The sequence below is a fragment of the Carassius auratus genome, chromosome 22, assembly GCF_003368295.1.
Source record: "Carassius auratus strain Wakin chromosome 22, ASM336829v1, whole genome shotgun sequence".
NCBI lineage: Eukaryota > Metazoa > Chordata > Actinopteri > Cypriniformes > Cyprinidae > Carassius > Carassius auratus.
Window position 1 is genome coordinate 1,816,552 of NC_039264.1, and position 144,179 is coordinate 1,960,730.

The 144,179-nt window shown below is 37.4% G+C and overlaps 2 protein-coding genes and 5 long non-coding RNA genes across 7 annotated transcripts; 2 read left to right on the plus strand and 5 right to left on the minus strand.

Annotated features, from left to right (window-relative positions):
- Positions 1-20,360: 20,360 nt before the first annotated feature.
- Positions 20,361-25,869, minus strand: LOC113040739 (uncharacterized). The gene is made up of 9 exons (XM_026198999.1): positions 25,763-25,869; positions 25,590-25,651; positions 23,667-23,891; positions 22,510-22,649; positions 22,166-22,432; positions 21,429-22,091; positions 20,973-21,291; positions 20,563-20,773; positions 20,361-20,431 (listed from the first exon to the last, which is right to left on the minus strand). Exons 1-9 carry the CDS (start codon positions 25,782-25,784, stop codon positions 20,361-20,363), a joined length of 1,980 nt encoding a protein of 659 aa, XP_026054784.1. The 5' UTR covers positions 25,785-25,869.
- Positions 25,870-27,798: 1,929 nt separating this feature from the next.
- Positions 27,799-29,711, plus strand: LOC113039379 (uncharacterized). The gene is made up of 3 exons (XR_003274965.1): positions 27,799-27,850; positions 28,204-28,287; positions 29,293-29,711. It is a non-coding gene; the product is annotated as an uncharacterized LOC113039379 (long non-coding RNA).
- A 17,298-nt stretch (positions 29,712-47,009) lies between these two features.
- Positions 47,010-57,899, minus strand: LOC113039375 (uncharacterized). The gene is made up of 3 exons (XR_003274961.1): positions 57,845-57,899; positions 52,240-52,401; positions 47,010-47,052 (listed from the first exon to the last, which is right to left on the minus strand). It is a non-coding gene; the product is annotated as an uncharacterized LOC113039375 (long non-coding RNA).
- A 387-nt stretch (positions 57,900-58,286) lies between these two features.
- LOC113039367 (ribonuclease inhibitor-like) lies at positions 58,287-79,950 on the minus strand (the record flags this gene model as incomplete). The annotated part of the gene is made up of 5 exons (XM_026197276.1): positions 79,898-79,950; positions 69,133-69,303; positions 67,834-68,004; positions 60,322-60,495; positions 58,287-58,344 (listed from the first exon to the last, which is right to left on the minus strand). Coding segments are annotated over exons 2-5 (489 nt in total), but the record flags the coding sequence as incomplete, so codon positions are not given.
- A 7,328-nt stretch (positions 79,951-87,278) lies between these two features.
- On the plus strand, positions 87,279-88,379 carry LOC113039381 (uncharacterized). The gene is made up of 2 exons (XR_003274967.1): positions 87,279-87,371; positions 87,653-88,379. It is a non-coding gene; the product is annotated as an uncharacterized LOC113039381 (long non-coding RNA).
- A 44,543-nt stretch (positions 88,380-132,922) lies between these two features.
- Positions 132,923-134,885, minus strand: LOC113039372 (uncharacterized). Its single transcript, XR_003274958.1, has 3 exons — positions 134,839-134,885; positions 133,183-133,287; positions 132,923-132,984 (listed from the first exon to the last, which is right to left on the minus strand). It is a non-coding gene; the product is annotated as an uncharacterized LOC113039372 (long non-coding RNA).
- Positions 134,886-134,899: 14 nt separating this feature from the next.
- On the minus strand, positions 134,900-135,852 carry LOC113039373 (uncharacterized). Its single transcript, XR_003274959.1, has 3 exons — positions 135,726-135,852; positions 135,510-135,641; positions 134,900-134,949 (listed from the first exon to the last, which is right to left on the minus strand). It is a non-coding gene; the product is annotated as an uncharacterized LOC113039373 (long non-coding RNA).
- Positions 135,853-144,179: the final 8,327 nt, after the last annotated feature.

The following is a 144,179-nucleotide window of genomic DNA, read 5'->3' on the forward strand; positions in this document are numbered from 1 at the left end:
AGTGTATTTAGGTGTGGTTTATTGTATGTTATGTACAGTGTATTTAGCTGTGGTTTATTGTATTTTATCTACAGTGTATTAAGGTTAGGTTTATTGTACAGTATGTTATGTACAGTGTATTTAGGCGTGGTTTATTGTATTTTATCTACAGTGTATTTAGGTGTGGTTTATTGTATTTTCTGTACAGTGTATTTAGTTGTGGTTTATTGTATTTTCTGTACAGTGTATTTAGGTGTGGTTTATTGTATTTTATGTACAGTGTATTTAGTTGTGGTTTATTGTATTTTATGTACAGTGTATTTAGGTGTGGTTTATTGTATTTTATGTACAGTGTATTTAGCTGTGGTTGTATTTCATGTACAGTGTATTTAGGTGTGGTTTATTGTATTTTATGTACAGTGTATTTAGGTGTGGTTTATTGTATTTTATTTACAGTGTATTTAGGTGTGGTTTATTGTATTTTATGTGTAGTGTATTTAGGTGTGGTTTATTGTATTTTATGTACAGTGTATTTAGCTGTGGTTGTATTTTATGTACAGTGTATTTAGGTGTGGTTTATTGTATTTTATGTACAGTGTATTTAGGTGTGGTTTATTTTATTTTATGTACAGTGTATTTAGGTGTGGTTTATTGTATGTTATGTTACAGTGTATTTAGCTGTGGTTTATTGTATTTTATCTACAGTGTATTAAGGTTAGGTTTATTGTACAGTATGTTATGTACAGTGTATTTAGGCGTGGTTTATTGTATTTTATCTACAGTGTATTTAGGTGTGGTTTATTGTATTTTATGCACAGTGTATTTAGCTGTGGTTTATTGTATTTTATGTACAGTGTATTTAGGTGTGGTTGTATTTCATGTACAGTGTATTTAGGTGTGGTTTATTGTATTTTATGTACAGTGTATTTAGGTGTGGTTTATTGTATTTTATGTACCGTGTATTGAGATGTGGTTTATTGTATTTTATGTACAGTGTATTTAGCTGTGGTTGTATTTCATGTACAGTGTATTTAGGTGTGGTTTATTGTATTTTATGTACAGTGTATTTAGGTGTGGTTTATTGTATTTTATTTACAGTGTATTTAGGTGTGGTTTATTGTATTTTATGTGTAGTGTATTTAGGTGTGGTTTATTGTATTTTATGTACAGTGTATTTAGGTGTGGTTTATTGTATTTTATGTACAGTGTATTTAGGTGTGTTTTATTGTATTTTATGTACAGTGTATTAAGGTTAGGTTTATTGTACAGTATGTTATGTACAGTGTATTTAGGCGTGGTTTATTGTATTTTATCTACAGTGTATTTAGGTGTGGTTTATTGTATTTTCTGTACAGTGTATTTAGTTGTGGTTTATTGTATTTTCTGTACAGTGTATTTAGGTGTGGTTTTATTGTATTTTATGTACAGTGTATTTAGTTGTGGTTTATTGTATTTTATGTACAGTGTATTTAGGTGTGTGTAGCTGATGTTGTACACAGGAAGCTGGGAGAAAATGCACTGCAGCTTCATAAAGCGTGCTGTACACAAGCTAACCTTTGGGTCGTACGGCTCAGGAACAGAGTTATTAATAAATCTTAAACACTGAATCCAAACAAAGAGGGTTTGCTTTCTCATCCAAACACACAGCGTCTCCACAACATGACGACAACACTACAAACTCACTGAAGCCTCGTTGTCTCTTTGTGTTAACCTTTGAACAGCATTACACTAATATTTCACATTGTGATGGACACATTTGTGAAATTAATATCTGGTCTTCAGTCAAGGCATTTTAATCATTCCTGGATCAGTGTTCTCCGTTAGACAGAATAAATCACTTTACAGGAGGCTGTGACCTTTTTTTGACTTTGAAGATTTTACACTAACAGATACATTACAAACTAAAGGAAAATGAAAACATTCAAAAGCATCATGTGACCCTTTAAATTAAGTGTGAAGTAAATTGTAATGTCTGACAGTCAATTTATGACCTACAAACCCAAATGACTGATGTGGAATAATTTACTAAAGTACAGACCCAGTGCTGAAGAGCGACTGTAAATTGACTATAAATGATGATGATTTTGATTTTTCAATTCTCAAATATTTATCATCTATTTGGTTACTTTTTAAATATGTCTATGTTGTTTTTTATTAGGAAGTAACGAAGATCTGAAGTTGTGCAAATAATTTCTAAATATAAAACAAAGTTTGTTAAGGTTTTTTCCCAGTAAACCTCTGAAACTGCAGCAGTGTTTAAAATGCTTCTCTGAAAACAGACTCAGTCTTACCTCTGTTTGTGTGAGAGACTCATCTTTCCTCTCTTCTCTGACAGACTGCAGCTAAACTGTCATTGATCAGCACTGGCTTGAGACAACAATCTGCTGTTCAGTGTGACCTGGAGATGAAGAGGTTAATGAGATCAAGAAATATGTTCAGTTAGCAGCAACAGCAACAAAAATACTATAAAATAAAGTGAGTTACAATCAAATGCACTGCCATGTAGAATAACCAAATGATCTTAATGAGAAGTGTCTGGTTTAAAAATACTTTCGATTTCGCGTGACGAAAACAACAACATAAAACCGAAGCGGAAATACGGAGAAACCCTCAGAAACACATTCGTTTTTGAAAACATACTTGCAGTCTTGTGCACCAAGAAGAGATTTATAAGTATTTTTTGCTAAGCTTGTATATGAAAAATGTTTTCTAAGACATGAAATGTATCAAATCTAACGAGCAACGCTTTCTCTTGCTATCTGTGTGTTTTCTGCAGTTACTTTCGTTTTCTTCTTCTTCGTGGGTTTTACTGGAGAGTCTCGAGGGAGCTGAACAGTTACTGCCACCTGCTGTACTGGAGAGAGGATATTACACTGAATACATTTAAACACTGCATTATTATTTTCCCTGTTCCTGGACTGTTATCTATCATATTCACTTCAAATGTCACACATGCAGAGACTTGTATTTATTTCTTACTTTAAACTATTTAAATTCATATCAGGGTACAGTATTGATACTTGTTCTACAGTTTTCTGCTTCTTTATTGTGTTTAGGCTCAACGTCCAACTGGTCTTTGATTCCATCGTTACTTTGTCCAGCTGAGGGTTGAAAAGAGAATCATCCCATATTAAAGACTAAAAAAGTAGTGTTCCGTATTAAAAATAAAAAATATATATAATAATAATAATAATAAACAACAGGAATGTACAAATTCAGAAATAAATTTGTTAGAAGCAAATAACATGGTTTATCAGACTATAAACATGGTTTATCAGGGGGCGAGAGCATACTTGATGTGGTGCATGACTAGCCGTTCAAAGCACTTCATGAGAATAGGAGAACATGTGACTAAGAGAGATGTAGAAAATGTCTGTGAAGACATCAGTGAAACACGAAATCTGATGAACTGCTTTATAAACTAATGGTTCTTCAGCCTCATTGATGAGGGATGAAGAATAAAGCAGCAATGAATTGAGTTTAACTTAATTAAGTGTTCTGGTTTTGTGTTTTATATGAAACACAGTTCATCACAGATTAATAAATAAATACTGTTGTGATCGCTGCAAATGTCACACTATGCTTTAAACCAGGGGTGTCCAAACTACAGCCCGCTATCACTCATGTGGTAGATATTTATATTTCAGTTCTGTAGTACATTATAAAACAGTGTGCAATAATATAGTCTGTTTAAATTATCATACTTAAAAATAGTATTAAATGAATGCAGCTTTACTGGGACAGAAACCTCCCTTCACTTATACTGCTAACCAGGGTTCGAAATTAAAACTGTTTTCTAAAGTTACCAGCCAATCAGAATTTCCACTAGCCATTTTTATTTTCCCGTGAAAATAAGATAAATTATGAGTGCCACTGAATGCATTTGATCATTTTATTAACATTGTTGGCTCGAAAAACACATATAAAGTACAATGCATACAACAAAATCTGCACAGAAAGTGCAAACACTTCATCTATCATCTGAATCACGTCTTCAGAGCTCTTCTTCTTCTTCTTCAGAGCTCTTCTTCTTCTTCTTCAGAGGTGCCATCAGAATCTGAGCCTCCCTCTGTTTCTTTTGTTCGGTGTTTGTGCAGAAAGTCAGGTCTGCGTGAGCACAAACTGTCAGCATGCCAGATGTCAATGGCTGTGGTTGGATCAAAGTCTTTGATGTCAGGTGAGCACAACTGGGTTTAAGGAGGTCAGAGAGGGTCTCACCTTTTAGGTGTGAGCCCCAGTCACTCTTTACCTGCTTCATAACACTGAACCCTCTTTCACAGTCAGCTGTAGTTGCAGGGATTGTGAGGAGAGCATCAGAAACATCAAGGATCAAGAAGCAGAGTTGGGAGAAAGAGTTGGGATCCACCTGAAGTCTATAAAAGACTGAAGTGATGATGAAATCAGATACTGCTTCCAGACCTGAAGAGCTCTCCGGCTCCAGAAACATCACTGATATTGCCTTGAACAAACAACTTACTCACATTTATACTTTATTTAATACTTTCACAGTAATTGTAGAATATTTGTACTGCTTACTTACTAATTGTAATAAATAAACTGACTTGTAGTAGTATATAACACATTGATTTATAGCTAAGAACAGACCACGGAGAAGTCTTCTGTGACCGGTTTTGTGAAGATGAACTCAGACGCTTATGAGATAGAGCAGATCTGACTTACTTCACCTCCCTGAGAATAAATAAAACAAGGTAGAAGCTGTAGGAAACTTAGCACAATATATATCTTAATCATCTCTAAATAATACAGTTTTTTACCTTTTCAAGTTTTATTGTTTGTTCTTAAGGCAATTAATTGGCTCGCCCAAACCTATATGATAACATTGTACGACCATACTCAGTTCAAAGGTCACTGAGATCTAGGCTTGCCACCTTCAATACAGAAAAATAAGGGACGCCTGGTTAATTTTAAACAAACATCAAAACCTCTGCTAAAAAAAGCATCTGCTAAATGCATAAATTTAATAATGTTATTAATAAACATTTTTAGAATGTTTTTAGAGAACGTTATCCTTTCTTTTGAGAGAACGTTCTGGGAGCAATAATATCACTACCCGCTTAAAACATTGTTAGAACAATCCATGGTAATGATCTTAGAACATGTTTAGAACAAAACAATTCTAGCTGGGAAGCCCCACAATAATGAGCAAAAGAAAAATAATAGATTTAACAAAAAAATGCATCACTAAATGTGATTTTAAATAAATTATTATTTGTGAATCAATATTATGAAGACCAGCAGCAAAATATTACTTACTTCTGAGTCTGTGTTTCTGGTGTTTGTGATGATCAAATCCAGTCTGATGATCCAGCTTCAGTCTGTCTCTGAATCTCCATCAAGAACATCACATGTGGAGAATCTTCCAGTGTCTTTATCAATTTCAGCTATACGAGTCTCTGAGTGTCCACATGTCCAGAATACCTCATCATTTGTCTGTAGTTCAGTGTTAGTCTGTAGAGAGACTGAATCTCCCTCCATCACAGACACTGACTTCACTTCATCTGAATCAGAAACACACCTGAAGAACAAACACAGACAGAGTTTGTCACAGATTAAGGTGAAGGTTTACTGAAGTAAACAGTGTCAAATGTAAATCTTGGACCAATAATATCCAAACAACAAAACGAAAAAAATTTTCATTCGTGGTGATTTAGAATAAAACCCATTTGCCGACACAGGAACTGAAGTTGATTTGAGCTGAATTCATACACAGAAAACTCTTCAGATGAGAATCACGTCACGACTGAACTAAAGCTGCTGCTGTTTGAGCTTCACTGTTTTTATATAAAGGATATTTAGAGAAACAAACACATATTTGAGAGAAAAAATACTCATTTCAAACTCACCAAACATATGCCACAAACACAACCAGAAGCAAACTGTGTCAAACATCTTGAGCGGTTTGAGTCCACAGATATGAAGAGACAAACTGGATCAGTAATGAGAGATGAGACAGATGAGCTGATGTGAGGCTGCTCTGTAGTAAAGTGAAGTCAAACTCTGTATGAGTGTCAGCTAAATAACCCTCAATTTATTCAGCATTGATGCAAAAGATCATCAGCTCTTCTGAGCTTCCTGGAGATCAATGCTGTCATGTTCAACAGAAATAAGCTGAGCCTAATATAGATGTTAAAAATGTGTTAAAGCAGTGTTTGATCCTGAGATCCTGAGAGTCTTTGACTCTGGTTTCTCCTGTAACTGTCTTCAGTCGGTTTGTTCTTCGTGTCTGATCAAATAGTTTCTCCTCTCAGACTGATTTCACAGATTCTCCAACTGCTTTATGGATCCAGAACAGATCACTTGTTGTAACTGTGTGCTCTCTCATATTTTCATATGGCATTTTGTGTGGAGTGGAAGTAAAAATGTTTAGTTCATATAAGCAGAAGAAAAAAAATAAGACAGAGATCATGATGCACCTGCACTACATGTAGCTGGACAGATGATGCTTCACAAATGGATGACGCAGACTCAGATAACAACTTTGCAGAACAGCAGGAATATCATCTTTTTAGCTGCAGGTGTGGTGAAATTAACCGTTTGTTGGAGGAAAACAGGAGACTGAAGGAAGAGCAAGGCCAAAAGAGAATGGATAAGGATTATTTTAAAGAGGATGATGCAAAGATGAAGTACTGGGCCTCGAGAGATTTCAAATTTTTTAATTGCTCAGATGTGTAACATTACGCACTGACGCTAAAATCAAGGAAAGAAAATACATCGATGAAGATTATATCATATTATAGACGACTGAGTGGATAAGTCTTTGGTGATATTTTATATAATAAAAAGTCTAATAAATCAGCACATTACATGAGATTAAATAAACCATGTGTATGAGTCCACATTCTGTTGCTTTGTGTTTACTGGTGAAAGAGCAATACCTGAAACACAAAAGTACATTTCTCAAAGAACAACAAACATTACGATTATAATTTAGAGCAAAAATAATTCTGATCAGTTTAGCTATTATACAACCTGACTAAAATGCTCATACATTTCGTTTTCTTACACTTGACTAAACAAAAACAGGACCGGGTTGACTAAATATGATTACTAAAATGTACATTTGAGAAAAACTAAGACTGAATTAAAAAATGGCTGTCAAACTTAATACTGCTGTGTGTTTAATTAATAATAATCTTACTGCTAAAATGTCAAGTTTTCATTGACTAAAACTAGACTAAAATGTTGAGACTTTCAGTCGACTAAAACTAAACAGGATAAGTTGTTCTGCACGCTTAGTAAACAAACAGCTAGTCCAAAATGCAGCAGCAAGAGTTCTTACTAGAACCAGGAAGTATGACCATATTAGCCCGGTCCTGTCCACACTGCACTGGCTCCCTATCAAACATCGTATAGATTTTAAAATATTGCTTATTACTTATAAAGCTCTGCATGGTTTAGCACCTCAGTATTTGAATGAGCTCCTTTTACATTATAATCCTCTACGTCCGCTACGTTCTCAAAACTCAAACAATTTGATAATACCTAGAATATCAAAATCAACTGCGGGCGGCAGATCCTTTTCCTATTTGGCGCCTAAACTCTGGAATAACCTACCTAACATTGTTCGGGAGGCAGACACACTCTTGCAGTTTAAATCTAGATTAAAGACCCATCTCTTTAACCTGGCTTACACATAACATACTAATATGCTTTTAATATCCAAATCCGTTAAAGGATTTTTAGGCTGCATTAATTAGGTAAACCGGAACCGGAAACACTTCCCATAGTACACCCTATGTACTTGCTGCATCATTAGAAGAATGGCATCTACGCTAATATTTGTCTGTTTCTCTCTTATTCCGAGGTCACCGTGGCCACCAGATCCAGTCTGTGTCCAGATCAGAGGGTCACTGCAGTCACCCGGATCCAGTACGTATCCAGACCAGATGGTGGATCAGCACCTAGAAAGGACCTCTACACTGTTAGAAATTTCTGTAAATTGAACAGTATTTGACTGTAAAATGAACTGTATTTTACTGTAGGACAGTTATACAGCATGTTACTGTATTTTAAAGTAACATTTTGGGAAATATCCTCTTGGCGCCACTAAAATACAGTATTTTTAATTTACTACTAGTGATTGCCATTGTTGGAGATAATTTGGGGTCACATAGCATCGGAGGGTTTACTGAGAATTTCAGTAAGAGTAGACATTTCTGCCGTTACTGTCTTATAAACAGAGACATGTTTGAAGGCAAGGGCACAGACTTAGGTCCAACAAGAACAAAACAAAGTTACCAAACAGTGTGGCAATGTCTGAAGGGCAAGAAATGTGTGATGGTGTCAAGTTTGACTCTGTGTTCAACTGCCTAAAACACTTTCATGTGTGTGATCCTGGGCTTCCTCCGTGTTTGGCACATGATCTTTTTGAAGGAGTTGTTTCAACAGATCTGGCTTTGTACATAAAACAGCTTGTCACTGTAGGGAAACACTTCAGCTATGTTCAGCTGAACAGAAACATATCTAGCTTTAAGTTCTGTGGAAGTGACATGAATAATAAGCCATGTGAAATAAAACCTGATGGTGGAAAGCTGACAGGACATGCAGCTCAGAACTGGTGTCTGCTTCGATTGCTCCCATTACTAATTGGGGATCGAATAAAAAATCCACTTTATGATGAAATTTGGCAGTTGTGCTTGAAGTTAAGGGAGCTTGTTGAAATGATATGTGCACCAAAAATTCATCATGATCAAGTAGCCTACATGAAATGTCTGACTGAAGAATATGTGCACTTAAGAGCTACCTTGTTTCCAGATGCACCGCTGAAACCAAAACATCATTTTTTACTTCACTACCCTGAACTCACACTTAAATTCGGACCACTGATTAGACTATGGAGTTTGCGGTTTGAAAGCAAGCACACATATTTTAAACAATGTGCAAGAAAATTACAAAATTTCAAAAACCTTGGGAGTACACTAGCTGAAAGACATCAGCTATTGCAAGCCTACTTGAGTGCTGGCTCCATCTTTCCTCCAAATGTGCAAGTAGGTGAAGCAGATTAGTTTTGCAGTCACTTATACAACACCCACATTCAGGAAGCTGTAAGGATGCAAGGCATTCATGACTCCACCTTTATAACATTAACTGCTACATACAAAGGAACCAAGTACCAGACGTCAATGGATGTTGTGGTAGATCAAACTGATGATGTATACACATTCGGAAAAATTGAAATGATTCTGATACACTTCTCAAAATTATTCTTTGTTGTTGAAAAGTGTAAATCAGTGCCAGTTGTTGATCTGGGTTTACACTTTCTGCAACAAGAGTCAAGTCCCCAGTATTTGTATAAATGCAGAGAATCTAGCTGACTATTACCCTCTGCCAATATACAAACGATTTGATGCTAATTTTGTTGCACTTCACCACTCTGTTTGTCTTAGGTAAGAAGCTAAAAGATGGAAGCCGTCATTAGAGGTGTTCTCCCAATGCTGGATGATGATCAATTTAACCACCTTATATCAGAATTGACTAGAATTGGTGTGAAAACAGACGATGACCTCCAATATTTAACATCAGATGACCTCAAAGACTTCCTTTCACCAATAGACTACAGGAAATTAATTCACTTTTTCAAAATCAGAGGTTAGTCATTTGTATATAATATAATATACAATTGTAAAAAAAAACTGTTTATGTGGGTTTTAAGCCATATTCATTACCAGTGAAGTAGAAATATGTATATTTGATAAATAATCAATTTTCTGTTAGTAAAAACTTTGTCATGTTTCAACACTACATCTGTTAAATACGTTAAATTTTTATGTTCAATATTTCATTTAGTTTTGTAATATACAGTAGTAAAAACAGCTTATGTGGGTTTTTAGCATGATCAATAAAGTAGAAATATATAAATTTGTCAAATAATTAATTTACTGTTAGTGAATACTCATAATTTCACGTTTCTACACTACATCTGTTAAATTTGTTATGTTCAATATTTCATTTAGGCAATGAAAATATTCTAGCTACCCAGCCAAGCAACCGTCCCAACTCTTCAACATTCCCTGTGCAGTGTCATGGATCCAGTCAAGTTATAAATCAGAGTCCAATATCCACTCCAGTCCCAGTTCAAAGTGCAGCATGGGTGTCAGATTTTCAAATACCCTGGAGTAAGATGACACCAAATTTAAGTGCACAAGGAAAGCGACCTGAAGCCTCAGATAGGAGACACATGGTTAGGGTGATTGTGGATTCAATCAGAGAGGTGTGTTTAAATCCAACCGAGCGGCAATGTTCAGAAGTTGCACAGTCAATCATCCATAAGTATCCAAACAGTTTCAGTGACAAAGCAGAGGAAGGAGAGTTAATTGGTTGTGGTTATTACTCTTTGTTATGTCAGTTGAAGACAAGGGTGGAACATCTTAACCGGAACAATACAATGGCTCGACTTAGAAAACATAAACGAACAGGAGACGAAGTGGATGATTGCCAACCTTCAACATCTAAATCCGCTAAACTGGATAGCTATGGTTGTGTGAACTGGGACCCTACTGAACTTCCTGAAAGGGAAACCTTTGATTCTTTAGAGATAAAGAGACAGGCGATACTTAGTCTATTTTCCCAAGAAGGACCTCGTGCAGCCGAGCACAGCAAAGTCCAGGAATTAATGAAAATGACATACATTGCACAACGTCACAGCATTAATGCCAGCCCTCCACCCAGTATCCCAGATCTTCAGGCAAGGTGGCCTTTTCTCTTTACGAAGAGATTCTTATGCGCTCATTTTAAGGAACTGACTGGGATTGATCCTGACATCAGATTTAAGGACTCCCTTTGTACCAAAGGGGAAAGGATTCTCTGCTTCTTTAAAAATCTTCAGTCCAGGTGGGGAAAAGAAGTTAGAGCAGTCCTCAAAGACATCGACAGAGAGGGCAGAGATGTTGACCCAGGCCTTGCAGCGGTTCTGTTAATGATGGCCCACTTCAAAGAAAAGGAGGAATCACTGATATTTTTAGCAGATGTGAGTATTTTCCATTTATATATTCAAAAATGTTTGTAACTGACAGTTAGTAAAACTTTTGTGTTTGTGTGTGTGTGTGTGTGTGTGTGTAGGTCACAACCACCCCAACAGATGCAGAGACCAGTCTTTCACTTCCTTCTACTCCAAGGCTGATCATGCTTGGTAAGATCCTTTACAACATGATTTAGCAATGTTTAAGAGATGGTTTAGAGCTGCACGATTAATCGTTAAAAGATTGTGATCGCGATGCAGACAAATAAATGTCAATGATGAGTCTATCAACCCTTAATGTTATTTGACATAGAATCATACATTCAAAAAGATTGAACAATTCATTGTAACAGTAAATTGATCAAGTGGTGTATTTATTAATCCGTCATTGAAGCATTCATTAAAACAGATTTCTTTTTTAAATAATTAATTCAAATTAATTAAACATTTTAAATGGACTGCACACTGCAGCAATAATACTTAGTTAGAACCTCTAGTAAATTATATATAATTTTTAGTTTTCGTTCAGAATCGTGAGAGAATAATATTTGAAACAAAAAAAATCTCAATTGATCCAGAATCGTGCAGCTCTAGGATGGTTTTTAAAAACAAAAATGTTGCTTTATTCATAGATTTCCATGTTTAACATTCTGCTTAAAGAGTTAGGTTAGTTCACCCAAAAATTGTAATTATGTCAGTAATTACTTACCCTCATGTTGTTCAAAAACCTGTAAGACTTTTTTCATCTTCAGAACACAAATTAGGATATTTTTGATGAAATCCTAGAACTTTCTGACCCCTCGATAGACAGCAGCGTCATTGCAACTTTCAAGGCCCAGAAAGGTAGGAAGGTTAGAAAGCTCTTGTATTTCATCAAAAATAACCTCATTTGTGTTTTGAAGATGAACAAAGTCTTACGGGTGAGTAATTTATGACAGAATTTGTATTTTTGGTTGAACTAACCTTTTAACATCTACTCAAATAAGTTTTGAATAACAAGGGTGACTAAACTATCCTTTTAAACTAATGATAAAATCAAATGTTAAATGTTTTTGCAAAGTTAAGCACTATAAATTAATTTATTACTATTTTTTTTAGGGGATTCAGTTCTACACAGCAAAAAAATGGATGCTGTCAATTGAAGGCAAAGTCATCTTTCCTGAGACTGACCTACCAGATTTTTCCTCTGCGTTTGCTGTTCTCTTTGGTTGCTATTATGTGCTTAACATCGAGTACCAAGTGGAAGCAGCCACTACTTTGGAGTTCATTCAGAGGTAAGTACAATTTGCACTATGTCATAATATTAGGTAAACATTAAAGGGATAATCCACCCAAGTTCTGTCATCACTTACTTATTCAGCGGAACACAAAATAAAATATTTTTGAAAAATGTTTGTGACCCAACGCTTTCATTTCTGTTAATTATTGACAGAGTTACAATTTTTGGGTTAACTTTCCCTTTTAGAAAACGCATGCAAATAGAAAAAACAAATAAAAAATAAAAGCTGGGGCCTTTATTTACCTGAACTGCAGAAAGTAACAGGCTTTTATTTGAAGCAGGCTTTTATTAGTTCCAGTGGACAGAGATCATAACATTAGCACAGAATCAGTTCAGAATCAATCACCAAAAGAATCAGTTCAGTTCAGACGCTCTGTGTGTCGGTCTGCTTCACGCTGAATCACACATGCGCAGTATCATCAGGTTCTCGGTTCAGTGGACTGGTGATCCGAAAACCAATGCAAACGGTTCTTGACTCAAGAACGAGAAACGATGCGGCAGTGGGCATGTACGTTCGTTATCTGGCTCTGCTGCAAAAATTTTCCCCCGGCCTTTATTTAAGACCGGCATTTATTTGTCTGTGTTGACCGCGCCCCCGGCACTATAAGAGGCCCGACGTTTATTTTGACTACTGGTTTTTTATTTGAGGAATTACAGTAATGGCAAATGTTTTTGAAATTAAAAAAAGCCTGTTGAATTGCACCATTTTGAAAAAATATGCATTGCATTAACCGTGCTTGCATTTTAATGCATTGTTTCATCAAGGCTTGCATTTTTATTGGCTGCAATTCAACATGGTTGTATAATTAAGCTGTGAATATTTAAATTCAAAACATTTCAAACACATTTTCATTAATACAAATTCAAAAATCCATATTCACCTTTCATATTTAACTTCCAAAATATTCAAACTGTTTAAAAATACAACCTATCATATTCAACTGGCAATTTTCAGTCCATTTTATTTCGCTTTAAAAATTCGCTTCCACCAATTCAGTGGTTACATTTTGACAGTAGATTCAACATTGACATCCAGGAACTGCAGGAAAAGCAGATTACTGAGCATAATCCCTAGTGCTGCAACGATGAGTCGACGCCATCCATTACGTGGACTACAAAAATTAATCAATCACTGCTTCAAGTGAACTGTCTTAGTGGACTAATTTAGAAATGAGTGAATGAGCCATGACCTAGGATGTTCTCATGACAAAGCAGCATGGTGTCTATCAGCTGAATAGCTGTTCTTAGGACATAAATGTCTTATTATTGCTGATAACATAACTGTTGGAAATAAACACATTTTATACAAAAACTTTATTTATCTGTGTATGAGTGTCTCAACTTTAAAAATTTCTGTTTCATCTTTGGACCCTACATTACCTAACATTTCTTACCTATGAAAACATAACATTACATTTTTTTTTACAATGTTACTGATGTATAGATTAATATCTTACCCTCATGTTCTTTTACATTTTGTATATTGTATACAAAGTTGTATGTCATAAACATGTCATCTCTGTATGTTTTGCAAGAAAAAAAAAAAAAAGTAGACATTGAGCACTAAACATGCCCCATCCGGTTTCTTCACTTATTGGGGTCCCCTGAAAATATTTCCATTGTGTCCTGTACCATTTTTAGTGCATTACTGTATTTGGTTGTGTTGTGAGTATTTGGTTGTTTTGTTGTTTTGTCATTTTTCACATCAAATGATCTAACATTTTTTTTTTCTGTTATGTAAAGGTTCATCGTGAGGATTAACCCTGACAACAGCAAGTGCTCCTCAAAGTTCCAGGTCAGCAAAAGAAGTGGGAAGGTGGTGCAAAGGAAGAACTCTGGCCTGACCCTCATGTATCCTCCTTCATTAAGGAGTTTCTGGATTTCAGCTGGCAAAACTATTAAGCTAATAAGACCAAATACATTCACAGGAGTTTTCTGAATTTGTACATTTTTAAGATTGTTCTTATGACTGAATCTGTTCATGTCTGGTTTTTTTAATTGCTCTTAATATGAAACTTATGTATAAATGAAATGTTTTCAAGTTTTTGGAAAACTGAAAGTACAATCTGCAAGAATTAAAATGTTATTTCAAGTATTACAACTGAACAATTAAATCAATAAAAGAAGTTAAACAGTCTTTTGTTTCTTTTTATAGTTTTTACCACTAAGACCTGTTGAAATACAATAACTTGTTGTCCACTTTTACTATTTATTGTAAAACTACAAATTAAAGTAAATTTCACAAAGTAATATTTTTATTATATTAAAATATATCAATAGAGAATATAACTTAACACTGTTTTACAGTAAAAATATATTATACTGTAAATACATTTACAGCAAGTTAAAAAGTACTGTTAATATGAATACAGTATTTTTACTGTAAGTATAATTTACAGTAAGTTACTGGCAAACTGCTGCCAGTAAGTTACTGTAATTTCTACAGGAAATTTTTTACTGTGTACTGCCCTGAAATACAGCGGAGACCAGGACAACTAGAGCCCCAGATACAGATCCCCTGTAAAGACCTTGTCTCAGAGGACCACCAAAAAGGCGCTTGGCATATTTGCAGAATGTGCATCCTATGTTATTTCCATGTAAGTATAGCCAAGGGGAGTACTGCTGTGCCCATGCCTCAAGCTGTTGCTTGCTGAAGTGTATTACCGTGTCTGTACTAGTAAGCAGGGACAAAGCTGTGCTCATGGACTGGGCTGGATGTGAACAGTTTGTTGTGGATGTGCTGACTAATGTTGTCCTGGATTGGAGCTGGTCTGTCTGGTCTGCTCTGATTGGGGCTGGTCTGTCTGTATTGGGGTTTGTCCTGGATTGGGGCAGGTCTGGTAGTTTTTCTTGTAGCCTGGGTGATAAATGTAAGTGCTGTGCTGTTTGAGTGTCCTGGTTAAGCGTTTTACCCATGAGGCTGTTTCAAAGTGTTTTCCTTACATATTTTTTTCTGATTAAGTGTCTTAAGCCTGGGACACACCAAGTCACTTTTAAAGAGCAGAAATTAAAATAAAAATCCAGAAGAATCTTGAAATTAAAATAATAATAATAATAATAAACAGGCTTACCCTTCAAAAAAGTCAGTGATGGCTCTTCTCTTCTTTCCCTTGTCCATATCTGAAAATAATGTAAGATGTAAGTTGTAATATTATATTTGTTGTCGTTACTGCAAATATATTTAAGAAAGCACTATATGATAATAATGCTACTTAACTAACTAATTTATCTTGAATGTAGTTACACAACCCTTTCATATTTTCAAGCGGAAGTTGTCATGGGTAAACTTCTATAGTGGTGAATGACAGACTACATTAAATATATGTTTTGTCACAATAGTGTTTCTACAAGGGGGAAAAAATCAGGGGTTCTGAACCGGTTCAAGGAAGGAAAACGAAAACCGTAAACGAACGATATTTTGACAGGAACAGAACCAGAAACAGAAACGAAATTGTTTTTTTTTTAGTTCCGAACAGAATCGAAAATTTGAAGTGGAAATTAAACGGTTAAAAACGTTATTTTATCGTTCCATTTAATATTTTTAATATAATTTGCTGGCAACCAATCTCGAATTCCAGCAGTACAGCATACGCAAATGTGACTCTGAAGCAGAGAGTGAAATGTCCACTCAGCTGTGAACTCAGTCAAGTCTCAATGTCAATGCACCGCCTTCAGAGCCGGATTAAGACCAAATTGGGCCTGATGACGCAGCGCAAAAAGGGCCTATTTTTTCTAGGCGTTGGTGCACGTGCATTCGACACTCAAGGTGTGTTCGACATCGGCTGCGGCTGGATGCAACCGATCGGCGAGAGTAGCCGCGTGCAGGTGGGGAGGAGCTGCAAACGGAGATATGAAGCCGGACACGTTGTGGCTCCCGTAGTTTGCTGCAATTACGTCAGTCATGGCAGATCACGTGGCGTTTGCTTACTTGATCGCGTTTAAGATATGTTTATAAGATGTGTTTTGGAAGGGTGTCTTCCAAAACAAGATAACATTGGGTATATACCATTCCCTGGTGGGTATGTGTTTTTTAAGGTTTCAGCGACAAGATTTACAGTACCCTCCAGCTGAGCTCTTTTTAACATTTTAAACATAACACCATTGATTTTCATATACAGAAAAGCATAATTCTGTTGGATTTATATTGTGATTTAGACCAACTATTTGAAAGTGAACAGAATGTTGTCAAGTTGTTAAGTTGAAGTTACAGCAAGTTGTTAGCAGTTTACTAACCACATGCAGGTGAAGTATAAACACAGCAAAATAAATTGGTGAATATGAAGAAACCAAACAAATGGAGGAACATAATGTATTATGTATCATTTGTAAAGGAGCATACATTTATGACCACATTAGATTGTATGTTTTTAAGATTAACATTTTAGTTATTAAAAATGCTCATTTGAATAGGTTATGCTGCTGAATACTGTGAAAGGTCTGTATATAAAAGAAAGTCATGCAAAATAAACATACACAAACTCTATATTAACAATAAAGTAAATACAGTAAAACAATATTTCATAAATATGATTTATAAGATGAAGACGACATAAAAACGTATTGAACTGTTTTAAAAGTCCATAAGAGAATTTCTGAAACTGAAGTCGACTCGCAATAAACTTGAAACTCACGTCATCGGTGTCATCAGTGAATCCAGCCAATCGTGGATCAGTTGTGTCATCATCAGAACGCGTGATTTTTTCCCCCAAACCAGCTGAGCGCAAACCACGCCCCCTACTCGAAAACCCCACCCCGCAGCCGTGACTCACGTCTCTAGCTCGATTTCATTGGTCAACTCTGTCACAGTGCTTATTGCTACAATAGGCTTGTTCGACTTCACGCAGCTCTGCGCAAACCGATCGCCGGCGGACTTGAAGCAGTGCATGATGAAGCAGTGCAATGTTGTCCGACTTGATACAGCGCTGACGCCACATGACTGTGACGTGTGCCATCAAAGTACCGCGAGAGCGATTCGAGAGTAGCCGGAGAACTCAGCCAGCGCAGCTTCTGAAGAGCGGCTGCACAGGTTCTGATGACGACACAACTGATCCACGATTGGCTGGGTTCACTGATGACACCGATGACGTGAGTTTCAAGTTTATTGCGAGTCGACTTCAGTTTCAGAAATTCTCATATGGACATTTAAAACAGTTCAATATGTTTTTATGTCTTCTTCATCTTATAAATCATATTTATTAAATATTGTTTTACTGTATTTACTTTATTGTTAATATAACGTTTGTGTATGTTTATTTTGCATGACTTTCTTTTATATACAGACCTTTCACAGTATTCAGCAGCATAACCTATTCAAATGAGCATTTTTAATAACTAAAATGTTAATCTTAAAAACATACAATCTAATGTGGTCATAAATGTATGCTCCTATACAAATGATACATAATACATTATGTTCCTCCATTTGTTTGGTTTCTTCATATTCACCAGTTTATTTTGCTGTGTTTATACTTCACCTGCATGTGGTTAGCAAACTGCTAACAACTTGCTGTAACTTCAACTTAACAACTTGACAACATTCTGTTCACTTTCAAATAGTTGGTCTAAATCACAATATAAATCCAACAGAATTATGCTTTTCTGTATATGAAAATCAATGGTGTTATGTTTAAAATGTTAAAAAAAGCTCAGCTGGAGTGTACTGTAAATCTTGTCGCTGAAACCTTCTTAAAAAACACATACCCACCAGGGATTTTATATATAATTTTATATATAACATTTTATATATAAGTATATATTCAATATGTTATCTTGTTTTGGAAGGCACCCTTCCAAAACACCACTTATACACCCATCTTAAACGCGATCAAGTAAGCAAACGCCACGTGATCTGCCATGACTGACATAATTGCAGCAAACTACGGGAGCCACAACGTGTCCGGCTTCATATCTCCGTTTGCAGCTCCTCCCCACCTGCACGCGGCTACTCTCGCCGATCGGTTGCATCCAGCCGCAGCCGATGTCGAACACACCTATTGCGTTGAAACAAACGAACAAATTTTTATACAATCATAGATATATGGATATAATATCCAAAACACAAATAAAAGGGTGTACAAAATAAAAAAAATTATGAAGTTACATAATGTAGGCTGCTATAAAACAGGAACACAGAGAAGCTTAATACTGATATATATATATATAATTTTAATTTAATATAGCGAACAATATGACCTTTTACCTGCATTCCTAGCCCAGAATTCAAGACTTTAGGTGCATTTTGACTTAAAGTGGCATCAAAGTAACCCAACAACGATTTAAAAGCATGTCTTTGTTTGCATTTTGCGTGATGATTAGTAATAATCAACTTGCTGACTGGCCATAGAAAGCTTTATTTATCAATTACATAGATAAAATACAAAAATGTCCTGGCACACAAAAACATTACATGCAATTCACAATTGCTATAAAAACTTTTGATTTTTTTTTCTGTGCAGTTAATATTTTTAACAAGTTTCCAAAAATTTTAAAATGGCTACATAACCTGCAGTCTGGATCTAAATTTCATAAATAATACTATGTTTGCATTAACTAATCTACTAAACCATAATCTACTAACCATTTTTAAACACACTCACACACACACACTCACACACACCCAAACCCACCCACGTCATACAAATAATTTTATGCTTGATGTGAGTAATTCATTGCCACAGATTCTGACAATTTGTGGCGAACCCTGACAGCCTTTTTCCCTGTATATCTGCTGTAGTCATGCTCTGAACCAGAACTGCATTTTCTGGGGCGTCCAGCTGTCAAACGCTGCCTAGAACCAGTCTTAGCTGTTCTTCTGGCCACTGCTGTTGGCTGACAGCCAATAATAGGACCTGGTCGTCTAGCAGCTCGTCTTAACGCTGCTGCACGTTTTGATACTGACATCCCTTTACCAAAGCAGTAAAATGCCGAGATCAGTTGGGTCTGGTTGTGCTGCATCTTTTCAAGCTGCTTGGCCATTTTAGACATGGCATTACTGTAGTCTGGGTTTTCAGCTATTTCACTGAGCAGTCTCAGCATCCGTTTCACAGGAGACTGAGGTAAAGATGCTGTTTAAAGAGACAACAATAAAAAACTATTATATAACAACAAACACCCACAAATGCCTATTAAAAGCTGAAAAACACTGTTCTCAACAACAGGAATCACACAGTCCTGTTTAAATATATGCCTATACAGTCATCTGGTTATACTACAGTATTGCACTTGATTACATTTATCTCTTTCTATTAATCTGCCTCCATTCATTGGATTTTAAATACCTTTGTTTTAATTTACCTACTTTTAACTTACTGGATTAAAAAAAAAAAGTATAAAATGTTTTTTTAATCATTTTCTTTTTTTACAGAAATAAATGGCCTATAATTGAATACAGAATATTGTTTAGTAGTAGATTCCCTCAAAATACTAAAAAGCTTGCACTTAAGACCAAAAAGGTTAAAGCAAGAATACCAAACGGCAGACTATGCCAACGTGTGCAAGTAAAAAAAAAAAAAATCAAACATCTGACATAATTTACTCAGCATAAGGTTGTTCCAAATATGCACAGCATGGAAAAATGACAATGCAAATATACTACAGCAACTGTTTGATTACCAACCAATAACCATTTTAAGGTGAACTATCCCTTTAAGGATCCCTTTAAGCTAGGGCCCAAATAAGCATCTATACAGAATTTTTAATGTACCTTTAAGCTTAATTGACTCACCTCCCTCTGAGTTACCCTGAACAGGGATGGTTGGAGTATGGGTCCTCTTGCATAGGTGATATTTGTTGCAGTTGTGTAGAGCTGGTCGAAGACAGGTCCAGCTGATGTGACTCTACAATTCAAAAGATACAGATAGACAAATTGAAATGTTACAAGAGTGTTTCTGTTCAATATGCCACCATAAGAAAGAAAAGAAAAGAAAATACATTAAAAAAACCAGCACCCCCTTTATACTGACCATCATCTTCAGCACTGAGATGTTACTGATGATCAGAAGTGCAGGTTTCTTGTTTTCCGAGGCATGTCTAAAAAAATGTATACCAATGTTGCACTGCTGTAATAGTTGTTTTGTTAAGAATTAAGCATGTTTGATGAAGTTTCTTTGTCCCACTTGAACTTCCTTACCTGGAGCTAATGTGCTTGGCGTTGGCATATTGCCGTAAAGGGTTTAGAAAGTCAAGAGAAACTGAGGCTGTGAAGATGATGAACAAGACATATAATTAATATAATAATTTAATAGTTAAAATATCTAAAGAAGAAAGTTTTTAAAAACAGCATTAGTCAGTGTGTGTGTGACAACCTATGGTACAAAGAAATACTTACCTTTTGTTATTTTCAGCAGCTCAGCCCTCATTTCAGCTGTTGTGAGGAGAAAGTTGATGGAGGTGATGTTGTAATTTTGCACTACTGCTGCCTGGTGTTTGCATGGTGCCCCACTATGGCCAACTGGACAAGTGCAGAGCTCCAGCTCCATGTCCACGGTATATGTGTGCCCTAATGTGGATGATCTCACCTGAAATTTCTTTTCTCCAACCTAACAGTGACATAAAGACAAAAATACATACATATTGGATGTTTCTCAATTATAAAAATGCACAGAACGGACCTGCATTCTCGCGTATTTCGTATTGAAGTTTAACTTTGCCAGTTGATGATGACAGTATGAAAACAAGACTTAAAAGGCTTAAAAACACACGTTTTTTAATGATCCATAATTAAAAATTACATTTTACCTGAGAAATATCCGATGCTTTGATATTACTTTGTGTAGCAAGAAATCTTGACCGGTGGAATGCCTCCCAATGGCCAAGAGCAACGTCTGTCACACGTGCTTCATAGTACATCTCTAGTCGGGTAATGAAAAGGTTGAATAATTGAGGCAGGTTGAATGCTTTTGTCCTATGAAGTATTTTGTCTTTCAAGACACGCATTGCAGCCTCCACATAGTTATTGGTTTGGTTGCCACGGGTTGGCAAGTCCCTCCTATAGCTGAGAGCCCAACTCTCACGTCGACTGTAAAGATTCTGTAGATAGGTCAGGAATTTCCTGTATCTGTAATGGGTAAAGAGAAATTGTAAAGAATAAAAACAATACAATAAAACCCTCAGGATAGGTCTCGGGAGGGTAAATGCATCAGAAGTACTACTAAAATATTTAAGCTGCCTCTAGCTGTCTACTATTTTCTCTACCTGGTGGTCAAAGGGTTGTCAAGGGCTTGCTGGTAGAGTAATTCAACTGTACTCATCTCCCTGGCATAAAGCATGTCTTTTACTATGCTGAACATTGTCTGCCTGTCCTTCATCTCAACTTCATGTTCTTTGTTCCACAACCACCTCCACACAGCTTGGAGAAGATGAAATATGCAGAGCAGTTGTGCGGCTTCAGGAAAGACCTGTGCTATAGCTCCCTTCTCAGCCTTTGAGTCATCTGTCAAAAACACACGAGGGCCTGCCTCACCTCGCCCTCCAAAGGCATCATTTTTCAGCAAGGACTTCAGCAGCTCTAATCCCTCACTAATTGTCTTCTCATCTTCTGACTGTGTTATCACTATCCCAAGAGGAAGACCACCTGCACAGGTGTGTGTGAGGAGGAGAAACACCCTGCAGTTCTCCCGGTCCATGTTACCAGATGAATCCATAAAACACATTTCTCCACTATTTGAGAGAGTGTGTGTTTGTTTCATCAATGGGGAACAAATGGCTACAAGTGGTGTTCCTGCTGAAGATATTTTAAGCTTGGCGCAGGTGTCATTACAGGCTGCATTGTACGATTCTACCTGTCTTTCCAAAGCCGCTAGCATTGCCTCCCCACTTTGCTCTCCAAACTCCTGCTTTTTCAACTTCTGATACAGTCTGCAAATTAAAATTGTCTTGACTAAATAAGTTCGTCAAAGCAACTGATTTGCACCAAGTGAAATTTCACATACCTGTAGCAAAACTGAAGGTCTGGGCAAATGGCACGGTTGGCTGAGACATATACATATTTGTTGCCATGCTCAGCCAACAGGTCACTTTTAAGTACAGCCAGAGCTGAGGTTGGACTGTGCCCAACCTCAAACAACTGTGTCAGGGTTTCAATTGCCTTGACCCCTACATCCTTGTGCCTCAGTGCCTCCGCAACAAAGATGTTATGATTGTGTACATTGTACAAACGCACCGAAGTAGGGTAAGTAGGTATATGGGGATCAATGCTCCTGAAAAATAAAAACAAATCACACAAAGAAGCAAGCAAAAGCACTGATTTTATCCAATCTTGACATTTCTAACCCACCTACTAGTTCCTCCCCTTTTGTCTGTAGTCTTCACCAGAGTGCAAACCATTTTTGCCTCACAGCATGTATTTTTTGAAAGCCGCCTTTGATTAGCCGTGTCTGATCGGACATAAACATTGTGCTGGCACCTGTAATGAGCCTAAAGATATTCATAATATGAATGTTTAAATATGTATAGAAGTATGCACAAATCTTAGACATGCTAATTTTTTTATTTAGTTATTTATATATTTTACATTACTCTGGCAATAGAAAATTATGTCCAAACTTACATTTTGCCATTAATTGTAATTATTTTTATTATTACTCCTTTAGTTGTCCAGGAAAACATTTCATTGACATATAAGATCTCTTCTTCCAGGGAGAAAATTGCAACAAGTCCAACAGCAAAAAGTATGGATTACACAGATATATGATCTCAGTTTCAACAGTCCAACAGGGATTCCATAAAGAAACAAAAAAAGACAGGCTACATACTGTGCAAATATCTCCAAGACCTTTGGATAAATCAACCTGCAAAGCTAAAAAAATTGAAAAATGTATTCGCATATGTAATGTATATGCTGTAAATTGATGATGCTTTCAGAAATAGTGTTCTAAATTATGTATTTTTATTAAATAATGTCATGAATACATTTTTTATTAATGTTTTAGATTTTATCATTTAAATTTTCAGGTATATTTCTCCAAGTGTATTGGAGATTTTGCCACAGGTTTTAGTGTCTCTCCATTTTTTCACCTCTTTATGCAATCCCAGATGGACTAGATGATGGTGAGATTTGATCTATGTGTGAACTATATGATTTCAGATCACCTGTGCATACAAAAATCCATCAATCCATCTCACTTGTCCTAAGGTTATACAAATACTGGAGTCTAGAGATAGCAAGTCCATCACAGGGATACAAATCTCACTGGACTATTTCAATTAATGGTAAAAGTCAGTGTTAACTGATATTACTTACTGGCAGAATAAAGTGAAATATATATAATACATATATAAATAATGGTCTTGAAATTTGGGGGAAGAATCTAATGTGCCTTTTGCACAGTACAATTCTGTATGTTAACAAAATTTACTGTAAAGTCATTTTCAGTGTAACTAATGGTCTTACACTTATATAGTGTAAAGATGAATTAAATTATTTGATATTACCTTATAAAGTACACGTTGTCCCTTATTTGGTTTTGTCACTGCCACTCTCCAACTCACTCCTGATGATTCACTAAGCTTTCCCACCCATTCCTTTACTTCACAAATTTCTGTCAATGCAATTCTTAGTGATGCCTCAAAACTTGTGTGGTCCAGGTGTGAGTTGCCTTCTGTAGTGCACAAACGATATGTGCAGAAGTGATATTTATACCCAGGAGGCAACCAGTTCTGTAAAAGTAAAAAGAAGTCACCAAACAGAAAATTCACCAATTAGTATTATAACTGAGATGGCCCAATGTTTAGACACATAACAGTAAACCAAGTTTATTTAACAAATAAAATAAAATAAAATACTAGTGTCCAAAATCTTTTGCACAGTAGTGTGTGTGTATACACGGCCATTCAAAACTTTAGTATCAGTAAGACTTATGTTTTTAAATAAGTCTCTTATGCTCATCAAGGCTGCATTTGATGATAAAAAATACAGGAAAAAACAATAATCTTGCAAAATGTTATGACAATATAAAACAAAGTTTCCTTCTTAAATATACATTTTAAACTGTCATTTATTTCTGTATATAAGTGCATTTATTTAAAATATAAATCTTTTATAAATTTTTTATATTTGCTATCACTTGGTATTAATTTAACACTGAATAAACAACTTGCTGAATACATTTTTTTATTTCTTTCAAAAAAAAAAAAAAATACTGAGCCCAAACTTTAGAACTGCAGAGTATATTGTTAGAAAAGATTAATATTTTGAATAAATGTTCTTCTTTTTAACCTTTTATTCATCAAAGAATCCTGAAAAATTATCACAGGTTCCAAAAAAATATTAAGTAGCACAACAATTTCCAACATTGATAATAAATCAGCACATTAGAATAATCTTTTTGAGGAAATTACACTGAAGACTGGAGTAATGATGCTGAAAATTCAGCTTTGATCACAAGAATAAATTAGATTTAGAAAACATAGAAAAAATTATTTTACACCATAATAATATTTAACAATAAAAAAAAATCCCTGTATTTTTTGATCAAATTAATGCAGCCTTGATGAGCATAAGAAACAACAGTAAAAATAAATAAGTAAATAAATAAAATGAAAAATAATAATTCATTATTATCACAAATTTTTGACTGGTAGTGTGTGTGTGTGTGTGTGTGTGTGTGTGCTCTTGTTTTTGTGTCATATCAGGACACAACTCTGTATAATGACATGGGTATGACACAGGTATTACAAGGAGAGGGTGACTTATGAGGACATAACCCATGTCCCCATTTTTCAAAACGCTTATAAATCATACAGAATGAGTTTTTTTGAGAAAGTAAAAATGCACAGTTTCCTGTGAGGGTTAGGGTTAGGTGTAGGGTTGGTGTAGGGCCATAGAATATACAGTTTGTGCAGAATAAAAACCATTACACCTATGGGATGAACACACTTTTCACAAAAACAAACATGCGTGTATGTGTTTGCAAATATGATTTATTCTTAAGCAATATTTTTATCAGTTTTCTATCAGCTGAGACCTTTAAATTTTATCAAGGGGTATTTATTTAATTTTTTTTCCTTTTATAGAGGGCATTTTCCCATTAATCTCATTAATACTTTTATTTCAAATTCTTACATTTGATCCATGAATACAATTTATAATAATGTGATTATCTATACCTATAAAATGTAATAATTTACACTGAAAAATACAACTGTATTAAATAATATCATGAGATTATTTTAAATATTTTTATAATATAAAAAAACAAGAAATTATGATGCCAGTAGGTGCCAGTATTGAGCGTTTAATGAGTGAGTCGAATATCATTGTCATTGAGTAAAATCAGAGACAGTTTACTTTGGTAAAATATATAAATATGTACAATGTTTATTTATTTTTATTTTTTTCTGAAATCATATTTTTACCTTCAGATGTACGGCTTGGTCTTCACCACAGCCCAAACATGCGCACTCTCCTGAGAGCGAACCTAATGAATAAGATAAAGTTCAAATGAAAACTTTAATAATACATGTAAAAACTCACATTGAGACCTACAAATACTTCTAATAATAAAATGTTATTGAAAAGAACTGTTTACCGTTAGTCAGCGACGGATCCATCAACGACTTTGATTGACGTCCAAACTTCTTCTCAGGTGAGGTAACAGAGTTGACCAATGAAATCGAGCTAGAGACGTGAGTCACGGCTGCGTGGTGGGGTTTTCGCGTAGGGGGCGTGGTTTGCGCTCAACCGGTTTGGGAAAAAAAATCACGCAAAACTATTGAGAATGAGAAGTCACGTGCCGATTTGGGTTGATTTGGGAGGGGTCTGAGCCGGTCGGCCCTGATGGAAGGATATGCTATCTGTTGCCAGGGGCAATGGCTTCAGAACTTCACAGAGGCGCAACTAAACATTTCAGAGCGCTTTCATTTTTGCCTATTTATTTTGTCGGCGGAACAGATTGAGACGGATCTACGAATACGCGAAAGAAAAGAAAGTAAAGCAATGCAAAAACATAAGGCGAAAGAAAGTGGACCTTACAGGAACAAGCTCACACCAAGCGCAAAACAGCGGTGTTTGGAGAAGCTCTCAGGCATCCAAAATACAGACCCATACGAGCTCCCTCCAGCGGCACAGAGACCTGAACCATATACCTCAGTGCACACATATGGACATTGGGAATTATATTGTTTACGATGTAAGTCACTTTGCATTCACGCTGTTAATGGCTTCAATCTAACCCGGACATTTACATCTAGCAATCACATATTTAACTACCCTAGCTAACCCAGAACTGGTTTGTCCACTTTGCAGCCACCAACACAAAAACCTGGTACAGTATGTGTCATTGAGTTAAAATCAAATCATAACTAAACACACACAGCTTTAGCCTACATCAAAACATGTTGGAAACGTTCGTATACATTGAACATCTCGTTACAATCTAGTGTTCAGTCGCAGTTAATTACTTTGTCATTTTGGTCAAGAAGTGCATTCTAAATGCAATGTAATTACAATACACTAAAACGCATGTGAATAAACTTACTTTGGCCAGTACAACACTGTTTTCTTCACCTGCTGTAGATGGACCCAGCCACAGCAGAAAGCCTCGTAACTTTCCAAAGACTTGTGGCTTTTAAACTCCTGCATTGTGTAGTAACTTAAACCAAAAACAATATAATTCCCAATGTCCATATGTGTGCATGGAGGTAAATGGTCCAGGTCTCTGTGCTGCTGCAGGGAGCTCGTATGGGTCGATATTTTGTATGCTTGAGAGCTTCTCCAAATACCGCTGTTTTGCGCTTGGTGTAACCTAAAAAAACTGTATTCCATTGTTCCTATGTTCTCCATATGTATCGTGTGAGGTACTGCAGCAGTAACTTCCAGGCATGGTAAAACAGTGCAGAATTGCGAGAACCTCCTCTTAACAACACATTTAAACAGTCCCGTTTCGCCGCCGGTATCCTTCCAACGTGGCGGAGACTGTGATATCGAGGGAGGGGCTTTGTGCTATGACGACAACTTCTCATTCTCAATAGAAATACACAACTTGTGGCACATTTGGGTAAAGGTAAAAACTTGTAAAGAATTTTTTTTTATTTCATTTCTTAAATTGAAAAATGTTTTACTAGTTAAAAATTAAAGCATGTAAATTCCGAGGAACAATTCAAGAACATGCAAGAAGTCGTCAGTATGATCTTTATGTGCCACTTATAGTATTAATTGTTAACAGTAATCTTTCGCAAAATTTCCTCTATAATTTTATAACACTGTGAGGCTTTGGCCACTTTTTAGGTTAAAGTCATTTTTCAGTTTACAAATGTATTTTCATCATTTTAATACAATCATAGTCATTACGTGATCAGACATATGAGGTTTAAACTGAATGAGCTCGTTGTTTTGCAGTAATTATTTATTTGCTGTGTTAAAAACACCGAGTACTGTAACAGAAGAAATGCTGCTATTGAATTGGTTTTATTACTGATGCCACAAATAGAGATGTATAGAAAATGAATTTCTATTGTTAAAAATGCAAATATCAAGAAATGAATGTGTCCTTGTTCTACAATTCACAACATTAGTGGAACTTGATTTTATATGAAGAATTTTTTTTTTATATTTAGGAAAAAAGCTTCTGTCTTCTCTGAGCAGCGGTCTTGTGATCACCGGTCTCAGTATAATAAAGGTGAGATATTTCAACAGCAGTAGAGCAGTTTTTGACTCAATCATGTGCTATGCTTTATTTGCAATTTCAGATAATTTATTGCAGTTCCAGAATACCTGTAACCGTATTTCCGTATTTGTAACTGTGTTTCTTTTCACATATCTAAGAGTACACTTCACATCCTAGAACCCATAAAATGTATGATGCTACCTTAAATGTTTAATAGTTTTATTATATTTATGAATAATATTTAAAATAAACAGCGCTTATTGACTTCAATGACTTCTTTATTGACACTTTGAAAAACATGTTTCTATTGTAATTTTTACATTTCTTAAACTTAGTTTTTCTTTTTAAACTAATTAAAAATGCAGATTTGACAGAACTACACACCCATCTGATGCCTACCTGTTTTATTTCATGATCACCCCGGATACTTCTACAACTAACCCACCTTGGTAAGTTCTCATAGTTAGTGACACCATTTTAGAAAACATGCCTGTGTATTTGCTGGTATATTACTGAGATACATTTATAAATATTAATGTTGATTACATACCTAGTTCAATCAAAAATGAAAAATGTGCCATTTAATCTCCCTCCTGTCAATCGATTCCATAAAAAACTGTGCATCTTCATGACACGAATGAAGATATTTAACCCAAATCTCTGACACCCAAGAAACCATCAAATCAATCCATATGAATGGAGCCAATTAATCTACTTTTTGGGCCAAACTGTTCAATGAATTGTAAGGAGCCGTTTCAGTTATATTTCCACTTGAACTCTGTTAGGCATGGACTGGTGAACTGTTCTTGATCCAGAACTCTTATCTGAACGTGCTGTAGAAAGCCTAGATGGTAGTCACTGCTCAGGGTTGGTCGTTTGTTTTTGCCTAGCCACCAGTTTCTCTGCAGCTGGGCAACATGCTATTTGAGTTAAGTAAACTAGGTAATATTAAAATTAAAAGTAATATTTAATCTTTCGTAACGTGGGTGCTTTTTACATCAGGTTCGATATCTTAACTTTTGCATTACTAAGGCAACGACTTGACACATTTATGTTGCATTCAAAAGAGCTCTGTTAACAGCCCAACAGTGAAAAATTAAACCATATCCATATTAGCACAGAATGGAATGGTTAAGCATTGAGAATTAAGAATGGTTTGGCCTGACAGTGGAAAAGAGGCTCAAATCTTCGAAAGAGACGTAATTGCTATATGATCAAGTGTCTAAAATTTTGGGTAAATAGACATTCAGTAAAGGACAGACATTTATTTAACTGAAAATGTATTTATTTGTGTTCTGAAAATAACTAAAAGTCATGGGTGAGTAAATGATGATGTGAATTTCAAGTTTGGGTGAACTAACCCAATGTTATGGCAGTGTAGGCAAGACAGAAAACACTGAAAACTGATCATCCACATTTCCATGCTAATATTGTTTTTATTTGGTTTTATACAGGTGTCTGATGCTGATGCAGTCTGGGCACTAGTATCTGTTGGCTTGCTGACTATCACTGACGATGTACTTCGAAGTACTTCTCCAAATCTTGACCCAGTGTCTTCTGCCATCATTGTTCAGGGTAGTACTGCAAAGAATAGTCTCCAGGGTTTGCCTCCAACATTTGCTTCCCGACCACCATGTGCTACGTTTGCATCACTACATGTGGGTTACCCTGATACTGTGAAGAAAACCTACAATATGATGCTTGACTTGGGACAGAAAAAAAAAACATTGGCAACTTGTGTGGCCAACTCATTGCCGTATTTAAAATCATTGTACCGCTACCTCCATTGTTTAACATAACTAAAAACAGATTGTTTTTTCTTTGTTTCAAAATTTTTGTAATACGAGTTAAAAAATATATCATCTTTAACTTTGAATTGTCACTACATTTGATTTAGGGTAATTATGTGAGTGAAGAATAGAACATTGTTGTCATGAATTTGTAATAGATTTTTGAAGTATTTAAGTTGCTAGATTAATGGTAACTTTTTTTTTTAAAGGCAATTGGTCAAAACTAGATTTCTGTTCAAGTAAATACAACTTAGAAATTCCAAGTTGCAGGAAATGTTACTTGATTTAGCTAAATTTAAATTAGTTGTTTGAAATAGGTACATAGTACAATGTATTTAATTTAGTTGTTGAAAATAGTGATTCTGAGTTATAAGTTTACAACACTTATAAATAAACCTTTGTTAGTACAAATTACTATTCTTATTTCACTTTACTTGTTTTTTTCAAGGCAATCGGTTTGCATGCTTTTTTTTTTTAAATAAGGTTTACTCATAATTTACAGTGCAGACAACCTCCCTGCCCAGTGCACACTAGTGAGATCAATTCAAAACACTGTAATTGTAATAAAGTACTCTTACTATACTGTACTACACTGTGTGATTCTTTCAGCTCTCTCTCCAGTGCATACATGATTGAAGTGTTTACTCGTGGCCCATGGTCCATTGTTAATTTCGAATTTGGCCTTTGGATTTAACTATTAATGCATTAAGCCATTTTTCAATTTATATTTTCTGGTGGACATAACACTTAAATTTATACAAATGTTGTCTTTTTGGTTTATACTGTCCTTATCTTGGTGCCATTAGTTATATATGATGCTTACAAGAAAGCTGTGAATTGGTTGTTCCTGGTTGTTGTTTTACATGTGCACTTCTAAATAACATTGTAAGTTCATTGATTAGATATACTGCAGTTTAATTTTAATTTCACTCATCATATTTTCGTCAGCATTCTGAAGATTATGAAATATTTGGGGATTTGGAGGAGCTAATTGTTATAACATGCAGGGTTTTTCTTTCTTTTTGCTCCGAACAAAAAACAAACGAAAAAAAAAAAAACTTAACTACAGCACTTAAGACATTTGACAAAATCACACACACAAATGGAAAAAAAAGATATTAAAAATGACAAGGCGCTTGACGTCACATAGGTTCTCACGCGAGAAGTGTCGCGCTTCTTATCACACGTCTTTGGTCACGGCAAGGTACGCGACGATCGACACGATGATTGCTTAGTTTGCAAATCATATGCATAAACCACACCCCATACACCTCAACAGTCAAGTCCCGCCCTGCTGACGTCTTCACGTCTTTTGCCTTCCAGCAAATAATTTATATATCTTGACACCTTTGGTGGCATCTGCCTCAAGTTCTTGTCGTTTTTTCTCTCTCAACGTTCGGCCCCTCCTTTACGCTTAGATATTTTATCATTTAACATATTGAGTTTCGTTGCAGTTGTAAAGCGGCCGCTTTTCAAGGCTAGAATTTGATTCTGATTGGCCAATAAGCAGTGAACACGTCACGTCTCGCAGCCGCATCAGCCTCATGCGCACGCGTTGTTTTATCTGTTCTTTAAACTGCTTTTTTTATGTTTTAAATAAATTATTGTGACTAACGTAAATAAATAAAAAAAGCATCATGCAGCTTCATGGGAGAGACACATACGACCGGAAATGTACCATACAACAATATAATTAAGAATATAATTGCGATTATTAATGATTTAAAAACAAAATACATAACGCACCGGCCCAACCAGACCGCGGCCCACCGGGAATCTCCCGGTAGTCCCGATGGCCAGTACATGCCTGTCTACACTTCTTCTAATCTCACACACTATTTAGGCTGATAGTATGAACATTGAGACACAGGGCATGTCTTTATAAATGAAGAACTGAATCATTGACTCAAATGATTCAAAATTCACAAACACAAATCCTTCAGTTACAAAACACTGCTGTGTGTTGCTCAGAGAAGCGTTTTCATTAACTAAATGGAGCATAAACAGTCAACTTTGACAATATATCAAATATTGAACTAACATGTATATGAACTACTCGTTTCAACGCTTTAAAATGTTAAATTTGGTCGTGTCATGTTGCCTAACTGGGCTGTATGGGTTATGTTTCTTCTGTGTGCAGTTGTGTTCATTTGTTTTGATTTCTCCAGGAGATTCTCTCTCAGACAGACTGTGTGAACTTCAACTGTGATCTTGTTGTTACAGATCCGTTATAAATCACCGTTTACACAGAATGTAATAAAATCAGAAACATCATAGTAGGAGTGAACATGTGACCCACCACTGATGAAATCCATATTATATATATATATACACACACAAACATTTTTGAGCCTCATTACTGAAGGATGAAGAATAAACACAACCTGTTAGTTCTTCAGTGTGTTTGGTTCTGCAGGGTTCTAGATCTCTCATGTTCTCTCTGTTCTTCAATAAACTCTGTCTCTGCAGATGTATCTTCTTCATGATGCTTTGATGCTCGTACTTGTAAGCTAATAAAAAAAAAGTATTTTTTATTATTATTAATCTTCTCTTTCATTAATATACAGACAGACAATATATAAGTTGAGACTTTCAGTCGACTAAACAGTCGAGCAACATAGAAGGACAGCAGCTTGTGAGTGTTTTGTCTTGTTTTCTCATCAGACTAGTGTGTGATCATTGCTAGGAAAGTTTTTTGGTTTAAATTGTGTGTGTCTTACCGTGGTTAATACGTGCTGAAAGTGGCGCTTGGTTTTGCGTTTGCCTATCGTTGGGACTGCCTGGTTTCGATTTGCTAAATAGTGAGTCGTGGCAAACACAACCTGTTAGTTCTTCAGTGTGTTTGGTTCTGCAGGGTTCTAGATCTCTCATGTTCTCTCTGTTCTTCAATAAACTCTGTCTCTGCAGATGTATCTTCTTCATGATGCTTTGATGCTCGTACTTGTAAGCTAATAAAAAAAAAGTATTTTTTTATTATTATTAATCTCTCTTTCATTAATATACAGACAGACAAATATATAAGTTGAGACTTTCAGTCGACTAAACAGTCGAGCAACATAGAAGGACAGCAGCTTGTGAGTGTTTTGTCTTGTTTTCTCATCAGACTAGTGTGTGATCATTGCTAGGAAAGTTTTTTGGTTTAAATTGTGTGTGTCTTACCGTGGTTAATACGTGCTGAAAGTGGCGCTTGGTTTTGCGTTTGCCTATCGTTGGGACTGCCTGGTTTCGATTTGCTAAATAGTGAGTCGTGGCCAAAGCCAGTGAAAGTACTTAGCTGTTTGGAAAGCACTTGTCAGAAGAAACAGTCGAGCAACATAGAAGGACAGCAGCTTGTGAGTGTTTTGTCTTGTTTTCTCATCAGACTAGTGTGTGATCATCATTGCTAGGAAAGTTTTTTGGTTTAAATTGTGTGTGTCTTACCGTGGTTAATACGTGCTGAAAGTGGCGCTTGGTTTTGCGTTTGCCAATCGCGGGACTGCCTGGTTTCGATCTGCTAAATAGTGAGGCGTGTCCAGCTGACTTCAATCACAGGTAATCAGGCTTATACAAAGCACTAGGTTTCACCGCGGCAGCGGTCGCGGCAGCCCTCGTGTGAACCCTCCTCGTGTGAAGACCGATGAGTGTAAAGACAATCGACTCTACCTGCACGACTGCACCGAGCAAGGACACCGACAGGGCACCTGAGTATTGCTTTTCTCTTTTTATCCACTCTTTGTATAGTTTGTTCTCAAATATATCTTACACTTGTAGTCACTATGTGCTTTCAGATCTCTACTATCACTACAAACACTCGGAGAGCATGCTATGTACGTCGCAGGAAGGCCTGTCTGACAAACCTACGCCATGTCCCTCTGACATCTACTACTATGCTCTCTATTCCAGTTGGTCTCTGGAACTGCCAGTCTGCAGTTAACAAAGCAGACTTCATTTCCTCTATTGCTACCCATTCCGGTCTCAACCTCATGGCACTGACAGACTTGGATCAAACCTGAAGATACTGCCACCCCTGCAGCCCTCTCTACTAATTTCACTTGTTCCCACACTCCTCGTCTGTCTGGGAGGGGTGGAGGTACTGGTCTCCTTATATCAAAAGAATGGAAATTTGAACTTCAGCCATCACCTACAGGTACTGGTTCATTTGAATCACATGCCATTACTGTAACCCACCCTGTTAAAATCCACTTTGTGGTCATTTATCGTCCTCCAGGTCAACTGGGAAACTTCTTGGAGGAGTTGGATGTGCTGCTATCAAACTTTCCTGAAGATGGTACTCCTCTGGTACTGCTTGGTGACTTCAACATCCACTTAGATAAACCCCAGGCTGCTGACTTCAAAACTCTGCTCACCTCATTTGATCTCAAGCTAGTGTCCACTACAGCGACTCACAAATCGGGCAACCAACTTGACCTCATCTACACGCGTGGTTGCTCTGTGGACACCTCTTCAGTTGCTCCACTGCACACCTCGGATCACTTCCTCATTACTGCTAACCTAGCACTTACTCCTGGCACACACTCCAACGCAGGTCACCTTTCGACGGAACCTCACTCTCTCCATCTCGCCTCTCTGCTGTGGTTTCATCCTCTCTTCCACCATTCTCTCAGTTTTCTGCTCTGGACAACAGTGCTATGGAGACTCTTTGCTCCACTTTAACATCTTGCTTGGACAACTTTTGCCCACTGTTGTCTAGACCAGCACGCACTGCCCCATCTGCCCCCTGGCTGTCCGAGGTTCTCCGTGAACATCGCTCTAAACTCAGGGCTGCAGAGAGGAAATGGCAGAAATCAAAAAACTCTACGGACCTCAGTGTGTATCAATCTCTCCTCTCTTCCTTCTCTGCAAATGTCTTTACAGCTAAAACATCCTACTACCACAACAAAATTAACAGCTGCTGTGACGCTCGGACACTATTCAAGACTTTCTCTTCTCTTCTTAATCCGCCGCCTCCACCTCCTCCATCGACTCTTACAGCGGACGACTTTGCAGCTTTCTTCACAAATAAGACAAGATCCATCAGTGAACAATTCTCCACACCACAGACTGAGGAAAACTTCACAATGACTGATGCACACTCTTTATCCTCCTCCCCACTCTCAGAGATGGACATCTCCAAAATTCTCCTGTCCAATCATCCTACTACTTGTCCACTTGATTCTGTCAGAGCAAGCAACCCAACTTCTTGTCCAAGCTCTTGTTCTCTCCAGACTGGACTATTGTAATGCTCTCCTGGTGGGCCTTCCTGCATGTACTGTCAAGCCTCTGCAAATGATCCAGAATGCAGCAGCGAGGGTTGTCTTCAATGAGCCAAAAAAGCTCATGTTACTCCTCTCCTCATCAGGTTACTCTGGCTACCAGTAGCTGCTCGCATCAAATTCAAGGTACTGATGCTTGCCTACAAGACGACCACTGGCACGGCACCAACTTACCTAAACTCACTGGTTAAATCTTATGTGCCCTCCAGAAGTTTGCGCTCTGCAAGTGAACAACGCCTTGTGGGGCCATCCCAAAGAAATCTCTCACGGACCTTTTCCTAGACTGTGCCCAGCTGGTGGAATGACCTCCCAATCTCAATTCGTACAGCTGAGTCTTTACTCATTTTCAAGAAACATCTAAAGACTCATCTTTTTCGCCTGCACTTAACCTACTAACACCAGTACTTTTCCTTTTCTTGTCTTTTTCATTTCATTAAAAAAAAAAAAAAAAAAAAAAAAATGTATATACACCTGGCTATGCGTTCTATACTAGACTAACTGAGACTTGTCATGGCACTTGTATTCTGTTGTTGTTCTCTTGTTGACCTGACTGCTTCTATTGTTCTCATTTGTAAGTCGCTTTGGATAAAAGCGTCTGCTAAATGATTAAATGTAAATGTAAATAAGAAAAAAAATTAAAAGATGCCAAATATAAGCAATGTAAGAATTTTAAATGTGGAAGAATAAACACACTGCTGTACTGCTCATTTCGGTGTACATTCCCCCGTTCAACATCATCAGCAACAGGAACGACGCACTAAATGAACTGTACCAGCACATCAGTGAGCAGCAGACAGCACACCCTGATGCTTTTCTCATCATAGCTGGGGATTTCAACCATGTTGACCTTAAGAGTGTGTTTGCAAAAATACACCAACACATTAACTCTCCAACATGAGGTAATAATATTTTGGACTTTGTTTACACCACACAGAGAGGAGCTTACAAAGCCCTCCCCCTCGGAGCTTCAGACCACATCACTGTTATGCTAATGCCTGCATACAGACCACTCATTAAAGTCGCCAAACCAGTTTACAAACAGATTAAAGTGTGGCCAGAAGGATTATCAGAGGTTCTTCAGGACTGCTTCAACACAACTGACTGGGACATGTTTAAACAGGCTGCCACATGCAATAACACCACTGACCTCCAGGAGTACTCAGAGACTGTCACTGCCTACATCAATAAGTGTATTGATGATGTAATGGTCACAAAAACCATCACTGTCCGGGCCAACCAGAAGCCGTAGATGACAGGGGAGGTCTACAGACTCCTGAAGACACGGAACACTGCCTTCAGAGCTGGAGATGAGGTGGGCCTGAGAACAGCTAAGCCCAACCTGTCCCGCGGCATCAGAGAGGCTAAGAGACAGCACTCCAAGAGGATAGCTCATCAATTCAGCGACAGCAGAGACACTAGGAACCTGTGGCAGGGGATACAGACCATTACGGACTACATGCCCCCACCATGGACGTGTGACAACAACATCTCTCTGCTGAACGAGCTGAACACCTTCTTCGCTCGCTTTGAGCAACAAAACAGCACCACTGCACAGAAGACTCCACCTCCTCCCGGCGACCAAGTGATGACGCTGACCTCAGGCAGCGTGAGGAGATCCTTCAGCAGGATCAATGCACGCAAAGCTCCGGGTTCTGACAACATCCCTGGGCGTGTACTGAAAGACTGTGCAGCAGAACTCACTGATGTCTTCACAGACATTTTCAACATATCACTGAGTCAGGATGTTTAAAACTACCACCATCATTCCAGTCCCAAAGAAGCCATCTCCATCCTGCTTCAATGACTACCGTCCTGTTGCACTTACCCCCATCCTCATGAAGTGTGTCTCTGAATGAACTCCTTTTGTGGAAGCGTTCTCCACACAACAGCGAGCAGAAACACGACAACTAAACTCTAAACATTCACAGCGTTTTATTATAATAGGGTTTACAGTGTATGATAACAGACACTTAAAAATATATATATTTTATTGAACTAAAAAATATTAAGTTAATTTGACTTAAAAATTTCGATGTTTTTACAGTGTGTGTATGACAGTCTCAGTCATAGTTGTTTGTCCTGCTCGCTACCTGAAAAATAAAACTCATACTAATATGCTGATTTGCTGCTCAAGCATCAAAGTTCATTAAGTTCATTTGCTGACCGTTTGACGGTTTCATTTAGATTCATTAATAAAACTAAATGGCCATTGCTTGGATTTAATTTCTATCCAAACGAAATCCTGAATGACACACTACACACCGAGCATACTGTACTCTAGATACTCACCTGTCAGGTGTATGAATATTATAAGATTATTTTATCAACATCTGAGTCTGAGCTCTCTCTTGTAAGGAAAGCTGACAGTTGACTCATGAAGTGTTTGTCTGTTTAAGTCGAGCATTATCCAGAGAAGATCTTGACTTCACTGATGATTAGCTGTTGTTCTTACACCCTCACCAGAGAAAACATCTGGACTCAGACAACTAGACTCCAAGATCAACAAGCAGAAAACAGAGATGATAACACTGAACACCTCAAACCCCTCAGCAATTAAAGTAGAGGAGCAGACCTCTGTAGAAATGAGGAGTTTGTAGACCTGGGCTTCATCATTAGACATGATGGAGGACAGACAATGACATCAAGATACGCATAAGCAAGAGCAGAAACAGCTTTATAACACTGAACAATATGTGGAGGTCCAACACTAGAATGACTCTGTATCAGAGCTGTGTCCTTTCCACCTTACTTTACAGATCTGAATGTTAGAGAACGACAGAAGCACTTTACCTAACTATCAACTTTCCACATGATGAACCTCCAGAATCCTGCAGATCTTCTGCTCCAAAACTTCTCTGACCAACAACTACTCATGCGGCACAATTAAGAAAGTACAGCACCTTTAGAAATATATTAACTGAGAAACCTTAAAAAAAAAACCTGTTGTACATATAATGGGAACATTTCTGTAATTATGCATTAGCTATTTATGCTTTATGTTTCATGTCTACAAGTTAGCCTCTATTTAAAACAGTTTAATAATACTTAAAACATACAAGTAAACTTTTCACTTGTTTTGAACTGTATGTGGCATTTTATTTACATGAAAATATAAAAGTGTTTAGTTGATTTGATGAAGGAGAGACTCCATCCACAGAACAAAGACTACATACTGGATACATGTACATTAACAACAGACACACAACTAAATATAAAGTAAAATAGAATCATCTGAGTTTCTTCCTCCTCTGTTCCAGCTTTACATTAAACACAATGATCATCTGCTTGAATACTAAAGCAACATTAATCATTCAATATCATGTTTCTAACACACATGCTGCATTATTTGATTGTAAAGTCTGAGTCTCTTCACCTGTATGGATCACATTTACACATTTATCACACATTTATTTCTCCTCATAGACACAGCAGTGAAGCTCTTCTGTGGATCTTCAGCTGATGTTTACTTCTCCTCTCAAGATCACTTCACTTTATGAGATACAGCATTCACCAGCTTCTGGTGATTTAACTCTATCAGGAACTTTATTTACTCTGTAAGGTGAAACGAGAAGATCATCAGAGTTCAGTGGAATAAAGTACAAAATAGTTACTACACTTAAGTCACATAAAGTTTATTATGAAGTATATTTAGTTAAATAAAGTACAAACATTTCAATCACCATTTTTGTTGTTTATATTTTGAGTGAAATGTTGCATTAAAGTCCTGTAATCACATTAATTACTGACAATACCTGATTTTGAATATGTATTAATAAAACAATATTTGTGTTTTAAAAATAATACATTTAGAAGAAGAAAAGAGAAACACACACTAACGAGTGTACACCAAATATAATAAACGACAAGGAACAAACACAAATGTGTTTAATGTGTCACTAGTTAAAGCTGTTTGTCCTCTAGTTTAAACATGTTTGTATTGGTCTCATTAAATAAGTGAAATGATTGCGCAGCTCGCTGGAATACTGGATTCTGATTGGTCAGTCGTGACATTCGGAGGTGTGTTATTCATTAGGTGGGTGTCATTAGCAGCAGAATAACACACAGTCATACGGTATTTGAGTCGGGCGTTTCTTTGACTTCTCTCGTATCACAGCACCGCGCTCTCACTCGTTTCATTCAAACACAACTGCTATTAGCTTGTGCCTCAGTTACTGACTGGATTTACCCTCAAACCAAACCGCAGGAGATTCCTGTTAATAGTAGACTTGAGGAGACATTGTTCAAAGTGTGTCTTGTTGTTCAAGTTGTTGCTAACTGAGCAGAAGTGTTTAGCTAAATCTAAATTGTGTCTAATTCTTCACTTGTGTGTCAAGAAAGCATATAATAAGTGTGATAATGCAGATGCAGCCGGATGTTATCACAGAATAAGTCTCTTCAGGAGGACACAAGTCCTGATCACCCTGTCGGGTTTATTCTGTGATAACAAGCGGCTGGAGCTACATTATCTCTTACAGAAAGTAAGTGTAAAGTAATGTGACGTGTTGCTTGTCAAAGTAAAAACACACAAGAGACAGAGACATTGATCATGTGATGCTGGACGACTGTGAGCTGAAGCTGAATCTGCTCTGATTTTACCAGCGTTTTCCTACAATCTGAACAAATCTATTTCAAAATTTAATGATTCACTATTACTGATCTCATTAATAAAGCAGCTGTTGCTGTAGAAAGCTGTGACAGTCTGCTTTTCTTCTCTTTCCTCCTTTGTGTTCAACATTTTTATCAACTTTACATTTCATTCTGACACAAACCCTTTGAAATAAAACTTGATGATCATTTGATCAACTCTTTTCACTAATATTTGAAAGTATATATTTGTTCACATATCAGAGGTAAATTAATCTCTTTAATATCACAAAGTGAAGTTTACTCACCTCAGTTCACAGTTTGAGTCTCGTAGCACATCAATGAGCTTTTGCTTTGAGTCTCCAATCATATTATATCTCAGATCAAGCTCTTTTAGAAACTGCAGAGCTTTTGTGTTTGTCAAAGAAACATCTGTAATGTCACAGTAACGAAGACTAGAAAGAGACAAACAGAGGACGAGAGATCATCTTACAAACAAATAATTAAGATGAAGAATCTTTCACAAATATAATGTGAACACATTCATCATGAGATATTGAGTATAAAGTGTTTTGTTGAACTCTTATGTGCTGTTCGTTTGGGGACGACACTCGTGTTGTTTGGGCTCTCCAGAGAACACAGCCAACAAAAGGACTTTTTGTTACAAAATGTGTCATTTATTAATGTTTTTACTCTACATTTATGTAGATTTTTGAAGGATTTATGATATTTTGTAAATGTAAAATATGTATAAATTAAAAATATATTTTAAAATAGGTTTTTATATAAAAATAGCTTTTATGTAACATTCAATTTATAAAAGACCCTCATTCCTAATTGTGATTAATGGGGATAACATGGCTTGTGTGTTTTTCCTCCATCGTGGATGTGCTGGTGTCTCCTCTTCAGACTGTGTGTGTGTTATCTGTGTTGTGACATTTTGACTAATTATGTAACATCATTTATCTTTCATGTATTTTGTGGTCTGAATTGTGGTGGGTTTATTGATTTTATTTGATAAATTAAGAAGAGAAAGTATTGATTTGATCATTTCCTCATTCATTTCAATGTGGGTCTCCAGAGAGAGACTTTTTTCACACTAACACACAACCAGATATCAATCTAATTTAATTTTCTATTTGTAGATCTACCAAGTGTTGACAACCGTACAAAGTCTCATGTCATTTAGATAAAGGGAACATTTGTTTTTATTTCAGCAGACATCATTTGGGGTCTTAAAATACCTTGAACAGCACATAAGAGCTAAACAAAGTGATTTTCATCATTTTGATTCTTGTCTGTGAATGTTACTGACCTCAATCTCTCCAGTTTACAGCGTGAATTCTTCAGTACGTCACATAAGTGATTCAGTCCTGTGTTTCTTATTTGATTCCCACTCAGGTCCAGTTCTCTCAGGTGTGATGGGTTTGATTTCAGAGCTGAAATCAGGATGAGACACTGTTTCTCTGTAATACTGCATCCACACAGACTGAAGACAGAAAGAGAAAACAATGAATCAGACACGTTATGTTCATGTGTGAGTAATTCATCATGTGTTAACACCATACAGTGTAATAATTAATAAAACATTGCCAAAAACCTTATTATATGACCATACAGAAATACAGAAGAAAAAAGATTAAGTAGATTAAGATACAGAATCAATCTGTCAGGAACACAACTGGACACAGATGCAGGTTACAGTGATAGACCAATTTATTCAAAAGTCAAAAAAGAAAAAACTCCCTCCAATGAACAAAACAGGCCGGGAAATGAGGAAAAATGTCCAACATAAAAATAAGAGACTTCAATGTCCTTGTATAAACACCCGGCAGGGGGCGCCCAACGGCGCGGCCGCGTACAGAGCGGAGAGGGGAGGAAGCCATGAGAGAGCCAGTGACGGAGCAAACAGAAACTCTTCTGAGGAATGCCGGTGCCCGGTCTAGGAAATGAGGGAGGGGAAAAATAGAAAAACAAAACAAAACCAGTAGCAGCAAAAAGGCACGACAGAACAAGGCTTGACAGGATCTGATAGAATGGCTGCATGGTACGTTTGGCAAACAACGATCTGGCACCGATAGGCGCGACAGACGGGAATAAATAGAGCAGAAGATGAACAGACATTGAATTCAGGTGAGCAGAGTTAAACAATTAGAAGCGGAAACTGTAGTGATGAGGGGGAGGGAGGAACGCCATGGATAGGTGCAAGACGAATGATCAAAACAAAAACAAAACACCATGTGCACAGGAAATGCAGACATATACAGAAACACACACACACACACACACACACACACCGAAGAACGGGGTGATCAGACAGCGGACATGACACAACCACATAACTACTTAAAAATAACATTAAAACTGAGTGTGTTCATGGTGTGTGTGTGTGTGTGTGTGTTCACAGTGTGTGTGTGTGTGTGTGTTAAATGCAGGGCACATGTTCAGAGTATGGGAAACTAGACTTGGCCACACTTCACATTCTTTCGTTTCCTTTTCCTGAAAGTAAACAGTAATCTTTAATCTTACTGTAACTGCTGTAGAGTATAATAATACTAACTGTAGTTTCTCCAGCTTGAATTGTGTGTTCATCAGTAGATCACTGAGGTTTTTCACTCCAGAGTCTCCTAGTAGTTTATTCCTGCTCAGGTTCAGTTCTCTCAGGTGTGATGGGTTTGATTTCAGAGCTGAAGTCAGGATGAGACACTGTTTCTCTGTAATACTGCAATAAAACAGACTGAAGACAGAAAGAGAAAACAATGAATCAGACACGTTATGTTCACGAAGTCACAGCAGAACAACCTTCATCTGTCAAATAACAGCATCTTAACCTACATTGAGAGAAAGACAGGAGATAGCAGAAAACAGTTTAATAAAAACACAATGTCTTGATAAAACAAAAAACAGGAAGTGTGTCTGAATTTTACCTTTGGATAATTTTCCACAATTTGGTCTACAAAACAGCAAAACAAATAAGTTGTTCATTTAATCAAATAATTTACACAAGAAACCTTCCCTTGGTGTGAGAGACCCGGGATCGAATCAACTGTGTGACACCAATGCGTCCCTGAGCAAGACCCTTAACCCCTAGTTGCTCCAGAGGCGTGCGACCTCTGACATATATAGCAATTGTAAGTCACTTTGGATAAAAGTGTCAGCTAAATGAATAATGTAATATATTGTGCTTCAAACAAGGTAACAGTCAGTGATGGTAATGAAAAGTTAGTTTTTAAAGGGTCATGAAACCCCAGACTACTTTTTCTGAGATTGTATCAGAGGTTTTTGTGTTGCACATCATAGAAGACAATGTTAGTATTCATTCATTTTAATTGTTGGACAATTCTGGTTCATTTAGAGATTTTTGCAATATTTTTGTCTTCAAGGTTTAAAATCTACATGGTGTTGATGTGATGGGAGTGAACTATTGAGATGAATGCACTTTTGATCTACATTTTAATGCATATGATTGGTCCATTGATCATGTGATTTTTATTCTGCTTGTTCTTTTAACACGTCTGTTGATAGACTAATCAGTGATCTAGTGTCATAGGTTGGTTACAAAAAGAGGTGGAGACTGTTGCCCTTTAAGGCCGTGCTTGAGAGATTGACAGGTGTCTCGTTAGGATTGCATCACTACGTGGAAGGCGACGCCCTGTCAAGTGTTGTGTGCCGTTGCTGGCATCTGAGAAGGAACACAAGAGCAGTGATAACCGAACATTTTATGGCTGTGCAGAAAACCGTGATTTGAAGTGTTGTGAAGACGTAGAGCAATCACAGGCGCAGCTCATGGAGACAAGTGAGTCGGCGTGTGTTTGGAGTTGAGTGCATCAGCGGTTGACTAGCAGAGTAACCCCGGTTGTACAACTGTTTTGGAGATGAGTGGGACGGTGAAGGAGGGTTTGTGCAACGCTGGAAATTGACTAGACTGGGTAGTGGGCACTGCTACCATTCATTTGGACATTCATTTGGTTGACCATAAAGACATATTCGGACTGTGCTGAGGACTGCATCTTTTTAATATTTGTTTTAATATCTATCTCATCCTGATTTTATGGTAATCAAATTTGTAATTCAATCTACTACTGTTGAGTGTCAATCGTGCACGGCCCTCAGTCAATAATTGAATTGGGTGAACTTGGGTCCTAGGTTTTCGTAAACAACCTAGGTGGCGTAGTCGGCTACGTTTATGTAAGTGGGGTTTAATACCAAAATTGTTGCTGGTTGGTGGTAGAAAGTATTAGAAGAACAGCCCTTGAACCATCCCCCTTTTGTGCCACGCCACATTGATGTCACAGTTTGTGATGTGTCAAAGGACTATAATACTTCGATGACGTGTCAGTGTCTCATAATTATTCAGACCTGTAGCACCAAGCCCAGAATCGTGCTGTGTTTCCACCGTCGGGTCAGAAACTCCTCAGCGCTTAATTAAAACACCCTTTACACACCTCTCTGGAACAACGTCACACAACTCCATCATTTCACCAACAAAGAAGTTATCAGAAAACGAATAATAGATAATTCACTGGAACCAGCACGATCACAAAACAAACATGATAAAAGCCGACGTTTGTTTGTATGCTTTGTTAAAGATTTACATGGAGCTTGATGTTAAAACATGTTACTATACACTACACTAAATAATACACTATTGTGATCGTCTGAATGAGAAGCTGACGTCTGATTTCTTTAAGCGATCTTACCATGTTTACTATGGTAATGTTAATGGCTAGTGTGCATAGTCTTTATCTCTTATAAATATTTCTGCCTTGTAAGGTGATCAAAATCCACATCAGATCTCAAACAGAAGTTATTTCAAACACTCGCTGCTGTCTGAAAGTGAGTTCTGAGCTATTATTATTAATGTCTTTAACTTTATGAAATGATTCACGGCACTGATGCTCTCCAGACACAGAGAAACACCTCCTTCATTCATAACCTCCTCTAACCTAAACTCAGAGACCTAGTTGGCCAAAAAACCCTGGCCATTGTCCCAGAGGAAGCCTGGACGATCAAGCCCCAGAAGTGACAGAAACCAGACTGACCCTGCCTTTATGAAATTACATTTAAATATAGAAACATACATACATACATACATATACACACATATACATTATTTTCTTTAAATCTTCAATCCTCATTCAGCAGTCACAGCAGAAGTTAGAGTATAAATTTAACTGAAGTCTATTCAAAAGTTGTATGAATCTATTCTAAGCCTTATTAAAGGCAAACGATGGGAACTCAAATGAGAATTAAAATAGACGACTGTAACATTACTAGTCATGTAAAATGTGAAATGATGTACGATACTCACTTCAGTGTGTTAAGTGTACAGTGTTTATCCTGCAGTAGAGCAGAGATCTGATTCACTTCTGTGTCTCCTAGTTTACGTCCACTCAGATTCAGCTCTCGCTGGAGTAACGGGTTTTTACCCACAATTCTAGTCACATACTGACAGCCTTCATCTGCAGAAGGACCCAAAAACCTGCAGAAGAGAAGATGAAGCTGGAATCAGTTCAATGTGCATCACATCACAAAGCATTTAAAGATTGTCAAACACTGTTTGTAATGAAAAGCTCTAGTTAAAGTTTAAACAGTTGAACATTTAAATAAATTAATATTTTTTAGAAAGACAAAAGTCAAAAGTAAATTATTTAAAAGAAACTCAAGGGCAGAAGCTCATTAGATCATGATTCTCAAGCATCTGAAGATATTTCTGGTTTTTAAGCAGGAGACGAGGAAAGTTAGCAAAGAGACAACTAGCTTGTGACAGCTAAGCATTCATAGAGATATATTTAGTTGATCTTTTGATGTCGGTTCTTCCTATTATTATGTAGCAGAATGCACCAAACACTGGATTGCTGATCCACTAACAGAGAACATGATCGTGGTTCAGAACATCTCTGGATTAGGGGCGGGTAAGAAAGTGACTAGCCGTATTATGTTGTTCCATGATGTGGATTTTGCTACACCGTGTATACCGTTATATATTCATGTATTCAAATTTTGCATTTAATATAGTTTTGTTCAATTTAATACATTTTGCAAATTTGAACACAAATGATTATAAAGAGTCAAGGCTGAATGTTTTCGTCCTCTGTTTGCTACACAGACATTAGTTATCAAACACAGAGCATCGTAACAGGCCAAACTAATAGAGCACAGATCACCTGCTCCAGTGGTTCCCAAACTGAGAGACAGTGTACAGTCAGCAGATTATTTTACAAAATAAACCTCTGCAGGGTGATAAAGACTACTTTGTATAATTTCACATGCGGCCACTTTCCTGATAAGTAAATAATTGAACACAAAATATTAATCTGACATATTTGAATGACTCAACATTAGCGCTCAGTTATCAGTTGTGGTTGTATCAATAACAGACCACTAGATGAAGCGACTGATGAATCAGAGTTGTATTGCAGGGAGTCATGTAGAAATATAAATGAACGATGCATGCTTCTGCTCTAAGTGTCTACACCAGAGGCTCGATTTGACAAAAGCAAATAGAACTCAGTGATGTTTTCTGCTGTGGATGTGGCGCGAACCATGTAGCCTTGTTCAGTATAAGAGACCTTCCAAAAATAAAAAAGAGGGTGGGCGGGGGAGGGGGCTTTAAACTACAAACTTCTCTACAAAAGATGGGCTTGGCAGAAAAAGTTTGGGAACCACTGGCCAACTCTAACACACAATGTTTAATTTAATTTAAATAATACAGGCCTCACTTTTTCTAGTTATGTAAGGTTAAAATATTTTGCTTGTCATTTTCTTTTCTCATATCACAATATAATATAGATATCTCCTAGACAGTGTAAAATATTGTGATATGAATTTTAGCTCACATCGCCCACCCCTACTCTGGATAGTGTTATTTAACTGATGATGCTACAGTAATTCTGCTCATTATGAGAGGAACTGCAGGTTCAGACAGGTGTGTGTGTGTGTGTGTGTATGTTATCACTGATCCTCTCCTCACACACATCACATGTTTGTGGTCTTTCATAGATCTGCTGTAGTAGATCTACAGTGTTGTGAATCGGAGCTTGATGGAAATTAATGTACAGTGCATTCAGTCTCATCAAAACAATCAGGATAATATCATACTGAATATTTTTATGAGCAATGTCCACAATAACACAATCACATATGTTTATTGAGACACCAAACTACTGAACACCAGCACATCTAGTAACCCAAAATGTCTGATTAAGCTGTAATTTTTAATACAACTAATCTGTGCTGACATTTATCGTCAAAACAGCAGCAGCTGCAGCATCTGATCTCTAATATTTTGATCATTTTGAGCATTTTTGATGCAACAAATTTTATACCTTTATACTATACTTTATACTATATTAGTCAAATGATAGAATTCACATGCATATCATTTATTTTTCATTATTTCATCAGGTCTCACCTCAGTGTGTTGAGTTGACAGTTTGGATCCTGTAGTAAATCACTGAGCTGCTTCACTCCTGATTCTCCAGGATCATTTCCTGTGAGATCCAGCTCTATCAGGTGTGAAGGGTTTGATCTCAGAGCTGAAGACAGAGCTCTATAACCTTCTTCACTGATACTGCAGTCTGAAAGTCTATTAGAAAAATATTTTATTCTTCATTATAACACATTGTCACACAAGTACATGTTATAGATAGAGAAAATAAAAGAGATGCACTACGGGAATTTTGGCCTGAATTAACTCTTTTCACAATAAAGCTGGGTAAAGTTATATATTGGTGAACATAAACAAATGCAATTTTACATTTTTGCAGTTTTAATTTTCCACAATTATAACCTACAGTTGGAATCAAAATTACTCAACCCTCAGAGATTGAAGCAAAAATGGCAAAGTCAACAGAGATCTTGCAAAAGAGAATAAATAATTTAATTACTTTAGAAAGTTTAAGACTATATGAAGATTTCCAAGACATTGAAAGCTCCTAGAGACACAGCCCTCAGCCTTATTCCTTAGATTAAAATGTGTTATACCAGAAAACCTTTGAGGGTGTTGAAGGAAAACCACAATATCATAAAATGTTTAATCAGAGCAACTGAGAAAAACCTGCAATGTACAGCCAAAGACTTGCAAGATGACCCGATGAAAGAAAGAAAACCATTTCAATGCAGTGTGTAAGACGAACACTAGACAAGTACGGCCTTCGTGTTGAGACTTGCAGAATACCACCCTTGATCAAGAAGAACAAAATACCGACTTGAACTTGCTAAAATTCATTTGTGTAGACCTGTGGAGCTCTGTAAGAATGTTTTATGGAGTGATGTGACTTTTTGGACCCATGGATCAGCGGTATGTTTGCTGCAAAAAAGACAAAGCTCATAAGTAGAAGAACACCATCTCCATTTACATTTACATTGAATCATTCAGCAGACGTTTTTATCCAGAGCCTGGAGAGAACAAGAGCTTGGACAAGAAGTTGGGTGGCTTGCTCTGACAGGAAGGGTCTAATTCTCCTAGGTTTCTCGCTGTCCTGAAAGGACGTCACTTCCTGTTTGTTGTTGACGGCTGTACTGAATTTGAGCTCCGTCACTATATTCTTTTCATTGACTATTTTTAACTTAAAAATAAATTTTATACATCATCGTTTCCATTTATATAACGTTTGAATATATCTTCTATTGTATTCTACAACAAAAACAATCAGAGCGCCTCGCTATCACTAGTTTTATTTTGATCTCCCGGGTCCGCTATTAGCTTTTAGCCAGTTAGCATCAGCAAGCGTGGTTGCTGCTAGCTGTTCTTACATTGCTAATACTCTATTCACACACATTACCACTGCTGTACTCACTGTTACTTGCTTTAATGGCGGATGAATGTCTCCACTCTGTGCAGCTCGAGCTCGAGGCCGTGGGGAAGCAGATTTACGACCTGGAACAGAGGCAGGCCCAGCTTAGAGAGCGGAGAGCCGCGCTGGAATCATCCCGGGCTGACGCTCACAAGTCCGGGGTAAGTATATTAGCCGAAGGTAAAGTGCACACTCATTGTTTGCCTGGTGCTCATGTTCTCAATGTTTCTGCGCAGATACCCGCAATCCTGAAGGACGACAAGAGCCCCAGAGTGGTCGTGCTTCACGCCGGGGTTAACGACACCACGCTGTGGCAGATGGAGACGCTGAAGAGGGACTTCAGGAGCCTGATCGAGACGGTTCGCAGCACGACGCCCGCGGCGACGATCGTCGTGTCAGGACCACTGCCCACGTATCGACGAGGACACGAAAGGTTCAGTAGACTTTTTGCTTTAAATGAATGGTTGTTGTCATGGTGTAAAGAACAGAAACTGCTATTTGTTAATAACTGGAATCTTTTCTGGGAGCGTCCTAGACTGTTTCGCGCTGATGGATTACACCCCAGCAAAATCGGAGCGGAGCTTCTCTCTAACAACATCTCCAGGACACTTCGCTCCTTGTGACTAGTAAGACAATTCTCAAATAACCATTATGATGAGTTTTGTTCCACCCGCTTAAATGCTAAAAGTACTTGCGTTGTAAAAACTATCAAGACTGTGTCTGTTCCCCGAATAGTGAGGTCAAAATATAAATATAATGTAGGATCTAGAAAAAATCTTATCGTAATTAAACCAGAAAAATGTAAAGTAAATGAACAAAAACAATTTTTAAAGTTTGGGCTCATAAATATTAGATCACTCACACCAAAAGCAGTTATTGTAAATGAAATGATCACAGATAATAGTTTTGATTTACTCTGCTTGACTGAAACCTGGCTAAAACCAAATGATTATTTTGGTCTAAATGAGTCTACTCCACCAAACTACTGTTATAAGCATGAGCCCCGTCAGACTGGTCGTGGCGGGGGTGTTGCAACAATATATAGTGATATTCTCAATGTTACCCAGAAAACAGGATACAGGTTTAACTCTTTTGAAATACTTCTGATAAATGTTACTCTGTCAGACATGCAAAAGAAATCTAATGTATCTCTTGCTCTGGCTACTGTGTATAGACCACCAGGGCCGTATACAGAATTCCTAAAAGAATTTGCAGATTTCCTCTCAGACCTTCTAGTTACAGTTGACAAGGCGCTAATCATGGGAGATTTTAATATTCACGTTGATAATGCAAACAATACATTAGGACTTGCGTTTACTGACCTAATAAACTCCTTTGGAGTCAAGCAATGTCACCGGGCCCACTCATCGTTTTAATCATACACTAGATTTAATTATATCGCAAGGAATCGATCTTACTGCTATAGATATTGTACCTCAAAGTGATGATATTACAGACCATTTCCTTGTATCGTACATGCTGCGTATAACTGATATTAACTATATGTCGCAGCGATACCGTCTGGGCAGAACTATTGTTCCAACCACCAAAGAAAGATTTGCAAATAACCTGCCTGATCTATCTCAACTGCTATTTGTACCCAAAAATACACATGAATTAGACGAAATTTCTGACAACATGGGCACTATTTTCTCTAATACATTAGAAGCTGTTGCCCCGATCAAATTGAAAAAAGTTAGAGAAAAATGTACTGTACCATGGTATAACAGTAATACTCACTCTCTCAAGAAAGTAACTCGTAGTCTTGAACGCAAATGGAGAAAAACTAACTTAGAAGTTTTTAGAATTGCATGGAAAAACAGTATGTCCAGCAATAGACAGGCTCTAAAAACTGCTAGGGCAGAGCATATACACAAACTCATTGAAAATAACCAAAACAATCCAAGGTTTTTATTTAGCACAGTGGCTAAGTTAACAAATTACCAGACGCCACCTGATTCAAATATTCCACCAAGTTAAATAGTAATGACTTAATGAATTTCTTCACTGATAAAATAGATGACATTAGAAATACAATAGCGAATGTAGATTCTACATCTAACACTTCAGTTTCATCCATCGCACCCAAAGATAAACTGCAGTGCTTTACAACCATAGGACAGGAAGAGCTAAATAAACTTATCACTGTATCTAAACCAACAACATGTTTATTAGATCCTGTACCCACTAAATTACTGAAAGAGCTGTTACCTGTAGCTGAAGTCGTTATCTTTAGGTCACGTCCCAAAACCATTCAAGCTGGCGGTTATCAAGCCTCTTATTAAGAAACCAAAACTAGATCCTAGTGTACTGACAAATTATAGGCCTATTTCAAATCTTCCATTTATGTCTAAAATCTTTGAAAAAGTTGTGTCTGCTCAATCGAGCACCTTCCTGCATAAAAATGATCTGTATGAAGAATTTCAGTCAGGTTTTAGGCCCCACCATAGCACAGAAACTGCACTTGTTAAAATTACAAATTACCTGCTCCTTGCGTCAGACCAAGGCTGCATCTCATTTCTAGTCTTACTTGATCTTAGTGCTGCGTTCGACACCATAGATCATGACATACTCATAGATCGATTACAAAACTATACAGGTATTCAAGGGCAGGCTCTAAGATGGTTTAGATCCTACCTGTCCGATCGCTACCATTTTGTTTACTTAAATGGGGAGTCATCTCATTTATCATCAGTAAAATATGGAGTGCCACAAGGATCCGTCCTAGGTCCCCTTCTATTTTCAATATACATGTTACCCCTTGGTAATATTATTAGAAAATACGGAATTAGCTTCCACAGTTATGCTGATGATACTCAGCTATATATCTCAACGAGACCAGATGAAACTTCCCAATTATCTAAGCTAACAGAGTGTGTTAAAAATGTAAAAGATTGGATGACAAATAATTTTCTCCAATTAAATTCAGATAAGACAGAGATACTAATTATTGGACCAAAAAACACTACACAGAATCTTGTAGATTACAATCTGCAACTAGACGGAAGTACGGTTACTTCCTCTACAGTCAGAAATCTGGGTGTTACATTAGACAGCAATTTGTCTTTTGAAAATCATATTTCCAATGTTACAAAAACTGCATTCTTCCATCTCAGAAACATTGCCAAGCTACGAAACATGTTATCTGTTTCTGATGCAGAAAAGCTAGTTCATGCATTCATGACCTCTAGACTGGACTATTGTAATGCACTTCTAGGTGGTTGTCCTGCTTCGTCAATAAACAAGCTAAAGGTAGTCCAAAATGCAGCTAGAGTCCTTACCAGGTCAAGAAAATATGATCATATTACCCCAATTTTACAGTCTCTGCACTGGCTACCTATTAAGTTCCGTATCAGTTACAAATTATCATTACTTACCTATAAGGCCCTAAATGGTTTAGCTCCTGCGTACCTAACTAGCCTTCTACCACGTTATAACCCATCACACACCCTAAGGTCAAAAAACGCTGGACTTTTGGTCGTTCCTAGGATAGCAAAGTCCACTAAAGGAGGTAGAGCTTTCTCACATTTGGCTTCCAAACTCTGGAATAGCCTTCCTGATAATGTTCAGGGTTCAGACACACTCTCTCTTTTTAAATCTAGATTAAAAACACATCTCTTTCGCCAAGCATTCGAATAATGTATCTTTTTAATTGTGAGTGTAGTTGCATCTGATCAAAGGTGCATTTTTATTCATTAGCTTGGGTTAAACTAATTTTACTTTGTTGGATCAGCAGCTATGCTAATGATGTCTGTATTTTGTTTCTATGTTTCGCCACAGGATTCACAAAAACATTTATTACACCATTAGGATATTAACATTTCCCATCACTTCCAAAAATCCATCTGTTTGTCAATATTTTATAAATATATCCACACCAATTTCACATTACTGAGCCATTCCTTGTGACACAGCGTCAGTTTATAGATCAGCTGGAGCTTTACATTGATTCATGTTTAGATTGACCAAATTCAGACCTGAGTATCTGTAGTGTCTGTGAATTTCTCAGCAGACTGGAGATTTCTGTCACTCCAGAGTCTCCTATTTGATTCCTGCTCAGATCCAGCTCCCTGAAATTTGAATTAAACGCTGATGCCAGAGCAGCACAACTTTCATCTGTAATACTGATGCAGTTTAACCTGTAGAAGAGAGAACACAACTAATTAAGATATACATACAATTACACAAACAACAGCTTTAGCTACTACTTTTATCTGCCAATATTAGATTTGAATGATAATCACAGTGTAAAATAATTATTTAATTTGATTATTAATTTTTGCATTTTAAAGTACAGTACTTAATCCTAAACCATAATTACAATGCTGTGTTTTATTTTTTTTTTATTTTAGAATGAAGTCCTCAGGCTCTTATTTTGGTGGAAAACTCAACAGTGACCTTTAAGTTTCAGAATCAGAATCAGAATCAGAATGAGCTTTATTGCCAGGTATGTTCACACATACGAGGAATTTGTTTTTGTGACAGAAGCTCCGCAGTGCGACATAACAGCGAAAGAACAAAAACACAATAAGGAATAAAAAATACAAATAGGTGGGTAAGCAATGACAATATACAAATTGACAATGTATGGCAGGTATATTACATTGAGCATTTGTGTATGTACATGTTAGGGGTGTAACGGTTCACAAAATTCACGGTTCGGTTCGGTACGTTTTAGATACAGCAAAAAGAAAAAATTGGCAGATAAATTTCCTTGATTTAAAAAAAATATATTTATTAAAACTAACAAAGTATGTTTTTTGTATTTTTTTACATTGAACAATGATGGAGCTATTCTTTAACCATCTTCTATGGTGTTGTCTTAGCAGCATACTGTATAAAACAAAAACAGCTCCTTATAAAAAAAATTAAAATGTTATATTGTTGTAGTAGTTATGAACAAATACAAAGATGTAACTTTTCATATGGAACTCTATAACTCTTTATATTGAGTGTGTTTTTACTCAATTGGTTCTCTATAGGGCTTATGTTTTTTGGAACAAAGCAGGAATTACGGTCTGGGCTCGTGAAGGAATATTGTAACGGGGCTCAATTACATTAAGCATGTTCTTAAAACCTGCGTTTTCCACTCACTCAGTACGCGCTGAAGGCTCGTTGCAAAATGGCTAAAGGGTCTTTCACACAGGACGTGGTATGCGTGGCACTGGACCCTGGGCTCAGCATTGCCCTTCAGATACAACGCGATTTGTGCTGCACTATGCCAAGAGCAAAGTAGGTGGAGTTTTCAAAACTGCCCGTGCATATGTTCTATTTAAAACAGTTCTTCTATCTAATAACGTGCAGGCCTGTTAATTGTATCGTACTGCTCAGGAAATTCCGACACAGTACAGTACTAGTCCATTTTGATTTCCGTGCTTGTTTGGATGCCCCGATCGATTGGTAAAGTGCACCCAAACACCAGACCTGTTGGTTATTGGAGGATCTTCTATTTCTGGTCTGTTAAACGCATTGGCCATTTTGCAACGAGCCTTCAGCACGTACTGAGTGAGCGGGCGCCTGACTGAGTAGCCTAACATAAAAAAAAAATTCTTCTTTGGGGGTGTCAGGGGCGTTGCCTGTTACGTTGTTTGGGTTATTGGGATACCTGGTTGAACGCATATCATTATAATTCACAATTTTTTATTTATTTTCCAAATGTAATTAATTAGTCCAACGGACTGTTCAGTACATAACGCGTACCGCGTCCCGAACCGAAAGCCTCGTACCGAACGGTTCAATACAAATACGCGTATCGTTACACCCCTTGTACATGTATATTATGTGCAAAAAATGTAAGTGTACGTTAGGTCTGTGTGTTAGATAAATAAGTGTGTGTGTTTGGAATTTAATTTAAATATCTCTCATCTGTTCATTATACTTTGCTCGTGTCTTCTACCTCTACAATCCTGAATAAACGCTGCTTTCACATCCTGGCCCACTTTGCTACTCCTCCCCCTCCTGCTGCTCTGCTGTGAGTGGTTGTTGTGTCGTCACGTGACTCACTGACACAACGCGCCGAGGAGCAGCGAACAGAGTAAAGGGGACATTCAGAAGGGGGGCTCAGTAGATGTAATTGCACAGGTATATTTGTTCTTTGTCTGTTCTTCAGTAATAATTGTGTGCACTTTATTTTCATTTGCTTTTAAAACCAGAAAAAAGGGAGAGTTTTTTTTTTTTTTTTAAAGGCTGTAACGAATTCATTCTACAGTGCCTAATAACATTGATCATTCATCCACCTTTTTCACAATGGAGTCAATGTGAATGTCCCACTTCAGGTCCTCAAAGATAGTGGTGCCCAGGAGCTTGACAGAAGGGTCCTTGGATGTGCAATCATTAGTGTACAGGGAGAAGAGCAGTGGGGAGAGAACACAGCCCTGGGGTGCTTGTACGGTGCTGGATGTGTATTTTCCTAACCTCAACTAGCTGCTGCCTGTCTGTCAGGAAGCTGTTGATCCACTGACAGACGGAGGTGGGCACGAAGAGCTGAGTTAGTTTGGGCAGGAGGAGGTTTGGGATGATTGTGTTAAAGGCCGAGCTGAAGTCCACTAACAGTATCCTCACATAAGTCCCCGGTCTGTCTAGGTGTTGCAGAACATAATGCAGTCCGATGTTTACTGCATCGTCCAAAGACCTGTTTGCTCTGTAGGCAAACTGAAGAGGATCCAGCAAGTTCCAGTTCAAGTTGGCAGATAGAGTGCAAATCATTGAAGTGAACAACAGTGCAGATAAAAGATTATTAGTGCAAAAACAAAAGCTTATTAAGTATGATTAAAGTGGCAAAGGGCTCAAGAGCGGTTACATTATTACACTGACTAATGAGGTAGTGGAATGACATCAGTTCCATGGAGAATTAGGAAGCGAGCAGACCAAAGCTGCACAAAGTGACTGGTGCATGTCATCGTATATAAGAGGGGGGGAGGGATCTGGGGGGGGGGGGGGGGGGGGGTTCATAGTTTAGTGGTGCTTGGGGCAGAAGAAGGTAGGGGGGGGCAAGTTCGGGAGCGAGTTCAGCTTCCTGACAGTCTGGGGGATGAAGCTGTCCTTCAGTCTGCTGGTCCTGGCCTGGAGACACCGCAGTCTCCTCCCTGATGGTAGCAGCCTAAAGAAGCTGTGTGATGGGTGAGTGGGATCACCTGCGATGCAGAGGCTTTGCGGGTGAGGTGGGTTCAATAGATGTCCTGGAGGGAGGGGAGAGAGACACCAATGATCTTCTCAGCTGCTCTCACTATGCGTTGCAGAGTCTTTCGGCAGGACGCGTTGCAGGCGCCATACCACACAGTGATACAGCCCGTCAGGATGCTCTCGATGGTCCCTCTGTAGAAGGTGTACATGATGGGGGGTGGGGCTCTGGCTCTTCTCAGTTTGTGGAGTAAGTAGAGACGCTGATTTGATTTCTTGGCGTTGCTCACTCGCACCGTTGATGGTCAGAGGAACTTGCTGAGTGTGTCATCTCCTGAAGTATACAACAATCTCCTTCGTCTTCTCCACGTTCAGAGAGAGATTGTTGTCACTGCACCACCCGGACAGGTGGCTCACCTCGCTCTGCTGTAGTTTGTCTCATCCTTGTTGCTAATGTGACCCACCACAGTCGTTTCATCCGCAAACTTAATGAAGAGGTCGGAGCTGTGTGACAGTGTGCATTCATGGGTCAGCAGAGTAAAGAGGAGGGGGCTCAGCACACATCCTTGGGGGCCCCAGTGTTCAGTGTGATGGTGCTGGATGTGTTGCTGCCGAGCCGTACTGCCTGAGGTCTTCCAGTCAGAAAGTCCAACAGCCAGTTGCACAGCGAAGTGTTGAGCCCCAGTTGGATCAGTTTGTTAATGAGCTGTTGAGGGATGATTGTGTTGAATGTTGAACTGAAGTTAATAAACAGCAAAACATCAGAATAGTCAAAAACCGGTGATATATCAGGAGATGCGTGTTGCCAAATGTCCAGCAATTTATCCCTGGTGAAACTGATTGCAGGAATATAACTAAAGACATAACAAACTAACAAAAACACAAAAACAACTGCAGAGCACGTCACGGAGGCAGGCATTCTGTATCAGCGCCAACCGTTTCTGTGTTTAACAGTAAAACAGCATGAAATACAATGGATGCAGATGTAAATAAAATTATACAGTAGGGCTGGACAATATTGGGAAAAAATGACATTGCAATATTTTATTTTTCTGCGATATGAAATCTAATCAAATTTTTTCTTACAAACAAAAATGGGGTGAGCAGATTTCCATTCTCATTTTAAATGATAATGACACCATCGTGTCAATTGATTAATATGCGCGAGGGAGAGAGAGCAAGACAGCACTCGTGTTGTTTGAAGATGGTGAGCGTGCAGCCGGGGCTCGCTCTCTCTCTCTCGCACCCTCTGTCTTGCTGTCTCTCACGCGCGCTGTCTCTCTATCTCTCTCTCGCGCCCTCTCTCTTGCTGTCTCTCGCGCTCTCTCTCTTGCTGTCTTTCAGGCGCACTCTCTCTATCTCTCTCGCGCTCTCTCGCTCACACTCTCTCTCTCGCTGACCTGTCAAAAATTTGCAATTAATCTGCGATTTACATTCATCAAGGGCCGGGGAGCAGCTGGCCCGTACAGTTAATGAATAACGGATCAACTACGACAGCCTACATCGCAAATCCTGTGATGTGACTACTGTGGATTCCTACACCGCGATATCGATGCTTAAACGACACATCGTGCAGCCCTATTATACAGTGTTTTGCTTTCCACAATATTTTGAAAAGTCAACAACAACAAAAGATCTTGTATGGCGGAGAAAAAAAAGAGAGCCCTTTATTTCTGTAACAACCCTGCATTTTTGCCCCATCTCTTCGCCCCAAAGACTTAAAAGACATGGAACCTCGGCATTGCTCCACTGTGTGTATCCTTCGTCCTCCGTCACGCCTATAATAGGTCATGTGATCTCAGTTGGTGGTGTCCACCTGAGTTGACGTCACTTTTTTTAAATGACGTACGGCTCGCATTTACTGGGGAATATCCGATTTGTCTGCTGACATGGCACACGCAGATGCACATATCCGATTCATATCCGATGTATTACCACATATGAATGAGGCCTGAATCCGATCTGAGAACATCAGAATCCATGCAGTTTTTTCCTGCTTACACGTTCACCGGTCATATCCGATCTGTGCCACATGAGAGCAAAAAATCAGATTTGGGTCACTTGAACCATGCAGTGTAAATGGGGCCTAAGTATACCTTTCATATTCACGTTATAAGCTCAAAACTCACTCACAGGCATTTTTTATTTATTTTTTACATTTAACAGTCATTCAGATCTTCTACTAGGCAGAACAAAAATATCTGAAATAAAACAGATTACTAAAAACACATCTTAGATTAAAATATATTTCATATTAAATCTGTTTCTTAATTATTGTATGCTTTCAGTTTTACGACTGTTTGGAGACACATAAAACAATTCTCCATAACTTATAAAACAGCATTTATTTAGTTTTTATTTCCAAATATAGCTCAGTCCAAAATTAATACTTTCAAATTTATGAAACTGTGGTGGGTCACTAGAGTCTGGGTAATTAATGGGATACACTTTTAAAATACTTACTTCAGCTTTTCCAGTCTACACTGTACATTTTCAAACAGAGTCAAGATGATCTTCATTCCTGGGTTTCCTAGTTTATTCTCACTCAGATCCAGCTCCGTCAGATTTGAAGGGTTTGAATTTAGAGCTGCAGCCAGAACATGACAACCTCCTTCTGTGATACAGTTGTTCTTGAGACTGCATAAAGAGAAAACACTTAAGCTTTAATCTGAATATTTACCAGTATGTTTTAGCTGACAGCTGACAAATACTGGTGATGATGACGAAGACCCATAAAAAACACCCAGCAGCAATAATTTAAAAGTGTCCTTGTAACAATGAAAAAAACTCACTTCAGTGTGTTGAGTGTACAGTGTTTATCCTGCAGTAGAGCAGAGATCTGATTCACTCCTGTGTCTCCTAGTTCATGTCCACTCAGATTCAGCTCTCTCAGGAGTAACGGGTTTTTACCCACAATTCCAGTCACATACTTACAGCCTTCATCTGCAGCAGGACCTAAAAACCTGCAGAAGAGAAGATGAAGCTGGAATCAATTCAATGTGCAAGATAAAAGTAAATTCTTTAAAATAACCTCAAAAAGCTCAAAAGTAAAAATAACCTGGCAAAAACTCACTAGATCATGATTCTCAAGCATCTGAAGATCTTCCTGGCTTTTAAGCAGGATATTAGGAAAGTTAGCAAAGAGATAACTAGCTTGTGACAGCTAAGCAATTATAGTGATATATTTAGTTGATCTTTTGATGCCGGCTCTTCCTATTATTATGAAGCAGAATTCACCAAACACTGGATTGCTGATCCACTAACAGAGAACATGATCTGGGTTCAGACCATCTCTGGATAGTTTTATTTAACTGATGTCGGTGTTGATGCGACAGTAATTCTGCTCATTATGAGAGGAACTGCAGGTTCAGACGTGTGTGTGTGTGTGATCACTGATCATATCCTGACACACATCACATGTTTTTGGTCTGTGATAGATCTGCTGTAGTAGATCTACAGCACTGATCTATATATGACTGGTTCACTGTTTGATCCGCCACCTTACTATTCCATGCCAGCAGAGGGCACCATTGAGTCACATGCAAACAGCTGACCTAAAATCACCCGATTTAAATCAAATCAGTCAAACAGGATTATTTGTTGTTGCGTGTATGTAAATTCACTTTTACTTCATGTAATCTGCAATGTTTATGGTCTTTCTGGGCAGGATAAGGATATATTTAAACCGTTTAGGTGTGTGTGTCTGCTGCGCACTGCAGAACAGGTAACTGATTCAACACAAAATATAGCCTATTTCATTATGTACGTAATTATTCAGGAATTATTAAATATGAACCTTTTAGTATCATAAATTGATTTGAATATACAATGAATAATACAATACCTTCTGTTAATATTGCCCTATACTGAAATGAAAAGCTTAATTTACCATCTTGAAATAAAGCATGTCCGTACTGTCTGTACTCAGTTACTTCTCTGAATAAATTATGATGTGTATAATTTTAATGTCCAGATTGAGCAACATCTATTTCAGCCTGTCCAAGATCACACATATGTTTACTAGCATTCGCTATTGTTTCCATGCAAAATGCTGTATGCTAAATTAATAATAATTTAAACGTTTAAATCATTTCCTGCTTCAAAATGAATGCTGTTAACAAACTCATTGTTGAAACATTTGCAGTTAGCACCTACTGTACGAATAAAAACACTATAACAAAATTATATAAACAATGAATAACTGTTCAAGGTGAATAAAGGTATATGAAGCATAACTCTTTCTTCAGATTTCAGAATGGGCACTTTGTCGTTTGTTATATGTTGAGGTCGTGTCCATATGATGTTTATCATGTTCATGATGTTCGCTACTGTAATGAACGTAGCTTTTAAATGAGTAGGGGAAATTCCCGTGAGTGTTAGCATTATAAGAATGTACAGGGATACAATAGATTTAAAAACGCTGACTTTTATGTGATATTTTCTCGTTAAAATCAGACAATTTCCTATTAATTCAACAGAACGTTTACACACACTAGGGATTACTTCACATGCATGATGTCATGATCAATCCAGTTCTCTATTCTACATCAGTGATCAACAGTGTTGTGAATCTGAGCTTGATGGAAATTAATGTACAGTGCATTCAGTAACATTTAAACAAACAGGATAATAAATCACACTGAATATGTTTTTCATGAGAAATGTCCACAATAACACAATCATAAATGTTTATTGAGACACCAAACTAATGAACACCGGCAGATCTAGGGACACAAAATGTCTGATTAAGCTGTAACTTTTAACACAACTAAACTGTGCAGACATTTATCATCAAAACAGCAGCAGCTGCAGCATCTGATCTTTCTTGTTTGATCATTGTGAACATTTTTGATGCAACAAATTGTATACCTTACTAAATTAGTCAAATGATAGAATTCACATGCGTATGATTTATTTTTTATCATTTCATCAGGTCTCACCTAAGTGTGTTGAGTTGACAGTCTGGATCCTGTAGTAAATCACTGAGCTGCTTCACTCCTGATTCTCCAGGATCATTTCCTGTGAGATCCAGCTCTATCAGGTGTGAAGGGTTTGATCTCAGAGCTGAAGACAGAGCTTTATAACCTTCTTCACAGATACTGCAGTCTGAAAGTCTATTTAAAAAGATGCTATTTTTCCTTTTAACACAGATTGTCACACAAGTACATGTTCTAGAATGAAGAAAAAGATCCACTACAGGAATTTTGAACTGAATTAACTCTTTTCACAATAAAGCTGGGTAAAGTTATATACTGGTGAATGTAAACTACAACAAATGCAATTTTTCCATTTCTAATGTCCCACAATTATAACCTACAGTTGCAATCAGACTTAACCCCTCAGAGACTGCAGTAATTTACAAATACAAGCTTTTCTGAAGATACTGAATAAAACAAAAATGCATATATAACAGTTCACTGGCATATTAAAAGAGATATATAATCAATGTATAATGCAATATTTTTTAGTTATATTATTTTTTTCAATAACAGAGCTATGTCATAATTATTCAACCCCTGTTCAAAATTGGTGTTTTTAAGTCACTTATTTGTATGGTGGGAAATAAAATTCTCAAAACACAATTAAGCCTTTAGAAACTCTATTAAAAACAACTTGAGCAGCTACACATACACACATACATTTGCTGAAGTTGAGTAACAAAAATGGCAAAGCCAACAGAGATCTCACAAAAGCTATAGAGAAGCTATAAAGAATAAATAACTGTATTTCTTTAGAAAGTCTAAGGCTATATTAAGACATTGAGAGTTCCTAGAGACACAGCCCTCAGCCTTATTTCTCAGATTAAAGTGTGTTGTACCAGAAAACCGGGGGGGGGGTTTGGGGGCGGGGTAGGCGGATTAATAGGAGAATGAAATACGGGCTTTATTTTAGACACATGAAAGGCGGGGTGAATTCTCCGGTACGCAGGAAGAAGTTTGAGGCGGACTGCCACCGGGGTAATGATCTTGGTGACAGTGAATTGGCCAATAAATTTGGGAGCTCATTTATTAGAGACAGAACGGAAAGGAACGTTCTTAGTAGAAAGCCACACTTTTTGACCCAAGACGTATATGGGAGGCCTAGACCGGTGGCGATAGGCTTTAGCCTTGGTGCGCGCCTCCACTTGGAGTAGAGTCTCGCGGGCTTGAATGGAGGGGACCCGACTACGGATTCCAGACTGGGAAAAATAGGTGGTTGGTAACCTACACTACACTCGAATGGAGATAGGCCTGTAGCTGATATTAGTAAGGTATTGTGGGCGTACTCCACCATAGACAATTGTTGGCTGCAGGAGGAAGGATTCTTGGAAACCAAACATCGCAACAGCCTTTCCAAACCTTGGTTGGCTCTCTTGGTTTGACCATTGCTCTGGGGGTGAAACCCTGAGGACAGACTTACAGTCGCTCCCAGTAATCTACAAAATTCACGCCAAAATTTGGACACAAATTGTTGTCCCCTGTCAGAAAACACGTCTATCGGGAGGCCATGTAAACAAAAGACGTGATCTACAATGGTCAACGCTGTCCCTTGGCTGAGGGTAATTTGGGCAAGGGAATACATTTGTGGGCAGCCTTCGAGAAACCGGTCCACCACGGTCAAAACTACAGTGTTGCCCTGGGAGGGTAATTAAATCTAGTGCGATGTGGGACCAGGGTCTCGAAGGGTCCGGCAGCGGTTGAAGTAACTCATCAGGGGGTCAATTGGAGGTCTTACCAGTGGCACAAACCGAGCAAGCCAAAACAAAACTGTGAATGTCGAGAGCCATAAGTGGCCACCAGAACCTTTGCTTGACTAAAAATTTTGTACGGTTAACTCCTGGATGACAAGCCACATTAGAACAATGCCCCCACTGGATAACGTTGGATCGTAATCCCTCCGGCACAAATAAGCGATTCGGTGGGCACCCGGGCGGAGGCGTTACCCCCTTCTAAGGCTGTCTTGACCTTCGATTCGATATCCCATGTGAGTGTGGAGACCACTAATGTCTCAGGAAAAATACACTCAGGAGTGGACGGACGTTCGGAACGGTCAAAAATACGTGACAAGGAATCGGGTTTAATATTTTTGTAACACGGCCGGCACAAGAGAGCAAAGTCAAAACGTCCAAAAAAAAGTGCCCACCAAGCCTGCCTGGAGTTTAACCTTTTGGCAGTGCTAATATATTCTAAATTCTTGTGGTCTGTCCATACAATAAAAGGAACCCCGATCCTTCTAACCAGTGGCGCCATTCTTCCAGTGCCATCTTGACTGCCAACAATTCTCGGTTACCAATATCATAATTTAATTAGGCAGGAAATAAATGATAAGAGAAAAACGCACATGGGTGGACCTGGTCGTCTGAGGGAGAACGTTGAGATAACACCGCCCCTACCCGCACCTCCGACGCATCGACCTCCACCACAAACTGACAAAAAGCCCATTCTCTATCAATCTCTGAAGCACTCGTCACATTTTCCTGGAGAGAAGAGGAAAAAATCTACATGTCATACGGGTAGACATATATGAATTGGTCAATAATATCTCGCAGCACGTCGTTGATGAATGCCTGGAAGACCGCTGGGGAGTTGGAAAGCCCGAAGGGCATAACCAAGTATTCAAAGTGCCCTCTGGGGGTGTTAAAAGCGGTCTTCCATTCATCCCCCTCCCTGATGCGGAACAAATGATAAGCATTACACATAAGTCCAATTTCGTGAAAATCAACGCTCCCTACAACCTCTCGAAGGCTGAAGACATCAACGGCAAAGGATAAGTATTCTTTACCGTGATGTTGTTCAGTCCCCGGTAATCAATGCAAGGTCGCAGCGATCTGTTTTCTTCCCCACAAAAAAGAACCCTGCCCCCGCTGGAGAAGAGGAAGGGCGGATGAACTTCGAAGCTAGATTTCTCCATAGCCTCCCTTTCCGGAACAGAAAGTGAATATAATTTGCCTTTAGACGGAGACTTACCTGACAGTAATTCTACGGCACAGTCATAGGGACGATGCGGAGGAAGAGCTTACTGAACACTTCCTTCAGGTGGAAGTACTCGGCAGGCACGTTAGACAAATCCACTGCCGCCTCCTGAAACACGGACAGGCAAACAGGAGTTGGATGACCAGTCTATTTTGGGGTTGTGAAGGAGGAGCCAGGGGTGACCGAGGACTATGGATGCCAGGAGAGAGTCAAGGATGTGGAAGGAAATAGTTTCAGAGTGGTTGCCTGATGTGATCCGGTTCGGGAGGAAGAAATACCAGTTAATAACACTTACAGTTTACAGCTTGCACCAGATTTTGTCCAAATGTAAGCTAGGCCTACTTAAAAAAAATCTATCAACATTTTAAAAGTATTTTTAAGATATTTAAAAATGTTTGCTGCATTGTTAAAAAAAAAAAAAAAAACTTGTATAAGATTGCGTTTTGAGAGTAAAAAAAAAAAACTTAAGCAAAATGTTTAAAAACATTATAAAAACGGTTATTAGTTTCTCTTCAAATCAAATCCTTTTAAAGTTTAGGCTATAAAAACCTCAATCCAAAAAACAAATGAATGTAAGCTGAAGCTGACGCATACCTCTCTCATTCAGCACAAATCCAAATGTTTCCATGTATCTGGATGCTAAAATGTTATTTAATATAAAGAATATAGAATAATAGTAAATGTATAATAAGTAACGCTGTATATGAGTCCAACAGTCGGACTCCAAATTGTTAAATCTTTCTCAGACGTTTCCATATGTCGAAATTGGTTAGCGCATCTATCTGTGCATGATGGTGTCCAATGACTCTGGAGAGCGGAGCTTCTCAAAGTTGGGAATAATCAAAGGAGAGCTGCGGACCTCAGTTGGGTTGAATATAAATTTAAAAAAGAAACAAATGTTTCCTTTTATTTGCATTTAATTAAATGGATGAAAGGAACGAACAAGGAACGTAGAACACAGAAATACAGTAAAAATGTAAGAAATGTAAATAAAAAAAATACCTATTAGGCTATAGTATAGCCTAATGAATTATATAATAATAATAATAATAAACCTGGATTTATTTCATGTTCAAAGGAAAATTAGCCTATACTGCTTAAGAATGCCTTCTTTTCTTCAAACATTAAACAAACAAAAAAAAATTTCCTCAATAACAAAATAGACCAATTTTTTATATTTAGCAAAATAAATAAATCATTAAAAATAAACGGAATTAAAAGAAAAATTGTAGACTACGACTACTAATGTAGTCCGTGCAGGAATAGCATGTCGTTCATTGATGAGGGCTTCAGATTAATCCTTCTCTGCCCACTTATTCGACCGTGATTACTGAAAGCCCTCTCCAATGGTGCGCTGGGAGCTGGAATGCAAAGTAACCTACACGGCGTGTTACTTTGCTTAATCTCGGAAACTCTTGATATCGCCTTTTCCACCACTGGATCTCTCGCTATTTTGGAATGGAATTAAACGTCGCTGTCCATGGTTTCATCAGCATCCTCCCATTCCGCAAAGTCTATTTTATTTTATTTGAGTATATTATATCTATCTGTTTTTAGTAATTTTATTTTGCTAGATATTTCCACTTTGCGGGAGTCCCGCAAATAACTTTATTTTCCCGCAACCCGCACACAATAATATCTTGCCGCCCGCGTCCGCATTCACCAATCAAATATTGTCCCGCGACGCACTCGGTTGCGCTGGGTCCTGCTGGAATGCAGGTCTCTACTTGAGTGTCGAATGCACATGCACCAACGCCTAGAAAAAATAGGCCCTCTTTGCTCTGCGTCATCAGGCCCAATTTGGTCTTAATCCAGCCCTGAAGGCGATGCATTACCATTGAGACTTGACTGAGTTCAGAGCTGAGCGGACATTACACTCGCTGCTTCAGAGTCACATTTGCGTGTGCTGTACTGCTGTAATTCGTGATTGGTTGACAGCAAATTTCAAATATTAATCGGAACGATACGATAACGTTATTAACCGGTTAATGTCCATTTCAAATTTTCAATTCTGTTTGGAACTAAAAAAATTCATTTCGTTATTGTTTCTGGTTCTGTTCCTGTCAAAATATCGTTCATTTCGTTTTCGTTCCTTGAACCGGTTCAGAGCCCTGGTCTTCAGTGATGTGAGATATGACCGATATTTTCTGAACCGTGATGTGGTGCGGGAGGGGTCTGAGGGGAATGTGTAGTCTGTGTGCCAGTGTACTGTCCATGAAGTTACCTTCCGCCCCTGAGTCCAGTAGTGCTTGACAGTCGTGAATCTGTGCTGACCATCTTAGTCTTACCAGGAGGATCGTGGATGATGATGAGGTCTTCTCGGCGGAGATCCCACACGATAGTTACCTCATACGTACCACCGGGCTTGGCCTTTTACCAGACAGGTGTAAGCGTGATGTCTGGTTCCCCTCGCAGTAGAGGCACAGGCCCAGGGACCTCCGCCTATCCTTCTCCTCCCGGGAAAGCCAAGCTCGCCCTACCTGCATGGGCTCGTGATCATAGGAGGGGCTGGCTGTGTCCCCGCTGCTGGCCCGCACGTCAGTCTGGGTCTTGGGTGTGGAGCTGGGTAAGTCCCGCCTCTCTACTTGCGTTAGACGTTCGTCGACCTGCAAAGCCAGTTCTATCAGCCCATTAAGTGACGTTGGAAGATCCAGGGTGTGGATCTCCTTCTGGACGCGGTCAGCCAGCCCATGCAGGAAATTGTCCCACTGCGCCTTCTCGTTCCTATGACACCCCACCACCAGAGATCAGCACTCGATGGAATAATCCGAGATGGATCTCTCATGCTGACATAGCTCAGCGAGCATCCTCACCGCCTCCCTCCCTGCAACAGCCCGATCGAAGACCAGTCTTATCTCGGCGGAGAGTGTCTGGAACTAGGTGCAGCATGGATCCTGGTTCTCCCAAACCACTGTTCCCCATAATGCCGCCCTCCCAGTGAGCAGGGTTAATACGAAAGCCACCTTGGCTCATTCGTTGGCGAAGGTTCTGGGTTGGAGAGAAAAATGCATATCGCATCGGGTTAAGAAAGCTCTACAAAAGTTTGGCTCACCTGAGTAGGACTCCAGAATGGGGAGACGTGGTTCGGCTGGGAGGGGGCTTCCGATGGTGCAGGAGGAATGGGCGGTGTGAGCGGCGCACTGGGAACTTGTAGTAGCTGTAGTTGTTGGGTGAGCACGGACACCTGCGCCACCAAAGCCTGAACCGCGCGACCAGTGTCACTAAGATTCCTCTCCTGGGAGTCCATCCTCCGAGCACTGGTGCTGAGAAACTCTTCAAGGGCGGATGGTTGATTACTCGCTGCCACCATAGTTGGTCAGATCGTTCTGTAACGATACGATGGAGGACAGGAGGGAAATGCAAGTAAGAATGTTTATTGAGGGAAAGCAATGATGAGGAGATGTTGGAGGGTGATGCAGGGACCTCGACGGCAGCACAGATAGGTGAGATGGTGTTTCAGTGCGCTGGTGGAGGTGATGGTGGTGATAGATCCAAGGTGATGGCAGTAATCCAAGGTAGACCGAACAGGAAACAAGGCACGAAGCAGTAGAGCTGTAGGACGAACAGACATGGACCACGGAGGAACCCAAACAACGATCTGACAAACAAGAGACGAAAGACGGCATTAAGTAGGCTGGTGGAATGATCAGCGGTAACACCCACATAAAACAATCAACATGACATAACATGAGACGAGCAGGTGACGGTGCATTCATGAACCATGACAGGAAGGGTCTAATCCTCCTAGGTTTCTGGCTGTCCTAGAAAGAGTTATGGTTGACGAACCCATCTGTATAGAGAAGTTTTGATGAAACGATGGGTCATGGGGTTGCTTTACTGTAGCAGGAAGTGAAAACCATGACATTATGAAGGACATCTTGGATCCTTTGAAATATCAGGCCATTTTGACAAGAATTGTAATGCTTTTGGTGCAAAGACTGAAGCTGACGATCAATCGACTTTCCTGCAGGACAGTCATCCAAAAGCACACATCCAAATCTACTTCTGCTTGGTTCAGGGATCAGTCATAGAATGTAGATGAGTGGCCTGTTCAGTCTCCAATTAGAATTTCATCATGATTCATCAATGTTACGTTCTCAGAATCACTCAAAAGTGTATTAACTTCATTAACTATAAACATCCTCTAATACTGATGCCTTTGTTGAGTTGTTTTCATAAAATTTTATTCTCCGCAGCAAAATGTCTTGCAGGTCAAGGGGGCTGAAAAATTTTGATTGCAACTGTATTATAACTTTCTTCAGTGATACTGCAGCCTGAAAGTCTTCAGAAAGACTAAATAAATAAATAAATTAATTAATATACAAAAACATTTATTACACCATTAGGATATTAACATTTCCCATCACTTCCAAAAATCAACCTGTTTGTCAATATTTTATAAATATTCACATTCCTGACCCATTTCTTGTGACACAGCACTAGTTTACAGAACAGCTGGAGGTTTACATTGATTCATGTTTAGATTAACCAAATTCAGACCTGAGTATCTGTATTGTCTGTGAATTTCTCAGCAGACTGGAAATTTCTGTCACTCCAGAGTCTCCTAGTTTATTCTCACTCAGATCCAGCTCTGTCAGATTTGAAGGGTTTGAATTTAGAGCTGCAGCCAGAACATGACAACCTCCTTCTGTGATACAGTTGTTCTTCAGACTGCATAAAGAGAAAACACTTCAGTTTTAATCTTAATATTTACCAGTATTTTTTAGCTGACATTTGACAAATACTGGTGATGATGGCAACTCATTCAGTCAGCAATCTCTTATACAAGACACACAATAAACACTCAGCAGCAAGAATTAAAAAATGTCCTTGTAACATTGAAATAATTTAGGTCAATGTGTTGAGTTTACAGTGTTTCTACTGAAATAGAGCAGCGATCTGATTCACTCGTGCAGAACATTGAGATCCAGTGATTTCTGTCTACTCACCTTGCCTAGATCTAGACTTAAAAAAAGAGGTTCCTGGTCATTTGCATTCAGAAATGCCTCCAATAAATACATGGTGACAACACCTCCCTTTATAAATCATGTGAATGTATAATGTCCTTACCGAAATAATGGAAAAAGAAAGCAGTAATGACCGTGAAGCCATTCTGTGCTCTCACTAAACAGATCAGCGTTTTTAAATTTTTTAAATTTTTTATACACACTCTCGGTACAGCGCATGGTTTGCCTAATCTTCCAGCATAGCCAGATCAGTCATGACACTATAGCAACATTTCAAATGACTTCCCGGCTGCACGCAATAAAAGGCTTATCTTACTTATTACTTTTGTCTTGTATTTAGTTCAAATAATCAATATGCATTTACTATATAAACAAAAATATATTTAGTCTTCTTTCCTGGGGGGTTGGGTAAAAAAGACTAAATATCTTATCTGACTTGAATTATTAATTTATAAATTTAGTATTTGCAATTAAAGGACACAGGAAACACACAGTAGCACTTTCTTTTTGTAGTATTGCCATTCTAGCATTAGAATCTCTGCTTGAGCATGCTCTGAGTTCTGCTTATATTTAAAAACATTCCTACAAAAAAGTTGGTAGATCCCACTTTTTGCATGAGACTGTTTTTACGCACTCATTACACACACATCTGTGCATATGTACTGTTGATAAATGAGGGCACTGGAAGTTAGAGTTCATGCTGGAATTAAAGCCTGCAAATTACACTGAGCTGAAGCAGTTCTGTCTTCAATTATGTGGCAAATTATCTAGGTCCATGTTAACAGATGGATCAAAACACTAACAAAACACTAATGATTGTCACAAAACTTACCTCAGTATCTCTAGTTTGCAATTTATATCCTTAAGTCCAGTGCAGAGCAGCTTCACTCCTGAATCCTGCAGATTATTATAGTTCATGTTCAGCTCTTTCAGATTGGTATCTGATCCAAGAACTGAAGCCAGAGCTGGGCAGCTTTTGTCAGTTAAGCCACAATCATTTAGCCTAAAAGATAAATAAATCAAATCACTGGGTTCGGTACATGAAATACATTTGTTAAATACAAAAAAAAAAAAAATTAATTAACAGAAAACACACTGCATATATATTAGAATTGTATGGATTCAAATTTCCTACATAAAACAAACTAGCATGCTTGAATAAAACTTAAAATATGTAAATTAATAATAGGCTTATATCATTAATGGCAATGAGTTATACAGGCCGTTCTCAAAAAATTAGCATATCGTGATAAAAGTTCATTATTTTCCATTATGTAATGATAAAAAAATTTACTTTCATATATTTTAGATTCATTGCACACCAACTGAAATATTTCAGGTCTTTTATCGTTTTAATACTGATGATTTTGGCATACAGCTCATGAAAACCCCAAATTCCTATCTCAAAAAAATTAGCATATTTCATCCGACCAATAAAAGAAAAGTGTTTTTAATACAAAAAAGTCAACCTTCAAATAATTATGTTCAGTTATGCACTCAATACTTGGTCGGGAATCCTTTTGCACAAATGACTGCTTCAATGCGGCGTGGCATGGGGGCAATCAGCCTGTGGCACTGCTGAGGTGTTATGGAGGCCCAGGATGCTTCGATGGCGGCCTTAAGGTCATCCAGGGTGTTGGGTCTTGCGTCTCTCAACTTACTCTTCACAATATCCCACAGATTCTCAATGGGGTTCAGGGCAGGAGAATTGGCAGGCCAATTGAGCACAGTAATACCATGGTCAGTAAACCATTTACCAGTGGTTTTGGCACTATGAGCAGGTGCCAGGTCATGCTGAAAAACGAAATCTTCATCTCCATAAAGCTTTTCAGGCGATGGAAGCATGACGTGCTCCAAAATCTCCTGATAGCTAGCTGCATTGACCCTGCCCTTGATAAAACACAGTGGACCAACACCAGCAGCTGACATGACACCCCAGACCATCACTGACCGTGGGTACTTGACAATGGACTTGAGGCATTTTGGAATTTCCTTCTACCCAGTCTTCCTCTAGACTCTAGCACCTTGATTTCCGAATGACATGCAAAATTTGCTTTCATCCGAAAAAAGTACTTTGGCCCACTGAGCAACAGTCCAGTGCTGCTTCTCTGTAGCCTATTTCCTGCACACGCCTGTGCACGGTGGCTCTGGATGTTTCTACTCCAGACTCAGTCCACTGCTTCCGCAGGTCCCCCAAGGTCTGGAATCGGTCCTTCTCCACAATCTTCCTCAGGATCTGGTCACCTCTTCTCGTTGTGCAGCGTTTTTTTGCCACACTTTTTCCTTCCCACAGACTTCCGACTGAGGTGCCTTGATACAGCACTCTGGGAACAGCCTATTCGTTCAGAAATTTCTTTCTGTGTCTTACCCTCTCGCTTGAGGGTGTCAATGATGGCCTTCTGGACAGCAGTCAGGTTGGCAGTCTTACCCATGATTGTGGTTTTGAGTAATGAACCAGGCTGGGAGTTTTTAAAAGCCTCAGGAATCTTTAGCAGGTATTTAGATGATTAGGTTAATAGCTCGTTTAGAGAACCTTTTCATGATATGCTAATTTTTTGAGATATGAATTTTGGGTTTTCATGAACTGTATGCCAAAATCATCAGTATTAAAACAATAAAAGACCTGAAATATTTCAGTTGTTGTGCAATGAATCTAAAATATATGAAAGTTTAATTTTTATCATTACATTATTATTAGACCTGGGAACAATTGCTGGGACACATTACCCTTGTATTTTCCACAATCACAGTGTGAAAGGGGCTTAAGGCACACCTGTGCAATAATCACGCTGTCTAATCAGCATCTAGATATGCCAGAACTGGTGGATGGATCAAGTCACTGTTGATCTTCAAGGACAGTCAAGTCACAGTTGATCTTCATGAACAAATACAAGTCACCAATGATCTTCATGAACAAATGCAAGTCACCAATAATCTTCATGAGTAGAGTCAAGTCAGCATTGATCTTCTGCAATCCAGTATAAACCCCATGGGATTACCAAAGTCTTGTCACTTCTCTGTGGAGCTGCCAGAGCCTCTCCACGTCTCTGCTGAACTGCCGGAGCCGTTCCACGTTTCTGCTGAACTATCAGAGCCTCTCCACCTCTCTGATGAACTACCAGAACCGTTCCACGTCTCTGCTGAACTACCAGAACCGTTCCACGTCTCTGCTGAACTACCAGAGTCTCTCTTCACCTCTGCGGAACTTCCAGAGGCTCGTCACGTCTCAGTCGAACTCTGAGCATCCGACTGATCCTGTTGTGGCCACGGAGGCTACCCTTAACATGTTCATGTTCTATGTTTCAGACTTGCCCAACCAGACTTGTCCTCCTGTTTGTCCGGCCCCTGGGGGTCTTCCGTCCCGACCACACGGTTGTGGTGGTCTTCTGCTCCGCCCTGGGGGACGTCTGTCCCGACCACACAGTTGTGGTGGTCTTCTGCTCCGCCCTGGGGGGCGTCTGTCCCGACCACACGGTTGTGGTGGTCTTCTGCTCCGCCCTGGGGGGCGTCTGTCCTGACCACACGGTTGTGGTGGTCTTCCCACCCTGGTGGGCGTCACGCTATGTCCTTCCTGGACTTGTGTTTTTGTGTTTGTTATATTTTCTTCTGTCTGTTTTCCATCTATGGACCTGGCCCTCCGTCCCTCCCCCTGATCCTCTGCTGGTCCACCTCCCTCCTGGGTTTCTTGTATGTGTCTTTCTTTCTGTTTCCCTCTAAGGACCTGGCCCTCCATCCTTCCCCCTGATCCTCCACTGGTCCACCTCACTCCTGGACTCCTTGTTTTGTGTTGCACTTCTCTTGTCTCTGTTTTCCCATTTTACCTGGTCGTCTTGTCTTTGTTCCCCGTTTTACCTGGTCCTCTTGTCTCTGTTTCTCCATTCTACCTGTCCCTCCGTCCCTCCCCCTGGTCCTCCACCGCTCCACCTCCCTCCTGGTCTCTTCGTGTTTTTGGTCTTCCCTTGGGTTCGGGTGGAGCATCTGGCAGCTGCTCTGTGGAGGAGGGTGTAATGTCACGCTGTCTAGTCTCTGTTTCCCTTGGTGTCCACTAGTGGGCTCACTTCCCCTTAGGCACTTGCACGTAGGGACTAGAATTCCTCTAGTCTTGTCCTGTCATCACAGTAATTGCACTCCTGTTAATTGCACCAGGTGCAGTAACTTTATTGTCATTAGCCTCCCTATAAATACCAGTCTTTCCCTGTTGTTTGTATGGAGTCCTTACCTTTCATGTAAAGGTAAGGACTGACTACCGGGCGCTGCACTGTGGCTGCCCTGCTGCCTCTCGTGTTTGGCATTTAATTGTTGTTTATTTGTTTGTTATCGTGAGTGTTACATTTCCTGTATGGTCTAATTCCACACTGCACTAAAGGCAATCATGGACTTGGCTTATTGGTGTAAGATTGGACTGCTTATAGTGATTTTAAAACATTGTATCTCCCATGGATTAGATCACGACCATGTTACCGGCGTGGCGGGTGAAATACAATATAGAAGAGATTTCCTCCTACTGATACGCGATCGTTTACCTACGGATCATGCAGCCGTAGTAAACTCCATACCGAATTATCTGAGGACTAACCCAAAGAGATGGACTGTACGGACAAAGCGCAAACGAGGATCAAAAGTGGGCACTCGGAGGAGATTAAGGAAATTAAAAAACAAACTCTCTCTGCCCATTACGCTGCTCATCAACGCCCAGTCCCTAAAATCGAAAACTGACGAGCTGACTGCAAATATCCGCTACCTTCATGAGTATCGTAGTGCTTGTGTCATGGCAATCACGGAGACATGGTTGGACAGCGGCGTCACATCCAGCGAGGTGGGACCCCTCGGTTTCTCTGTGTTCAGGACTGACCGGGACACTACAATCACGAAGGAGACCCATGGGGGCGGGGTCTGCCTACTAGAGCTGTAGTCAAGTCCGGCTTTGTCGAGTCCAAGACCGAGTCCAAAGAGGTTAGAGTCCAAGTCAAGTCCAAGTCCAAGACCGAGTCCAAATGAAAGAAAAAAGGGTCCTCTTCAAGACCACATACTAAACTACTGATAATGTTTGTGATGCGAGAGAAAGCATATCTCCTATTCTAAGAAAATCATTTTACATTATTATTTGTAATGATCAAAAAGCATGTGCAAAGTAACAACTCTGTAGGACAGGGGTCTCCAAACTACATCCTGAATGGCCAATGTCCTGAAAAGTTTAGCTCCAACTGGCCTTAAAACACCTGGAAGATTAGTGTGTCTAGTAAGAGCTTGATTAGGTTCAAGTGTGTATAATTAGGGTTAAAGCTAACAGGGGTGTTAAACAAGATCCTGGGCCCTATGCATAGGCAGTCCTGATGGGCCCCCATGGCCCCCACCCATGAAAATATCCAGGTAAAAAATATATATTTCAGATTAATACTTTTCAAGGGCCCTCTCTTCCTTTGGGGCCTTGCTAATGAGTACTGGTTTTACCCCCAGTCCGACCCTGGGAGCTAAACTTGGATAAACAAACAAAGTTTGGAACTGTAAGGTCAAATAATTTTTATGTACTTTATTTTTTGTTGACATTATATCTGTGGTCAAAAATGTATATGACAGATGCCTTGGCACAGTGCACAGACACACGCAAAGCTCGGGATATGACAAATGCGCGCAGCAAGGCTAGAATGGATACGTTTGGCTCTACTGGCCATGCGCACATAAATACAGTGAAATTTTTTTGTCCTACTGTGCTAGTGCTTGCATAGACTAGTCGAGCTCTGTCTGAAAGAATCGACTACTCCAGCATGCATTAACCATAATGCATACAAAGTGTTTGCAAGTACGTCGTGAATTTTAGAATTACAATATTGCGTGGAGCTGTTACTATATGACCTTATCTATGTTGCATGTAAAAATAAAACATGTAATGTAATAATTAGGGTTGTGCCTGAAGCCGAATACCTTATTCGGAATGGCAAGGATAATTGCTTAAAAAAACGAATAACGCTCAAGGAATAATTCTGCCTGAATACTCGGCTGAAGCTGACAGAGTCTGGTGTTTGCTAGATAACAGGTGAGCCAGGGCATCAGCGCCAGAAGTGAATGAATGTAAACTTTATGAGTGAAAAGAGCGCAAATCAAACACTGCATTGTTGTCGCCTCTCTGTTTATCTCTCAGAAATCAGAGCGTTGCAAGAGTAATTTTACCTATAATAATACATCATAGCTACACGTTATATTATTTGTATATATTTAAAAGGCAAATATTGAAAGCTTAGGCTACCATGATACGAATGAATGGAATAATCAAACAGCAGCGTTGCGCGTCTCAGTCTCTCAAAAACCAAATCAGTTCTCTCTCAAGAGTAGGCTAATAATCAGCTTCGATACGGATACATTGTCTACTTGTCCTACATGTTTGCATATTTACCTTTTGCTGGTTTGCGCGGAACACACACATCTGTTTAGTGAAGTTCATTAACATTAAGACTCGCTCAAAGTGTTCTGCGTAATGAAAATGTGCGCATTGAATGGATTCAGTCGTGTTCAAATGATCACTAAACGTTTGTCATGACATCTCTCTGCTTGCATGATAAATATTATTTTAGAAATTAATAATTATTTCAGTTTAACACGACATACTTGTTCAGTGATAACTATGAAAAAATATATAAAAAGTCATAATAGTCTTATCAAGAAACTGTACGATGTTGTATCCGAATGCAGATAGGAAAAATTTTGTGATTGTTACAGGTACAAATACTGGCTTTTACATGAAAATGTAAATATGTAATGTCATATATATTTTAAAGTTTTTAAAATTTACATATGTAATTGTTGCATAAGTCTATGCATTAATACGCATTTATTGATAAAAAAAAGGCTATCTAGGTGTAGACGTAAATCAAACACAATCTAACAAGTAGAAAATTAAATTAGAAACATCTAAACTTTTCAGGTCGCAGTAAGTGCACCACTGGTCATGCACATCCTTTCCCGGAACAATACTGAAAGCTAAGGCAAGATGGAGAAACAGATGATCATAGTTGTACAAGGATAGCCATTTTTTAAATGAATCTATTAGCAGAGCTACTGCAAGTGATTTTAAGTGCTGGAATTCCATTTATTCTTTGCTGAAACTTCTGCGTCATCATGGAGAGCGGGTCATGGTTGCCCAGCAACAGCAGACGCCACTGGAGTGCTTTGGAAATAAGGAGAGTGGCGCGCCTAGCGTTTTCCACACGTTTTCAGTCACGACATCGTGCAAATGTGGATTTGTTTTGAGGGAGAAATTTTTTATTTTATTTTTTTGCTGGACTCGGTCGAGACCAACTAGAAGACTTGGCGAGTCCAATGGCCAAGTCCGAGACAAGTCCGAGTGCAAATTCAACGAGTCCGAGACAAGTCCGAGACGACAGAAAAATGTCTCGAGTCTGGACTCGAGTCCAAGACCGGACTCGAGTACTACAGCCCTACTGCCTACTCATCCGGGACGAGTGGTGTCGCACAGTGGTGGTGAGAGAGAGTTTTTGTACTCCTGATATTCAACTGCTGTGTGTCTCTCTTCGTCCCTTTTATCTGCCCAGAGAGTTGCCTCAGATATTTTTAACTGTCGTATATATTCATCCAAATGCAAATTTCGACAGTTCACTTGACATTATTTTTAATCTCTCCCACAAGCTTGATCTACTGTCTCCGGATGCTCCTAAGTTTATTTTAGGAGATTTTAATAACTGTCCTGTGAAAAAGTGCTTACACACATATTATCAGTATGTCAACTGTCCCTCCCGGAAAAATAAGTTTTTAGACTTATGCTATGGAACTGTCAAAGATGCTTATTCGTCATCATTGCTTCCACCACTAGGGGCATCTAACCACAATGTGGTTTATCTCCGGCCTACATACTCCTGCAAAGGGAGAAGCCCCAAGAACACTCAGTTAAAGTATGAAATAATGACAGTATTATGGCCCTGCAGGGCTGTTTTGATTGTACAAACTGGGACATCTTTAAATGCCCTGATATAAATGAACAAGTGGAAACAATATCTGAATACATCAATTTCTGTGTAGACTCAGTCAGTCCCATAAAAACCATTAAAGTATTTTCCAAACGACAAGCCCTGGATCTCCAATAAATTAAAGCATCTTATAATTGGAAAGAAAAATGCATACAGGAATCAATTATATAGTTAAAAGGGACATTCAAAGACAGATTAAAAGACAAATAAAGCTGGCTAAGTACAGGTACAGACAGAAGATTGAGGCAACCCTGGTGTCAGGCAATTCTCGTGAGGCATGGCAGGGAATTAAGACCATGACCAATGTCCCCCACAAGGGCAGGGGAAATCCTTCCCTGATTATGCATGGAGGTTAGGGACTGGAAAGGGCAAACCAGCTTAACGCCTTCTTCTGTCGTTTTGAGGGTGTCAGTGGTGCTGAAGCGGTGCTGCCCCCTCCATCCTCTGTTTCTGCATCTGTATTAAGTATCAGACAATTGGATGTCTTACATTGATTACGTTGTAATCCACGAAAAAGCCCTGGCCCTGACAAAATCTGTGGTAATATCCTGAAGATCCTGTGTTCACTGAAATTTTTAATTCTTCTCTTAATCCTTGTAAAGTCCCCATCCTGTGGAAAACATCTACCATCGTACCTGTGCAAAAACTGCCAAGACCCACAGAGTTAAATGATTTCAGACCAATTGCATTGACATCATTAGTTATGAAGTGCCTGGAACGCCTGGTTAAGCGGTACATTATATCACAGACTCACCATCTTATGGACCCCTTGCAATTTGCTTATCAATCCTCCAGGGGGGTGGACGATGCAATTCTGACATTAATGCACCTGTTGCATACTCATCTTGAGAAACCAAAGACCCATGCTAAGATTCTATTTGTGGACTTTTCATCTGCTTTTAACACCATGCAACCCAAAATACTAGCAGAAATTTTAGCCAGTGAATTCTCTCTTAACACAGGTATTATTTATTGGATCATGGATTTCCTTACCAGTAGAGTCCAGCGTGTTAGAGTGGGTTCGTTTCTGTCTGATGTGAAGATAACATATACAGGCTCTCCACAAGGATGTGTCTTATCTCCTTTATTATTTATTTTATATACAAATTCATGCACTAGCACTTTTCAAAACAGGCATCTTATTAAGTATGCGGATGACACAGCTCTTGTGAGTCTGCTACAGGATGGGGAGGTAGATCATGGGCCAGTTTTAAATTATTTTTTAGAATGGTGCAATAAGTCACACTTAATTTTAAATACCACTAAGACCAAAGAAATGTCCATAGATTTTAGAAAGTCACCGCAAACAATCGATACTTTTATCAATGGGGAGATCATTCAGGTCGTTACAAACTATAAATATCTTGGCATTGTACTGGACAACAAACTTAAATGGGACTCTTGGACTGATCTTTTGCACACTAAGACACAGCAAAGAATGTATTTCTTAAAGAAATTGGTTGTTTTTAATGTCAATAACAAAATGCTTCAGATGTTTTATACTGCTTTTATCTTAACGTGCTGTATCATTTGTTGGTTCGGAAATGCGACCCAAGCACAGAAAAACATAATTAGAAAAACAGTCACTACTGCTAGCAAGCTACTTGGGATAACATTACCAAGCATCGAACACATTTACAAGGACAGAATGTTGAAAAAAGCCAATAACATTGTATGCGATCACACACACCCATTAGCATCCCATTTTAATTTATTACCATCTAGGCGTCGTTTCTGCCCACCTCTTATGACCAAGAACAGATCAAAATTTTCTTTTGTACCACAAGCCATTAAGGCGTTAAATCAATTAAAATAAGCTATCTGTCCAGCTGGCAGGGTTAGACCCAATGGTATTTTTATTTGTATATATGTATTTAAGTGTTTTGTAATGCATCGTATTGTTTTTATTATATGTTGTCATGTAGTGCCTTGAGACTGCGCCGCAAACCCAATTGCCCCACGGGGACAATAAAGTTCTTCTACTACGTTCATGTATCCAGCATTCTCATTCCCCGAGATTCTTTCTAGTCTGCTCGTCCCCCGATCCGCTCATTTTCCGAGTTCCCTTTCCTGTCCCTTTCCTTGTTTGTTTATTTTTGGACTGTCTTTTGGTTTTGACCTTGGATTGTTTTGACTACGATTTGGATTATCCCATAATAAAGACATCTGCAATTGGATCTCTCACTCTCCTGTGTCTCTCTGGTGCAGGAACGTCACAACTGCGTGGTTTGACACTCCTCTCAATATTCTGCTCCGAAAATCTGAGCATATCACACCAGTCCTCAGGTCCTTACACTGGCTTCCAGTCACTGTACATTTAGGATTAATGTTAAAGTACTTTTACTCGTCGCAGGTGCACTCAGGGCATGTCCAAATCCCCTTTTGCTATTTTAAAGATGGAAAACAGTCTGTGCGCCGAGGCGCATTTTTGGAATGGGTTGTCTCTATTCTCTTTATAAGTAATGGGCATAATGTTCAATACCACACCAATTTGAGTGTCATCTCCCATTCCCTTTAAAAGTGAGATGCGCTTGCACCATGGCGGTTCCCTATTTACATGGCGGAATTTGTTGTCAGAAAAGCTAAACGCTTCTCAAACGAAGAAACCGATCTGCTCGTGCACGAAAGCCGATCATCTATGGGATAAGCAGGAATCCACCAAGGCTCCGCGCAATGAGTCAGTTGATATATATGTGTGTGTGTGTTGGCACAACTGTTCGATTAATGTGCCAATTTCATTCATCATTATTAGTAGTAATAGGCTGAATTGCAAATAGGTAGCCTAATTCTAATACACGCAAAGGCGGGTTGCGCCGGGTGTATGATAGGGCCTTATAAGTCACTCAGTGACCTAGGACCAAAATATATTGCAGATATGTTCACTGAATATAAACCTAACAGACCACTCAGATCATTAGGATCGAGTCAGTTAGAAATACCAAGGGTTCACACAAAACAAGGGGAGTCCGCCTTTAGTTACTATGCCGCCCGCAGCTGGAATCAGCTTCCAGAAGAGATCAGATGCGCTAAAACAATAGTCACATTTACATCTAGACTCAAAACTCATCTGTTTAGCTGTGCATTTATTGAATGAGCACTGTGCAATGTCCGTACTGATTGCACTGCATTTACATATTAACTGAATTTTATGTCAAATCATTTTCTATTTCTAAACTGTTTTAAATTAATTTTAAATAAGTAAATTTGTAAATCATTTTCAAAGTTCTAAAATTGCTTTTTTTATTTTTGTTCTTCTTGATTATTTTTTTTTTAATGTAAAGCACTTTGAATTTCCATTGTGTATGAAATGTGCTATATAAAAACTAGCCTTACAAATAAAATAAACCATGATTTTCCATCTAATACAATATTTTATTTGTATTTGTATTTATTTGTGCTGTTGTTTGTAGTTAGAATATTCTTATTTTCGTTACTTTTGTTTAAAAGTATAGTTTTTTCATAAACATAACATATACCGAACTGTACAGAAACCATGACCCTAAAGCCATGATACAATCCGAAATGTGAAAAAGTTGAACATTTCTATCTAGTATCAATGTAGGTTAATGCAATTTTAAGATGTGAACAAAACATGACAAAATATATTAAATAACTTACAGAGCTCTTTTGCAGGTTTTGATGACTGCTGATAATCTAATGAGACACTCGTCTGATTTCTTGAATTTCTGAAGCTCAAACTCCTCCAGCTCCTCCTCTGATGTCAACAACACAAAGACCAAAGCAGACCACTGGGCAGGTGAAAGATCAGCAGATGAGAGACTTCCTTTGCTAAGGTGGGTCTGAATGTCTTTCACCAGAGTTTGGTCGTTCAGTTCATTCAGACAGTAGAACAGATTGATGGATCTCTCTGGAGACAGATTAGACTCACATTTCTGCTTGATGTACTGAACTATTTCCTTTTTGCTCTGCTCATTGTCTGCTACATGTGTCAACAGACCCTGTAAGAGTCTCTGATTGGACTGGAGTGACAAACCAAGGAGGAAGCGAAGAAAAAGATCCAGGTGTCCATTATCACTCTCTAGTGCCTTGTCCACTGCAGTCTTGAGCAAATCAATCATGGTTTCACTTTTGTTTTCCTGTTCTGTAGAGTCTTGATCAAACACATATTTCTTCTTTATGTCTAGAAACAGATGTGCATAAAGGGCTGCAATAAACTCTTGAATGCTCAAGTGAACAAAGCAGTACATGGTACCAAGAAGGATCCCCGTTTCCTCCTTAAAGATCTGGGTACACATGCCTGAGTACACTGATGCCTTATAGACGTCAATACCACAGGCTTCCAGATCTCTCTCATAGAAGATTACATTGTTTCTTTCCAGCTGATCAAATGCCAGTTTCCCCAGTGAAAAGATGGCATCTTTATCCCAGGAAACATCTGGTGTATATTCTCCATCATACTTTCGTCTGCTCTGCTGGATCTGAAATCTGAGGAAGTGTGTGTACATTTGTGTCAGAGTCTTAGGAGTGTCTTCAGTATTTGACTCCTGCAGTGTTTTGGAGACATCATCAGCCTGATTGTTTTTCACAACATTATTTCTTTTCTCCTCTGAAATGTTCTGGAGAACAGTGGCTGAAATCCAGCAGAAGACTGGGATGTGGCACATGATAAAGAGACTCTTTGATTGTTTAACATGATCAATGATTTCTTTGGCCTGATTCTCATCCGTGACTCTTTTTCTGAAGTACTCCTCCTTTTGTGCATCATTGAATCCTCGTATCTCTGTCAGCCGGTCGATACAGTCAGGAGGAATCTTACTGGCAGCTGCTGGTCTGCTGGTGATCCAGATGAGAGCAGAAGGAAGCAGATTTCCCTTGATGAGGTTCGTCAGGAGAACATCCAGAGAGGCTGGTGATGAAACATCAGACCACGTCTCATTATCCTTAAAGTTTACAGGAAGTCGACATTCATCCAATCCATCAAGAATGAACAAGACTTTGAATTGATTTCTTCTTGTGAGGTTCAGTCCTTTTGTCACTGGGAAAAACTGAGTTATAATGTCCATCAAACCTAGTTTGTCTTTCTCCATTAAGTTCATCTCTCTAAATGGAAGAGGAAATATGAAGCTGACATCTTGGTTTTCTTTTCCTTCGGCCCAATCCAGAACAAACTTCTGCACAGAGACTGATTTTCCGATGCCAGCAACTCCTTTTGTCAGTACAGTTCTGATCTGCTTGTCTTGTTCAGGTGCTTCAAACAAATGTTTGCACTCAATCTGTATCTCCTGTGATTCATGACGTCTGGAAGCAACTTCAATCTGTCTCACCTCATGTTCAGTATTGACCTGTTCACTACAACCCTGAGTGATATAGAGATCTGTGTAGATGTTCTTCAGAAGTGTAGAATTACCTTGCTTTGCAATTCCTTCAAACACACATTGATACTTCTTCTTTAGGTTACACTTTAGCTGATGAATGAAGATAAGCTCGTCTAAACAGAAACAAATATAAAGATATTGTTTAATCTTATTTTCTCCAATAAATTTATAATGCCGCGTTTCCACCAAAATTACCCGGAACATTTGTACCAGGAACTTTTTTTCCCAGGAACTTTTCTCCCCCCAGATCTGTTGCTTTCTGTGTTTCCACCGCTGTGTAAGGTACCGGGAAGATCAAGCAAATAGACTGGTGACGTAGCTCTGTGCGCGTTTCTCAATACAAAGTACGCTGATTTTGGACGTGCATCCTCGGTAGTTCAGATTTTGCTTATTCGACTCGGGAGTGTGATGTCCGCGACAACGCGATTCTGGTAATACTGCAAACAGCAGCGTCGTTCATAACTTCATGTTTAACCACTAAAGAGACATCAGAGCCAGCGGCACACATCAGAAGGTCTAGCTGAGTTGAGGCTGCTTCTCGGCGGATAGATGATCACTGATCTCCCGCTGATTGCGTGGAGCTCACCGTCTCTGAGATCGGCGAAACACATTTTTAAATAGGCGCTGTCTTTATAAATAAACCACAGATTTGAGTTTTAAACAACTACATTCTCGCCTGAAATACTTTTAAAATTACATTTCATGACACAATAACAGTAATATTTTGAAATGTTGATCCGAATAAATGGGGGTTGAACTCAACCAATGCTGCGTGAACTCAACCAATCAGGATGTTTAGCGCCCAAGTCCCACCCCCGAAAGTTCCGGAACTTTGAAAAAGTATCACCTCGCCAGCAGGGACTTTCTGAGGGGCATTTTTTTACCTGGAACTTTATTTATTTCCTGTTTCCGGTGGAAACACACCAAGTACCAGGCCAAAGTCCCTAGTTCCTGGGTAAAGTTCCTGCGGTGGAAACGGGGCATCTGTGACACTCTGACAGATGATTACGAGTCTCTTACTTTCTAGAGTATCAGCAGCTTCATCTTGCTTCATCTCTCTCAGGAAGTAGAGCGTGAGATCAAGAGCTGCTTCTTTCATACTGCATCTGTTCTCATTAAAGTCCTTCACAAAGTTCTGAAAGTCCTCTTTTTGTAATATTTTCTTAAACTTTTCCAGTTCTTTCTTCAGAAATATGAATATTTTTCTCTCAAGATCCTACAAAGCAAGACAAGAAAAAAATATGAATCTATATTTGGTCAAAATTATTTAATTATTAAAAAGATTCATCAAAAATCAAGTTGAGACAAACAGTAACTTGTTAAAAATATTAATAAAAATAGGCTTTCATTCTTATTTTATAGGTTCTTTAAAGGAAAAATGTGAAATAAAAGTTCTGTCACAATCTTATTCAATAACATCTTTGTTTATTATAATTATTAAATGTTCTTGAAAATGTGTTTTATTACCTGGAAGATCTGCAGGAGACTGTCTGTAAAATTCTTGCAGTTTCTGTGAGGCTGTAAATCTGGATCTAATGTTTCATACTGAAGCCTGAGATTAAATAAAATAAATCAAAATACTGCATTTTTTAGAAAAAAAAATATGAGAAATATCTTGTAAACATTTTAGCTGATAGAAAAACAATAAATAAGTGATACATTTACGGACTGTATTGAAAGTTTTATTATAATTATTCGCTGATACACTTTTTGACAAATTCTATGTTTAAAGAAAAATAAGAAAGACATCAAATACTGTTCAGTTTGTGATGCCGTTTCTTCACTGAAGTTCGGTCCTTCACCATCCTTTGACTGGTCACTCTTCACAGACACAGAGCTGGACACATGTGAGTCTGATCTTACACTAATGACACAAAGAGAGAAGAGAAACTTTTCTACAGGAGGTTTATCCGTGTTTTATATTGACACACATTCTCTCTAGTCCTTCAAAGAAATGTTTGCAGAGTTTTAAAGTTAGCAGTCATTCTTTCTTACAGACTCACATTTGTTTAACAATTTCTGTAAAGTACTTTATATATGAGACTAAATATAATTGTACAAATATTTGACTGATCTAATTAAAGAGGTTTTTTGTTTTTGTTTTACTAAAATAGAAAGCAGAAATGTCAGTGCTACACAGTTCTGAAACTATTTTAAAAGTTTATCACTTTGTTAATTGGGTGTAATAACAGTAACAAATGTTATAATAAAAATTACTGTATCCTTTTGACCCCGAGTCCAAGTCTGAGCTGAACGTTTAACAGAGATAAGATTTTATTTTGCAACTCTCTTACCTTTCAGATACAAACTCAAAATTATAATTTTCTTCTTCATTGTAACAATTTTATGTCCTGAAATGTCAACATAAGATACAGTAATTTAGGTGTGGCTTGTTGTATTTAATGTACAGTGTATTTAGCTGTGTGTATCTGATGTTGTACACAGGAAGCTGGCAGAGAATGCACTGCAGCTTCATAAAGCGTGCTGTACACAAGATAACCTTTGGGTCGTACATAGCAAACATCTGAAAGTGCAGCAGTGTTTAAAATGCTTCTCTGAAAACAGACTCAGTCTTACCTCTGTTTGTGTGAGAGCCTCATCTTTCCTCTCTTCTCTGACAGACTGCAGATGAACAGCTCAACACTGAGATCTTTGTGTCTCTGAAGACGATCAGATGCTCATCATGACCTGGACATGACAATCAGATCAAGATCATGAGAGTTCAGAGGAAAACATAATGAAGAAAATAACTAGTGCTGAATCTTTGAGTTATCAAGCGATCAATATACAAATAAAATATGCTACAAATATACTGCCATGTAATAATCTCTTCAGATCACTCACAACACACTTGTTTATTTACATACACATTACCTTCGGAGCATTAAAAAAAAAAAAAAAAAAAAAAAAAAAAAAGATTAATTTTGCTCGTGTTTATCGTCTCTCTATCCGGAAGAACAGGTTTGATTTGAATACTTTCGGTTTCACGACTTAAACTGGAAGAAGGAGAAATAAAATAACACGTTTAGAATTATTCTGACTGCTACATTTGTAAAGACTTGTAAAATAATTTACACTTTTTAACACGTCTTTAATCAGTTTGTTTTATTAATATCTCTCTGTTTCTCGGTCGTTTGTTTCTTCAGCGACAGACAGGTATAAGTTATAACTGAACAAATCCCGCTTCCTCCAGCTCTGAAACGCGTTCATCATTCTCCTAAATAAGTGTAATGGTGAAAGTATTCAGACTTACTTGCAGTAGTTCAGACGATCTTGTGCTGCAGGAACAGAATCCAGAAGTCTTTCAAACACTTCCGGTTTGTGATCGCTGTTAAACACCTGTGCGATCTTCACGATTGATGTTTGTCACCTGACACGACTTCATCTTGGAGAAAATCAAAGTCCAGTTAACAACAGATCTCGTGCATCAGCGCCACCAACTGGACAGGAATGTGAAGCACAAACACACCTGCTTTCTCCTTCTTCTTCCTTCTAACAGCAGATCCCAAACTAAAACAGTGCACTAGCGCCACCTGCTGTTTCTTCACATTCTCCCTCTCAATCTGCTCCATTCACCTCCTTCTGAGACATTTGACTACTCTGAAGGGTTAATGAATAATGACAGACAAACCATATAAAATAATCCAAGCCAAACATATCAATCTGAAAGGTAATGATTATATGCTATATAACAGAATCATATACAGTCCTGTTTTTATTTGAAGAAATTTCATTACATTTCTTTCATTTCAGCAATAGTCTATGAATTCAGATTGAAGGATTTATTCAGTTATTCTGTAGGTTATGATGAATAATTAAGTTATATAAATGTATGATTCATTTAATTAGTTCAGAATTCAATTAATTATAATAAACTTCCAGTTTCTACATACAAATAGAAAATGGCCAGTTATTTTCATCTTATTTTCTGAATTTATCATCTCTGGTCAGTTTTACAGCTCGCTGTGATGTAGATATATGTGCTTTTCACAATCTGTCATTTAAGATTTAAATAGTTTTGAATCTAATGTCTATTAAAAGAGAAAAACTGAGACTGTAACTCATAAACTTATAAATTTGAAAAAGTCAAAACAGCAGTTTACCTCTTATTTTACAGCTGAAATTAACATTTTATCATTTTACAATCAAACATTTAGTTATAATTTATGTATTTAAAAGCCTACATTTAAGGGAATATTAGACAGACTAATGAATTTAGTCTTCTTCATTATAGTCTTCTGTACTCATATTCAACATTTATAACACTGTTTTTATGTAATTTATTCTCTATTATTTTGAGCTCATCTTTATATTCCTGTCTTTATCACTGTCCTCAAAATCCTGCATCAGAATCAGAAAAACACACAAGAGAAGTGGATAAGATAAGTGCTATAAATAATCCTCCACAGAAGAATCCACAACAAATAATAATAATAATTTTTATGATTATTTTCCAGACAATGCTATAAATGAAGATCATAGTAGTGAGACTGAAGAAGAAACAATGACAAGCAACGATACAATGATAACACGACCAACATCAGCAGATCTGACCTCAGCACCTTGCAGAAAATAGAGAGATTGGGTTAAATAATAAAAAAATGAAGATGTGGGATTTTAATTAATTAAAGGAAATGTATATAAATATTGTTTTAAGCAATGACAGTACAATTGTAATGAAGAAACAGAAAACTAAAAAATGAGAAGTAGAAATTATTAGATAATTAAAAGTGTTTGTTGAAATACTGAGATGTTTACATTCTTTTCATTGAAGGTACAGTAATAAATGGTTCGGAATGTAAAAGAGTATGTGGTGTTTATCTGATAGACCGAGCCATTTGCTGGATCTGATGAAGAGAAACCCCAGGAACACAGAAGAAAGATCTTGTTTGAGACTCGAATCTCAATCATTAGACTGTAAAAAGTGTGAGAGATGAGAGAGATCGACCTTTATCTGTTCTCACATGGACAGATATTCAATGAGTATGGCAGAAATTTAGGCAGTACCTCACCATTGTGAAGCAGAGTATTACAGTTTGACCCAAACATGATTGTCCCGTGACGTGACAGCATTGGCTAGAGTAATTAGTTCATTTACAACCTTCCTTGCAAATGGCAAAATCACTTTGATAAAGAAGATATTTTTTTCTGATTGTTTTTATTTTATTATATCATCATAGTTATATCCCGCTACATTACCACTAACGTTATACTTCCACTAAACAGTATCTCTGTTTACCCAGACAAATTATATCAGTTCTGACAACTACAGAGATGTGAAAAGTCTCCATTGAATAGCTGTCACTATGATCCTAAAGAGTTGTTGTGTAAGCGTTTTGTTATCACTCTTTGTCAGTTTAATATATTGTCAGTTTCATTCATTTTCCATTAAATGCAGTATGAAAGGGTTTCAGCACTTCATCCTGTTGAAAGGTTACAGTACACAGCATGAATTATCACACCCCTCTGAAACTCAGTTTAGAAATGAATCTTTATATCTAGGACATGTTTTATATGTTCAGATGTGGTCAGGTGTACTCATTTATACTACTTACTTTAAAATGTTTCTAATGTTTACAAAAAAGTTAGATGATTAAAATGACTTTATAATTGTTTAATATCTAATGTTAATCAGTTTAAGCACATTTTGTCCCTCTATTCTGCAGCAAATTCTGAAAAGGCATCTTTTGGAGGACGTACTCCATTCGAGCGCCTCTTTCTCTTGTGCACATCGACACAAATCACAGATCGATGAGGTATTTTAACATATTTACATAACATATATACATTTAAAACAAGAAAAGACTGCCTTTTCACTTTTGCCTTGTATTTTATAATTGAAAACAAAAAAACTAAAACAATTTAGGTTAAAAAAGCAAAGCACAAACACATGTTCTTTAAACATATGTAAAGTTGGAGGAGATGGATCTAGATCAGGGGTAGAGACAGGGAGGACATCTCGTCTTTGTTATTCTGTCATCACACTGCTGTTCATGTAATAAGTGGATTCCTAACTATTTAACCGCTATACCCTCAGGACATCGAAGAGCCAGATCTAGACTGGGACGTAGCAGCTACTTACGATGTCTGTGAAGATATTGAAGCTGTTGTTCCAGAATCTGAATGTGCTTTGAGTGCAGATGAATTGAGGACTCTTGAACATCTGCTGAATTCAACTGCTCCTAATATCTCTGTCAAAGAACTGAACTTGCTTTGTCGGGAGTTGTTTCATCAAATATGAATTAAATAAACAAACAAACAAACACAAAGCATAAAGACTGAACAGCATAATGAATTTATTTTGCTTTGAAGATTACTGTGTATTGATGTACAGTTTTTTCACATCTGAATAGAGTTTGGAACAATTTGGAAGCCATCTTGGCTGCTTTTGTTGTAATACATGTCAATAATAAAGAAAATTAAAAATAAAACAGTCAAATATCCAAAATCTACTGCACCATTATTCTTTTAACATTATTAACAACATAACAGAGGGTCCACAGTATAGTGATTAAACTACAGTAAGAATCGATCTCATGAAGGACCAAAGTCTCTGCGATTGCTCTCCGCCGGCTCATTATGCTGAGCAACTCTGTGTTTGTCTCTCGCTGCTGTGTAGGTTACAGTACAGGAACATGCATTTACTAGAGACAAGCAGAAACTATGCTGACCACATCGAAGCTGACAGTCAGGATCACTCTGGCGCAGATCTGCCTCTCATGATGCTCAGCTGTGAACGATTTAAAAATGACATGCAAAAAAAATAAATTAATTTAAAAAATTAAAAGAAATTGTGTGCATGATTTACTTATTCATTCCCTCATTGTAGTAAAATGTGAAGACTGCTACTATTTTGTTCCCTCAATTTGCTAATTCATTATCTCAATTTCTAAATCGTGTGCACAATTTGTGTTTAGTGTTTGTACAGTAAACAGGTGTGTGTGTGTGTGTGTGTGTGTGTGTGTGTGTGTGTGTGTGTGTGTGTGTGCAGGGACCTGGACTAATAATGAGGTCCAAGTTCAATAATACGCTAAAAGTTCAAATTGATTAACTAACTAATTGATAACTAACAATAGTGAAAGATATGGATGTTGTGCTTCCATCAATAATCACATCTCTGCATTCCCCCAAACTGATTTGCAGAAATTAAAGTCCCACTCGGTGTGAGCTGAAGTGATTGTGACTAGACGGCAGAGAAATCTACTTGGTCTTAAAGGGGTGATATGATGCAATTTCAACTTTTCTTTTTCTCTGGAGTGTTACAAGGTGTTTGTGAATAGATAAGATCCCTAAAGCTGCAAAGACTATAAGCGTGAAACACAAGTTTGTTCATAAAGCCCTTAAATGGAGATGTTTGGGTGTGTTTTATGCAAATAGCTTTGTGGACGTTTATTGAGAAGACTCAGAATTCAGTAACATTAGAAGGAGGTCAGGGTCTGTCCAAATACCTACACTTGCAGACTTGAGAGTGTGTGCACATGACTGGAAGTGATAACTTTCTGCTCATGAGATGTTTGTTTTCTCAGGCAGGTTTGTGAGCGGACGCCGTCGCCTCGGGAGGGTCGTGCTGGACCCATGTTGCTGGCTGAATTCTGTCACGGGGCGATAAAGACCACCGAAGAAAGAACAGGGTCTGGGCCCAAATGCAGGTTAGAAAACTCTTTTAGATGATAGACTACATTTGTAGCATGGACACACATTTTTAAGACGTGTTTTTGTTTTAAAACTGATTTTAAGTCATTGAAACACAAACACCAGAGCTGTATGTGCCGTCTCTGTTTCTGTGTGAGAGGAGTGTGCGTTGTTTGTTTGCTAATTTATTGGCTTTGAACAATTTCATAAACACACACATACGTGAATGTGATTGTCTTGACTGTCGTGTATGTTACATGCAGTTTGAAGCTGAATGGAGGATGACAGATAGACGCAGTGGAGAGAAGAGTTTACATCAACTTAAATATTCATCTGTATCTCACATTAAACCATGGACCGTCTTCTAAATGTGTTAGGTGTGTAAAAATACTTCAACTGACAATAAAGATCATTCTGAAGTTATACTGCTCTGAGCACTACTGACATTTTTATGGTCTCTGAATAAATGTTTTTAAATGTTTTTTTATTGCTTTTTGATTTGGTTCATGAAAATATTTTTATGAAAACTGACACAAATGTAATTGTGACTGACCAGAGACAGTAAGACTGAATCTGTATGTGGTCAATCTTCTCCCTCTGATGGTCACTTGATAAAGTCCAGAGTCTGTGTTTCTGGTGTTTGTGAAGATCAGAGATCCAGTCTGATGATCCAGCTTCAGTCTGTCTCTGAATCTCACATCAAGAACATCACATGTGGAGAATCTTCCAGTGTCTTTATCAGTTTCAGCTATACGAGTCTCTGAGTGTCCACATGTCCAGAATACCTCATCATTTGTCTGTAGTTCAGTGTTAGTCTGTAGAGAGACTGAATCTCCCTCCATCACAGACACTGACTTCACTTCATCTGAATCAGAAACACACCTGAAGAACAAACACATGCAGAGCTTGTCACAGACTAAGGTCAGGTTTACTGAAGTAAACAGTGTCAAATGTAAATCTTGGACCAATAATATCCAAACAACAACAAGAAAAAGAACATTTGTGGTGATTTTTACCCATTTGTTATTAAAGACATAGCACTATCTGATCACTTCTGTATTTTCTTTGATATATTGATCTCTGCTAGCACTGAATCTAGATCTGTCTCTGTCAGAAGGAGATGCATTAACGAGAACACAAGTGAACTATTTATGGAGGCGATATCTTTAACACCAAGCATTTCTGCAGACTCTGTTGATATTCTCCTTGATTCCTTCAACTCAAAAGTTAAGAACGTTATTGATGATATTGCTCCAATAATAGTCAGTAAGAAAACAAACAGACAGAAATCAGTTTGGAGAAGATCAACAGCAGTTCAGACGATGAAAAGACAATGCAGAAAAGAAGAAACTTGAAATTCACGATAGCATCTATAAAGACAGCCTTCATGCTTTTAATGTGAAACTAGCCACAGCTAGACAGAATTTCTTCTCAGACTTTATAAACAGTAACTTAAATAACACTCGTACTCTTTTTGTCACTGTTGAGAGACTGATAAACCCCTCAAGTCAGATTCCAGTGAAATATTAAGTTATACGTGGTAAGTTATAAACAAAACACGTTTAACTTTTGTTGTTGTTTTTACCACTAGCAATGGAGTCATTGTTACACCGCACACTTTATTAATGTCAGGACTGTCATTTTGGTCTGGTTTATTCCTGGTTATGTCAGTATTCCTGACACTGGTGTATATTGTTATTGTGTGAACGTGTGTGTGCTCTCATCTGTGTGTTGAAACTACACTGGGCTTCCTTGCTACATCAGTTTGTAGAGGCTTTTGTCAATCGAGTAGCAGTTATTGTGGACAGCTTTGAAATTTGCATTAAAAGAGCATCAAATCTCAAAGCTGGAGCACAGACATTTCCCCCGCTACAAACACCAGCACATCCTAAAGTATCTCATTGGCATCACACCACGAGGATCTCTCTCTTTCATGTGAGGAGGTCGTGTCAGTGACAAACGTGTGTCTGAGAATAATGGCCTTCTTAATAAACTATTACCTGGAGACTTGGTGTTGTCAGATGGTGGATGTGACAGAGACAGTGTTGGACTCGTGTGTGCAGAAGTGAAAATACCTGCATTCACCAGAGGACGCAGCTGGATGCAGAAGATGTGGAGGAAACACGGCAGATAGATCACCTCAGGGTTCATGTGAAGAGGCTGATATACACGTGTGTGTATGTGCATTTATATACATATACAGAAATGTACCTTAAATAAACTACTTTTATTTTGGATGCTATTTATGGTTTTCACAGCCTTACATTAAATGTTGCCTATGCATGAACAGCATTATTATTGTTATGCATATTGCATACCACCTGTTACAACAATAAATGACAAAATTGATCAATTCTGTATCTCATTATTTGTGCATCACATTGAGGTTAATGTGTACAGTTTACAGTAAGGTATATAAAACCAGTAAAGGGGCAGTGTAACACATAAAAGGTAATTAGATAAACAACTATCAAGACCACAGGTAAGACAATAAGTTAAATATTAAATAGAAAAACACTTATTTAATTTATACATTTAGTGCACTTGTAATGCTAATACAACAGGAGTAACTTGTAACAACAGTGTAACCTTCAAGTATCAAGAACATAGATAATGCAATAAGTGAAGAAAAAAACAGTAAATGGAAAGACAATTATTAAAACTAATTAATTCAGGACCTTTGAGCGAGCAACCATTATCTGCTCATTGACACAGAAAATCTGAACGTCCTGCACTCATCCATATTTGTAAATTGCAGGTGGACCTCGAGAGATTTCACATTTTTTAATTGCTCAGATGTGTAACATTACGCACTGACGCTACAAACAAGGAAAGAAAATACATCGATGAAGATTACGAGCGTTAGCTCATTAAGATCATCAGACCACCCTTCACTGTAAAACCTGACAAGTGACTTAACTCAAACCGTTTGAGTCAACAGATATCATTAAAAACCTGACAAATTAGAAACTGCATCTCAGTATGACACAGCAGTTGCTCTGCATCTGACCACAAAGCACTCCAGTGGGTGGAGAAAACTAAAACACCTCCACCCTGGTCAGAAAGACACAGCAGCACCTTTACTTCTTACGGAGCCTTAAACTGCTCAATGGATCACTGACACCCAGTTAACTTCCATCGAGAACATTTATCAAAAGCGCTGTCTGGGCAGGGCAAGAAACATGATCAAGGATGCCTCTCATCTTCACTATGAACTCTTCATCCTCCTTCCATCCGGCAGGAGTTACAGGAGACTACGCTCTCACACTAGTAGACTCAGGAAGAGCTTCTTCCCCGAGACTGTGACACTTCTGAACTCCACAACACCAATCTAACCTGCTCCTGCTCTTTTACTGCACTCCTCACAGTACTTCTGTACAAAGCACAGTAAACTATTTCTATAAAAATATCATTGCATTACTGTTATTTTGCATAGAATACATTGTTTAACAATACGTTTGCACACTCAATCCAACTGTATTTATTACCACAGCTCTCACGTTCCTGCTGTTCATAATGTGTATATAATCCTACATTGCTCTGTTCATAATGTGTATATAATCCTACACAATATATATAATATATATAATATAATCCCACAGTTACTTTGACAATGCAGTCTCTTCATTACCATAATAAAATACATAAACACTGCGGAGTTTAAATATATAGTAAAATCTGTGCCATTAAGTGTTATCACTGTACCAATGTTGGTTTCAGTTTCGTTTTGTTTTAAATTAATTTGTTTTGGCTTGTCGTCTGTATTGCTATAGCTTCTTATATTTTTAACTCTTGTTCTTTTCTAAATACTGTTAATTGAAAGGATTGTTGTGGAGTGAGGGGAACTAAAATAGCCTAGCTATGTAAACTGTAATCTGGTACTGATTCCAAATTACATGACAAAAATTATAGTTAGTAACATAATCCATTACATTACACATTTTAGATAATCTAATCAGACTACTTTAGATTACTTTTGACCTAACTTGATTTAAATAAGATAATATTCTACCATATTGACATAAAAATACAAAGAGTAATATATACATACATAATTTCACAAAGCTTGTCAGAACATTCTGTTTTTGCTTCACATTGGGTTATTATTAAATCAAATTATGTGTATGATTATTATTATATAACGAAATGATATGAAATATATAACAAAAATTAACTGTAATAACAGATTTAGGTTAAATAAAGATGTCTGTCTTTATTTTTTAATTTTTAGGAAACAAATCAAAGAAAAAAAAACTAATTCTGTTTCTAATATTCGTTATGTTGCTCAAAAGCAAAATATATATTGTGTCAAGTTTTTTTTTTTTTTTTTACCGTCATTTAAAAATAACATTTTTTTAAATAAAAAATACGAGTTCACATATCGCACCTAAACACACGTGGAAAAAGTAATTAGAACTAGCTACTACATTAGTTAAAAATGCCTATCCATATACAGCTATGATTCGCAAACCTCAAACTGACTCAAATGATTCGCGATCCCGCTACGAACTCCCGAACTGATTCAAATGATTCGCGATCCCCAAACTGACTCAAATGATTCGCGATCCCGCTACGAACTCCTGCTCCGAACTCCCGAACTGACTCAAATGATTCGCGATGCCGCTACGAACTCACGAGCTGATTCAAATGATTCGCGATCCCCAAACTGACTCAAATGATTCGCGATCCCGCTCCGAACTGACTCAAATGATTCGCAATCCCCAAACTGACTCAAATGATTCGTCATCCCGCTACGAACTCCCGAAATGATTCAAATGATTCGCGATCCCCAAACTGACTCAAATGACTCGCGAACCCGCTTTGAACTCCCGAAGTGACTCAAATGATTCGCGATCCCGATTCGAACTCCCAAACTGACTCAAATGATTCGCGATCCCTTTCTGAACTCTCAAACTGACTCAAATAACCCGCGAACCCACTCCGAACTCCCGAACTGACTCATGATTCGCAATCATTTCAGAGCTGTAACAACAATACTGTGATACCGATATGTTTGCTTAAGGTTATCATACCATCAAAATCTCATACCGGCCTATGCCTAATAAAAAATATATTTATTCCATTTGTTGTTATTAACATGAAGTGCATTAAACATTACATTACATCAAGGTTTCCCAAAGTAGGGTTTGTGCCTTTAATAAAAAGCTAATTAATTAAATCATAAAAAATGATACATTAAAATAAATAATTTTAAAACCAATCAAAATAAAATAAAATCTTACTAAAAAAAGTTTAACATTTCATTTGTTTACCTGCATGTCATGTGGACATAACCAACATCAGAGAATCATAAACATGCAAATGTGATAACTATTAAAATATATATATATTTTTTAAATCTCAGGGGTACTTCAAGTAAATATATTTGGTGAAAGAGGATCAGATGACAAAAGTTTGTGAATTTGTGTGTTTTAATGTGTTTGAAAGACAAACACCTTCCAAATACAAAGTAACACATGGTTAAATAATCAACAGAGTGATGATTCAAATAAAAATCAATGTGTTCATCAGTAGTTGATGCAATGTTGAAACACTTCTTAAACCTGAAATGATTTTTATAGATCAATCTTCAAATGCTGTCACTGACAATGCAATGCTGCAATTTGTAAATAGTGGAATAACTATTAGGGATTTCACTGTTATCATATTTTTCTTTGTTTCACCAGTTTTCATATTATAGACAGACTGAGTGCATAAGTCTTTGGTGTTATTTTATATAATGAAAAGCCTAATAAATCAGCACATTACATGAGATTAAATAAACCATGTGTATGAGTCCACATTCTGTTGCTTTGTGTTTACTGGTGAAAGAGCAATACCTGAAACACAAAAGTACATTTCTCAAATAACAACAAACATTACGATTATAATTTAGAGCAAAAATAATTCTGATCGGTTTAGCCATTATACAACCTGACTAAAATGCTCATACATTTCGTTTTCTTACACTTGACTAAACAAAAACAGGACAGGGTTGACTAAATATGATTACTAAAATGTAAATCAAACTAAAAAAAACTAATGTTGTCCACTAGAGGAAATCACACAACAAACTCTTTTAGATCACAATTTAAAGACAGTGAAAATGGTAAATAGTTCACTTGTAGTTAATATTTTTATATCTTAATGATATTGAAAACTTATGTTGCCAACTATGACTGAATATATGCCCAATTGAAGGAAAAGTTATATAAAATTTGAATAATTTTAATGTATTATATGGAATAATATTTATAAAACGATTCTTATTTGAAAAGAGACATGGCCATTGTATAAATGTATTTTTTTTTTATCTCATGTGTGTCCTGCTGGAACTGCTGGATGCTCCTCTTAATGTAAACTGAATCTTTGTCCTTCTTCTGGAGTTTTATCCTCTTTTTTTCTTCATCTGAACACCTTGTTGCAAAGATAAACCTGAATTTTCTTTCTTTCTTTCATTTGGAGATATTTGGCTGCTTCCACATTGATCAGAAGCGGTCAGTCAAATGACAATCTGCTGACAGAGTCTGAACACAGCATTAGATGAACATTTCAGTAAACGAGCGTGTGCTACAATCACGAGTCACTCTATAAGATGAGAAATGGACAGCGACTCTAAGCAGTTCTTAAAGCACAGATACCTAAGATTGTGTTCAGTGCATTTCTGAGAAACACACCTGAATCAATAACGAACGATCGTAAAATAACTCTCAGAAAACGCTCTTAAACTCTCAGATCAATCGCTGTCGAGAAACCCGGCCACTAATGAAGCATCTGATAGCAGGTTTATAATAAACGGGATTTAACTCATCATTCATCCCTTATTTTATTAATACAGCATAACGCTAATGTATGGACTTATAAAGCTCTTGTCCACCCCCCCCCCCACCACACCCCCCACAATAAGAAACTCCCTGGATTTTGGCCAGTTTAGGGGATCCAGTGGTGTTATAATCTTTGTAAGATTTGTGTCAGGCATTCGTGAAGAGAGACTGTCGATGATGGCTTGGAGGAATAGGAATCTATTTATATTTTCCTTGCTTGAACGTAAGGGCACTTGTTTGAATTCTCCTACTTTAACAGCTTCCGCTGCTTTCTCCATTGACTTCCCTGGGGTGATCTTGAAAGCATTCAACACTTCAATTGTCATCTTTATTTCTCGTGTGGCCTCCATTAGAGAAGTGCTTCTGTTCTGAAAAATTTAAAAAAGACAAATCTAAACTAGATAAACTTTGAAGTTGGCTTGAAAAAGTTTGAAGTATTTTGATCGATAGATAGACAGATAGATAGATAGATTGAATTTGTTTCTTTCTATATCAGAGCGAGATACATCTTCAGCTCCTTTTTTCATTTGTGCAACCATAGCAGGGAAGTCTCTCCAAACAGCTTGTAAAGTCACAAAACTACTTGCTACCCAGTGGATGGTAAAAATGTGACCAATCTTAAGTAGGCAGATGTTAACTTGAAAAGCTGCCTCTGAAAGTTGTCTGGTATTCTTTGGGGATTGATGGTACAGTGTATACAGCTTTGAAATAAATATCTCAAAGTGATCGCAACCTGTGACTGACTTTAGTGAATCACTTACTGATAACTCAAGCCTGTGAGCAGACAGTGGATACTCTCCAGCAAAGGATAGTCTTTTTTCAGCCTTGTGATAAGACCACTCTGTCTTCCAGTTATCACAGATGCCCCATCTGTTGTTATGCAAATCAGATGAGACTTGAGGTCTGCATCATCCAGGTCAGCTTCCAGGAGACTCTTTTTGAGAGCTTTGTGCATCAGCAGTTGTTCCTTCCTCCAGCTCAATCAAATCCAAAAAAATGTTTTCTGTCTCACCTTCTCCTGTCACATCTCCTCTGAGGTATAGGATGAGGTAGCTTCTCCCAAATGCAGTGCTTTCATCTACTGTAAGACAGATCCAAGAGCCAGCACTTTTAATTGTTGAGACCATTTTTTTTCTTCATTTTATTGGCAATGTGTGTTATTATATTAATGCAAGAGTGATCAGATTTGTGACAAGAGCCGGTTTTTACTCCATTCATTTCTTGTAACTCAACCAATCCATACATTTTTGAGAAGGCTAACTTCTCCTTTGCAACAAAATGTGCTTTTCTAAATGAGTGCACTGTCTCCAACAGAACTTTAGCATTCAATGCCTTGTGTTGCCTTGTGAGTTGTGAGTTACCCTTCAAAAAAGTCAGTGATGGCTCTTCTCTTCTTTCCCTTGTCCATATCTGAAAATAATGTAAGATGTAAGTTGTAATATTATATTTTTTTTTGTTACTGCGAAAATATTTAAGAAAGCACTATATGATAATCATGCTACTTATTAAGGTTATTATTAATGGTGATAAACTTTGAACAGTGCATGTGTAGGCATTTTATTCCATTTAACTAATTTATCTTGAATGTAGTTACACAACCCTTTCATATTTTCAAGCGTAAGTTGTCATAGTTGGGTAAACTTCTATAGTGGTGAATGAGAGACTACATTAAATATATGTTTTGTCACAATAGTGTTTCTACAAGAGGGAAAAAATGGAAAGAATTTGATACAATTACGATGCTGATGACCATTAATCCATTTCGATCTCTGGATTCACTATCAATTCACATGAATAAATTCAGTATTTTTATTGCATTAATATACACTTGTGTGCTTATACTAATATCTTTTTTAAAATATATAATTTGAAACTAAATATTTATTCAAATGCAAAACCTAAAAATAAGTAAGCAGTTATGACCTGCAATACTCTTTTGAGCGACTAGACTACCGTATTTTCCGGACTATACGTTTTTTCATAGTTTGGCTGGTCCTGCCACTTATAGTCAGATGCGACTTATTTATCAAAATTAATTTGACATGAACCAAGAGAAATGAACTAAGAGAAAACATTACCATCTTCAGCCTCCAGAGGGCGCTCTACGCTGCTCAGTGCTCCTGTAGTCTACACTGAAGACATAGAGCGCCCTCTCGCGTCTGGAGACGGTAATGTTTTCTTTTGGTTCTTGGTTCAAATTAAATGCGATTTATAGTCCAGTGCAATTTACCGTATATGTTTTTTTTCCTCATCATAACGTATTTTTGGACTCATAGTCCGAAAAATACGGTACATTAGTTGTATATTTATTAGAGTGGGTAAACAAATGCCATAAAATGACTTTAATTTGCCTCTTTGCATTGAATTTAAAACCTTTTTCTCCATTTAACCTTAAATACTACACTAATTCAATCAATGCATGTGTGTCTCACGCACAATTTGTGAGAATTAGCAACCCTGCTTTGTCATCTTTGATACAAAAAAGCCTTCACCTAATTAACATTTTCATCAGTAATAATGTCCTTAATTAAATTAACACTGTTTATGAGCAGTTATGGCTATAGATTTAAAATTATTTGTTTAATTTAGAATGGATGCAACCCTAGTTTTTTCTCTGAATTACGTTAGATGGCTAATTACAACTAACAATCCGATAGTGAGCTAGCATCATAAGATAAAAAAAACAAAACAACTATTGACAGACCAAGATTATAATAAAAGTGACTGTCCGATTCTAGGATAAACACTTATTCAGTAGCAGTAAATTATGTGTACTAAACAATCATAAAACAAAGAGATATTATCTTACCGTCATCGTGAGGTAAAATAATGAGGAAGGATCACTCTGTCAGCCAATCACACAGCGACGTCACGAGTAATGTAATTTTTAAACTTATAGAGGTCTGTGAACTTATTAAGGTTTACAGTGTATGGTAACAGACACTTAAATATATATATATATATATATATATATATATATATATATATATATATATATATATATATATATATTATTGAACTAAAAAATATTAAGTTAATTTGACTTAAAATTTTCGATGTAATCTTTCAACAATTTTTTTAGTTAAGTGAACTTGTCGGCTTTTACAGTGTGTGAATGACAGTCCCAGTCATAGTTGTTTGTTCTGCTCGCTATCTGAAAAAAAAATCATACTAATATGCTGATTTGCTGCTCAAGCATCAAAGTTCATTAAGTTCATTTGCTGACCATTTGACGGCTTCATTTAGATTCATTAATAAAACTAAATGGCCATTGCTTGGATTTAATTTCTATCCAAATGAAATCCTAAATGACACACTACACACTGTGCATACTGTACTCTAGATACTCACCTGTCAGGTGTATGAATATTATAAGATTATTTTATCAACATCTGAGTCTGAGCTCTCCGTTGTGAGGAAAGCTGACAGTTGACTCATGAAGTGTTTGTCGGTTTAAGTCGAGCATTATCCAGAGAAGATCTTGACTTCACTGATGATTAGCTGTTGTTCTTACACCCTCACCAGAGAAAACATCTGGACTCAGACAACTAGACTCCAAGATCAACAAGCAGAAAACAGAGATGATAACACATTTAAAACAGTTTAATAATACTTAAAATAGACAAGTAAACTTTTCACTTGTTTTCAACTGTATGTGGCATTTTATTTACATGAAAATATAGAAGTGTTAAAAAGACTAAATGTGTTTGAGTATTCAGAGGAGAGTGAAAGACACAAATGCTGTTAACTTGTGAAAATGTTTAGTTGATTTGATGAAGGAGACTCTATCCACAGAACAAAGACTATATACTGGATATATGTACATTAACAACAGACACACAACTAAATATAAAGTAAAATAGAATAATGTATATAAAACATGAGATAAGTTTCACACATTGTAGATTTGCTTTATATCTTGTGACACATTTAAGTGCTGCACTTGACAATCACATTTAAACATTTGAATAATTATGAATGAGTTTAATAGAAATATTATTAAACTGAAGAGCCAGACAGATTCAACTGAGCTTCTTCAGATTCTTCATCCTCTGAATCTGAGAGAAATTCTTCAACACTGTAAGGTGGAAGAGAGAGAGAGAAAAAATAGTATTCAGAACAAATTGCAAATCAGTTACTATTTCAATTGCAGTTTCAATTGAGTTAAAGTTACATTTAAACAATTTTGCATAGATATTTCTAAAACAATATTTTTGTTTTAAATATGAATAACATGAATTCCATTCTGTTTCTGTGACTCCTGTTGAGTCAATATAAAGAGAAACACACACTAACGAGTGTACAGCAAATATAATAAATGACAAAGAACAAACACAAATGTGATTTAGTCTTAAAATCTTTCAGTTAAATGTGTCACTAGTTAAAACTGCTTGTCTCTAGTTTAAACATGTTTGTGTTGGTCTCAGTAAATAAGTGAAATGATTGCACAGCTCGCTGGAATACTGGATTCTGATTGGTCAGTCGTGACATTCGGAGGTGTGTTATTCATTAGGTGTGTGTCATTAGCAGCAGAATAACACACAGTCATACGGTATTTGAGTCGGGCGTTTCTTTGACTTCTCTCATATCACAGCACCGCGCTCTCACTCGTTTCATTCAAACACAACTGCTATTAGCTTGTGCCTCAGTTACTGACTGGATTTACCCTCAAACCAAACCGCAGGAGATTCCTGTTAATAGTAGACTTGAGGAGGAGACATTGTTCAAAGTGTGTCTTGTTGTTCAAGTTGTTGCTAACTGACCAGAAGTGTTTAGCTGAATCTAAATTGTGTCTAATTCTTCACTTGTGTGTCAAGAAAGCATATAATAAGTGTGATAATGCAGATGCAGCCGGATGTTATCACAGAATAAGTCTCTTCAGGAGGACACAAGTCCTGATCACCCTGTCGGGTTTATTCTGTGATAACAAGCGGCTGGAGGTACATTATCTCTTACAGAAAGTAATTGTAAAGTAATGTGACGTGTTGCTTGTCAAAGTAAAAACACACAAGAGACAGAGACATTGATCATGTGATGCTGGACGACTGTGAGCTGAAGCTGAATCTGCTCTGATTTTACCAGCGTTTTCCTACAGTCTGAACAAATCTATTTCAAACTCTAATGATTCACTATTACTGATCTCATTAATAAAGCGGCTGTTGCTGTAGAAAGCTGTGACAGTCTGCTTTTCTTCTCTTTCCTCCTTTGTGTTCAACATTTTTAGCAACTTTACATTTAATTCTGAAACAAACCCTTTGAAATAAAGCTTGATGATCATTTGATAAACTCTTTTCACTAATATCTGAAAGTATATATTTGTTCAGATATCAGAGGTAAATGAATCTCTTTAATATCACAAAGTGAAGTTTACTCACCTCAGTTCACAGTTTGAGTCTCGTAGCACATCAATGAGCTTCTGCTTTGAGTCTCCAATCTTATTGTGTCTCAGATCAAGCTCTTTTAGAAACTGCAGAGCATTTGTGTTTGTCAAAGACTGAGTTAAAGAAGAAACATCTGTAATGTCACAGCCATAAAGACTAGAAAGAGACAAAAAGAGGAAGAGAGATCATCTTACAAACAAATCATTAAGATGAAGAATCGTTCACAAATATAATGTGAACACATTCATCATGAGATATCGAGTATAAAGTGTTTTGTTGAACTCTTATGTGCTGTTCGTTTGGGGACGACACTCGTGCTGTTTGGGCTCTCCAGAGAACACAGTCAACAAAACAACATTTTGTAAAAAAAACAAAACAAAAAAACAGTTTGAGGTCTGAAATTTAATTTTTTTTTCATTTTATTTAATGTTTTTACTCCACATTCGTGTAGTTTAAGTATTTATGGGAATTTTTACAGTTAGAAAAATACATTAAAAGTGCTGAGTGTGACAGATATTTTTGACAAATTATGTAACAACAAAAACAACATCTTTATAGTCTCCCATTAATGTCAACGGGTGTTTGTCTTTTGTGTGTGTGTGTGTGTGTGTGTGTGTGTGTGTGTGTGTGTGTGTGTGTGTGTGTAATGTGAACGTGTGGAATGGTCGCCACTTCATTTTCATGTATTTTGTGGTCTGAATTGTGGTGGATTTATTGATTTTATTTGATAAATTAAGAAGAAAAAGAACTGATTTGATCATTTCATCATTCATTTCAATGTGGGTCTCCAGAGAGTGACTTTTTTTCCACAATAACACACAACCAGATATCAATCCAATTTTATTTTCTATTTGTAGATCTATCAAGTGTTGACAACCGTACAAAGTCTCATGTCCTTTAGATAAAGGGAACATTTGTTTTTATTTCAGAAAACATAATTTGGGTCTCAAAAGACCTTGAACAGCACATAAGAGTTAAAGTGATTTTCATCATTTTGATTCTTGTATGTGAATGTCACTGACCTCAATCTCTCCAGTTTACAGCGTGAATCCTTCAGTACGTCACATAAGTGATTCAATCCTGTGTTTTTTATTTGATTCCCACTCAGGTTGAGTTCTCTCAGGTGTGATGGGTTTGATTTCAGAGCTGAAGTCAGGATGAGACACTGTTTCTCTGTAATACTGCAATAACACAGACTAAAGACAGAAAGAGAAAACACAATGAATCAGACACGTTATGTTCATGTGTGAGTAATTCATCATCTGTTAACACCATACAATACCATAATTAAAAATATGCAAATAACCTTACCTTAAAACAAACCTTACATTTACATTACATTCAGTCATTTAGCAGACACTTTTATCAAAAGTGACTTAAAAATGAAGACAACTGAAGCAATCAGAATCAAGAAAAGAGCAATGATATACAAGTGCTATAACAAGTCTTAGTTAGCTTAACACAGTACAGTGTTTTCCGCACTATAAGGCGCACCGGATTATAATGAATGAATGGCCTATTTCAGAACTGTTTTCATATAAGGCGCATAAAATAGAAGATACTGCAGGTCAAATGTTTGACTGGGTTTGCGTTATGCATCCACTAGATGGAGCTGTGCTAAAGGGAATGTCAACAATTAAAGGCTTTTAAGTCCGCCTAATAGTGCGCAATATACGATATATGTAGCAATAAGTTTTATTTTATTATTATATAAATTTAAATTAAATACATTTAAATTTAATTTATTATACAGTATAATCAGAAATACATTGTAAACTAGTTCAGAGCGTGCGTTTGTTGACAGCTGTTAAACCACAATTACCATTTTAGATCGACAAACTGTACTGTATAAGATTTCTATTTAATCTGAAAGAATAAATCTAGGCTTCAGCTTATGTTTTCAAAGCACAATGCAGAACTGTGACATTTCATTCACTGACGCTCTTTAGACTAAACCCAGAAGCACATAGACTTACTTACCAGCAATCCACTGAAATAAAATATTGCTGATTTTAAGTTTGAAAATGAAAATTTTATATAATAATAATTAAGATAATAATTAAGGTTCAAATTAAAATAATATCAGTTTACAATAAAATAATTGTACTTGTATTTGATACTCTATTTAATACTCTTATTTTGAATTAAAATAGTATTATCACACTTTATTATTAAGTTCATGATTTCATAAAAAAATTAAATAAAGTAATTTATGTTTTAGTTATATTTGATGGGTCACACCATGTGTCATGTGAGGACCAAACCAAATCTATTTGTGACACATAACAGGCTGTGTAGTGTGAGTCATAAGAAGAAGACCACAGACAGGATTCATGACAGTTGTGAGGAGAAGGAAAGTTATTCAGATGAAAGATCAGGATTAGAAATACATTATGTGCACAGATAAATCATTTCAGCACTGCAATATTCCATAAAAAATAATAACTGTCAACTTTAATTTCATGGTGACTTTATGAAAATAAACAGTAATCTTTAATCTGACTGTAACTGCTGTAGAGTATAATGATACTAACTCTAGTTTCTCCAGCTTGAATTGTGTGTTCATCAGTAGATCACTGAGGTGTTTCACTCCAGAGTCTCCTAGTAGTTTATTCCCGCTCAGGTTCAGTTCTCTCAGGTGTGATGGGTTTGATTTCAGAGCTAAAGTCAGGATGAGACACTGTTTCTCTGTAATACTGCATCCACGCAGACTGAAGACAGAAAGAGAAAACACAATGAATCAGACACGTTATGTTCATGAAGTCACAACAAAACAGCATCCCCATCCCCAGCATGGCCTCTAATTCAGTCTGAACTACCTTTTTCTTGTGTTCAGACAATCTATATGGCCGGCTGCGAATTATGACACCCGGCTTTGTCTCAATGTGGTGCTGAATCAGGTCCGTACGACCAGGTAGGGGCGAAATCACGTCCGCAAATTCTACCTGCAAACGCGCAATGTCAGTGAGCTGCGAGGGCGAGAGGTGGTCCCCTCCTAGGGCCAGTGCGAGACATTTTTCTTTAATAATCGCTTCTGGTCCGAGATCATCCTCCCCACTCACTGCCGTCGCTAGCAACACTGACTCCTCCCCGCTGCATTTTTTAAGGTGGTTGAGGTGGTAGATTTGCCGTGAGTCGCCTCTATCTGTTCATATACTACCTCATAATTAAGATCTCCTATCCGCCGTGTGACCTCAAAGGGTCCTTGCCACTTGGCTAATAATTTGGTGCCAGAGATTGGCAGTAACACGAACACTTTATCTCCCAGTGCAAATTTTCGTACCTTAGTCCCCCGGTTATATAGCTGGCTTTGTCTGTCCTGGGTCTGAAGCAAATTCTCCATAGAAATCCACCCCAGTGTATGGAGTTTTGTGCGCAGGTCCAGGACATATTGAATTTCACTTTTGTTCTCCGAGCGTCCGTCCTCCCAAGTTTCTTTCAGAACGTCTAACATCCCCCGGGGCTGACGTCCATAAAGAAGCTCGAAGGGGGAACACCCAGTGGAGGCTTGGGGGACCTCGAGCACAGCAAATAAGAGGTGCTCTAGCCAACGGTCCCAATTTTTTGCATTTTCCTGTACGAACTTCCGGATCATGTTTTTCAATGTGCGATTAAACCGTTCGACCAGTCCGTCCATTTGTGGGTGATAGACGCTGGTACGCACAGCTTTAATGCCCAACAATCCGTACAATTCGTTTAACGTGCGTGACATAAACGCGGTGCCCTGGTCCGTGAGAATCTCCTTTGGGATTCCCACGCGGGAGATTAAACGAAACAAGGCGTCCGCCACACTCTTCGCCGAGATGTTGCGGAGCGCCACTGCTTCAGGATATCGTGTTGGGTAATCCACTAAGACCAACGCGAAACGGTGTCCCCGTGCCGATCGTTCTAACGGCCCGATGAGGTCCATACCAATTCGCTCGAAGGGGACCTGCACTAGAGGAATAGGGCGCAAAGGCGCTTTTGGGGTTGGCCTGGGGGTTTACCAGCTGACATTCCCGACAAGACGCGCACCACCTGCGCACGTTCTCGTGAATGCCCGGCCAAAAGAATCGGGGCGTTAGACAATTTAGTGTTGCCGTCACTCCTAAATGCCCTGCCACAGGATTACAGTGTGCTTTCTGGGTCACAAAGGGTCGGCCCGCTTTGGCCAGCTCCAGTGACCGGAAGCGCTGCCGATGTTGTTCTGGGCAGAGGCCGACCCCCTGGAGGATGGCTCTTCTCAGATCGGCGTAGACCAGGAGGTTCAGGGACGGGCAGTTATTGGGCCGACTTCTGGGCCTCCCCCGACAGCAGAGGGATCACCCGGACGGGCCAGCTGTCCTTCGGCCACCCACAGGCCTCCGCCGTCCGCTCGAAGAGGTCGAGGAATGCCTCCGGGTCGTTGGTGGGCCTCATCTTTGTGAGCGGCATGTGGGGGGCGGGGGCACTGGGGGAGGCCGTCCCCATCAGACCCTCCCGATCCAGCAAGCTCCAGAACAGCTGGCGGTCCTCCTGCTGGGCCAGCATCATGGCCTGGAACCAGTGATCATGGTCCTGCAGATCCAGCAGGGCCTGGTGGTGTTCTTGATGTAGGCCCGCGTGCGATGTGATGATGTCCGCAAATGGCGATGTCGATGGTCCCGACGGAGTCTGCATGGCGGAGCGCTCTCCTTCCTCCCGGGTTTCGGCACCAGTGTAACGAGGTACTGACTAATGTAATGTCCCCCGCCACAACTGTATATATATATATATATATATATATATATATATATATATATATATATATATATATATATATATATCCCTCTGATGGTCTTCGTTTCCTGTATACACTCGTGTTCAGACAATAACATTTAATTTTGTAACAAGATACTTTTTTTTTTTTTTTACAAATGTAATTTTACTCTGTTTGTTAATGTTTTTACTCAACATTTGTGCAGTTTTTGGAGGGTTTATGATATCTTTTAAATTTCTATAAATAAATAAATATTTATTTAAATAGGCTTTTTACAAAAAAAAAACAGCATTTTATGTAAAATTCACTTTATAAAAGACCCAGATTTCTAACTTTCATTCATGGGGATAACAGGGACCATTTTAAATGATTTAATGTAACATTTATACCCATTTTTGGGAAAATGTGGTTTAAAAAAAAAAAAAAAAAAATCACTTAAACCACTAGATGGCTATAGAGCTCCACTATATGCTATTTGACTACCTGAAAGATATGGATTCAGTTGGATTCATATCTAAATATTATAGAAATCACAATTATAACAAAAATAAAAGATTTTTTTTTGTCAAAGTTAAGCATTTTTTTTCCTGTTTTTCAATAATGTTACATTACAATGCATTGCAGGCAGTAAGCATGGTAAACTGCATGACTTCTGTAGACGGGGTTGGAGCAGGTTTGTGTGTGTGTGTGTACGTGCTAAATTGTTTTGTCTCATCCTGTCATCTCTCTCTCACTCCCTCTTTGGTGGTTCTGCATTTTGCATGATTTTTTGAAATAATTATAAGAGAGCAGTTGTTTTATAACCTCACAAGTGTGTGTGTGTGTGTGTGTGTGAGTGTGTGAGTGTGTGTGCGTACACATTGTCGGTGTCAGTGTCACCACTTTATATTTGTGTTGTTTCTGCATTTTGGATGATTTTATTTGACAAATGATAAGAGAACAGTTTTTATTGTCTCAAAAATGTATTTCTCTACGTGCGTGTGTGTGTGTGTGTGTACACATGTTGTGAGCAATATAATTTAGCATTGTGGATGTTTTTTGCATTGGTGGAAGTGTGCCACTTTATTTGTGCCATTTTTGTCGATTTGTTCTGCGTTGTTTCTGAGTTTGATGATGAATTTAGTCTTATTTTGATTGCGAGACCCCGAGTGTCACAATTTTTGTCACGCTAACATAAAAACAGATATCATTCCAATTTCATTTTTTTTTTTGTAGATCTAGAAAGTGTTCAGAGCCGTAGAAGGTTTCATACCATTTGGACAAAGGGAACATTTTTTTTAATTTGAGCAAAAGTCATTTGGGGTCAGAAAAGACCCCAGAAACCATCTAAGGGATATATACATTTTATGGAGTGCCAAGTTGCAATGTCTTTGTGCTGGTTAAGGTGGGGACCAAGTATAGCTTGAAAATGTGTGTGAAGTAGGGCTGTGAATCTTTGGGTAGGCAGCGATTCAATTCGATTCACGATTCATAGGTTTTCGATTCGAATCAAGATAGATAAGAACGATTTGATGCAATTCACAATTAAATTCGATTCGATTCTACACTCTTTAAGTGCATTCACAGGATTATTACATGCTTCCCCTTAATTCTTTAAAAGCTTAGTCAGGGGGCAATTACAGCAGCCTTTATGGCCAAAAGTTAGAAGAAAAAATACCTTTTGTCCATTGTTAGATGCTAGTTTAATGATGCTATGGCATGACATGGCATACGTAAAAATGTATGTAAGCCAAGATTAAAAAAAAAAAAAAGCTTTAAAATTATTATGTATAGGCTAACATTTTGTCACACCAGGGGCATAGCCATCATTTCAGAAGTGACAAATGTCAAAAACAATAATTTTATGTATGTAGCCTATGAATTATCATAATTATTACAATTTATTTTATACAATTAAATATCTTCTTTTTTATTACTTTTAATTTGCTGTAAGAAATCAAATACACTGCTGGACAATAATCAATATTTTGTATTGAAAGTTTTTCCTAATGGCAATTTTATAATTGTTTTATATAGCCTACTACATTTAATTAGCTATTATTTACATTTTCTGCACAGAATAAGATAGAAAATATACTTTATAGTTTCTAATAAATTATATGTCAATTAGTAGTGCATCATTCATAAATGTTATTTATTTATTGTGTTTTGTTTTCTTAACGTTTAATCGGTTCATTCTGCTTTTATTCTGTTTAGCTGCGAGATCACTTCTCTTTCAGTGTGAAAACTTATTTATCTCATTTTCACAAAATAAAATGCTATAACTATTCCTCTACATTAGCGAATGATGATCCTGAGAGAAAACGCTCCAGATGTCTGTTTTTAAAGCAACGAACGCTTTCACTTTCATGAATCTGATTATCAGATAAACCTTTCGCTCTTATTTCAAGGTCGTTGTTAATGCTGTGATTATTTTAACGGTTTCCTTCGTACATTCGGTTCATCATCATTGTTAAAACGCATTTATCATTCAATGGAACTTTGCATGTGCTTTAGACACTTACATTTCTGCTCCGTCCATGTAATAAATACAGCTTTCGACTGCTCAGGTAACGCCATCGGTAAGATTCCGAGAGCCATTGACAAACTACAGAAAAGTAAAGCTACTTCACTTCAGTATTACTGGCCACGAGTCCTGAGACTAGATCAAACGTCATCAGTTGCGTCAGAGACGAACGGAGCGCGAGCGTAATCCTGTGACAGTCTTGGGGGGCCAAGATGGCGTCATCATAGGAGGGCATGTAAGTGTGGGCTGCTAAGGTGATGTGGTGAAACAACTTATTTGTTACTACTTTTGTCATTTAATTTGCACCGGCTACTTATCTACAGTAAATCTCTATTAATGTAATTTTTATGGGTAAATTTAAAAGAAGAACAAAAGGAAATAATATCTTATATTTAACTTCGAACTGTGATTCGTACGGGAACAAAAGTGAATGCTCAGAACTCCGTAGACCTACTAACTTCGAAATCATGGATGTGTTGTGCGAGGGTGAAGCATTAGAGGTGCATGATTTGACGCCAGTCTTTGATGAAGGGGCTCTCGCTACTCCCTTTCCTGACACCCCTGTGAAACCGTTAGCCAAAAAAACCAACCGTCAAGAGGAAAGCGTGCCAGAGGGAAGTAAGGAAAACGAGAGCATACTATCTGCAATATGAGAACTGTCTGCAAAACATGATGAGACCTATAAAATAATTGCGACTATTGAAATGACAACCTATTCTACTTCTAAACTGCTTGAAAGTCTCTCCTCGATAGTTCATCAGTTGGTACTGGATGGTGGACAACACAACAAAGTTTTGAAAAGCCTTGATGGTGAGATAAAAGCTTTGAAAGAGGAAAATAAATCCCTGGCCGGTTTGTATGAATGCAGATTTTATAGATGGAGGTGGCTGCTTAAGTTGCACGGGGTCAAAGAAAAAGCAGGGGAGGATGTCAGAAGTGTGGTAGTTGATATCTTCGGGAAAATGGCACCAGATATTCGCGACAGATCAAATGATGGCGTGGATATAGCTCATCGACTGGGTCCGGCAAGGAATGATGGAAAGGCAATAGCTATCATTGTCCTGTTCTCCTTCCGCCGTGTGCGAGATGGCATCTGGCGGGCTGCAAGAAGATGCAAGTATCTGGAACACAACGGTCTGCGTCTTACAGAACCCCTATCTCCAGAAGAAGGGGCATCGAGGGAGAAACTCTGGCCTCAAGTTAAAGCAGCAAGAGATGCTGCTAATAAGGCTTCCTTCCGTTCCTTGTTCGCGCTGATTGATGGAAAGCAGCACTTTTTCTCGGATGTAAAGTAGTGTTGACTTTGTTCTTCAAGGAATAACTCTTTGGTTAATAAAATACGCAGTAATTTTATAGTTACATTACGTTGACTTAACGTTGAGTCGTCATTCGGTTGTATATCTAATAGTTCTTTTTATTAATCTATATATTTATTTATTTTTATTTACCTCTATTTTTGTTAATTAATTTGTTTTCTATTCTTTATATTGAATTTAAGTTATTTATTTTCTTATTCTTATTTTTTATTGAAAAAGTTAACTTGGATGTATCTTTACTTGCCATTTAATTTTTTTATTTGTTAATAATGTATAATGTGCTGTATTTGGTGTATAAGATGTTCGATAAGTTGTTACCCACCTCTCCCTTGTTGTTTGAATTAAGTGTTTCTAAAATTATTGGGAGTTTTTTATCTGCTGTGAATTTTTTTATTTTATTTAACTATTCTCTAGGCTGTTCATGTTTATTTGTTCTTATGGATTATACGTTTAGGTCTTTGTCTGTTCTGTTGCTAAATGTCAAGAGATTACGTAATATTGTTAAAGGAAAGCAATTTTTTTTTATTTTGTAAGAGAAGATATGTAGATTTTATTTTTTTCCAAGAAACTCACTCTGAAGCTCCAGATCTAAAATTTTGGAAGACACAATGGGGAAATACCATTGTTGCCAGTCATGGCAGTAGCCATTCTGCAGGGGTCATGACTCATATACAAATTTAAAGGGGATATTCTAAAAGTGTTGGAATCAAATGATGGTAGATGGACATCTACGGGTTTAACTCTCATTCATCTAATAAGATTATTTTTCCTCAAATCTGTGCTAAAATCAAAGAACTAATTACTGAATATCCCCCCCCCCCCAGGCCTAACAACGTTGCACTGAGAAATGACTTAATTCTCTCTTTGTGATCTGATCTTTCTTTGACTGATGCATGGCGATTTTATAACCCAGATTCCCAGGATTATACTTGGTCCAATAAAAATGTATCTCTTCGTTCTAGAATAGATTTGCAATCCTACATCTTACTAAAGACATTTGTCATGCTTTTGCTCCCCTAACAGATCATAAGCAAATAATATTAAAACTTGGTTGTCTGCAGACTAATTCTAAATTGTGGGGCTATTGGAAATTTGATAATACTTTATTAAAAGGACAACAAATTTAATGATAGTATTATAAACCTTGCAAAATAATTATTTACTGATTTAAATAATGGTTACAAAGAAAAATGGTAATATTTCAAATACAAAATTAGACTAATTGCTGTTACAAGAATTAAAAGCCAGTAAACCTCAATCAGAATCTAAACTGATTTGTCGGTTAAATTAGTTATTATTAAAAGAGAACATCTCAAAAGAAGAAAAACTGGAGTTGAATAGTATAAATTTGCAAATTAATGAACTTTATTTAGAATTTGCCAAGGGGGCGTTCATAAGATCAAGAGCCAAGTGGCTAGAAGAAGGTGAGAGAAATTCTAAAAAAACTATTTCTTTGCACTTGAAAAAAGAAACAGAAAGAAAAAAGCTCTTACTTCACTTAATATTGATGGAGTAATTTGTAGATCCCATTCAGATTTCTAAATTTGATACAAAATGTTATAGTAACCTTTACTCTTCTAGTTTCAATGCTAATAACTGTGATAAATTTTTACATCTTTCCACTTGGTCAATTACTACAATCTCTCAACCTTAACAATAACTTTTATGCTGATGATACACAGATTTATATCCATACTACACCGGGTCAGCAAGTGAACGTTGGGCATCTTTCTAACTGTATTGCTGAGATAAAGATTTGGATGTCCAATAATTTTCTGTCTCTAAACGGCTCAAAAACAGAAGTCATGCTCCTTGGATCTCCACGTCAACTGCGAAAGGTTGGGTCTCCTACTTTGTCTGTTGATGGCGTTGCACTGGAGTTTAAGTCCAAATAAAAAAATTTGGGTGTCATATTTGACTACTGAAATGGTCTTCTAGCTGGGGTATCTAAATCATCACTGGATAAATTGCAATATCTTCATAATTCAGCTGCTAGAGTACTATCTGGGGTCATGGCCAGGGACCATATAACTCCGATCTTGGAGTCCCTGCACTGGCTACCTGTTAGGTACCGTATTGATTTTAAAATCCTTATGCTGGCCTATAAATCTCTGCACAATCTGGCACCTGAGTATTTGACTGATTTATTAATCCCCTACACACCACGTCCCAATCTGCGCTCCTCTCAGAGTGGTCTTTTGGTTGTTCCGAAGACACGGCTTCATACGTGGGGTGACCGAGCATTCTCTGTCTATGCTCCTAAGCTCTGGAATTCTCTCCCGGCCGACATCAGGGAAGCAAATTCATTAGTGACTTTTAAATCTCTTCTTAAAACATTTTATTTTAGAATTGCTTTTACATGAACTTGATTTTATGCGTTTATTTTCTTGTACTTACATTGTGTTTATTCATTGCTGTTATGCTTGTCTGTAAAGTGCTTTGAGAAAGGTACTTTTAAAGGCGCTATACAAAATAAATATATTATTATTATTACATTTATAGATAAAATACAGTGCTTTATCCCTTCTATAAATGATTATGATAAATTTAATTATGATTCGGATATTAATTGTGATGAAGTGTGGAAAGCACTTCATTCAATGAAAAAAGGAAAATCTCCAGGCATCGATGGCCTTACCATAGAATTTTACACTCATTTTTACACCCATTTACCATTGCTCAGAGTGAGATGACAGTAACTATGAAACAAGGGATTATTTCCCTAAAGACACTCTTTTTATTGACAATTGGCGCCCGGTTATGCTTCTTACTGTAGATTATAAAATTTTGACTTTGGTTTATGCAAATAGATTAAAATTGAATTTGAATTCTATTATATCTGAAACACAATCTGGTTTTTTAAAAGGACGTCATATATCCAACAATATAAGACTAGCCCTGGATTTGTTAGATTATGCAGATTCCATGCACTCTCAAGGTCTTATTCTTTTTCTTGATTTTTATAAAGCCTTTGACACGATAGAAAACTTTTCTTTTAAAATCGCTTAAATTGTTTGGTTTTGGGGATTATTTCTACTGTTTCTATGTTTTATAAAGGAATCAACAGCTCTGTTGTTATTAATTGACACTTTTCACAGATTTGATGTACAACGTGGTGTTAGGCAGGGCTGCCCTTTTTCTCCTTTTTTTATTTTTATTAGTCACTGAGTTGCTATCTGTGAGCATTGTACAGAATCATGAATTTAAAGGAATCTCTGTTTTTGGGAGGGAAATTAAAATTTCACAGTTGGCAGACGACACCACGTTGTTCTTAAAAGATGAAAAATATTTGTCAAAGGATTTAGATTTAATTAACCAGTTTTCTTGTGCTTCTGTTTTAAATTTAAACATTTAAAAATGTGAGATTATGCCCATCCATGATTTGATTCATGACTCAATAGAAAATATTACTGTTAAGCCCACAGTGAAATACCTAGGTATTTATATTACTAAAAATCTTATGGCAAGACAACACTTAATTTTTTCTGCTAGGATAATTAAATCAAAAAATATTCTTAATATCTGGTTACAGCGGGACCTGTAGTAATATGGCAGAGTGCTCCTATCAAAGGCCGAAGGTCTTTCTTATTTTGTATACCCTTCTTGATCTTTATTTGTTGATAACAAAATTGCCAAAGAAGTCAATAATATTTTTTTAGATTTCATTTGGAAAAAGAAATCTCATAAATTAAAAAAAAAGAGGTGCTCTCCAATTCTAGAGCGGAAGGAGGTGTTGATTTTTGTAGATTTTTCTGACATGATAAATGTGTTTAAAATAAATTGGCTCAAAAGATGTCTTGCCAATCCTAGATCCATTTGGTACTTTATCCCCAACCAAATATTTGAAAAAATTGGTAGCCTTTATTTTAAAATGCAACTATTTACTTTATAAGCTACCTATTCCCTTGTCCAAATTTCATCAGCAATGTCTGCTTGCTTGGAAACGGTGTTATGTTCATAGTTTTTCACTTCATAAAACACTGTTATGGAATAATTAGAATTAGAAATAAATCCTTATTTTTCCCCAAGCGGTTGCAAAATGATATTAACGATATTCTCTCTTTATTTGATAACTCTGGTAACCTTTTTACTTATGAGCAATTTATGACTTAACAAAATTTCCCAATTCATCCAAAATACTTTAATAAAGTAGTTAAAGCAATCTCACCTGGGTTAATTCATCTTGTTAAAAGCCACACCCTATATAATCCAAGGAGAACAATCACAATTCATTCTACTTTGTTCTTGGATGGAATTGATTTTTTAGACAAAAAAAAAAAAAAAAAGGTACCAATAGACATTTACGCCAAATCTTTCAATTCAAGAAAAAGATTTCGCAAGAGGAAAGTTCTATTGGAGATCTTTCGTAGAAGATATAGATTGGAAAAGGGCCTGGCTTTTACCTGGAAAATACTGTATTTCCAATAAATCTAAAGAAATACATTTTAAAATTTTACATAAAATATATCCTGTAAACTTTAACATTTCTAAATATCTGGACATTGACAGTTCATGTGCTTTTTGTCAGCAATCAAAAGAAACATTTGCAAATTAGTTTTATGATTGCCCTATATCCAAGCAAATTTTTTCTGATCTTGGCTCATATATTTTTGATTCTGCCAATGTTACTTATTCTTTCAGTTTAAAAGACATCATATTTTATTATATTAATGATAAAAATAGACCCCTAGAGTATATCGTTAATTTCTTTATTTTATATGGCAAATTCTTTATTCATAAACAAAAGTTTGCTAATAAAATTTCCATCCTATCCCCATTTTAAAAATGAATATCACTTTTTAAATCTCTTAGTTATATAAACAACAAAAATCCCTAAGATTTATAAAATATTATGAAGAAATGTTTAAAGGGGGGGGGGTGAAATGCTCGTTTTCACTCAATATCCTGTTCATCTTGAGTACCTATAGAGTAGTACTGCATCCTTCATAACTCCAAAAAGTCTTTAGTTTTATTATATTCATAAGAGAAAGATAGTCTGTACCGATTTTTCCCGGAAAAACACGACAGGCTGGAGGCGTGATGTGTGGGCAGAGCTAAAGAATCACGAACGCGAGTAGGCTTTTGCGTTGAGAGCGTCTGGAAGCTGTGACACCGATCCAGAGGCTGAAATTTAACAAGAGCAGCCTCAGCAACGACGTCTCTATGTGGTATGTACTAAAACTGTATATATTTGCTTAGTGGTTTTGGAAAATGACTAAGTTCCACTTTATGTCGTCTTTTTTTTTTTTTTAAGCTGTACATGTGGAAAGTGCAGTTTGATGACAACATCGCATGTTGTTTACTTGATGTGCTTACACGGCGATAGCTAAGTTAACAACACAGAGATATTTGAAGCAGTTTTACTCACCGCCTGCGGTTCCAACACACGATCGTGACCCTTTTTCGTTGGGACTGCATTATCCTAAAGAAATAAACGATGTGCAAACCCGGCATCAAACTGGGCCTTGTTTGTAAAACAAGCATCTTCGAAATGCAGGGAACAAACAAAAACACTTGCACAACTCCGTTGATGCTCTGTAAAAATAAACTCCATCCACTGGTCCCTTAATGCGTTTTTTTTTTTTTTTTGGTAATCTGTGCAGGGTTGTCTTGCCCTGGCAACCCAAAACACACTTCTTTGACATTTTTGCGACCATCTCGCTCTGATCAGTGAGTCTGTACTCAGCCTCTCAGTGCGCTGCTATACGGGAGCGCACGCTCTTCTGGCAGAAGTGTCCTTGGGAGCCATATAAGGAAATTCCGCTCCATCTAACGTCACACAGAGCCATACTCGAAAAAAACTTTTCGAAACTTGTGACAATACCAAAAATACTCCTTCAAACGAACAAATTAATTTTTGAAATTTTGTCCATGTTTAGCATGGAAATTCAACTCTTTAACAGTGTAAAAAACTCAGTATGCATGAAATAGCATTTCACCCCCCTTTAAAGAAAACACATGTATTTAAAAGCTTTCCCTGTAAATTAAGGTTTTTATGTTATTGTATCAGTTGTGGTAATGTATGTATTCGGTAATGCATGTATTCTTGCGTCTCTTTATCTTGTAATCTTTTTTTTATAATCCTTGTTTTGTTTTATTATATGTATCGTTTGTAATTCCTTGACAATGTTCTTGTGTTATTGAGCAATAAAAAAAAAAAAATCCTGTGACAGTCTCGAGTGGTAAACAGTGGAGTGCGTGAAGGAGAGAAGCGGACACGAACACTGTTCAAGGTCAACATTAATTTGTGCGTGTAGTAATTTATTTTGAAAGCATCGAATCGCTATTGAAAATCGCCATTCATTTGATTCTTAGCGTTTTAAATCGATTACTGTCCGAAATCGTTGATTCACAATTCAAAAATCATGTTTCATGATCGATGCATAAACATCATCGGGGTTTGTAATCGATGCATCGAGAAAACGAGTGAATCGTTACACCCCTAGTGTGAAGACATCAGCTAGCTGTTCTGTACAGACCCCACTATGAATTTCTTCTTTCAGACAAATATAATCAGAGTTATATTAAAAATGATTTATAACGTGGTGCCGGACTCAAATGAGAATTAAAATAGACGACTGTAACATTACTAGTCATGTAACATGTAAAATGATGTAAGATACTCACATCAATGTGTTGAGTCTACAGTGTTTATCCTGCAGTAGAGCAGAGATCTGATTCACTCGTGTGTCTCCTAGTTTACGTCCACTCAGATTCAGCTCTCTCAGGGATAACGGGTTTTTACCCACAATTCCAGTCACATACTGACAGCCTTCATCTGCAGCAGGACCCAAAAACCTGCAGAAGAGAAGATGAAGCAATTCAATGTGCATTGCATCACAAAACATTTAAATATTAATCAAACATTCTTTCTAATGAAAAGCTCTAGTTCAAGTTTTAACAGTTGAACATTTAAATATACAAATCATTTTTCAGAAATTTTCAAAGTAAATTGAAAAGAAACTGATCTATTGATGCCGGCTCTTCCTATTATCATGTAGCAGAATTCACCAAACACTGGATTGCTGATCCACTAACAGAGAACATGATCTGGGTTTAGACCATCTCTGGATTAGGGATGGGTAAGAAAGTGTCTATCAGTATTATGTTGTTCCATGATATGGATTTTGCTATATTGTGGATACCGTTATATATTCATGAATTGAAATTTTGCATTTATATAATTTTGTTCAATTTGATACACTTTGCAAATTTGAACACAATTGACGATAAAGAGTCAAGGCTGAATGTTTTTGTCCTCTGTGTGCTACACAGGCATTAGTAATCAAACACAGAGCATCGTAACAGACCAAACTAATAGAGCACAGATCACCTGCTCCAATGGTTCCCAAACTAATGGACAGTGTACAGTCAGCAGATTATTTTACAAAATATACCTCTGCAGGGTGATAAAGACTACGCTGTATAATTTCCCCACTTATCATGTGGCCATTTGCCAGATAAGTAAATAATTGAACAAAATATTAATCTGACCTATTTTAATGACTCAACATTAGCGCTCAGTTTTCAGTTGTAGCAGTTGTGGTTGTATCGATAACAGACCACTAGATGAAGCACTTGATGAATCAGAGTGGTATTGCAGGGAGTTATGTAGAAATATAAATGAACGATGCATGGTTCTGCTCTAGCGTCTACACCAGACATGAGCGGCTCGATTTGACAAAAGCAAACAGAACTCAGTGATGTTTTCTGCTGTGGATGTGACGAGACCAATCCATGACAGTAAACTGATGCTCGTTCTATTTCTGATGAACCCCGGTGTAACAACGAGTTTTACATAGTAATTAACTCAAATGATATATAGGGAAATTGAATAATTAATCCGGAATATGATTAATATATATCTCAGATGACGGTTACATTAAATTTTATTATGAAAAATAGCTCAATTGTCTATACCAATAACTAATTACAGGGCACTGTAACTTACTCATTAATATGTCAATATTCCATTCTTCATATCAATTATTGTGATATCTCTTACTGTAAATTACTGCAAATCAAACAGTGGTTTGTCCAGCAAACCAGATTGACCTATCAATTTTCAATAAAGTTATCACTTCTTATAATTCAAGGAAAAATATTCTCTGGCCATGAAAACATTATCCTATCCTTATGATAAATTTAGTTTCTAAATTTAAAGCTTGTAGCTAAAGATCAGACCTTTCAGTGACTCGTAATGTGAGTGGGGTGGAGTCCAAGCCAATCATGGATATATGGTTTTTTAATAATTAAACTAGTAATACATCAAACTACAAATCACACAGAGTAAATATGCGTACGACAATACAGACAGTAAACTTTTTACAAGACATAACGGAATCCAGCAGCGCTGGATCTTGGCGTGAGCGTGGAGCAGCGTGAGCGGGGCCTTTGTTCTGTCTTCGCGCGGTATTTGAAAGGTTCAACAAACAATGTTCCAGAATTCGTCTTCCTTGTGTGGAGAGGCGAATAGTTGAATAAACTTAGTAAAGAAAAGAAAATAAAACAACGAAAACGAAAGCTTCTGAAGGAGTCATGAGAATGGCTCCTTATCTCAGCCCCTGTGCTGAGGGGGAGGGCGATATGAGCGCGGGAGAGACGTTGGTCACAGCGTGTGAGAAGGAAGCGAGTCAGCGTAAGAAGAGAAAAAGAGATGTGAGCGCCGAGGGACTCGCGGGAGCGACGAGGGTCACACAGGAGAGCAGCGTGTCCGAGAACCAAGAACGAGAAGAAGAGAAAGGCGGGCCTTGTTCAGTCGACTCTTATAGATTGAGATGGTTCCCGCCTCTGTTCGCCGTGAACCACAAATGAACGTCCGCGATCTGCAGCGGGAAAAAGTTCCTTTGTCTCCGTAGAAAACACCCACTAATGATTTAAGGGTTGTCCGATTTCATCAGGGATATTCTAGCAAGTTCGTAATTCCAGATTAAATAAATTTTTCATTACTTTGCTCTAGATAAATGGGTCTGTCAAAGCATGACGATTACACAGATACCAAAAATAATATATATAAATGATCAAAACATGAAGTTACATTCAAAGGCAGAATTGCACACATTTAAAGATTTGATTAACACATGATAACACTGCAGATAGTCCCAATTTATATGGGAAACCTCTGATGTACCAAAAAGAAATACGTAATACATTTAGAAAACATAAAAACAAAAAGGTACGTTTAGAATGCATTGGGAAAAGAAACCAGTGATTTGGCTTCTCTCCTGTCCTGTTGTCCAGGGTGTTCGTAAAGTTTTACGACCTGCAGGGGTGGGGGTTGCAGAAACATGGCTCTCTTTGAGAAAGTTAAAGTGAGGAGAAACGATTCCAATTTATAAGCTAGAAAAATTATAATCCTCGCATAACAAGGATTAACCATGGTACACACAAAAAATATTCAAAATACATATTATTAATAAAATGATGAAAGTAAGGAACTTCTACGAAAGGTTTCCTTTGTCTCCAGTGTTGAGGAATTTGGGGGGGGGGTGGTTTCAGGTCTCCTTTGAGGCTCGCATGGGTATCGTAAAATAATTTAAGTCCAGCCAGGCTGGCGCCAGGCCAGGCATTTAGTGCAAACAGGGTTTCATTTGTATGCCTGAATTTAACCCATGAATCGATGACCTGCATATCTGTTACAACCGGCGCTCTGACACAAAGAACACTTTAAAAAATATTAAGCAGCACAAATGTTTACAACTTTGACAATAATCAGAAATGGTTCCTGACCAGAAAATATTCATATCAGAATGATTTCTGAAGGATCATGTGACACTGAAGACTGGAGGAATGATGCTGAAAAATCCAATCCAATCCACCTTTATTTATAAAGCACCTTAAAAACAACAGTGCTGACCAAAGTACTGAACACAGTCTATAAATAAACAATAACATAAACAGAAGCACAACAAAAATAATAAAACAATAGATAAACATAAAAATGCAACAGTAATACAAAACTAAAAGTCAACCCTCAAACTGAGCTAAAAGCCAAAGAAAATAAATGAGTCTTAAGATGGGATTTAAAGCTGCAATATGTGATTTTTGTAATTGACCACAAGGGGGCGCATTTCCAACAATAAAAAAGGCGAAGCTTGATGACGCTATGAAGCAGGTGACGATGGGAAATGTCGTTTTTAATGCGTTTTCACCATAGCAATATATCTAAATTGGATAAACGAATCATGATCACGGATGAGGTAATTTATTCATTTTTGTATTACCTGTATATCTGATCGTATTATTTTATGTAATACCCCTCTCTCCCGGGTCCTCTCTGACGCTCCTCGCACTCGCTCCGAGTTGGGCTCGAACCCGGGTCTTCGGCATGGGAGGCGGACGTCTGTCGCTAGAGTGTCTCTTGAGAGTTACATATATTATTTGTTAAATGATTTGTTTGGTTAATGTTGTGCAGTGTTACGTGTTTATGGTTAATGTCGTGTTGTTTAACGTGCTCAAACCAATCGTTCTAAAAGTAAATTTGAACAAACATTTGCAAGTAATGACTAAATATATTTTTAACAACACATATCCGATTGTATTTAATTATATAATAATTGTACTGCCATAATCTCGGTCACCACACGTGATAAAAATCCTTACCTTAGTACAAAGAGCAATATAACTTTGTTTATAAGTGCTATTATTGAAACTGGAACAGTCCATTTGCCACGTTATGTTATTTTCTCACAGGTAACGTTATTGATAAAAAAAATGCTACAGTGACAGAATGTACAGGCATGTGGTGTAATTCATATCCATTAAAATCATCTTTACTGTAACTATTACGTTACTTGTACAATAACAAAATAAATAATTGATTTGCTTACCTGTCTATCAATACACTCGCGAGAGCAGAGTCTCTGTCAAGTCCAAGATTTTTGCGCAGCTCTCTCTATCTCGTAAACGCCTGGCCGATATTTATCCAGGTTTTATTCCTCCGTTTGTCACACAGCCTGCGTGTATCCGAATATGGACGCTTACGTTTTACTGGCACTTCAATACTTGCCAAAGAGTAATCGTGATCCATCACATTGACAACCAAACAATACGTGCGGCTATAACATAACCACCACTTCCGCATTTGTCTACACCAGAAACAAAGTATAGAGCGGACATTGCATCACTGAGAGGCGACATTTCTTTTCCGGGACGGCCAGTTATTTAAAATCTGAATTTCTCTGAAATAAAAAATCTTTGGAGACTTTTGAGATATTGTAAGTACACAGCTGGAGGAAATATATCACACTGTGAAAGTTATTTTTGGAAATTTTATTACAAAATTCCTCCATATTGGAGCTTTAAAAACAGGAAGATACTCAATCAATCTGATGTGCAAAGGCAGCTCATTCCAGAGTCTCGGAGCTGCCACGGCAAATGCACGGTCACCTCTGGATTTTCGTTTTGTCTTGGGGATGACCAGCAGTGCCTGGCCAGCCCACCGGAGCGAACGAAGGGGGGTGTAGGGCACGAGCAGATCAGACAGGTACTGGGGGGCCAGGCCATGCAGACATATTTAAAAACAAATAAAGAATTTTAAAACCAGTGCGAAAGTGCACAGGGAGCCAGTGGAGGGATTGGAGGATGGGTGAGATATGGTCAAATTTTCGAGTTCCAGTTAAAAGACGAGCAGCTGCATTTTGGACTAGTTGTAATCGTGACATAAGTGATTTGCTAATACCAGTGTAAAGTGTATTACAATAATCTAAATGAGTGATGATAAAAGCATGGGTTAAAATTTCAAAATCATATAGAGATAAAACCGGTTTTACTGACTATTTGCCTCAGCTGGAAAAAGCTGGTCTTCACCACTGCACTAATCTGGGCATCAAGTTTTAACCGACCATCCAACTTGACTCCCAGGTTTGTAACCACAGGGCTAATGTCTCGGGTTAGACAACCCAAGTCAACAGGAACCACAGCAGCTGAGTAACTAGGAGCAAATAACACAAACTCAGTTTTGCTCTCATTTAAATACAAAAAATGCATAGCCATCCATGCTTTCACTTCATTCAGACATTCTAAAAGGGTTTTTGACTGACTTAGCGGCACATATATTTGGCAGTCGTCAGCATAAAAATGGAACGAAACATTGTGACTTCTAAGAATTGACCCAAGAGGCAGCAAGTACATTGAAAAAAGTAGCGGCCCAAGGACAGACCCTTGAGGAACACCGCACGACAGAGGAGCCGAAGAGGACACAGCATCACTGACCTGAAAAACTTCCGCCTTCCAAATAGGACATAATCCAGGCTAAGGCCAACCCCTTGATGCCCACACAGTTCTCCAGTCGCGACAATAAAATTTGGTGGTCGACTGTAACGAACGCAGCCGTAAGGTCCAATAGCAGCAGAGCAACAGTATCACCAGAGTCTGAAGCCAGAAGAATGTCGTTGAAAACCCTCAGCAGAGCTGTCTCAGTGCTGTGGGCTAACTTAAACCCAGACTGGAAAATTTCAGTTATACAATTGTCATTCAAAAATGTGCTCAGCTGCAGATAAACAACTTTCTCCATAATTTTGGAAAGCAGAGGGAGCTTAGAAATAGGCCAATAGTTAGAGAGCTCAAGTCTGTCTAGACCAGGTTTCTTTAACAAGGGTTGAACAACTGCATGTTTAAAACTCATAGGTATGGCTCCAGTAATTAAACTAACATTAACAGTATCAAGTATGCAGGGCGCCACTGTAGGAAAAACCTCTTTAAAAAGACGAAGGGGAATCACATCATTGGGGAGCCAGTGAACTTCATTTGACCAATAATCTTTTCTAAAAGAGGCAAGCTAACAGGCTCAAACTGGTTCAAAACAGCAGAACAGGTTACAGAAATGCCAGGGTCATACAAAGTTGGACCAATAAGGGCCCTAATGCTCTCCACCTTGTGGGTAAAAAAAGTGAAGAAACTCCTCACACACTTTTGATGGGTTCTCAAAGCACCGGAGTTGTGGGACATTAAAAAAAGTTTTGATGGTATCTCGAGGATTGTGACCATTAGAAGAAATAATGTTTGGATAATGTCATTAATCTGGACAGTTTTATTTAACTGATGTCTGTTGATGCCACAGTAATTCTGCTCATTATGAGAGAAACTGCAGGTTCAGTTGTGTGTGTGTTATCACTGATCCTCTCACACACATCACATGTTTGTGGTCTGTGATAGATCTGCTGTAGTAGATCTACAGTGTTGTGAATCTGAGCTTGATGGAAATTAATGTACAGAGCATTCAGTAACATTTAAACAATCAGGATAATAAATCACACTGAATGTTTTTCATGAGAAATGTCCACAATAACACAATCATAAATCTTAACTATTGAGGCACCAAACTACTGAACAGCAGCACATCTAGTGTCCCAAAATGTCTGATTAACTGTAACTTTTAACACAACTAAACTGTGCAGACATTTATCATCAAAACAACAGCAGCTGCAGCATCCCATCTTTCATGTTTGAACATTTTCGACAACAAATTGTGCATCTACTGAATTAGTGTAATAATATTATATAATTTATACTACAGGGCCACTGAATGCTTGAATCTGATTGGCTGACAAACATTTTCTGGGAAACGCTTAACGATCGTAGTTCCAGGCAGCTCTCTTGACCTAATTACAGTTCATATCACTTCACATGGGCTGCATATACACTGCAGGTCTTGATGCCCAAATCCGATTTTCTGACTATATCCGATTTTTTTGATGACCCACTTACATCATCTTTTAAAAGTGTCTCGTATCCGATTTTTGCATTTACAATATACACTGCTGAAACTACCAAACATAGACATTCTGACCCGGAAAAGGAAGTAAAACAGCTTTTTTAAAAACAGGTTTTGTTTTCCACAATATTTTGAAAAGTCAACAAAAAAAAAATCAGCAAAACATTGGTCTCGTACTGCGGAGAAAAAAAGAGGAGCCCTTGTTGCAGCCTGGGCGAAATTTTCACCTATAATAAATCATGTGATCTCAGTTGGTGGTGTCTTTTTTAATGACGTACAACTCGCATTTACTGGGGAATATCCTATTTGTCTGCTTACATGGCACAGGCAAATGCATGTATCCGATTCATATCCAATTTATTACCACATATGAATGAGGCCTGAATCCGATCTGAGAATATCGGAATCCATGAGTTTTTTTCCTGCTGACACATTCACCGATCATATCTGATCGGTGCCACATGAGAGGAAAAAAATCAAAATTGGGTCACTTGAACCATGCAGTGTAAATGGGGCCATATAGTAAAGCTGTTGTAACAGAAGTTACAGGACTAACAGAAAAAACAACAAGCCAGATGATTTTCTGAAAGTAAACACACATGACATTTCTCATTAGCGAGGTAATAACAGCTGTTTAGAGACACTGCTGCAGAACACAGACAGACACACAGAAGAAGCCTAATTCACACAAGCTCTCTCTCTCTCGGTGTCTCTCTCTGGGTCTCTGTCTCTCTCTCTCTCTCCCCCTCTCCATCTCTCTCTCTGTGTATCTCTGTCTCTCTATCTCTCGCTCTCTGTGTGTCTCTCTCCATCTCTGTCTCTCTTGCTCTCTTTTTAAAAACTTAATTAATAACTCTAGAATGCTATCAAAGGCTCAAGCCTCCATTACCAGATTTAAAATGACGTTTTGGATCCAGCAAAAGAGGCATTGGATGAGATGTGGAAGAAATAATCCTACTCACAACAGTGATTCAAGTACAAAAACCAGATGAATCCCTTTAAATATATCATCTGATTGACTACGGGCCATTAAATTATTAGAAAAATAATGCACACCAGAGGTGTAACGGCCACTCTGCATCACCTTCTCGGGTGTGAATTATTAGAGAAATAATGTAACGGCATTATATTATATTATATTTTATAATATTATATTATATAATAATTCATGTGTATCATTTATTTAGCATTACTTCATCATGTCTCACCTCAGAGTCTTGAGTTGACAGTTTGGATCCTGTAGTAAATCACTGAGCTGCTTCACTCCTGATTCTCCAGGATCATTTCCTGTGAGATCCAGCTCTATCAGGTGTGAAGGGTTTGATCTCAGAGCTGAAGACAGAGCTTTATAACCTTCTTCAGTGATACTGCAGTCTGAAAGTCTATTAGAAAAGATTTTATTCTTCCTTACAACAGATTGTCACACAACTACATGTTCTAGAATAAAGAAAATAAAAAAGATGCACTACAGGATTTTGACCTGAATGGACTCTTTTCACAGTAAAGCTGGGTAAAGTTATATATTGGTGAACGTAAACTACAACAAATGCAATTTTAATTTTTTGTAGTTTTAATTTTCCACAATTATAACCTACAGTTGCAATCAAAATTACTCAACCCCTCAAGAGATTGTAGCAAAAATGGCAAAGTCAATAGAGATCTCGCAATAGATATAAAGAAGCTATAGAGAATAAATAACTGTATTTCGTTAGAAAGCCTAAGGCTATATGAAGATTTCCAAAACATTAAAAGTTCCTAGAGACACAGATGATCAATGGACTTTCCTGCAGGACAGTCATCCCAAAGCACACATCCAAATATACTTCTGCTTGGTTCAGGGATGAGTCATAAAATTTATTTGAACAAGCAGCTTGAAGGATAGATTTATTATTGTAATTATTATGTCCTTAATTTCTTTACTTTCAAATGTTAGGCCCTCAGGCTTTTATTTTGGTGGAAAACTAAACAATGACCTTAAAATTTCTGTGTTTAGTTCATAACAGGTATATATTATAAACACTTTGTTGTATAAATCTGGTAAAATCTGTTAACATTGTTGGAAGACAATGTTGGAAATGTTGGAAATTAGATGAAGACAAAACTAGCTGAATTTGGTAACTGCATTACCCAATATCACAATTTAGAGTTTATTTTGATTAATTGTGCAGTCCTGGGCCGGGTGTCCTGATAATGATTGATCTTAGAGCTTAAGAGCATATTCTATGAGTAATTTTGCAATCGTTTGTTATTATTCCACGTGCGTTTCCTAACAATGCACTTAACACAGTTGCACGTAGCTATGCTTTAAGTGATACTTAGGAGATGCTATCCGTTTGTTAAGTGCTGAAATATTATAGAATGGATCTTATTTGTAGTAAACTATCGTTTATTGACGTTGACCTAAAGATGCGTTCCAGACAGACAACTTGGATATAATAACTATAACACAATGCAATATTGTATTTTATTATAGTATTTTATATTATACTTTACATAATAATATATAACATACTTTATATATTTATATATAATGTTAGGTAAAAATAAAATGTTAGCCTGAATGCACTGTAAGTCGCTTTGGATAAAAGCGTCTGCTAAATGCATCAATTTATTTACATGTACTTATTTATATACAGTAGAGAGAGAATGTAGAGAATGTAGATTTGTAGAGAATTTGAAATGTAGAGTTCATGCTGCAAATTTCACTGAGTTGAAGCAGTTCTGTCCTCAATTCTGTGGCAAATGATCTAGGTCCAAGTTAACAGATAGATCTTCTAACCAAACACTACGGATTGTCACAAAATTTACCTCAGTATCTCTAATTTGCAATTAATATTTTTCAATCCAGTGCAGAGCATCTTAACTCCATAATCCTGCAGATTATTATTGTTCATGTTCAGCTCTTTCAGACTGGTATCTGATCCAAAAACTGAAGCCAGAGCTAGACAGCTTTTGTCTGTTAAGCCACAATCATTTAACCTACAAGAGAAAGAAAGAAATTCAGTGTTAGATACATGTAATACATTTGTTAAATGTACACACATACATACATATATACACATATATATACATATATACATATATATATATATATATATATATATATATATATGTGACCAGTCACGGAAACCAGTGAAACAAGTCGGCAGCACAACTTTCGAGCAAAATGAGAAAGAAGCGTTTTTGTTTTTTTCAAAATTGGTGATTTTCGTTTTTTTGCAGAATCTGTTAGTTGATATCACAAAGAAGCCTCTCCGTGTTTGAGATAGCAGTATTTGTATATTTGAAAGCGTACACTTTGAGGTTGAAATCAGCTAGTTTGTCTGAGATTCTAGCACACAGTAGGGGCGTTTCATTGTCTGTCTGTATTTCCATACTGGATAAGCCGGCTTTTGTTTCTTTTGTTATTGCCCCCGCCCTCCGAGGGACGCGTGGCTACTTAGTATGCAGCGCTCTGGCCGGCTCTAGCTGATATCAGAATTCAATGAAGATGTACGCCGCAAAGATGAACGCAGGCTGAACCATGACTGTTACACCGAAAATGCTTTGAAGTACTTCTTCCACAAGCCGGATGCTTATAAACAAGCGCTCACTTATTCTGAAGACGATCTGAGTGACGTTGAAAGCGGCATAATAAGACTGCATAATATCCCTAATCTACAACTGAGCTAAAATGACGACGAGGAAGAATGTATTGGACTGGCGTCAGACGAGTTGGACCGTAAGATATCAGAGGCTATATCGATAGTAACATTTGATGGGGATAAAGACATAGAAATGGGGAAAATCCGTAACATTTAGAGGCAAACAGACGCACAGTGCAAACTTCGGATCTGCAAGAATACTTTTCTGTTTCTTATGGGGTGAGTTTTCATAAACATCAAAGTTTGTCGTTTTGTGTTCATTCTAAGAACACGTACACGTTATCTCATGTTTAGTCCATGTTTAGACCTTCCCATATCTACCTATTGTTATTAGCTAGCTCATCGGTTATCACAGAATCCTGTTAAAAAAGTCCTAATGCTACACAATGAAATCAATTCACCAAGTTTTATGTAGAAAACCAGCAAATAACAAATAAAATTAGCATCAATATGTACTTTTTGTTTACATAAACATTAAAATAATAACATTAAAAATGATGGCCACATTTGAAAGATTAAAGACTTTTTATAAAAAGATAAAACTCATATATTTCAGCCTCTAAATCATTTTTATAAAAGTCAAAAAATCTGGAGGTTAACCACTGCCTAGGAACTCATTATTGAACAACACCTGTTTCCTATCAGTGATACTATAAAGGTTGCACTCATCCACACTCACATTGCGAAGTCTTGTTCAGTTCTGTCAGGCATTTCTGAGCGTTTTCCTAGTTTTTGTTCCTTCCGTGTTTGACTTTGGATTGTGTACACCGATTCTCTGCCACCTGCCCCGACCTTTGCCTGGTATTGTTACTGATTTCTGGATATTCCTTGACACTCTTGATGCGGTTTCTGATTTCTGCCTGCCTGATCACTCTAAATGAATACTGGAATTGGATCCGAACGTGTCTGGCTCCACACCACAGCTTTCAAAGCGACTTACAGTGCATTCAGGCTAACATTTTTTTTTTACCTAACATTATATATAAATATATAAAGTATGTTATTATTATGTAAAGTATAATATTAAAGACTATAATATCATACAATATTGTTGTGACGAGTGGTGCGGGGCCGAGGGATCTGGGAACGAGCGAGGCCGGTGGAGTGATTGGTAAATGAGTGACACCTGCGACCCACCACCGGTCTCGAGTCCCACAGAGGAGATGGAAGGATATAAAACTGGAGCGACCACAGTGAAGGACGAGAGAGCACCAGGCCTGGGCTTTATTTTATGTTTGCTTTTTATTTGTGCGCATCAGTCGTCCGTGAGGGGCTGATGCACTGTTTTGTGTTTGTTTTGAATTATTAAAGTTTCAAAGTTTTGATTGTCCGCCAGTTCCTGCCTCCTTCTTCCTGATGAATATGAAGGTTTTTATTATTAAAATTGTATTGCTATATTTTCCACGGCAATACTGTATTGATACACGGATGCCAAGTATCAATCTTTTAGTATACTATTTGGTAGAATAATCAAATCAATTTCTAGACAATCCACTAGAGAGTGGTGTTGAGTTTTCTGGTGAGCTCAGCTTGGTCGCCTTCAGCATGCAACAAGTTAGTAAAATAAAGATGACGCCATTGCAGAACGTTATCAGGAATGCCCCTTCTGCATTTAAATGCAGATGTATGGACTTGCTTCAGACTTGTAAATAAGAAGGGGATGTAAGTAGGTATGCACTGAATTTAGGCATCCGCAAATTATCAAAGAGGAAACAGACCAAAAATGTGAGCAATAAAGCTACATATAATAATAGTAATATTATTAAATAGTAAAAGTGTGTGTGTTCACTGCTGTGTGTGTGCACTTTGGATGGGTTAAATGAAGAGCATGGATTCTGAGTTTGGGTTACCATACTTGGCTGTATGTCATGTCACTAACTCACTAAATCAGGGGTGTCCAAGCCTGCTATGTATCAGTGTAGATTAATGTCATTTTAAGTTGAGAACAAAAAAATTACAAAATATATTAAATAACTTACAGAGCTCTTTTAGAGGTTTTGATGACTGCTGATAATCTACTGAGACACTCATCTGATTTCTTGAATTTCTGAAGCTCAAACTCCTCCAGCTCCTCATCTGATGTCAACAACACAAAGGCCAAAGCAGACCACTGGGCAGGTGACAGATCAGCAGATGAGAGACTTCCTTTGCTAAGGTGGGTCTGAATGTCTTCCACCAGAGTTTGGTCGTTCAGTTCATTCAGACAGTAGAACAGATTGATGGATCTCTCTGGAGACAGATTAGACTCTAATTTCTGCTTGATGTACTGAACTATTTCCTTTTTGCTCCGCTCATTTCTATTTTGCTGTTTCAACAGACCCTGTAAGAGTCTCTGATTGGACTGGAGTGACAAACCAAGGAGGAATCGAAGAAAAAGATCTAGGTGTCCATTATCACTCTCTAGTGCCTTGTCCACTGCAGTCTTGAGCAAATCAATCATGGTTTTACTTTTATATTTCCATTTTGTAGACTCATGAACAAATATACTTTTCTTCTTTATGTCTAGAAACAGATGTGCATAAAGGGCTGCAATAAACTCTTGAATGCTCAAGTGAACGAAGCAGTACATGGTGCCAAGAGTGATCCCTGTTTCCTCCTTAAAGATCTGGGTACACATGCCTGAGTACACTGATGCCTTATAGACGTCAATACCACAGGCTTCCAGATCTGTGTCATAGAAGATCACATTGTTTCTTTCCAGCTGATCAAATGCCAGTTTCCCCAGTGAAAAGATGGCATCTTTATCCCAGGAAACATCTGGTGTATGTTCTCCATCATACTTTCGTCTGCTCTGCTGGATCTGAAATCTGAGGAAGTGTGTGTACATTTGTGTCAGAGTCTTAGGAGTGTCTTCAGTATTTGACTCCTGCAGTGTTTTGGAGGCATCATCAGTCTGATTGTTTTTCACAACATTATTTCCTTTCTCCTCTAAAATGTTCTGGAGAACAGTGGCTGAAATCCAGCAGAAGACTGGGATGTGGCACATGATAAAGAGACTCTTTGATTGTTTAACATGAGCAATGATTTCTTTGGCCTGATTCTCATCCGTGAATCTTTTCCTGAAGTACTCCTCCTTTTGTGCATCTTTGAATCCTCGTATCTCTGTCAGCCGGTCGATACAGTCAGGAGGAATCTTACTGGCAGCTGCTGGTCTGCTGGTGATCCAGATGAGAGCAGAAGGAAGCAGATTTCCCTTGATGAGGTTCGTCAGGAGAACATCCAGAGAGGCTGGTGATGAAACATCAGACCACGTCTCATTATCCTTAAAGTTTACAGGAAGTCGACATTCATCCAATCCATCAAGAATGAACAAGACTTTGAATTGATTTCTTCTTGTAAGGTTCAGTCCTTTTGTCTCTGGGAAAAACTGAGTTATAAGGTCCATCAAACTTAGTTTTTCTTGCTCCTTTAAGTTCATCTCTCTGAATGGAAGTGGAAATATGAAGCTGATATCTTGATTTTCTTTTCCTTCCGCCCAATCCAGAACAAACTTCTGCACAGAGACTGATTTTCCGATGCCAGCAACTCCTTTTGTCAGTACAGTTCTGATCTGCTTGTCTTGTTCAGGTGCTTCAAACAAATGTTTGCACTCAACCTGTATCTCCTGTGATTCATGACGTCTGGAAGCAACTTCAATCTGTCTCACCTCATGTTCAGTATTGATCCGTTCACTACAACCCTGAGTGATATAGAGATCTGTGTAGATGTTCTTCAGAAGTGTAGAGTCACCTTGCTTTGCAATTCCTTCAAACACACATTGATACTTCTTCTTTAGGCTACACTTTAACTGATGAATGAAGAACAGTTCATCTAAACAGAAACAAAAAATATAGATAGTTTAATCTTTAAACTATCTTTTCTCTATATATTTATAATTCTCAATGTGACAATCTAACAGATTATTATGAGTATCTTACTTTCTAGAGTATCAGCAGCTTCATCTTGCTTCATCTCTCTCAGGAAGTAGAGCGTGAGATCAAGAGCTGCTTCTTTCATACTGCATCTGTTCTCATTAAAGTCCTTCACAAAGTATTGCAAGTTCTCTTTTTGTAATATTTTCTTAAACTTTTCCAGTTCTTTCTTTAGAAATTTTATTATTTTGCTCTCAAGATCCTACAAAGAAAGACAAGAATGAATGAGAGAAAACAATCATATATTTGGTTAAAAAGTATTTATTCAGTAATTCAACATATGTGACCAGTCACGGAAACCAGTGACACAAGTCGGCAGCACAACTTTCGAGCAAAATGAGAAAGAAGCGTTTTTTTTTTTTTTTTTTTCAAAATTGGTGATTTTCGGTTTTTTTGCAGAATCTGTTAGTTGATATCACAAAGAAGCCTCTCCGTGTTTGAGATAGCAGTATTGGTATATTTAAAAGCGTACATTTTGAGGTTAAAATCAGCTAGTTTGTCTGAGATTCTAGCACGCAGTAGGGGCATTTCATTGTCTGTCTGTATTTCCATACTGGATAAGCCGGCTTTTGTTTCTTTTGTTATTGCCACCGCCCTCCGAGGGAAGCGTTGCTACTTAGTATGCACTTAGTATGCAGCGCTCTGGCCGGTTCTAGCGAACAAGCGCTCACTGATTCTGAAGACGATCTGAGCGGAGATGAAAGTGGCTTAATAAGACTGTATAATATCCCTAATCTACAACTGAGCGAAGATGACGATGAGGAAGAATGTATTGGACTGGCGTCAGACGAGTTGGACCGTAAGATATCAGAGGCTATATCGATAGTAACATTTGATGGGGATAAAGACAGAGAAATGGGGAAAATCCGTAACATTTAGAGGCAAACAGACGCACAGTGCAAACTTCGGATCTGCAAGAATACTTTTCTGTTTCTTATGGGGTGAGTTTCCATAAACATCAAAGTTTGTCGTTTTGTGTTCATTCTAAGAACACACGTTATCTCATGTTTAGTCCATGTTTAGACCTTCCCATATCTACCTATTGTTATTAGCTAGCTCATCGGTTATCACAGAATCCTGTTTAAAAGTCCTAATGCTACACAATGCAATCATTTTTATAAAAGTCAAAGATAAATTACTGACATTTATAATAATGCACATTCTCCTTTATTATTAATAGTATGCGGTCCGATTTTTCCTGTTGTGTCTGTTGTTGCTATGCAGGGGGTATGGCTTATCTAAATGAGATGTAAATGAGCCCCATTGTCACCCGCAGCAGTGAGAACTGCAAATCTTCAGAGGCTATTTCTGCTGTTTGAGTTTTTTTGAGTGCCTACCTTCAAATGGCCACAACTTCTCCAAATATAATCAGATTTCCATGTGTTACACATCGTTGGAAAGCTTGGAGATTACACTTTCAGAATCTGTGAATGACTCAAAATGCCCCTGAACCGACGTGATTGGTCACATAATAATCAAAAATCAAGTTGAGACAAACAGTAATTTGTTGTAAATATGAATAAAAATAGGCTTTCTTTCTTATTTTATAGGATCTTAAAAAGAAAAAAATGAAATAAAAGTTCTGTCACACTCTTATTGAATATTATTATTAAATGTTCTTGAAAACATGTTTTATTACCTGGAAGATCTGCAGGAGACTGCCTGTAAAATTCTGGTGGTTCCTGTGAGACTGTAAATCTGGATCTAATGTTTCATACTGAAGCCTGATAGTAAATCAAATCAATCAAAATACAGCATTTTTAGAAAAAAAAAACACGACCAAAATATCTTGTAAATATTTAAGCAAAGAAAAAAACAATACTGTGATAAATGTATGGACTATAAGTTTTATGATAATCATTCACTAATACACTTTCTGACACAGTCTGTGTGTAAGCAAAAATAAGAAACACATCAAATACCGTTTGGTTCGTGACATTGTTTCTTCACTGAAGTATGGTGGTTCATCCTTTGACTGGTCACTCTTCACAGACACAGAGCTGGACACATGTGAGTCTGATCTTACACTAATGATACAAAGAACAAAACACTTTACTACAGGAGTTCCTTCAGTCTTATTTAAAGAGCTTCACTGTTGAGGATGGTAATGAAGCACAGTATAGACATGCATTTGTTCATCTATGACTATGGATAGATGGAAAGACATATTCATGTTTGGCTGCATGATCTATTTTCATGGTTAATTTATACCTCCTTGTGTCTGCTTGTGTGATTGTGTTACTGGAAAGAAGCTCCAGGCTGAGTTCAGTAAAGAGGAAATCAGTCATTTATTGTTTTATTTCATTCATTTCTATCACAAGCTTCTTAGTGGATAAATAAGCCAGCACAACATTATAATGTGAAAGATAATAAATACCTTTTGGTTTATTGTATTTTCTGTACAGTGTATTTAGCTGTGGTTTATTGTATTTTATGTACAGTGTATTTAGGTGTGGTTTATTGTATTTTATGTACAGTGTATTTAGGTGTGGTTTATTTTTATTTTATGCGAAGTGTATTTAGGTGTGGTTTATTGTATTTTATGTACAGTGTATTTAGGTGTGTATATCTGATGTTGTACACAGGAAGCTGGGAGAAAATGCACTGCAGCTTCATAAAGCGTGCTGTACACAAGCTAACCTTTGGGTCGTACGGCTCAGGAACAGAGTTATTAATAAATCTTAAACACTGAATCCAAACAAAGAGGGTTTTCTTTCTCATCCAAACACACAGCGTCTCCACAACATGACGACAACACTACAACTCACTGAAGCCTCGTCTTCTCTTTGTGTAAACCTTTGAATAGCATTACGTTAATAATTTACTTTGTGATGCACACATTTGTGAAATTAATATCTGGACTTCAGTCAAGGCATTTTAATCATTTCTGGATCAGTGTTCTCTGTTAGACAGAATAAATCACTTTACAGGAGACTGTGACCTTTGTAACTTTGAAGATCTTACACAAACAGATATATTTCACACTAAAGGAAAATGATTGTCTGACAATAAATGTATGACCTAAAAACCAAGATCACTGACGTGGAATGATTTACTTTAGTATCTACAGACCCAGTGCTGAAGAGCGACTGTCTAAATTATGACAATGATTTTCAGTTCTGAGATATTTTTAATCTATTAGCTACTCTTTTATATATATATATATCAATGTTATTTTTAATTAGGAAGTTATGAAGCTGAGAAGTTCTGTAAAGCATGTATAAATACAAAAAGTTTGTAAAAGGGATAGTTCACCCGAAAGTGAAATTTATGTCATAATTTACATCATCTAGTTGCTTTCTTAAGTTGAACATAAAATATACTTTGAAGATTGCTGGTAATCAAACAGTTGGTGGTTCCCATTGACTTCCATAGTATTTTTTTTTATTTCAACATGAGAGTGATTACATTTTGGGTAACCTATCCCTTTAAGGTTTAGTTTTTTTCCCCAGCAAACTTCTGAAACTGCAGCTTCATAAAGCGTGCTGTACACAAGATAACCTTTGGGTCGTACATAGCAATCCTCTGAAAGTGCAGCAGTGTTTAAAATGATCCTCTGAAAACAGACTCAGTCTTACCTCTGTTTGTGTGAGAGCCTCATCTTTCCTCTCTTCTCTGACAGACTGCAGATGAACAGCTCAACACTGAGATCTTTGTGTCTCTGAAGACGATCAGATGCTCATCATGACCTGGACATGACAATCAGATCAAGATCATGAGAGTTCAGAGGAACAAATGATGAAGAAAATAACTAGTGCTGAATCTCTGAGTTATCAAGCAATCAATATACACATAAAATATGCTACAAATATACTGCCATGTAATAATCTCTTCAGATCACTCACAACACACTTCTTTATTTACATACACATCACTATCGGAATATTAAGAAAAAAAAAAGAAAAAAAAAAAAGATTAATTTTGCTCGTGTTTATCGTCTCTCTACCCGGGAGAACAGGTTTGATTTGAATACTTTCGGTTTCGCGACTTAAACTGGAAGAAGGAGAAATAAAATAACACGTTTAGAATTATTCTGACTGCTACATTTGTAAAGACTTGTAAAAAATGTAACACGTTTTAACACATCTTTAAACGGTTTGTTTTATTAATATCTCTCTGTTTCTCGGTCGTTTGTTATTCGTCGACAGACAGGTATAATTTCTAACTGAACAAATCCCGCTTCATCCAGCTCTGAAACGCGTTCATCATTCTCCTAAATAATTGTAATGGTGAAAGTATTCAGACTTACTTGCAGTAGTTCAGACGATCTTGTGCTGCAGGAACACAATCCAGAAGTCTTTCACACACTTCCGGTTTGTGATCGCTGTTAAACACCTGTGCGATCTTCACGATTGATGTTTGTCACCTGACACGACTTCATCTTGGAGAAAATCAAAGTCCAGTTAACAACAGATCTCGTGCATCAGCGCCACCAACTGGACAGGAATGTGAAGCACAAACACACCTGCTTTCTCCTTCTTCTTCCTTCTAACAGCAGATCCCAAACTAAAACAGTGCACTAGCGCCACCTGCTGTTTCTTCACATTCTCCCTCTCAATCTGCTCCATTCACCTCCTTCTGATACATTTGACTACTCTGAAGGGTTAATGAATAATGACAAATCATATCAAATAATCCAAGAAAAACATATCAGTCTGAAAGATAATGATTATATGCTATATAACAGAATCATATACAGTCCTGTTTTTATTTGAAGAAATTTCATTACATTTCTTTCATTACAGCAAAAGTCTATGAATTCATATTGAAGGATTTATTCAGTTATTCTGTAGGTTATGATGAATAATTAAGATATATAAATGTATGCGTCATTGAATTAGTTTAGAACTCATTCTTCATTATAGTTTTCTGTACTCATATTCAACATTTATAACACTGTTTTTATGTAATTTATTCTCTATTATTTTGAGCTCATCTTCATATTCCTGTCTTTATCACTGTCCTCAAAATCCTGCATCAGAATCAGAAAAACACACAGAATCCACAACAAATAATAATAATAATTTGTATGATTATTTTCCAGACAATGCTATAAATGAAGATCATAGTAGTGAGACTGAAGAAGAAACAATGACAAGCAACGATACAATGATAACACGACCAACATCAGCAGATCTGACCTCAGCACCTTTCAGAAAATAGAGAGATTGCGTTAAATAATAAAAAAAAATGAAGATGTGGGATTTTAATTAATTAAAGGAAATGTATATAAATATTGTTTTAAGCAATGACAGTACAATTGTAATGAAGAAACAGAAAACTAAAAAATGAGAAGTAGAAATTATTAAATAATTAAAAGTGTTTGTTGAAATACTGAGATGTTTACATGCTTTTCATTGAAGGTACAGTAATAAATGGTTCAGAATGTAAAAGAGTATGTGATGTTTATCTGATGGACAGAGACGTTTCTGGATCTGATGAAGAGAAACCCCAGGAACACAGAAGAAAGATCTTGTTTGAGACTCGAATCTCAATCATTAGACTGTAAAAAGTGTGAGAGATGAGAGAGATCGACCTTTATCTGTTCTCACATGGACAGATATTCAATGAGTATGGCAGAAATTTAGGCAGTACCTCACCATTGTGAAGCAGAGTATTACAGTTTGACCCAAACACGATTGTCCCGTGACGTGACAGCATTGGCTAGAGTAATTAACTCATTTACAACCTTGCTTACAAATGGCAAAATAACTTTGATAAAAGATATTTTTTTCTGATTGTTTTTATTTTATTTTATATATCACATAGTTATATCCCGCTACATTACCACTAACGTTATACTTCCACTAAACAGTATCTCTGTTTACCCAGACACAATTATATCAGCTCTGACAACTACAGAAATGTGAAAAGTGTTCATTAAATAGTTGTCACTATGATCCTAAAGAGTTGTTGTGTAAGCGTTTTGTTATCACTCTTTGTCAGTTTAATATATTGTCAGTTTCATTCATTTTCCATTAAATGCAGTTATGAAAGGGTTTCAGCACTTTATCCTGTTGAAAGATTACAGTACACAGCATGAATTATCACACCCCTCTGAAACTCAGTTTAGAAATGAATCTTTATATCTAGGACATGTTTTATATGTTCAGATGTGGTCAGGTTTACTCATTTATAGTACTTACTTTAAAATGTTTCTAATGTTTAGAAGAACGTTAGATGATTCAAATTACTTTATAATTGTTTAATATCTAATGTTAATCAGTTTAAGCACATTTTGTCCCTCTATTCTGCAGCAAATTCTGAAAAGGCATCTTTTGGAGGACGTACTCAGTTCGAGGACCACTTTCTCTTGTGCACATCGACATGAATCACAGATCGATAAGGTATTTTAACATTTACATAACATGTATACATTTAAAATAAGAAAAGCATTTTGACTGCCTTTTCACTTTTGCCTTGTATCTTATAATGGAAAACAAAAAACTAAAAAACTAAATCAATTTAGGTTAAAAAAGCAAAGCACAAACACAAAGCATAAAGACTGAACAGCATAATGAATTTATTTTGCTTTGAAGCTTACTGTGTATTGATGTACAGTTTTTTCACATCTGAATATAGTTTGGAACAATTTGGCAGCAATCTTGGCTGCTTTTGTTGTAATACATGTCAATAATAAAGAAAATTAAAAATAAAACAGTCAAATATCCAAAATCTACTGCACCATTATTCTTTTAACATTATTAACAACATAACAGAGGGTCCACAGTATAGTGATTAAACTACAGTAAGAATCGATCTCATGAAGGACCAAAGTCTCTGCGATTGCTCTCCGCCGGCTCATAATGCTGAGGAGCTCTGTGTTTGTCTCCAGCTGCTGTGTAGGTTACAGTACAGGAACATGCATTTACTAGAGATAAGCAGAAACTATGCTGACCACATCGAAGCTGACAGTCGGGATCACTCTGGCGCAGATCTGCCTCTCATGATGCTCAGCTGTGAACGGTTTAAAAATGACATGCAAAAAAAAAAAAAAAAAAATTGTGTGCATGATTTACTTATTCATTGCCTCATTGTACTAAAATGTGAAGACTGCTACTATTTTGTTCCCTCAATTTGCTAATTCATTATCTCAATTTCTAAATTGTGTGCACAATTTGTGTTTTGTGTTTGTACAGTAAACAGGTGTGTGTGTGTGTGTGTGTGTGTGTGTGTGCAGGGACCTGGACTAATAATGAGGTCCAAGTTCAATAATACGCTAAAAGTTCAAATTGATTAACTAACTAATTGATAACTAACAATAGTGAAAGACGAGGATGTTGTGCTTCCCATCAATAATCACATCTCTGCATTCCCCCAAACTGATTTGCAGAAATTAAAGTCCCACTCGGTGTGAGCTGAAGTGATTGTGACTAGACGGCAGAGAAATCTACTTGGTCTTAAAGGGGTGATATGATGCAATTTCAACTTTTCTTTTTCTCAGGAGTGTTACAAGGTGTTCGTGAAGAGATAAGATCCCTAAAGCTGCAAAGACTATAAGCGTGAAACACAAGTTTGTTCATAAAGCCCTTAAATGGAGATGGTTTGGGTGTGTTTTATGCAAATAGCTTTGTGGACGTTTATTGAGAAGAGTCAGAATTCAGTAACATTAGAAGGAGGTCAGGGTCTGTCCAAATACCTACACTTGCAGACTTGAGAGTGTGTGCACATGACTGGAAGTGATAACTTTCTGCTCATGAGATGTTTGTTTTCTCAGGCAGGTTTGTGAGCGGACGCCGTCGCCTCGGGAGGGTCGTGCTGGACCCATGTTGCTGGCTGAATTCTGTCACGGGGCGATAGAGACCACCGAAGAAAGAACAGGGTCTGGGCCCAAATGCAGCTTAGAAAACTCTTTTAAATGAGGGACTACATTTGTAGCATGGACACACATTTTTAAGATGTGTTTTTGTTTTAAAACTGATTTTAAGTCATTGAAACACAAACACCAGAGCTGTATGTGCCGTCTCTTTTTCTGTGTGAGAGGAGGTGCATTGTTTGTTGGATAATTTATTGTCTTTGAATGATTTCATAAACACACACATACGTGAATGTGATTGTCTTGACTGTCGTGTATGTTACATGCAGTTTGAAGCTGAATGGAGGATGACAGATCGACGCCGTGGAGAGAAGAGTTTACATCAACTTAAATATTCATCTGTATCTCACATTAAACCATGGACCGTCTTTTAAATGTGTTAGGTGTGTAAAAATACTTCAACTGACAATAAAGATCATTCTGAAGTTATACTGCACTGAGCACTATTGACATTTTTATGCTCTCTGAATAAATGTTTTTAAATATATATGTTTATTGCTTTTTGATTTGGTTCATGAAAATATTTTTATGAAAACTGTCAGCACAAATGACACAAATGTAATTGTGACTGACCAGAGACAGTAAGATTGAATCTGTATGTGGTCAATCTTCTCTCTCTGATGGTCACTTGATAAAGTCCAGAGTCTGTGTTTCTGGTGTTTGTGATGATCAGATCCAGTCTGATGATCCAGCTTCAGTCTGTCTCTGAATCTCCCATCAAGAACATCACATGTGGAGAATCTTCCAGTGTCTTTATCAATTTGAGCTATACGAGTCTCTGAGTGTCCACATGTCCAGAATACCTCATCATTTGTCTGTAGTTCAGTGTTAGTCTGTAGAGAGACTGAATCTCCCTCCATCACAGACACTGACTTCACTTCATCTGAATCAGAAACACACCTGAAGAACAAACACAAACAGAGTTTGTCACAGATTAAGGTGAAGGTTTACTGAAGTAAACAGTGTCAAATGTAAATCTTGGACTAATAATATCCAAACAACAAAACGAAAAAAAAAACATTTGTGGTGATTTTGAATAAAACCCATATATCCCAACACAAAAGGTTCTTTGATCATGATAGATTTAGTGAATTACATGCATTTATCAGTGTTATACGACCTGATTCAGCGTGTGATGGACACACACACAAAGATGGACACACTCTAGACTTAATCATCAGTACGGGTCTCAACATTTCATCCACTGTTATTAAAGACATAGCACTATCTGATCACTTCTGTATTTTCTTTGATATATTGATCTCTGCTAGCACTGAATCTAGATCTGTCTCTGTCAGAAGGAGATGCATTAACGAGAACACAAGTGAACTATTTATGGAGGCTATATCTTTAACACCAATAACAATTATAGTCAGTAAGAAAACAAACAGACAGAAATCAGTTTGGAGAAGATCAACAGCAGTTCAGACGAGGAAAAGACAATGCAGAAAAAAAGAAACTTGAAATTCACGATAGGTGTATATTGTTATTGTGTGAACGTGTGTGTGCTCTCGTCTGTGTGTTGAAACTACACTGGGCTTCCTTGCTACATCAGTTTGTAGAGAATTTGGGCAATCGAGTAGCAGTTATTGTGGACAGCTTTGAAATTCGTATTGAAATTTATATACATATACAGAAATGTACCTTAAATAAACTACTTTTATTTTGGATGCTATTAATTGTTTCACAGCCTTACATTAAATGTTGTCTATGCATGAACAGCATTATCATTGTTATGCATATTGCATACCACCTGTTACAACAATAAATGGCAAAATTGATCAATTCTGTATCTCATTATTTGTGCATCACATTGAGGTAAATGTGTACAGTTTACAGTAAGGTATATAAAACCAGTAAAGGGGAAGTGTAACACATAAAATGTAATTAGATAAACAACTATCAAGACCACAGCTAAGACAATAAGTTAAATATTAAATAGAAAAACACTTATTTAATTTATACATTTAGTGCACTTGTAGTGCTAATACAACAGGAGTAACTTGTAACAACAGTGTAACCTTCAAGTATCAAGAACATAGATAATGCAATAAGTGAAGAAAAAAACAGTAAATGGAAAGACAATTATTAAAACTAATTAATTCAGGATCTTTGAGCGAACAACCATTATCTGCTCATTGACACAGAAAATCTGAAGCTCCTGCACTCATCCATATTTGTAAATTGCAGGTGGACCTCGAGAGATTTCACATTTTTTAATTGCTCAGATGTGTAACATTACGCACTGACACTACAAACAAGGAAAGAAAATACATCGATGAAGATTACGAGCGTTAGCTCATTAAGATCATCAGACCAGCCTTCACTGTAAAACCTGACAAGTGACTTAACTCAAACCGTTTGAGGAAACAGATATCATTAAAAACCTGACAAATTAGAAACTGCATCTCAGTATGACACAGCAGTTGCTCTGCATCTGACCACAAAGCACTCCAGCGGGTGGAGAAAACTAAAACACCTCCACCCTGGTCAAAAAGACACAGCAGCACCTTTACTTCTTACGGAGCCTTAAACTGCTCAATGGATCACTGACACCCAGTTAACTTCCATCGAGAACATTTATCAGAAGCGCTGTCTGGGCAGGGCAAGAAACATGATCAAGGATGCCTCTCATCTTCACTATGAACTCTTCATCCTCCTTCCATCCGGCAGGAGTTACAGGAGACTACGCTCTCGCACTAGTAGATTCAGGAAGAGCTTCTTCCCCGAGACTGTGACACTTCTGAACTCCACAACACCAATCTAACCTGCACCTGCTCTTTTACTGCACTCCTCACAGTACTTCTGTACAGAGCACAGTAAACTACTTCTAGAAAAATATCATTGCACTACTGTTATTTTGCATAGAATACATTGTTTAACAATACGTTTGCACATTCAATCCAACTGTATTTATTACCACAGCTCTCACGTTCCTGCTGTTCATAATGTGCATATAATCCCTACATTGCTCTGTTCATTATGTGTATATAATCCTACACAATATATATAATATATATAATATAATCCCACAGTTACTTTGACAATGCAGTCTCTTCATTACCATAATAAAATACATAAACACTGCGCAGTTTAAATATATAGTAAAATCTGTGCCATTAAGTGTTATCACTGTACCAATGTTGGTTTCAGTTTCATTTTGTTTTAAATTAATTTGTTTTGGCTTGTCGTCTGTATTGCTATAGCTTCTTATATTCTTAATTCTTGTTCTTTTCTAAATACTGTTAATTAAAATTATCTGTTGTGGAGTGAGGGAACTAAAATAGTCTAGCTATGTAAACTGTAATCCAGTACTGATTCCAAATGACATGACAAAAATTATAGTTAGTAACATAATCCATTACATTACACATTTTAGATAATCTAATCAGACTACTTTAGATTACTTTTGACCTAACTTGATTTAAATAGGATAATATTCTACCATATTGACATAAAAAATATAAAGAGTAATATATACATATATATATATATATAGAATTTCACAAAGCTTGTCAGAACAGTCTGTTTTTGCTTCACATTGGGTTATTATTAAATCAAATTATGTGTATGATTATTATTATATAACTAAATTATATGAAATCATATACATTATATGTATATTAATTATATAACAAATTAAATAACTCTAATAACAGATTTAGGTTAAATAAAGATGTCAGTCTTAATTTTTTTCTTTTTAGGAAACAAATCAAAGAAAAAAAAAACTAATTCTGTTTCTAATATTCTGTATGTTGCTCAAAAACAAAATATATATTTTGTCAAGTTTTTTTTTTTTTTTTTTTTGCCTATTCTTTAAAAAATAACACATTTTATAAAACAAAAAATATGAGTTCACATATCGTACCTAAACACGCATGGATATCCATATTCAGCTATGATTCGCGATCCCCAAACTGACTCAAATGATTCGCGAACCCGCTTTGAACTCCCGAAACGACTCAAATGATTCACGAAACCTCTCCGAACTCCCGAACTGATTCAAATGATTCGCGAACTCGCTCCGAACTCCCGAACTGACTCAAATGATTCGCGATCCCGCTACGAACTCCCGAACTGATTCAAATGATTCGCGATCCCGCTACGAACTCCCGAACTGACTCAAATGATTCGCGATCCCGCTACAAACACCCGAACTGATTCAAATTATTCGCGATCCCCAAACTGACTCAAATGATTCGCGAACTCGCTCCGAACTCCCGAACTGATTCAAATGATTCGCGATCTCCAAACTGACTCAAATGATTCGCGATCCCGCTTTGAACTCCCGAACTGACTCAAATGATCCACGAACTCGCTCCAAACTCCTGAACTGACTCATGATTCGCAATCATTTCAGAGCTGTAACAACAATACTGTGAAACCATGTTATGTTTGCTTAAGGTTATCATACCATCAAAATCTCATACCGGCCCATGACTTATAAATATATATATTCCATTTGTTATTAACATGGAATGCATTAAAAATTACATCAAGGTTTCCCAAACTAGGGTTTGTGACTTTAATAAAAAGCTAATTCATTAAATCATAAAAAATTATACATTAAAATAAATAATTTTAAAACCAATCAAAATAAAATCTTACTAAAAAAGTTTAACATTTCATTTGTTTACCTGCATGTCATGTGGACATAGCCAACATCAGAGAATCATGAACATGCAAATGTGATAATTATTAAAATATATTTTTTTTAAATCTCAGGGGTACTTCAAGTAAATATATTTGGTGAAAGAGGATCAGATGACAAAAGTTTGTAAATTTGTGTGTTTTAATGTGTTTGAAAGACAAACGCCTTCCAAATACAAAGTAACACATGGTTAAATAATCAACAGAGTGATGATTCAAATAAAATCAATGTGTTCATCAGTAGTTGATGCAATGTTGAAACACTTCTTAAACCTGAAATGATTTTTATAAATCAATCTTCAAATGCTGTCACTGACAATGCAATGCTGCAATTTGGAAATAGTGGAATAACTATTAGGAATTTCACTGTTATCATATTTTTCTTTGTTTCACCAGTTTTCATATTATAGACAGACTGAGTGCATAAGTCTTTGGTGTTATTTTATATAATAA

Coding starts and splice junctions, on each gene's coding strand:
- LOC113040739 (XM_026198999.1), bottom strand. CDS start 25,784: ATGGATCCGTCGCTGACTAACG. Junction 22,650..23,666: donor GACAACGTGTACTTTATAAG/GTAATATCAAAT, acceptor GAATATCTTTAG/GCTCATTACAGGTGCCAGCA. Junction 21,292..21,428: donor GACAACCCTTTGACCACCAG/GTAGAGAAAATA, acceptor TACCCATTACAG/ATACAGGAAATTCCTGACCT.